The sequence below is a fragment of the Thermobia domestica genome, chromosome 8 (genome assembly GCF_964235325.1).
Source record: "Thermobia domestica chromosome 8, izTheDome1.hap1.1, whole genome shotgun sequence".
In the NCBI taxonomy this organism is placed as follows: Eukaryota; Metazoa; Arthropoda; class Insecta; order Zygentoma; family Lepismatidae; genus Thermobia; species Thermobia domestica.
The window spans coordinates 83,152,586-83,296,764 of record NC_137461.1 but is presented as its reverse complement, the minus strand read 5'-3'; the positions used below and the strand labels follow the sequence as shown (position 1 = coordinate 83,296,764).

At 36.2% G+C, this 144,179-nt stretch overlaps 4 protein-coding genes across 5 annotated transcripts in view; all 4 read left to right on the top strand.

The window, feature by feature from the left end:
* Window positions 1–16,671, top strand: part of Vps29 (vacuolar protein sorting 29) — a 25,630-nt gene extending 8,959 nt beyond the window's left edge. Inside the window, exons 2-4 of the mRNA XM_081768651.1 lie at window positions 4,186–4,377; window positions 8,313–8,548; window positions 15,161–16,671. Of these exons, the coding sequence (XP_081624777.1) occupies window positions 4,186–4,377; window positions 8,313–8,548; window positions 15,161–15,278 (546 nt within the window). The 3' untranslated portion in view covers window positions 15,279–16,671. The remainder of the gene's footprint in view (window positions 1–4,185; window positions 4,378–8,312; window positions 8,549–15,160) is intronic.
* A 17,779-nt stretch (window positions 16,672–34,450) lies between these two features.
* LOC145692196 (uncharacterized) lies at window positions 34,451–35,818 on the top strand. Its single transcript, XM_081767495.1, has one exon. It carries the CDS (start codon window positions 34,451–34,453, stop codon window positions 35,816–35,818), a length of 1,368 nt encoding a protein of 455 aa, XP_081623621.1.
* Window positions 35,819–38,401: 2,583 nt separating this feature from the next.
* Window positions 38,402–45,305, top strand: LOC145692195 (uncharacterized). The gene is made up of 2 exons (XM_081767494.1): window positions 38,402–39,271; window positions 45,198–45,305. The coding sequence occupies exons 1-2, from the start codon at window positions 38,402–38,404 to the stop codon at window positions 45,303–45,305; spliced, it is 978 nt and encodes a 325-aa protein (XP_081623620.1).
* Window positions 45,306–47,781: 2,476 nt separating this feature from the next.
* CBP (sarcoplasmic calcium-binding protein) lies at window positions 47,782–141,093 on the top strand. 2 transcript variants are annotated; one of them, XM_081768649.1, is made up of 7 exons: window positions 47,784–47,980; window positions 93,316–93,387; window positions 99,517–99,627; window positions 130,963–131,130; window positions 131,733–131,873; window positions 136,301–136,381; window positions 139,491–141,093. In XM_081768649.1, the coding sequence occupies exons 1-7, from the start codon at window positions 47,882–47,884 to the stop codon at window positions 139,635–139,637; spliced, it is 819 nt and encodes a 272-aa protein (XP_081624775.1). In that variant the 5' UTR covers window positions 47,784–47,881; the 3' UTR covers window positions 139,638–141,093. The 2 variants fall into 2 exon arrangements, with proteins under 2 accessions (XP_081624776.1, XP_081624775.1); XM_081768650.1 differs by lacking the exon at window positions 93,316–93,387 and having other exon boundaries at window positions 47,782–47,980.
* The last annotated feature ends 3,086 nt before the right edge of the window (window positions 141,094–144,179 follow it).

Sequence of the window (144,179 nt, the reverse complement as noted above, 5' to 3'; positions counted from 1 at the left end):
CTAGGACCTGCAAATCGGTCATAGAAGTTTGGAATCTACTATTCACAGATGAAATACTGGAAGAAGTGGTTGTGCATACGAATGAAGAAATCGCTAACAGAAATAATATAAAGAAGGAACTGAATATATATTGGGCCGACAAATAAACTGGAATTGAGAGCCTATTTCAGAGTTCTTTATCTGGCGGGAATTTTGAAAAACAATCACCTGTGGTCAGAAACTATTGGCTCTCCCTTCTTCCGTACAACCATGTCGCTGGTGCGATTCAATTTCTAACAATATGCTTATGATTTGACGACAAAGCAACGCGCGCAGCTCGCAAGGAAGAAGATAAACTTGTTTCAATCAGAACAATTTGGGACATTTTTGTACGAAACTGGACAAGCTACTATTTCCCCTCGCCTTATTGCATAGTAGACGAGCAACTCTTGGGATTCCGGGGTCGCTATCCCTTCGGAGTTTACATTAGTAGTAAACCAGATAAATACGGAATCAAAGTCATAATGCTCTGCGACGCAGAAAACTTTTACATGATAAATGCGATTCCTTACATTGGCGAAGTGAACAAACCCGCTTCGGAATCTGTTCCATCCTCCTGAGTAAGGACCCTTACGGAACCAATCCATGGCGCGTACAGAAACATTACTATGGACAGTTGGTTCACGTCAGTTCCACTTGCCGAAACCATATTGATCTACTACAAACTAACAATCGTCGGAACACTTAGGAAAAACAAGAGAGAAATTCCACCATCGTTTGTTGACACAAAAGAACGGAAAAGTGGTTCCTCCTTGCATGCATTTGACAAGGAAAAAAACTCTAGTCTCTTAGGTACCCAAGCCAAAAAAAAATTGTTCTATTATCTACAATGCATGGGAACGAAGCCATACAACACGAACAGCGGAAAGCCATACAACAGAACGAAAGGCGGCGGCGATACCTTCGATCAGTTGTGCTACACGTACACAATTGCAAGGAAATCAAGAAGATGGCCGCTTAGACTTTTTTTGGCATGTTGGGTCAAGCGGGAATCAGTGCAGTGATACTGTTCCGAAATGCGAATCCCGACTGGAAGCATTATCCTAACACCTGCAACAGAAGAAGTTTTCTAAAAGAGCTGAGTTTATCTTTGGTGAAACCGCACATTTTGGAGAGAATGCAGAATAAACGTCTTCCAAGAGAACTGAAAACCATCATGGCAGCTACAGTTGGCGAAGACGTTCCCGAACAAGCAAGACCTGCTAACCTCGCTTGAGAGGAGCCTTCCAGAACCCAGAAAAGACGCTCGCTGTGGCCAAGGAAAAAGAACAAGAAACCCGCCCTAATGCTCCAAGTGTTTGAAACCGATGTGTCCTGATCACCGAATAATGGTTTGTGTTGACTGTTTCGATGAGTAGTGAAATTTCTTGATCAAAAACTCTTGATTAAATGATTGAGAACTCTAAACCCATCTTGCCTTCTTCGGAAAATATAATTTGCTTAAAAAGTGAGAAAATTGCCTGTTTTCTTATTGGGATTCTGTACACCCCACCTGTACGGTAGTGTTGTAAATTCCAACCTGTATGTTCTAGGGTTAAATTTGTACAAATTATGGACAGTGGTGATGATGATGTCACTGAATCTGAAACATGTTTGTATGCTACAATGTATTGAAAATTTGTAAGGGCCAAGACTCAAAGTGACGGAAAGAACCACTAAAACTGCTTTCTTGTAGTAAGTTTCAATTATATTGAACTTCATATATTTCCTTCGTTATTTTTTTTTTTTTTTTAAATATCTCTCTACATATATATATAATGCAATAGGATTAGTGTACATAAACTTAATTATACGAGTCCATTTTAGAAATGTGACAATCGTAGTTGTAAACGAAAGCAATCTTCCGGGTCGCGGTGATTCAATGGTAGAGCGCTCACCTCTGGCGCGTAGCTACCCTGGTTCAATCTCAGCTCCTGTAAGGTGGGCTTTGTGGTGAGTAAACACCATGTGCGTGAGTTTCCTCGGGGTTCTGTTTCCCCCAACTTTCGTCATTCCATCGTTATCATCCATCTCATTATCTTCGTCACCCGTTGCCTCGGTGTATAGTCGTTGGACGTTAAACAAAGAATGAAAGCAAGTAAAAGAAAAACTTTTTCAAAAATTGAGAAATTGCGTTGCAAAATCAAACTCATCTCGTTGGATATACAATTTCTTAGATTTCTGGGAGAGCATAAGTTATGGACACTGGGATAAAAAATCAGAGGGATAATATAGTTCGTCAAGGAATAGTAGTTTTCTGAAAGGACTTATGCTGAGGATGGTGACAGCCATTGTCGAAACGTACACGGTTAAATAAATATAATGGTTTTGGCGTAAATACAGTATTAATAACTTGATTTTATTACTTAAGGTAGTTTAATTATTTGGGGACTTCTGTAACGAGAGATCTAGTTTAGAGTTTGCACTGGTGCAGTAGTTCCTATACAATTACATTGTTGCATTTTACCTTCAGATACTTAAAATATGACTTCAAAAGTATAAAAGTAAGATTGTACGAGGTAAGATGGACAAGTTTGTAATCTAAGCAAGAAGAAAAAGTCATGGAGATGTGAATCCTCTTTTACTTTCTCAATATAATTCCTCCTAAGTCCAAGGCAACTTATATCCAAAAGTTTTTGTAGACCTGTTAAAAAGATAGTGCCGAGGAAATCACTAATAGCCGTCGTAACTTCTTAATTACTGCTAAAACGTCGTATTTTATTTATTTTTTAAAGAGGGAACAAAAAGAAAATGAGGAGATGGAAGTGAGGCAAATTTTCGTAGTCACATTCTCTCGCAATTCGCTATAATACTAATGACTTCGAGCTGATGTTTTATCGTGGTGCATTAGGACAGTTTTCGGCAGCTTTCTGTGGTGATCATACTTTTTTTTTTTTTTTTTTTTTTTTTTCACGCAAACGCCTTAATTCATCATAATATTCTCTGATAATTCGTAGCACCCTTTAGAGAGAGTCTATCAGAAGAATGTTCTCAAATCTCCAGAACTCACTGGCCATCGTCATATCCGCAGACAGTTCCACATGAATCATTTTGGAAGTAGAGGTAGAGGTGTTTGCGCTGCTTTGAAGCCTTTTTTGTCTCGAGGTCGAAGTGGTGAACGTCAAAGTCTTGTCCTGGATAATAACGTATCTTGATCAAAATCTGCTTGGGTCCTATTCATAAAGATGAGTGATCTGTTCAGAAGTGCGCACTCACTTCTGGCGATGTTCAGAATTTGGAAACCCATCTTGTTTTCATGCCTATTACTTCTGTCACAGTGTTTTGTAGCATCATATATGAAATCTCAGTAACCTCTACAGCAGGCTGAAATGTTACTCTTCGATCCTACAATACCATGCCATGAATTGCATCAGTATTTTCTTGAGTCAGCTCTGTTGTGAGATACATCTTCAATGGGCAATTGAAATCTGAATCCCAGTTTTTCAGAGAGGCATATGAGGATGCAGAGCTTCGTAACATTTGTTGCATATCAAGATGGTGGATCAGCTTTTCTTCCTGAGCGACAGACTACCACCATTCAGGACCTATAAAGCAAAACTTATATATCTACAGTGTTAGATTCCTTCAGCAAAGTATCAAATGACTGCAGAAATTCGAAGAATAAGACGCCAAAACAGAAAAAAATTGGTAGGTCAGTTAGTGAGATCAATCTCACTGTTAGCGGGAGATTGGAGTTCGACTCCCCCACCAGTTCAGCGCCCATATATTATTTTATAGTTTAGAGTTACAAGTCCGGTATGGTTTTGATAATTAAAAAAAAAAAAAATCAAATTACGGAATGCATCTGACTTCGTGTACTAAATACTTTCGCCCAATCCTTCTGCTCGTCTGCAAGTTGCTTGCACGTTTGCGACGTAGCTTGGCGTCTTATAGGAGGCAACGCAGCTTGCGACAACTATTAACCTGACTATAAACTATTGGCCATTAGCCTGACTGACTGAGAGGCACTTGAGTTAATAATAAGGATTTAAAATATCAAAATATTTTCGCCTAGATGTTTATACAACCCGTACCTCTTAAATGTTTTAAAGTGTGCATATTAGCGTTACTCACAGATTCATATATGATTTTTTTTTTCATTATAAATAGAATTAGTAAATTTCAGATTAATATCTTTAATGTTTTTCTTTCTTCCTTCCTTTGCAGTTGGTATTAGTACTTGGTGATCTTCATGTTCCTCACAGGTGTAGCAGCCTTCCACCAAAGTTTAAGAAATTGCTTGTTCCTGGTCGAATTCAGCATATTTTATGCACGGGAAATTTATGTACAAAGGAATCTTATGATTACTTAAAGACACTTGCAAGTGATGTTCACGTAGTGAGAGGAGATTTTGATGAGGTAAGGAAAAATATTGTTAATGCTGACTTCAGTAGGTATATCTTTTCAGGCTTTTTATTTCTTTTTATATTAAATGTAAAAGCTATTGTTTAACACTGTATGGGACTTCTGTATGTGTGTGTGTGTCTGATCGGATGACCTTTCCTTAACTCTCTCTCTCCATCTATCTCTCACTTAATAATACAGGATAATAATCTATACCCTGATTTTTTTGTCTAATTAAATATGATTTCAGATGGGTACGTGTATATTGACATTGTGTACATGTAATTGCATATTATACACCAGACCCGTAGGCAGCTCGGCTTCCAAGAGGACGACAACAAAGGCGTCGAAAAACATCACAAAACAGTAATATAGCTTCTTTTAAATGTAACTATACTGACAAATATTATGGTACATATCAAAGACTTAAGAAGGTTCATCATTTATATACAATATATATGTATAATATACAAACGATGGTACATTCTTCAATTTCATATTTTTATGTGTTAGGCAGTACAAAGCAATACAAGGAACTTAATGTGAAGAAAACTTCGTAACACTATTAATTATTGGGAATTACATTTCGCTTATGTTTGTATCTGTGAAAATGGAAAGTAATCGTGACGAAACAAAAGACACAAATTTTTTTAAACATTACTTGCATAACATACTTACTGGTACATTGAAAGGAATTTACGTGAAAACTTCGCGAAGTCATTGATAGGCCGGTCTACATCTAGTGCACAGAGTGTCCTGATTGTGAGCCAAAAGTACGAGGTTGGATTTTCATTTGTGTCTCATGGAGAGTCGGCGGCAAAGAAGCGCCATCAGATACGTAAAGAAGTTTTCGACCATGGCCGTGGAAGACAGGACATGTAATTAAAGCAGTCTCTGTAAGCACCTTTAGCCCAGAAAACCCTCGTCCAGTTTGTTTTGAGAGTTACTCCAACGATGTTTCATTTATTAGTTGATTTAGCAGGTCTATTTTCTGTCTCAAAGTTGAAGCTGGTGATCTTTGTATTTGACAACATCGCTCAGAGGTTTCAAATTCTTTTTAATTTCTCTTCCTCTTAGTAAGTGTTGAATGGCTCCAATCATAGCCTTCCCTGTCTTATTGAATCTGCTGTGATTTTCTTCGGTGGGTATATTCAGAACTTCGTAGAACAATCTTGCTTCTTTCCTTTTTCCAGATTTATGTCTTCCAAATTAACCATCGAATCAGCGATTCTACTGAAGAATGTGTATTTGTTTCAGTGGTAGCAGAATCGATGTATTTAATTCATACACTTTCATTGCATCGTGGAGATATCCAAATATTTCTCTGTCTTGTCGGCAAGACATGAGATGTTCCGTTTCAGAGTCTATTAACTTTACAGTAGCATTAATATTCAAATCTCTTTTTTTGCAAAAATTCGCTTGCCAATTTCAGATATCTAGGCGCCCTGAACGTGAATTCCGCAAGCAGTAATCTCGATAGCTTCAACTTTCAATGAGGTATATTCTTGAAATGAAATAAACAACAATATGAAATATGTTATATTGAAAAAAGATATTCAGTTATCATTTCCTTGAGGAGTTTATACAGGATTTAAGATGTCATAAAAAGTGGGAGTTCATCAAACAAATTTAATCCATAAATAATAATGAGTATTTTATACCGTCTCTTCCTCCCCTTCTCACTATTTCTTATATTCCTAGAGGTAGTCGTGCGGCTTTCCCCACCCGGAGTCATATCTCTGTGGACAGAAAGTCCTCCGTGACGAAATCTTCTAAAATGACCACTGCGCTAAGCTGTTGGAGTTCGGGGTTTGCAGCACCTTTATCTACCTCAAATATATAGAATAAAAACTCAAGATGAAATCTCCCTACTTTGGGACTTAACGTCGTTTTGTAAAATATTATGGGGTAGGATACGTCCTCACACCACCATTTATGGATTAAAGTGTCTAAACTCACAAACGATTTTGCTCTTATGCAACTTGACAGTGCACTCATATTGCGTTGTTGTCTGTAAGAAAGTACGGCAATGTTTAATATCAAGGTTAAACAAATGAAAACTTGAGACTGTTCTCCAAGGACTCTAGTAATCAGAGATGTCTTTTTTCATAAATGGTGAGTTATAAGTAGCGAATGAAATGCATAGCGAAACCATCACTTTTCTTAGCCTGATAAATAACACCGTACTTGATTCAGATTGTTCTGATTTTTCAGAATTTTTTATTAGTAGTAGCAGTAGTGTTAGAAAAACGAATTCTAAAAAAATTACGAAATCCGAGTATTAAGAAAATGAACTTGCCACATTAAGTCATTTAAACCAGGAGCTTTGGATCTTTATTTGAGTTGAACATTCTATGATTATGCTTCAAGGCTAAGGGAAATGGTGATGACAAGAGACGTTCATAATGAACGTCCCTTTTAAACGAAATGGTGGAGTGAAGAAAGTAGAAAGGAAAGGGAAATCCACACACGGTGTATATCAGAAAATCCACTTGGTGCCAGCTGGAATCGAATCATGCGCCAAAGGCAAGTGATTTTCCACCGTAGCCCAGTTTTGGACCAAGTATAGAATATATTACAGAGGATTACAGTAGAACTACAATAATTAAAAAAAAAAAAAAAAGAAAGAAAAAAAGAAAGAAACGGATGTGAGTATTAACTACTTGACACCTATAGATTTGGCAACTCACGCTGTCCGCTTCCAACCTCGGATGCAAACAATCACAATTACTGACAAGGATGAGAATAAAACCTCTTAGTTTTCAAATAATAAGTAATTTACTTGTTGAGGTGTTGCATTAATTATAATCCACTACAGTACAGGGTGTCCGGCACAGAAACTATCAATAAACTATTATAATTCAGCAAGTAATAAGTGTATTAGTTTTTTTTAAGACAAAACAACTCAACCAGTTTTTTTGTTGCCAACACTGTAACTCTTATGCATTATGCAACTTACGTGAGAGATCGTTTAAATTAGGTTTTTAATTATCATTGGATAGGATAATTATTATAATTCAGCAAGTAATAAGTGTATTAGTTTTTTTTAAGACAAAACAACTCAACCAGTTTTTTTGTTGCCAACACTGTAACTCTTATGCATTATGCAACTTACGTGAGAGATCGTTTAAATTAGGTTTTTAATTATCATTGGATAGGGCATAGTGGACCCATACCATTACCTCCAAGATCCCTTGATCTGTTCCCATTGGGTTTGGGGGGGGGGGGGGGGGTGAGGATCCATACAGGACAATTTTTATATACCTCCAGTACCGGGACTGCATTGAAATACACTTATTACTTGCTGAGTTATAAAAGTTTTTTATTGATAGTGTTGATGCCGGACATTCTGTATTTCGTTCCTTTTTTCACCTTGCTGCAAGCATCGTTAAGCAGGATATTCAAAATAACATCTTGACAGCTTTTGTTGTTTTACATCCAGTGGGTTACTTCTAGATTTGCAGGAAAACAAAAGCTAACACTTTTGACCTTGAACTACACTTGAGGGGGAAGGGGGTGTAAGATATTGGAGTACTTAAGAGAAGGTGAAAAGTTGAAGTTTTTGTTTTTGTGCAAAGCTGAAAGGATCTACAGGATGTAAGACAACTGAAACAGACAAGATGTTATTCTTGATATATCTGTCCAACAATGTTTACAGCAAGTTAAAAAGAAAGAAAGGAAAGAAAAAAAAGAACGAAATATTGCAGTAGATAATTATTGCATTATTTTAATCGAAGGCGTTATAGTACATTCTTTAACTGTTAAATTTCAGTTTGTATCATTACTCTCGTTTGTTTTACTTGAGTTCATTGAATCGTAATACCACAAACTGTAGTTAAAATATAAGGGTATTGCAAGTATCATAGAGGGTTAATAAGGTAACAGGAGGCATTTTAAGTACTCTCAGCGGTAGATAGAAGTAAGTTTTGATATTTAAACTTCTTTTCCAGAATCTCAATTACCCAGAACAAAAAGTAGTAACAGTTGGTCAGTTCCGCATTGGCCTAACACACGGACACCAAGTAGTTCCATGGGGAGACCCTGAGTCACTGGCGTTGATCCAAAGACAGCTAGATGTGGATATTCTTATTTCAGGGCACACGCATAAATTCGAAGCGTACGAGCATGAAAACAAGTTTTACATAAATCCTGGTTCAGCAACAGGGGCTTATAATCCTCTGGATACGTAAGTATTGATTGTAGATACTACTGTTTCGATACGTACTCATAAATCCATTGTTTCTTCAATATGGAAATATTTTGGTGTCAGTCCTGGTTTTATTTTTCTATCAAAAAATTAAGAGTAGGAACTTTTTTCTTATGAAGTTGCGACGATAGAGAGGGGATAAATGGTTCTAGAAAAAAAAAAAAAAAACGAAGAAATATGTTGTAGTATTCACGAAATTGTATGCTGCTGGTAATAACAAATGAAGACTACTCTAGGCAGAAAAAAAGTTCCAAGAATTGAAAGGGATTTACTGTTCATATTGAAAATTTCAGTGATGTCGTCTCATTATTTATTTTATTCTGTATGACAGAAATTAGAGGAAATAACAGTTGTTGTAATACTTGAACATGGATAAAGTCTGGCACATTTTTCTTCAGATTAACAAATACTGTTTTTATATATATATATATATATATATATATATATATATGATCTGGAATTCCTGTGATAATGATTATTTGTTTGGTATTATTTCAGTAATCAAGCATGTTGTCACCATTTACAAGACATTAAGTAGAGGGGAAACTATGGCTCAGTGGTTTCACCATAGAAAAATTGCTTTAACTTAAAGTTTCTGAATATATATATATAAAAGACTCACGTGTCCTAAGATTTACCCAAAATAACCCAAAGAATCTAGTATTTTCACCTAATTCACATGTAATCTCTAATTTATTTTTTTTATATCTGGTTTAACATTTTAATTGGCAAGCATTGAGAAATTTCAGTAAAAATGTTTTGCTTTGTATTATGGTTGAAACATATCTTCCTGGCAATGATTTCGTAATTTTTAAAGTACTTTTGTATTTTGGATCAATATATAGGATGTTTATTTCCAACTATCATTGCCTTAAAATAGCTAATCATGTGTTGCAAGTAAGCAAGTAATATGGTCACTTGCTCGTAATATGGTCAATTATAAATAAGACTATTAGGAAAATAAATATTTTCCTAAAGACCAAGAAACCACAAATAAAACTAACTTTCACAGGATTCGGGAAATAAAGCTTGTGCAGTACTGATTTTCACTGTCTCTTTTTGTCGAAGATTACAACTCTCAAAAGAAATGACTCGCAAAATTACGTATATGAATATTGTATGAAAGCAATAATGCCAATTAAACGATCACTGAAGTTTCATTCGTGCGTACATCGCAAACTATATTGCTTGTAAGCAACAGGGCCAAATAAAAGGTTAATTGAAGATTATTGTGTATATAAAATCCACGGCAATTTCCTTTCTATAGTAATAAATTTATTTTTGAGTCTGCTGAACGCCATTTTAGAAAGTCCAAGCTATTGTCACTTTCGTACACAGCTGTAGATTCGACTTTTGGCTGTGTTTGATAAAGTTCCTGAAAAAGTTGTAATTGTTTATCTGCCTTGTAAATTATGAAAATGTCATCAATGTGTATATAGTATTTTATATGTATTTTTTTAAATTTTACTTCCAAAAATGGTTTATGTTAGCTAAAAACGGAGAAAGTGAGCTATCCATTACTAGACCATCTACCTTCTTTACTCCTGTCTTCAAATATAAAACCATTAGTCTGCAAATATGTCTCCAAAATCTTGATAATTTCATAAATGCACAAATCTTTAAATTCATTAGCTTTTACATACATTCCAAAGCTAAATTATCTTTGGCGTGGGAAACCCAAGTTCGATTCCCGTTGGGAGCTCATGTAGTTCGGATCCTTATTTAAGCTGTAGATCCACGTCTGATGTAGCCTCACTGCTGAAAGAGACAGTAAACTCAGTAGCAAAGATCGAAACTAAATTATTAAAATTAGTTAAACGTACCTACTTAATCGAAAGAAGCTAATTTTAGTATGTTAGTATTAACTAAGAATTACAAACAGGGTTTTAGATTTAGGCTGTTACCAGTGGTATACTTAGAACTTCCCAGTGCTATTTACCATATATTTGTTTAACCATTACGGTACTAGATAAGGCGAGTAACAGGACTTAATTCGCTTTATATGGAGTTCTCAAGGGAAAAAAGTGTTGGTAGATATTTAATTATTTCATAAATACTTCAGAGGTTTGGAAATAAAACACACAGTATTGACGATATATTAATGTCCTTTTATATGGAAGTACCAATCAGAATTACTAATCAGTTTCCAAAATGTTCATCTTGAGCTTGGATGCAGGCCTGGAGTCTGACGGGCCAGTCATCAATGAAATTATGAAAACTGTCGGTGGGGAAATCGATCAACTGTCGACCAAATATTTACCATTCGCCAAATACTCGAAAAGAAGTGGGTAAACATAGGCCCGGCACATCAACTACTGTATTTATTGATTTTAGAAAGGCTTACGACTCGGCAGGAGAGAAATATTGTACAACATCCTTACAGAATTCGAAATACCGATAAAGCTAATTAGATTAATTAAGGTATGTTTAAATGAATCCCAAAGGAAAGTCCGAGTAGGAAAACTTTAGTCCACGAGCTTTTACGTCGAGAATGGCCAGAAACAAGGAGATGCGTTGTCGCCATTATTATTCAACTTTGTCCTGGAATACACTATAAGGAATATCAAAGATAGCAACCAGGGCCTAAAGTTGAACGGTGCTTACCAGGTTTTGACGTATGCTGATGATGTAAATTAAATTTAATAGGGGATGACAACATAACAATAGACAGAAATGCAGAGGTCTTGTTAAACGCTTGCAGTGACTTGGGTTTAGAAGTAAATGCAGAGAAAACTAAATACATGAAAGTTCGTTGGGACCGTAATATGACAAATTATGAATGCGTTAAAATATTAAATAATACTTGTGATAAAGTGGATACTTTCAAATATCTAGGATCCCTATTAACAAACGAAAATCATATTGACGAAGAAATTAAATGTCGACTAAAAGCAGGGAATTCGTGTTATTATTCAGTTCAAAATCTCTTGTTGTCGCGAATTCTGTCGAGGAATTTGAAGCTTAAAATATATAAAATGATAATCATGTCTGTTGTTCTGTATGGTTGCGAAACATGGTCGCGTACTCTGAGGGAAGAACATAGACTGAAAGTATTTTTGAGAACAAGATCCTGAGGCGAATATTCAGACTCAAGAGGAGCAGGAATGGGGAATGGTGAAAACTTCATAACGAGGAACTACATAATTTATACGGTTTACCAAACACTATTAGGGTTATCAAGTCTAGGAGGCTTAGGTGGGCAGGTCATGTAGCTAGGATGGAAGAAAGTAGAAACGCTGGATGACCATTAGGAGGACCTAGGCGCAGATGGAAGGACAGTATTAAGAAGAATTTCGCAGAAATAGGAATACAAAGTAAAAACTGGATCCAGTTAGCTAAGGATAGAAGTTAGTGGAGAGCTTTTGTGAACGCGTCATTCCATAGGCCATAGAGTTAGTTAGTCAATGGGGAAGTGGCGGGCTGCCTTGAGCAGTGCATACTTCAGAGAGTTCACAGTGGGGTGTCTCGTCTTGCAGGCCATTGATGGAAGCACTCACCACAGTTTGTAGTCGAGCGGGTTCATATTCAGGCTGCTAGAGGGTCAGTGTAATGTAGAGATTAAATTTGGGGCGTTTGCCCGTAGCCACTCCTGGGTTAACCGTGCCTTATGCGTGGGAGCAGAATTTTGTAGGAAGGCCTACTCAGTAGTTTGTGGTACTCACTATCAGTGCTTTCATAATGGATTTTAGTTCTGTGGTTTGGAACACAGTAGCCGATGTCTTCATTTCTTGTTCACAAAAATGGAGCCGTATTGTGCCGTTGAAGCTCACACTCTACTACACTATGCATGACTGATACTGGGTGATGGAACTTTTGCCCTCTGGAAACACGTTCAGCAGCTTGTGCTGATGCGTACACACGGTCATTTTGAGCATTAAAGGACTGCTAAACTGTGAATAGCTTCTCGTGGGAAAAGAGAATCGTCCTGCGTGCGTAACGCATCAGTCAGGAAGTGACCTGTACATTGTTTCTAGGTTCTTGAGTAGCTTGTCCTGGTTGAGCACTTGTTGCGTAGCTGGTCTCGAAATGGATTTCTCGGGTGAATCCTCACGGAATTTCGCCAAATCATTGAAGCTACTGCTCTAACCACCTATATTGTCCTCACTGTCAATGTACGCAATCAGCCACTACGCTGCCTGTCATTGACTCTTTCCCTTTCATTGTAACGCTGGATGGTGTGGTAGACAAGTCGTTCACTCATTTGCAAGGGTTTCAGGGCTGCGAAGATCCGTGGTAGTGGCATACTCACATTGTGTAGTGGGGGCCGCGATGGCTCAGTGGTAGAGCGTTCACCTCTTGTGCTTAGGGTCCCGGGTTCAAACCCGGCTTCCGCCAAGTGAACTTTGTGGTGGACAAACACCGTGTGCGAGGGTTTTCTCGGGGTTCTCCCGTTTCCTCCCACTTTCTTCATTCCACCATTTCATTCATCTCTCATCATCACCGTCTCCTTTAGCCTAACCGGCATAACCGTGGGACGTAAAACTCAAAAAATTCATTTCATTTTACATTGTGTAGCACTATGACACTGCAACACGATTCTTATAGTCGCTCCACTCCATTGTTACATGTGTAGCACTCATTCGTACCCAGCATGGTCAATCAGCGGTCAAAATCTTTGACAATATTTATGAAATAACTAAGTATTTAACACCCCTCTCTCTAGTTGTGAAATAAAGTTTTAAATGTTGTCTAAGTGAAGATTAAAATTTAGTGTAAATTGGTTTCTATGCTTTGGTATTATCACGTTAAATGTTTACATTCTAACTTGCTATTTTGGCATAATGCCGGAATGTATTACCAAAAATAAATAAATTAATTAACTGATCGCGTTACCGTTAGGGAGTAAAGTCAAATCTCATTCTCCTATACATATATATAATATGAAACAGCTACGTCAGTCTTTTTTTTTTTTTTTTTTTTTTCATTATTTATCTCTCGTGTCTCCCAACCAAACTCCATTTCAATTTAGAAAGTAACAAAATGGAAGTTAATGTTGTGCAGAACGACGTTGCCACTAACAAACGAACCAAACTAATTGATTCAATATAATAATAATAATAATAATGTAAATGCAGTTGATCCATTTTCAGGATTGAGTTATGTTATTTTAAAGATATTCTTTCTTTCTTTCTTGTCAACAAAACTACACGACAAAAATCACTGAATTTTTCACACAGGTCAGAGGTTAAAAAGTAGGTACTGTAATCCCTCCGAACGAAAGTAGCTTCAAATTAAAGTTACTTAACTTACTATATCGCAGAAAAGAAAGAAAGAAAAAAAAGCCATTTTCTGATTGCTATTCCTAATAGTAATTCCTACTTTCATTGTATACCTACTGCAAAAATAATTACATTATTTCAGTTGTTTCCGATACAGTTTTACTTGAACTCGGGTAAACCTGATAATCTTACGCACCATGCTTTTCCTCTTGTTGTCAGGTGCAGCCACGGTTGCAGGTACTTACATATTGGACTACACAAAGTGACCTGTACCATTCGTCTACCACTTGTTCTGCGAGTAGAGACAACAGTCACATTTTAAAGAAATGCTTTTATATATGCACGTGCGTGGCGTGGTAAATAACTCTTCATCTTTTCTGACAGAAAAGCGCAAGGTTTCCTGCTGGCTATGCAGCTATGAAGTGTTTTACGGACTACCGTTTTAATATCTTCTAAAGCTGAGACTGAGCTTAGAACATCCGACTGACAAGTGGTAGATCCGTTTTATCCTGCTACTAGTTTTTTTTCCTTTCTGACATTGTTTTATGAATCTACATATTGTGTAAAAATTATTACAATTTTGTTAATTTACCTTGGCTATTCCTGCCAGTGCAGTAGGTTGTCTGTTATATAGTTTCTACTGAAATACACATAAATGTGGTAATCAATAGAATGCTGTTAGTTATTGTTAACAGTCGCCTAATGAAATTAGGCTACTATCAATATAATTTGTTAATATTCTGTTTCTTTCGTACCATAGCATATTATGTTACTATCATTTGGTAGGATGTGAATAAGTGATACAGTGCTGTTGTTAGTCAGAATTGTAACTGTTTGCATCTTCCAGCAAAACATGTGCAACTTATGTTGCAGCAGTTATCTTTTGCGCGGAAAATGAGTCCGAATTCCAAAATGTATGCATGCAGTTTCTTTAAATGCATAAAAAAATCTTTCCAAAATGAGGGCCGCGGTGGCTCAGTAGTAGAGTGTTCACCTCTGGTGCATGGGTTTCCTCGAGGTTCTCCCGTTTCCTCCCGTTTTATTTATTTTATATTCATTTCACCATTGCATTCATTTCTCATCACCATCTCCTTTAGCATATATTTCATATCGTTTCTATTTCCAAAATATCAGCAAAGCAGTAAATTATATTTATTTATTTAAATCCAAAATGTCTGACTGTTCAATTTGAATAAACTCTTAAAAATAGTAAGACTAAATTTGCTTCATTTGTAGTGATCGATTTTTTTTAACTTCGTCGTGATAATTAGAATATATGATGAAAAGATCTGATAAACAGTTTAATTTCTAGAAAATTCTTCGACAAACATGATGTGTATCTGTAATTTTGTATTATGTTTTGTTGTTTTAGGTCTATTATACCGTCGTTTGTGCTGATGGACATTCAGAGTTCAACCGTAGTGACGTATGTGTATCAGCTGGTTGGAGATGAAGTGAAAGTAGAAAGAATAGAATATAAAAAGAATTGAGAATAATAAACGAGTGTGAGCGTTTAAATCTTGCTTTAAGACTTTTACCAAATCATGTACCATATGTGTAAATAATGAATATTTTGTAAAAGACTCGAGAGAAGTGGCATGCGTTGGTTATCCTACGGCAAATAAATTAGCTTACGTCTAGAAGCTCCACTTTCAATAGAACTAACAGCGAAAAGTATTTTTAAAAAAATCACAATTAAGGAAACATTAAGATGAAAATTCTGTATCTTATTACTAATTTCATACTCAGCAGTTGTAATAAGAGAGAAACCAGTGGTTTGATTGTATGTATATTGCTAATACTTGGATGTTTTGTCGAACTTCATAGGTTATAATTTTTCAGAGAAGGAAGTATCAAATATATACATATATTTTTTACGACAATGTAATCTTGCTCTGTTAGAATTAATTCGATTATTAATGTCGTATATTTATTTTCTGACTCAGTGGAATGTGTTCCCAATAGGATTATATATATATATATATAATTTCTCTGAGGAGATTTTCTATGTTATATTGAAACTGGAAATAATATTAGGGAGTGTATATGTATATATACGTTTACGAATTTTGTTATCGTCAGAATATTATAGTTAACAATGATGTCAAAAATCTATTTTGTATATTTTCTTGGAAGAGGTATACTTACTTTCGTGTATGATGCATGAAAATTATGTTATACAGTTTCTTCAGACCTCTTTTCTTTTGTTATTGCATTTATTTCAAGTCCTCAAATGACAAGCTTGATTTTTTTTTCTTTCTTTCATACAGTGCAGGTACCACTTATTGGTCCATGTTTAATCATATATCCTGCAAATTAGTTTGCATGATTCTGTAATTGTTCAACAAATAATTCTGCTTTTTATTGTCTAGATATACCATTCAGTGCAAGTAAGAATCAAATTACAGAGCCCATACACATTATAGTCAGTTCCGTGACCGAAGCACAAATGGCATTGTTTGTGTTATTAGGTTAATACATAGTTTTGTGAGTATCATGTTTGGTTCTATCCATTATGAGCTGTTTTCATGTATATATAAGAATCAAATTTAATTTTCTATTACTTGAGAAAAACATTTGTATATGCAGATCACAAAATTACAATCCAGTCGAGATTCTTGGTATCTGGAAATTACACTTACCACTTAATAGATTGCGTTTTTACATTATCCTGTTGTAATTGTAAAATAAATATAACATTCCGAAAATAAAACCAATAACCAATACATATGTGAAAATAAAATCATGTGTGAAAGGCGTTTCAGTTTAGGGTCCAGTGTGTTGTGCGTTTTGCAGTTTTACTTGGTAAAATGTTCGTTGGAATAAGAAAAATATTCCAGTAAATGTTATGTATCTATCATTAAAATAAATGCAACTTAAGTATATTGAATATGATTGGTAACCTAGAAATCGCAAGTTCCTTTCCTTTCCAAAGATAGTTCACATAATAAACATTTTACTAAGAAATTTTTCTGCACTTGATTACGACTCCACTGTTAACAACTTATTGATGAGTCTTATGATTTCCACTGTCCTTGAGAAGTCCTATAAAATTCCTGGAATATTGTCTGTACATTTTTTACATTACTGAGTACCTAAATTACGCCAGTCTTTATCATTTGTTTGAAATCGAATGTTAAACGTTCAATGTTATAACATACAGTAGTATATGATTATTGTACTAAAAAGAAAGTGCTACATCAGTGGCGGCGTAAGGCAAACTGGGGCCCGGGGCCAGTCAAGTAGGTTGGGGCCCCTTTTCAAACAATCGTGATTTATAAACTTCTATTTTTGACAATCATTTACATAATCATTCTTTCTGTTTGCTCCTCCCCCTTTCCCGTTGGTGTGTGTGTGTTTAGATCATTATAATTTGGGATATATTAAACAAATAGGGCTGATATTCAGCATCCATGTCTATTTTATAAATGCTTAGAACCTCCTTCAGGCTGGTATCTACAAATAAAACTGGACCACGATTATCATTGCATATTTTTTTCTTTTTTATTAGTTTTTAAACAAAGGACACGATAGAAGAACGATTAGGGATACAAGTGTAACGGAAACTACAACCCACAACAGAAATAACAATCTTAAGAATAAACAAAACGTAACAATCAAGTATCCAGAATTTATCCTACACCCAGTGGCGTATTTAGGGGGGTGGCTTCCGGGCTTAAGCCCCCCCCCCCCGAAATCTTACTTACTATAGTAAAGTATATGAAATATCTTGCAGAATTTTCACATTTTCAGGCAAAGCCCCCCCCCCCCGAAAGTTAGCAAAGCCCCTCCCGAAACAAAATCGTAAATACGCCACTGCCTACACCTATACTACCGTAGTATCAACGCGTACTGTAATTAGATGGAATAGTGGAAGTAATGCTCCTAAAAATACAACTAGAGACAAATTTACGTACAAAACGTAACAATGATCTGATATTGCAAAAATTGCAAATAATATATAACCGATGCGATTTTTAAATGTAAGCTTTATGTTTCTAGAATATTTTTGTTCGGTTCTCGCCTTTGGTGTTTCTCCTGCGCAATTTCTCATATGGTTAAGTTTATTCATAGTTTCTCCCTACAATTAGCCCCATTCACTTTAACATTCGGCGTCTCTTCAGTGATAATGTACGATCTATTTAGTCCCCCTGCTTTTGCCGAAATATCAATGAATAGTTCAGCACTAGAATATTTCTCTCCTGCTTGTCTTTTTTACTATTGTTTCCAGATTTCGCACTTGTTATATGATTATATTATTTTGTATTTAATAATTCAGTCATGTTTATATTCTGTCACTTATGACTATTTCCATTACCTTTTACTTAGTATTAGAATATATTATAACAAAAAATCAGGAATATATTGAATAATTGGGGATATTATGGATTAAATATGTGAGCACAGAATTCTACTACGGGTTATACCATTCTACTTTTCATTGCCACCTATCACCAGTCAATTGACAAATCTTGACAGTTTTTGGCTCAGTAGTAGAGCGTTCACCTCCTATGCTTGGGGTCCCTGGTTCGATCCCAACTCGTGCCGTGTGGACTTTGTGGTGGACAAACACCGTGCTCGTGGGTTTTCTCGGGGTTCTCACTTTCTTCATTTTATCTTCTCATTCATTTCTCATCATCACCGTCCCCTTTAGCCTAACCGGCATAACCGTGGGACGTAAAACAAAGATTTCATTTCCTTTTGGTACTTTTGTATTTTTATTGTCTATAGTTGAAACACGAAACTACTTCGACAGTAGTTCCACTACCATATTAGTCTATGTTCCACCAACATTCAGAATGATACCTTCCTTGCTTTGGTAGCAGCGAAAGTCTCAACTATATTATCAGAATCCAGTGGATTCTATTTCATTTTCGATAGAAAGAATGGCCAGATTCGTGAATCTTTCCTGACTCATTGTGGAACGCAAGTAGGATTTTATCAATTTCATTTTGGTGAAAAACCTTTCACATGATGCGACAGATACGGGCAGTTATCAAAATCTGAAAAGCGGTTGTCAAACTTTAATAAATTTCAAGCCCCAATAAAGATACATATTTCAGTATGCATCGTGGAGAAAAGTCAAGTTGTTCTTTACCTTTGTGAGCACACCTTAGTGAACGAATTAAATCCTTACAATCTTGAAATAATAATAAGCCATCCAGGTCATTCGGGTAGAACAAAGCAAATCAGAGCAACTTTAGCCTTTCCTCGCTCTCATCATCTAGCTACTGCACAACGTTGACCATAGAACACAGGAATCCAAATCTGTCGTTCAGATCATGCATCTGAGTAAAATGATCATACCTTTTTTTTTGTCTCATATCTAGAATTTCATTGATAGAGCGCTTCACTTCGGCCTGTACAGTCAGGTTTCATTCTTTGCTCCTCCAGACATGCATCTCCTTCTACTATGTGTACCCACAGTTATGTTCCATGCCCTGCAACTTCTTTCAGCTGTGGATATGATTTCCTTGCCCAGCTGAAATCTCCAGATATTAATGGTGTTAACCAGGCTCTGTAACTGAATGAGAGTTTGATTGAAACTCATATCCTGAGATGGAAGGCATTTTTGGACCCGATCAATATATGAGAGATTTGCAGACCAGAAATATAGTAAAGCGATGAAGTTAAATGACTGGATGCTTGCAAGAAGACCAGCATCTCTTCTAGTATCAAACGTTTCAATCGAAGTGTCACGTAGATCTTCCAACAAATCAATTACTTCATCCAATTGACTAGAAAGTGCCTTTAAAGCTTCTGCTTTTGAACTCCATCTAGTGTCATTTTCACGTTTCAGACCAATCTTTACGTGATTTTGCAGCACATTCCATCGGTGAGCAGATCTAGAGAAGAATACCAACAAACGTACCGTTGCTCCCAACAAAGTCACGGCCAGAATGTTAACGTGTGCAGCATGTAAGCCACAAGGTTCAATGAATTATTGTTACAAGGAACGAAAATGGCCAAAGGACTTATATTTAGTATCAAAGTTTGAACTCCAGAATATTGCCCGGCCATTGTAGCCTGATTATCACAAGACTGGGCTCTGGAATCTTCATACCAAGCATATCACATTGAAGATTCTTCAGTATTTAAGCAGAAATACTCTCAATAGTCTTTCATTCGACAGAGATGAAATCAATAAATGCTTCCCGAACTTGAACAGAATCACGTTGTATGTCAACAAATCGAATGATTTGTGACAAGTGGTCCATATGAGAATAATCAGGAGTTGAATTAAATATAATGCTGAAGTATTTTGATTATTTGAACACTTGTATTCTTATTGAACATTTTCTTCACTATAAATTTGTGGGTTGAAATGAAAATTCATACGCCAAAAAATAAGAGCAGAAATGTGTAAACCAGGTAAGCAAAAGGATTTCGCTCGCTGAAAATTCGACTTGTAAAGGACAAAAGAATAAAGACAGAAGGAAAACAAGTGAATCAGCGACTATAGCGTCTGCACCAAAGAGCTTTTAATTAGGAACAGAATGCTAGTACCCTAGTAAAGCATTATATACGTTGATCCCTTCTTTCTACCCTTCTCTTGAATTGATATATAAATAATTAAATAAATAGTGATAGTTTAGGAAGCAGGCTAGCAGACGGGGCTCCATTACTTGCATCATAAGACTTTAGAATGTAAATAATACAATATACTTTAACTTTCATTATATTTTAATCTACACTCAGCTTTTCCTTTAAATTTCTCGGAGGTTATTGAACACAGTGAAACTTATTTTATTCATATTTTAATCCACATACATTGTTTTCCTTTAAATTTCTTTGGGGTCCCGAGAGAATAAAACTTTTATTTTATTTATTTTTCACCTACTTTCAACTTTAAAAAAAAAAAATCTTGGGGGCCCAAAGAAAGTGAAACGTCTGTTTTAATTTTTCGCCTGCATTTAGCCTTTTTCCTTTAAAATTCTTTGGGGGCCCCCAAGAGTATGAAACATTTACTTTATTTTTCACCTATATTCAGAGCTTTTTCCTTTTAATTTCTTTGGGAGCCTTCAAGATAATGAAACTTTTATTTTATTTATTTTTAATCTTCATTCAGTTTTTTCTTTAAATTTCTTTCGGGTCCCCAAGGGAGTGAGGCCCGAAGCTTATAGTTTGTTTAGCTTATACGGAAATCCAGCACTGATTAGCTTTACTAGACAGATATTTCTGTTGTTTCATCCGTTATTTGGTGTAATATTGATTGACAATTAATTGCGTTTACATTTAGGGAAGGTGTGGATTATAAACCTTTACCGCCCTTGTACGGCTCATGCTAACAAGGTTCCTTAGTAATTATTTTTTTACCTACCGTCGGGGGCCCCCTACAAAGTGGGGCCCGGGGCGGGGGCACCGCTCGCCCCGCCCTTACGCCGTCACTGTGCTACATCCTTGATTCTTTCCAATGCAAGAGGACATCTGTGTATGCACTGATCAATCTACACCTCATAATTCAGTACTTAACCAAAACGTAATTAGAAACCTCACTATAGAGGAATGGACTCATTTCAGTGAAACACGCGATTTCTGCTTTGCAATAACCGGTTCATCAGAGAGAGGGACATGTGAAAATACGGTGTGCAATTCATATCCCTGTACTCCGATCGATATTGTGTTACTTGGAATTGTCCGTGAAGGAGATAGCTTCAAAACCCAACCCAAAGTGTGAGATTGAAGTGGAGGGGAATTATGGGAATGCTGCACGTGCCCAAGACGGATACAACGTAAGAAAGAAATAATAAGACACAGACAATGGCTGCTTATCGGTCAGGAGTTTCAGGCAATATTAAGGTTGTGTCACTTTCAATCGGAACATTGCATACTGAAGCTCACTATCTTGGTTATTTCAGCATATCCAGTGCTCATATTGCCAAGTCCAAATAAGGGCAGCAGCGTTTCTGTTGGTTTTCACAGCATCAAACTTAGAATGGGTAGTGTAAATCAGTTTATAGAAAGAAAGAGTGAAAATTCGTTTTTATACTCTGGTACCACAGTATATTGTATCGACAATGGACGACGGCGCTGGTGGAATTATGGTGTGGGGTTGCCTTTGTTGGTATGTCATTCTGTTAGTTGTTTATGGCACAATGACGGTAGAGGTCTACTATAACATTCTGAACAATAAAATGCTCCCAGCAACTGAGGTTCTATAGTGTGGACCCGTGTTACTTCCTAGGCGATAGATAGTGACTGATGTAATGGTGCAACGATTTTTAGTCATTGCCGTGTGGCTAGCAAAGACGACTGCACTGGCATACTCAGAGCTGTAGTCTGACTGTTATCGAATATTTGGAAAATGAATTGGAATATCAGATAAGGACCATACTATAACAGTATGGATTGGCTTGGATTTTTAAACCAACCCTCGTATTATTCCCACATCAATTCTTGGAAATGAACTGCGACTAATCAACAGTTGGAGGAGAACAATGCTTAAGAATTTCTCACCCAAAAGGTACCTCACTTTTCCAAACAGTCTTACTTCCTCCCGTCAGTCCATATTAAGAAGAAAAATTTTGCTACCCTCGAAAGAAACGCCCACGTACAAGTCCTCATGACGATGACAGATTTTTACGTGACAATATAAAATCTATCAATAATCGTCGATTGTACAACTTATTCGAACAATCAGTGTTTTCAATGTGATTTCTATTAATCTATGGACCATTCACTATATATTATTAGCAATAGAATAAAGTCAAAACTTAATGTTTTCTACGAACTATATTTTAGTTTAGTCAGTGTATTCTTGCGCTGTGAACTGGCAACTATGTGAGGCGTGAGGAGAAGCGTGTGTGTTTTTCTAGCCACCATGTGAAGTTCAAGGTACCAAGTTTCTGTCTTCACTTAAAGTATAGACATACGTAAAGTTTCAGTGTTTAACTTCCAAATTAATGTAAAATAATTTGTGGAACACAACGTTCGAATTTAAACAAACAAATTAGTGTCTTTTCACATACTAGTGAATAATGAACCACATTAAAATCAACGAAGAAACTTCTCTTTGATTCATCGTGCATTGCAGAAATGAAACCATCGAGCTGTTATCTTCAAGTAGCAATGCAAACGAAATCTTCCTTATGAACGTGTGTGGATGTTCGTTGTTACGTCCGTCAATATCGTCGTGCGCGTTTATAGATCGTCGCGAAATCGCGCATTAGGGCCAATTTATTGTTGAACAAAATATTATTTACAATTTGCAAATGTTATTATTTTTGAATCATATGTAATCCGTACAGTGAAAGTGAATGACAATATAGTGTTCATTTAAAATTCTTGTTATTATTTTGAAGTGAAAAGTGCTAACCAGATGTGTTTAATAAGTTGTTTTCTTTTAGCGGTTAAAATGTGTATAAGTTAAAGTGTATGCGACATAAAGTATCTGTCAAAAGGTAAGGTATTCATTAACTGGGAAGTTCAAACATTACTTTCGTCTCTCACTATCCATCTGGCGTAAATCATGCATTGCTGTCCCACTTTGTATTCTCTTACAGGCAGCGAGCAGCATATTTTGGAGCTGACGCAACAGCGATGGTGGGTAAACGGCTTATGCCTCTAATGGTTAACGCCCAAATCCCAGGACCGTAGGAGTGAGAATATTTGTTTACTTACCAGTTCTTTATTGGATCTGTTAATCTTTTACAAATAAATTATGTTAAAGGAAGACTCCAAAAGAGATCCAAGGTTCAAATCCCAATAGTATTATATCTGGCTTTCGTTACGTAAACAAACTCCTTTCATAAATGGCGTCCGAACAGGGACAGATGTTTTAGTGGGAAGAAAGCAAATTTTTAAACTTCACTGTTGTATTCAATGCCACCACTAATTTGCATGTTGTGTTTTGTAGTATAATATTTTACAATGTCAACGCTTAGTGAAACGGAAACACTGCTTGAAGCGGTGAAACAATTGTCTGCAGATTTGGCTGCAACTAACCAAATGTTAAAATCAAATTATAATGAGTTGACCAAACAATTTAATAACCTAAAAATACAACTGGCTGAATTACGTGAAAAGTATGAAACGCACAAAAAGGTTGAAAGTAATTATCGAGAGCTGTTGAATCAGCCAAACACTGCTGAAAAAAAGCAGGTAGGTCCTAGTGTATGCATACAAGAATGCGAAACAATCACTGAAATTTAAAATGTAAATCTTGCTATTCATATTGTGCGAAAGAAATATATCTTTGCATTCTTTCACAGATAGTGTTACCTACATTTTTATATTGTTGTGTTCATTTTAGAATATATAATTTATAAATCCACGTACAAAATGTTAGCGCTGAATTTAATGAATGTAAGAGCACAGATAGAGTTACAGGACGCTAACGTAATAAATGAATATAAGTATAGTACTGTTCCATTTTGCTTAGAAGAGTTTCAAAATGTTTTAGGCCTCAATGTAGAAACTCACAGTTTCAGTAGAGCAGCGAAAATCGCAATTTGTGAACATGTGTTTAATTTTAATTGTGAATATAGGAAAAACGTAGAAAAGGAGGTTAATCTCCGTGTACGTGGTGTACGTAGAAGTAAGCAATACGAGAAATTGAAAGAGAAATGTGCTCGCGGCAAAAATGTATATTTTCAGTATGTAGCAAAAAAGTTAAAACTTCAATGTGATGACGTTAATGTCAAGAATAAAGTTATTGAAATAATAGTTCAACGGCTACAGAAAAAGTACTCTGATGTCACCTCTCTTAGTGATTATGATAGTACGTTCAATGAAAAGGAGAAAGAATTTTTTTCAAGCAATGTTGAAAATTCCCCTGAAAGTGTGGTTAGTAGTATTAAATCTATCCTCAAAAAGCGTAGCAAGGATGTCAATTTACATACTATGTCATGTAATGTGGGTCAAACCGATAAGGAAAACAGAATTCCGAAAAAAGTTAAATTTGCAGATGAATTTAACGTGTACCCGTTAGCACATGTTCGTCATAGTTGTCCTTCTGAGGTTAGAACTAAAAGTTGTAAGAGGAAATTGGAAAATGTTGCCGATGATATTGATTCATATCCAAACCCTGTCAAAAAAGGTAGGTTATCTAAAGTCCAAGAGTCACATTTTGTTCAAATTGATGAAAGTGAAAATAGGTGAAATGAATTGTTTCAGTTGTTGGATAATAATACTGTACAATTACAAAGCATTACAACCCAGCTGGAAAATGTATCTGTTCTACAGAGTAATAATGTCTTCGTTCAGGGAAATGAAATAAGTAATGAAAATGTCAGTGTAAATGTTGACACCGTGCAGGTTGACTTCATGGAGGCTACCTCCAATAGTAGTACGAGCGTGGTTAACGTAACCACCACTAGGGAAATAAAAGGTGATACTGTTGTAGTATTTTCAGACGAAATTAATGTCTGCACTTGTCCCTTATGTGATAGGAAGTGGGTGGATCAGCTGTTTCCCCCCTCCAGCTCAATGCTACTTGTTCGTAAGAAATGTTTGTCTACAAGTCCTGTATTTTTTGTGGTGTATACACGGCATGTTACGAATTACCCTAAAGTAAGCTGTATTAGGCAACCAATTCAGATTGGTGAGTTGCATCATTTTTCCAGTGGTAATATATGTTTAGTGTTGCTGAAAGGTATAGTATGTATATTTGTAATTGTATGTTTTAACAGAAATAAAACCATTCCATGTTCGCTTGGCATACATCGTGCAACTAGTAAATCTATGAAATTTAGATTCAGAAAAGGTAAGGAAAAGTGTATTAAACTAAGTCAAAACGTTCAGATTGATTATCCACCAACCAATATTCTGTACTCAACTCGAAATGTTACTAAAAAATTTAGAAACAGAAATTTTTGCTTGGAAAGTAAACAAGGTAAGCAACGGTTTTTCCACCGTGCGAAAATGAAAAATAACTTGAAGATTCGCAAAAAGGTGCGTAAAGTAAGTAAGGTATTACGCATACGTAGAAAGTGTAAATTCTTTGCTACCAACATTTGTAATGACACTCAAATAATAAATGTCCCGAGTGTACAAACAATTCGTAAGGTAACTGCTAGTTCTCATGTTAAGGTAGTACATAAATCTACTGCTTACAGAATGTTGCGTTTTCATATTAACAAAAATAAGTGGATGCCTAGTATGGAAGTTAAACGTAAAATCTTTGATTGCATGAGAATTTTGCTCTACGATGTTGTACTAAATCCAATACGAAAAGGAATTGAGTAAACGACATTAACACATAGCCGGATTGCCCATTTTCCATATTTTGACCTTGCAATGAAAAATACATTTTGGTCATATCCATTGCAAAAGTTCTTTTGTACAAAATTTCTTTTGTTGTTAGTAAATATTTTTCATACCGTAAATATTTTTCAACACTGTTAATGTTTTACAAAATTTTGAATGTTTAAATAAAAGTAATAATATTTTATTGTGTGTATCATGTGAATGGCTATAGCCAATAGATTCAGGAAAATTTTCAATATTAATTTTTTCACTTCATACATTGTTGCACCTTATAATATATTGAAAAGGTTGGATAAAAAAAATTTGATATTTCATACATACGTAATATGAAATTACTTGTAATGGCATATTTTTTCGTTAATACATTCATAATGAAATTTCATTTTTCGAATGATAAAAATATAGTGTTTCTTTTCGAAGTGCAAGAGTGAATTTGCGCAGTGAAAATTTTCAAATATAGTGAAAAGAAATAAATTTGCGTAGTGAAGATGTGGAAAATCTCTAGTGAGTATTCCATCACAGTGTTGCAATTTTCAAAATTAAAATGTTTTGAATCACAAATTTAAATATTTTGGTGAGAAACCATTCGGTAATAAATCTGAATGATCATATTTGAAACTAATTAGTGAAATTTCTCAATTTCTAAATAACAACTATGCGTCAATTAATAGTAATGTATATTTACGATGTGTTACGTCAATTTATTTGTTTTAACCAATCAGTATGCCTCTGGGATTACAAATCAGCTGAGGATACTTGAATTTTGGTGTGGTAAGTTATTGTAGTAGTATTTTACACTTGTACCCACCTTCATGACGCGTCGTTCAGATTAAACGAATATATAATGAGACATCTTATTATGAATGAATAACAAGTAAGTTGTGTACGTAATAATTGTTAGCAACTATTGTTGCATTCACTTTGTACTAATCTTTTCGTTGAATACGAAAATATTTCAAGCAGTACTTGAAAACATTAAAGCAAAGGTCCCTCCACTATTATGGGTTATTCATATTATGTAATGCCCGGAGTAGGCAATTTTCTTATTAGTCCCCTCTATATTATTTTTGAATTTTAACTAAATGTTCTATCTTTTCACTTTGCTTCGGGGATGGAAACATTAATTAATAATTGGGGTAGGGTCTTGCATACTTTATGCAGGCAGTATATTTTTATATACTTTGAGCATGACGAGCTCACATGTGCCCAGTCTTTCATTTCATAGTAAATGAAATATTTTTAGTGTTTTATTTACTTATGTGCTTTTACCATGTAATTTTAATAAAATATGAATTTGTTTGCACTATATCATATGTTTTAGTTGTGTTGAATTATTTTGAATATTCTTAGTGAATAGTTTGTGTTGATATGGCAAAGAACATATACTTTTGAATTTTACGAATAATATTGGTGTTTCAAATATAATAAATTTTTATGCATTTAGGCGTAAGGAATATTTTATCTTTATGAAAAGTAAAATCATAATAAATTGAATTACTTAGTGATATATGCTATTTTCGAGTGATATTATGTGTTTATCTGAAAATTAAGAAGTACTATTGCAGTAAATTTACCATTTCAAATTTATTGGTATACATTTAGTTTGTATTGTGTATTTTTAAATATGGCATTGAATACAATACCTTACCAAATGTAATGTTTTATTAAATATATTGTTGCATTGAATGTATTAATATGTTTGTGTAATTTGATTTGAATTTTGAAAGACATTATGAAGTATAATGTTGAATAGTATTTTGAATTACAAATAACTATTGATTTATATTCAAATATTGAAATTATCTTTGTGTTTACATTTCAAAAAAAAAGATATAAACTAATAACGAAAATAAAAAGAACTCAAAAGACATTTACTAAATGGCCCTCGCGTTATATCGTAAATGGCCCTCGCGTTCGTAATTCTTCGAATTTCGCGATCATGTGCGTTTGAGTGAAGCTACAAACTGCTATTCTTCAATGTAAACGAACTTAAAATGACATTAACCCTCTATGGACTAATGGAGTGCTGTGATTGCTGTTGTGTTGCAATGTGGTTAGGAAAATTTGGACTCCAGGGTTCTTGCCCACTTCCGTAATACCTTCAGTGGACAGTCCGTCGGCCACCATTTATAACAGTATGGATTGGCTTGGATTTTTAAACCAACCCTCGTATTATTCCCACATCAATTCTTGGAAATGAACTGCGACTAATCAACAGTTGGAGGAGAACAATGCTTAAGAATTTCTCACCCAAAAGGTACCTCACTTTTCCAAACAGTCTTACTTCCTCCCGTCAGTCCATATTAAGAAGAAAAATTTTGCTACCCTCGAAAGAAACGCCCACGTACAAGTCCTCATGACGATGACAGATTTTTACGTGACAATATAAAATCTATCAATAATCGTCGATTGTACAACTTATTCGAACAATCAGTGTTTTCAATGTGATTTCTATTAACCTATGGACCATTCACTATATATTATTAGCAATAGAATAAAGTCAAAACTTAATGTTTTCTACGAACTATATTTTAGTTTAGTCAGTGTATTCTTGCGCTGTGAACTGGCAACTATGTGAGGCGTGAGGAGAAGCGTGTGTGTTTTTCTAGCCGCCATGTGAAGTTCAAGGTACCAAGTTTCTGTCTTCACTTAAAGTATAGACATACGTAAAGTTTCAGTGTTTAACTTCCAAATTAATGTAAAATAATTTGTGGAACACAACGTTCGAATTTAAACAAACAAATTAGTGTCTTTTCACATACTAGTGAATAATGAAAACCACATTAAAATCAACGAAGAAACTTCTCTTTGATTCATCGTGCATTGCAGAAATGAAACCATCGAGCTGTTATCTTCAAGTAGCAATGCAAACGAAATCTTCCTTATGAACGTGTGTGGATGATCGTTGTTACGTCCGTCAATATCGTCGTGCGCGTTTATAGATCGTCGCGAAATCGCGCATTAGGGCCAATTTATTGTTGAACAAAATATTATTTACAATTTGCAAATGTTATTATTTTTGAATCATATGTAATCCGTACAGTGAAAGTGAATGACAATATAGTGTTCATTTAAAATTCTTGTTATTATTTTGAAGTGAAAAGTGCTAACCAGATGTGTTTAATAAGTTGTTTTCTTTTAGCGGTTAAAATGTGTATAAGTTAAAGTGTATGCGACATAAAGTATCTGTCAAAAGGTAAGGTATTCATTAACTGGGAAGTTCAAACATTACTTTCGTCTCTCACTATCCATCTGGCGTAAATCATGCATTGCTGTCCCACTTTGTATTCTCTTACAGGCAGCGAGCAGCATATTTTGGAACTGACGCAACAGCGATGGTGGGTAAACGGCTTATGCCTCTAATGGTTAACGCCCAAATCCCAGGACCGTAGGAGTGAGAATATTTGTTTACTTACCAGTTCTTTATTGGATCTGTTAATCTTTTACAAATAAATGATGTTAAAGGAAGACTCCAAAAGAGATCCAAGGTTCAAATCCCAATAGTATTATATCTGGCTTTCGTTACGTAAACAAACTCCTTTCATAATACTGACGCCCCTGTAACATGTAAAACATAGAATTTGCAAATATTCGCCAACTTTCTGATAGCTTGTCACTAAGTATTTATCATGATAGAGAAAGTATAACGCCACAGTTCGATTTTGTCAAAAAGTTGTAGTAAACTACATATATAATTAGCTGTTGCTAACTGTTAAACTTATTAAATGATCACACACCAGTTAAATTAAGTAGAACACATTATATTTGACTATAATAATCAATTCACAGCAATGAATCATACGTTCGTATTACACGACATCTAGGGTTGTTATATATTGATAATCGTTCATAAACATTCGCATAGAAACTAGAACTGTTTCCTTGGTAACAAAATCAACATTAGAACATTTTCATGACAACCAATAAACAAACATTTTTTCACGGCAACCGAAAAATAAACATTTGTTATGACATTAGATATTACATCTTTTTTCTTCTAATAAGTAGCTAGTGCATGTTAGACTAGCACTTTTGCCCTGAATAAATAATTAATAACAAAGAAAACACACATTATCGTTGTAAAAGGACGTGCTTGATCACAGGGTTTTCGAGTGTGTCAGGATACGTGTTTAATTACTTTTGGTAAGTAGTTTAGTTGATTGCTTACCTAATGGCACTGTAAATCTGAAAGGAAAATTTTGAGCGCATATTAAATTTGTTTTTCGTCAGCTTAGCATCAGTAATAACCATTCATTTATATTACAGGGTACGTGAAGAGAAGCAGTGGTAGGTTCTCAATTAGCAAAAGAAATTAAAAGATTCATTATGATTGTTACAATATATGTATAATATGACAATCTTGAGGTGGTTTTCAAAATTCGCCAGGTCATTTGTCCACAAAGGTGGAGTTGGAAGAGTTCGAAGTTTCTGATGGGATGTGTCGCCTGTACCCTAACAAACATATACGAGGGATCTTGGGAAAGTCATGTCTATGGCGGGCTAAGAAGAAAGCCAATGAACTGAAAATAAAACCGTTATTATTTTTAAATGTAATCACCTTCCAGTTCTACACATCGTCTCCATTTTCTTCCAAATCACTGATTGTCTTCAACATTAAAATTTCTCCTTGTAGTCAAAGAACTGAATCACAGCATCCATTACCTGTTTGTCGCTTGGAAATCGCTGGCTCCTGAGGTGTTTTTTCAAATGACGAAGCAGATAATAATCACTTGCGACTAGGTCAGGGCTGTAAGGTGGGTGGAAAAGTTGAGTTATTCCTTGGTCTGTGATTGCAGCCTGCGCAAGATGGGATGTGTGTGTAGACGCATTGTCATGAAGAATCAAAATTCGACGATTTGCATCTCCGCGTCGTTTGTTTTGAATTGCTCGGCGTAAATCTTCAAGGTTTTTATGTAAGTAGTCCCTGTGATGGTATGTCGCTTTGGTATAGCTTCAAGCAAAAGAATTCCTTCCCTGTCCCAGAAAACAGTTACCATAACCTTGCCAGCCGATTTCTTTGCCCGAGTTTTTTGAGTTGGTGACCCCTGATGCTTTCACTGCATGGACTCTTGTTTAGATTCTGGGTCATACCATGTTCCATCCCCTGTCAATACATGCCGATAGAAGTAGTTATCTCCTTTCATAAAATCCAAATTTTCCTGACACATTTGCACCCGAGTTTGCTTCTGAAAAACGTTCAAATTGTGAGGAACCCATCTGGAACAGACTTTTGTGAGCCGAATGTGTTGGTGTAGAATATCCCAAACACTATGAATATCAATCCTTACCTCCTCCGTATTTCTCTAATCTTTTTTCGTCGATCGGACATTACCAATTTTTGTACAATTTTCACAACTTCAGGTGAAGTTGCTGTTTTTGGTCGACTACTCCTAGGCTCATCTTCGACGTTTGTTATACCACAGTTAAATGAGCTTATTCATCGTATTACCTGGTTATGCGATAGTTCATCATCACCATACACTTCCACGAAGTTTTGATGAATTTCATTAACACTGACGCCCTTCCGAAAGAAAAAATAAAAACATGTCTCTATTCTAAATTAGTGTTTTCTGGATTTTCCTCAGCTTGTGCACTTGTGGAGGCTCTGGTGACCCGGTCACTTGACATTTTCCCTTGAAATCTTATCCAGCTTCTTAAATATGCTTGTCCTTTATGGCCAGGTTGCTTTCATTCACCTAAAAAGAAAATAGAGGTAATTAGACATGACTTTCCCAACACCCTATACCGTTTTGGTGTTCCTGATCATAGTGGATCGGCTTTGCCGTGTCGCGACAAAACGCTGTAACTTGAGTTACATTGTTTTGTCGCTATAAGCATTTTTGAATTTCCCCCACCGATACTTATGTTCACCAGGCCCAGCATTGAGCTGAGTCAAATACTTTTGAAAATATACCAAAGAGAATTTCGATGTAAGTAGGAAATTAGCCGGTCTGTAGCGATTTTACGGCTCTTTTTCTCAAAACTGCTCCGCCAAAGTTACAGCGTTTTGTCGCGACAAGGCAGGGCTGTTCTCGGAAAACAACAACGAAATGAGCCGAGGAAGCATGCTTCTTTCAGATAGTGTATCCAAATACTCTTATATGTACGGAAATGGTTGTGTAGTCGAATTGCTGAGGGAGTTCCACACTTTCATCTTTGCTTTTTCATCGGTCACCATGAATCTTCGAATTTTGTCAATAAAACATTTGTCGATGTAGGCAACGGCTGACAAGCTATTACGCGTCGATTCGCTGTCTGTGAAATTTAATTATTATGTATTGACAATGCCCACAAGTACCGAATTGAAGGGCAGTATATTTTTTAAAATGTAATCTTGCAATAAGGAAGTGCAATTGTACAAATATCTATAAAATGTTGTTCTAATCGAAATGCACTTATCAACATATCCGCGTTATAGGATTGATTTATTTGGAAATAACACTTATACATTCACTTGATTGCCCTGACATAATAATAATACATCGGTGGTTCAGCAGACTTTAGGGGCATTTGCCTACCATTGAACTGAGATATCACGTGGTGACCTACGGTGTCACGACTCCCTTCACTTTCTTGTAGCCCTTATTCGACACATTAATTGCTTCCCTGTAGCCTCATCGCTAGAGCGCTCGCCTTGGGCGCGCGTGGTCGCGGATTCGTTTCCCGCTGTCAGCTCAATAGTTGGGATTCAAAAACCGAAGTGGTTCGGATCCCAATTTAAACTATGGGTCCCGTGTCTGCATAGCTCCTAGCCCCTGAAAATGAAACTAAAAGATGAAGATTGACAATCGGTCACTCTACCGATTGAGCTACATGGCAACCCATTATTATTATTATTATTATTATTATTATTATTATTATTATTATTATTATTATTATTATTATTATTATTATTATTATTATTATGTGACTTGAGAGCTTCTGGTTTTTAGGTAGTTTCTGATGGTCTCACAATTAACTCCCTTCACTCTCTAAATCTGGTTTATGTGGTGTGCGAACTAAGGGACATTGTACTGGGGGAGATACACTGTACTTCAAAGAAGATAACATGGGGACATCCAAAACTTATCATCCAGCACAACAAGGGGAGAAATCCTCCTGACCCACCCCGTTAAATCGCACACTGGGTTTATGTGAGCGAACTTCGCTACTATTTCCTTCACGTAGGCTTCGTATCTTTGACGGAAAAGGTACCAAAACACTTCGCTTTGGTGCAAAAAATTAAATTGGTGTGGGTGTAACGTACCTTTTTAGCAGCTCAGGCCATATCAGAGACAGGAGCACAGTGTTGTCCACCACAAACTCACATGGCGAGGCCGGGAAGTGAACCTGGGACCTCTTGAACCAGAGGTGAGTACCACTGAGCTACCGTGCCCCCTCGCTTTGATGCAAAAATCGGGCCTACTTAAAATATCAAGTTCGGATAAATAAAGAGTACGTTTGTTATTAAGCACAAGCTCAGTAATTAACTTTCTATTAAACCTATACAACTGTAATCTTTCATCAGTTCTGAAATTTTTTCTTAACTTCCCCTATGATATTTTCTCAACACATCCATTATACCATAAGGCCATGATACCTTCTTCAATGATCAAGCTACCTTCATGTCTGACACTTATTTCACAATGTTCTCTTAGATCTTGTCCAAAAAATGACATTTTTGCGTATTTCTTGTGGAATGCGATTTGGCTTTCCTTTTTGGGTAGCCACCTCACCCCCACACACACTTATTAACAAACAGAAGGAGGTTATTCACCTGACAGTAAACTGTTTTGCTTTCAGGAGGTAGCAACACTTGCAGTGAAACTCTTGAGGGGTGTTGTGTTGCCAATTTTATACAAACAAACCCTTGGCTTTCTATTTTTCTTTTCGTTGTTATTTTGAAGTGTGGTGACATTTTGTTTGAGGTGCTACTCTCGTCTTAGCCATATTCCTCCTTTTTTCTCTCTCTCTTGAGTTTTGTAGTGTTTATATCTTCGTGTTCTTTAAAAGATAATTCGTATGTAATTGACGTTATATACCTACGTAGATGAAAATCTGTGCGTTATGTATTTTTTTAGTGATGCGTGTGCGTGTGAGTGTTGTGTAAATAGGTAAATAGAATTTTAGTTATAGAATTTACAGTACTATTTTCTAAGTGGTATATTTACAAGGTTATTACCACATTTATATTTAAACGCTGCTTTTAGTTCTGGGCTAACTTTATATAATATCAAAATGGAAAATCACAACAGACAGAAACAGTCTAAACATATTTTGACAAGTGGCGAAAGACAACTTGTTCTTAACGTATATTCGTATTTTCGGGATGGACCCAACAACCGCATTTCAGTTTCCGAGGCAGTAAGACGTACACACGATGCGACTGGTATTGCAATGTCGACTATTTATAACATAAGACAGGAATTTATTAAAGGGGGTGGTAAACTACAAACGCCGAGGAAAAAGCGTCCAAATGACACGAAGAACCCGGCTACAAATTTATGACGACTTTACCAGAAGAGCTATCAGAAGACACGTTCACAGTTTTTTCAGAGAAAACGAACTACCCACTATTGTAAAAATTTGTGAACGATTAAATCAAGTTGATGGACTTCCCAAAATCGAACCATGGACTTTGCGCAAGCTTCTGAAGGAGATGGGGTTTAAATTCATGAGACAAAAGAAGAACTCCTTGTTAATTGATAACAGAGACGATATTGGATCTTGGAGACACCGATATTTGAGGGCAATCAAGAAAGCCAGAGAAGACGGAAGGCCCATAATTTATACTGACGAAACATGGGCGAATTTGGGTCACACAAAATCCAAAAGATGGGTTGACACGACAATCAAATCAGCCTCTCAAGCGCAGCGCGAAGGACTTACTACAGGTCTAAAAGAACCACGGGGGAAGGGCGAAAGAATTATTCTGGTCCATGCAGGATCCGAAGATGGATTTGTGCCTGGAGCGCAGCTGTTGTTTCGGGGGAAGAAAAAGAGTGGGGATTACCATGGGGAAATGAACGCTGAAGTTTATGAAAAATATTTTAGAGAGCAGCTTTTACCAAACGTGCCCCCAAATTCAGTTTTGGTATTTGATAATGCAAGTTATCATTCACGCAAAGCTGAAAAAGTTCCTAGTAAAAGAAGCACCAAAAAGGAAATCCAGATTCGGTTAACAAACAAATCCATCTCTTGGGACCCTTCAATGACCAAAGTAGAGCTTCAACAAATTTTAGAAAAACACAAAGCAAAATATTGTGAAAAATTTGTATTAGATGAGATGGCTAAAGCTGCTGGACATGAAGTTGTACGTTTACCACCTTTTCACTGTGAGCTGAATCCCATAGAAATGGTTTGGGGTGCAGTGAAAGAACACATTGGCAGTGGAAACAAGAATTTTGGAGCAAATGAGGTGCTGCGTCTCATGGAAGAAGGTATTAATAAAATAGGGAGGGAGCAATGGAAAAACTATGTTGAACACGTGAAAAGGTTAGAAAATTGCATGTGGGAGATTGAAGGATTAATTGATCATGATCATGATCCCGTTATCATCAACTTGGAAAGCGATAGTGACACCGATGAAAGTGGCGATTTAGGTGTGGGTGTGTTGGAAGATTCTCACAGTGACAGTGACACCGAAATGGTAGATGGAAATGACGATGTAGTATATTATTCTGCTAATTCGAAAAGTAATAGTGAAACGGACACTGCAAATGAAACTGGTGAATTAGAAATAGGTACTTTGCGAAATCCCAGGGCCAATCAGGAAAGTAACAGCGACACGGACACTGCAGATGAAACGATTGAATTTGAAATGGGTGTTTTGCGAGATGCCTGAACTGGTGAGTACACTAATTTTACTTGCTTGCGTTATACTTAATTTTGAAGTTAGGTCTACTAAATTGCTCTCTGTCACCAATAACACCAATATTAAAAATAAAAGTAGACTGAAATCGGACCCTGTGGAATCCTGAGAGCATTATTATTATTATTATTATTATTATTATTATTATTATTATTATTATTATTATTATTATTTCATCAGTTGCTAGTTGTGGTTACGCTACGAGAAAAAAATAGAAAGGGAGACTGCAATGAATGACCATGTGGCAACGTTGCACTGTATCGCTGGATGAGCGGGAAACACGATTCAGAAGGGTCGTACAGTGCAGCCGGGTATAGTATACATTGCATTTGAACAGTATGAAAACAGCACAAATCATACAGTAGGGTGCAGAGCATTATTGATACAAGCCTCGGAAAATTTATCATGGCCATTCCTGGAGATCTGAAGTCTTCCGAGAGCACAATCCGCACTGTAGTGTATGAGGTCATTCGCTACAAGTCGTATGCAGATATACAAGGGCATTTTCATCGCGCGTTCAAGAACAACGCTTCTTCGAGCAAAGCAATTACCAAACAAGATCCAGCATTTGGAAGAACCTCGCATGAACTGGATTTCTTCCGATGAAATAAATAAATAAAAGGTGGAGGAGGAGGTAAATGAGATAAATGACACGTGGGGAAAATTCTCTTGATATCCCCCGTTTTATACACACCACATTCGTACAACTATGATGCTCTTAGCAGTGGTCATGGGCGAAGAACATGTCATGCCGTCAGTTCTCTCCACAGGACCTTCGGGTGTTTGCTGTTAGCTACATTAAAGTTCTAGAAACAGTTGTGAAATTCTGCATAGACAGCGTCGTACGTGTTTCAGCAGGACTCTGCTCGTGCGTATAAAAGGGGACAACCTATGATTAAATAGCAGCCAATTTGCACTATCACATCACACCAAACTTGTGGCAACCTAACTTCTCTAGACTATTACGTGTTTTGCGTTGTTAAACGAGACTCTTAATAAACACTCCTGCAATAAAAATGATTCTCTCAAAGCTGAGCTAACCCAAGCAATGTCCGGCATCAACAACAACCGTCTGATTTGTTCATATAACCGCTTCCGATCTCGCATTGAAGCCATTATTGAGGCTAATGGTGATAATCTTGAATAAGCCTCTACTTCAACTATTACTGCATCAATGTATTAAATTTTGCGTTGATACATTCCTTTGTTCATTAGATATCTCACACTGTTATCAATATGTTCTCAAATACCTTACGCACCCTATATACTCTGTACGAGATAATTAACCCTCGTAGATACTTAACAGTTTTTTCAAGTAACCATTCTTAACATTGTACGAATCATTACATCAAACGAGTGACCTCAATATAATCCGCGATAATAGCTAGCGAAACTCAATTCTCTGAACGAGATGTTAAATGAAGGTCTGTTATTTTCTTAAAAGTTCAAGAATACTTCACATTTGGTCAGAAATATATATATATATATATATATATATATATATATATATATATATATATATATATATATATATATATATATATATATATATATATATATATATATATATATATATATATATTGGGTGTTCTTTCCCCTATTTTTCGTACGAACATGGGCAGAAGCTTAATTTTTTTCCGTCTATACCTAAGAAACCTAAACAGAATCCATTTAGAGTATAAATGGACAGGAATTTTTCTACATCTCCAACACTCCCCGAAACTTCGATGGACCCCCTTCAAGAAATTTGTTTCACATATCCCTAACATCCCCTAATTTGAAGTTCCAATCATTATCATACTCAGAAGAATTTTAGTAAACCCTCAGTCAGTCAGTATTAAAGCCTCAGAACTTTTAAGAAAATAACCAGACCTTCATTTAACATTATCATACTCAGAAGAGTTTTATTAAAGCCTCCTTGCTTCTTCGAAAGACTACAGACTCGTAGCAACTATAGGTTTCAGATAGGACCTGTTTTGTTCATTACAACTTTCATTTTATTGAAGATTTGACATCTGCCATGTCCATCATCTGGATGCAACGCTATCCATCACGACTATGGAACTCACTAAAGAAATAAAAAACACTTCTGACCAGAGTATATACACTTGTTTATTAAAAACTAAATTCCAGTGTAACAGTTTCGACAACGTAACGTTGTCTTCATCAGACACTAACTGAAAAAGATATCTTAGAGCGTAGATATTTATACTAAAAGTGAAAGTCCTTGTGTGCATGGGAAGCCACCTGGGTCGTACTTCCCCGGGCGTCATCTTTGGGCCACCTGCCCTGACTTAATTACCCCCCCCCCACCTGTGTTTATCTTTTCCAGACACACCTGTTGTTTATACTTGACAAATTGCCTTAAAACTTTCTCTTAATGTACTTCTGATGCCTATTAGAAATAAATAACAGACTATACTACATACAACTGATTATAAATACAGCAATACAAATATATATATATATATATATATATATATATATATATATATATATATATATATATATATATATATATATATATATATATACAAAAGAGGTGCAGTGGTAGTGATGCAGAAAGAATGGTATGAAAGAAAATTGGATGAACTTTGTGATGAAACGTATGAAGTCATAGGAGAGAAGAAGATTAAGGATGAGGTACTCAAGGAAGTGGTTGAGAACGGAAGAAGAAAAGGGTTTAAAAAGTGGGTGAAAGAAGAAGGAAGGATCCCAAAGATGAAAGGATTCCCGAAGATTCACAAGGAAGAGATTAAGCTTAGGCCAGTGTTGGACTGTAGAGGAAACTGTCTAGAACCATTAGAAGAAGAGTTAAGAAAAATAGCAGAAGAGATACGGATAGGTCAAGAGAGTCATCGAGTAAAGAATACGGAGGAAGTGAAGAAAATGTTAGAATGTATAGGAAACAAGAAGGAGAAAACAATTATGTTTAGTATTGACATTAAAGCAATGTTTCCGAGTATAAAGAGGGATTACATAGTGAAAGTCATAGAAGAAGAAATGAAAGGGAAAGAAATAAGAGACTGGAAGAAAGAGAAGATAGTGAAAGCCTTGAGAGTAATATGGGACAATAGTTTTTGTACGATAGGGAACAAACTAGTCAAGATCAAGGAAGGACTGAGTATAGGTTCAAGATTAAGTCCAGTGTTGTCAAAACTGGCGATGAACAGATGGGAGCAGAAAGTGATAGAAGAAGGTGGAAACAACCTAATATTGTTTTGCAGATACGTGGATGACTGTTTGGGTGTATGGAGAGGAACAAAGAGACAACTGGAAAAATTCGTAAAGAAGGTTGAAGATGAAGAAAAAGGGATAAGACTGGAAATGGAAGTGGAGAAGAACAACATTATAAACTTCCTGGACATGACTATAGAGAGAAAAGATGGACGATTTACAACAAGATGGTATAGGAAAGAATGTGCGGCAGGAGTTTACTGTCACGAAAGAAGTGATGTGGATTACAGCAGCAAAAGAAACTTCATAAGGAATATGGAGAGAAGAATAGAAGAAATAGATACTGAAGAGGAGAAAAAGAAGGAGGACATAGAGAAGTTCCACAGTTTACTAGAGCAGAACGGGTACAACAGACAGAAGTTAAGCAAGAACAGAATTGAAGAGGAAAGAAGGAAAGGAAGGCGAAAGGAGAGAAAGGAAGAGGAGGAGAACAAATGGCACGGGATAGAGAGCATCGGGGAGAAGACAGAAGTGCTAAAGAACTTACTTGGAAGAGGTGGTGTGAAGACGTACAGAAAAGGAGGAAGAAGAATTTTGGAAGTGATTAAGAAAGCGAAAACTAGAACGAAGGAAATATGTGAGAAAGATGAAGGTGTAGTGTATAAAGTGACGTGTAAGGATTGTGATATGATATACATAGGGGAAACATGGAAAAAACTTAGGGAGAGAATTAACCAACATAGAGATGATGTGAGACTTAAGAGAGAAAATGATGCCATATATAAACATGTTAAAGAAACGGGGCATGATATAGATTAGGAAGGTGTAAAGGGGTTAGAAAGGGAGAATAGACCAATGATAAGGAAATGGAAGGAAGCACGAAGGATAAAGAAAGAGAAAAGTGACAAATTAATGAACTGGACAATGGACTGTTAATACATGATCTATGGGATAAATTATTGGAACAAATTGAAGTGAAAAAACAAGATTGAACATATTTATATGTAATTTATATTCATATATTTAATAATATATATAGTTTAATATTTTTATAGTTTAATATTGTATATAGTTATATAGAGTTTTATATATTGTTATATTTTATAGTTTATTTTTATGTATATATATATATATATATATATATATATATATATATATATATATATATATATATATATATATATATATATATATGTGTGTGTGTGTGTGTATATATATATATATATATATATATATATATATATATATATATATATATTTGTATTGCTGTATTTATAATCAGTTGTATGTAGTATAGTCTGTTATTTATTTCTAATAGGCATCAGAGGTACATTAAGAGAAAGTTTTAAGGCAATTTGTCAAGTATAAACAACAGGTGTGTCTGGAAAAGATAAACACAGGTGGGAGGGTAATTAAGTCAGGGCAGGTGGCCCAAAGATGACGCCCGGGGAAGTACGACCCAGGTGGCTTCCCATGCACACAAGGACTTTCACTTTTAGTATAAATATCTACGCTCTAAGATATCTCTTTCAGTTAGTGTCTGATGAAGACAACGTTACGTTGTCGAAACTGTTACATTGGAATTTAGTTTTTAATAAACAAGTGTATATACTCTGGTCAGAAGTGTTTATTATCATCTGGATTTTTCTTGGTTCAGTTTATTCCCGAAGGGTCAGCTAAAGATAGAAAAAAAAAATTGCGTCTTCCTAATACCTGGAAATAAACAGAAGGTAATCACTGAAATGTTGAAGAAGGCAACCTGTAACCCCCACCCGCGGCTGTTTCTCCCCTATTCAACGAGAGCGAAAATAGAAACTATTCGGGTGTAACACATTTTAACTGGTTATCAGTGAGTAAATATACTTCCGAGTGCGACTTTTTACTAGTGTTTGCTGTAGATTTCGGAATTATGAAGAGGGTAGGAAATACACCGGAAAACTGTTTTTCAAGAAGAAAGAAAAAGTATGTTTATATGTATCTAACACACATTTAATGTATTATGTAAAAATTATATGCATTTGAAAAAGAGAGGATTTAGTGCCCCATTATATTTCTAACAGCCAATTCAAGCATATTATTTCGATTTTATCAAGTGGGAAATAGGAAAGATAGACAAACATTGGAGAGCTTTTATTAAAAAAATAATTTTTAGGGCCTCTAGGCATCTATTGCTCAAGGCAGAATGGATGTAGGAGCAGTCGACCAGGGCCTTTGCTATGGTATTAAATACCATCCAGCATTCGCCTGGTGAAACTGAGAAACCTTACAAAATTTTAGTTAGAGTGGTCATCGTTGAGTTCAAACTCACGTTGCTCCGTGTTGATGTCAAAGACAAAATCAAACTTGGTCATATCGAAGTAATCGAACTATAGTTAATCAATCATTAGCTTGATATTCGGGAGGTCTGCTGTTTATATCTTGGACACGGAGCTGGCCTCTTTATTCAGGTTTTCCTTGGTTTACGAAGCAAATGCTGAGATTATGTCTAAAATGAAACACAAAGTTACACATATTCCCCTGTTGCAGTGGTGTAGCCAGACCAACAAATAGGGGACTTATAGAAATATAAATGTCTGACCCTCAGAGAACTCTTTCCCTCCCCTAGTGCTTATTAGAGAAAGAAAAAACAATGTCTGATTTCCAACTAACCTGCTACCTTTCCTTCGTACAGTAGCAGCTTAGTGAAATCTACTTTCCTTTCCGAATACAAACCAGTGATGTGCGTATACGCGTAAAATCGATAGCCTACGTTTGCATATACACAATAGGTAGACTATTTTCGACGTAGACGTGTAGACAACAACATAAACTATAATGACTGTTTAAACTGTGACTTTTGAAGCTTAAAAATTGAAATTCAAAATTAAACGTGTCACAAAAAGTAATCGAAAATATTTGGAGATCCTAATTTTAAGCTAATAAAATAACTAGAAAAATGTGCATTTTGAAACTACTACAAAAAGAGAGTAAGCAATACAGCCGCTTCTAGACTTAAGGCGCATGGGTAAGAACCGTTGTTATTTTTATTAAACTTGTTAAAATTTTGTTTTATTTTGTGACTAGTGAAAAGTGACACCTGAAGAGGGCAAGAATGTAATGTAGATAACTGGTCTACCATACGTGTAACATTACGAATCCTAGTATGGTGTTTCAAAGACTATAGTAAAGAAAACTAGCAACATAATTTGAACATAAACACATTACTCTCATCCCTTTCCTTACAAGAATTTTAGTCTGTTCTCCATGATATCCACCAATACACCATCCAAATCGGTACATGCCTGGAGACGAAAAAGCAACGTTGTCACAAGCAGTTTGACAGACCCATACTTGTATCTTGTGGAACTCGTCTGTGTTAGCTTTCCGTAGTTCGGCCAAATTGCATATGTGATGTTGATACACTTTGTTCTTTAAAACACTTCACAAGAAAAACTCAGGTAATGACAAATCGAGAGGTCGAGCTGGCCACTCCACAGACCCTTGTCGACCGAGCCAGCGGTTCGGGAACGTTTCGTTCATCCTGTCTGGCATGGGCGGCGATTAGGGGGGGCAAGAGGGGGCAGTTGCCCCCTCACTTTTTTGAAGTGACCCTTAAAGTATGTAGTTTCATTTGGAAATGTAAAGTTTGTGTATATTACTGCTTCATACAAAAAAATAGCGCCATATAATATTTGCTGTTGCGTGAGTACGTATGGGTTATTTGTCTTCCCGTGGAATTAAGAAAGCTACAAGAATTGCGTTTCAATTGCCACGGGCTCAAAAACAGCGCCGTAACTTAGTTTTTTTTTCTGGGGAATCAAACATTAATACGCGTATTTGGGCCCCCTAGAAAAAGTTGTTTTTCTAATTCTTGGGCCCCCTCTTTCCATCTTTCTCTTACTCTTTATGGAACTCCGGAGCCTGTGGGCTTTCCTGCACGGCATGGCCTGCGGGGCTGTTAGTTACTCCCGTGAGCCCGTTCCATACATGACAAAATTATTAATGGGACAATATTGGCAAACCTCAAAGACATATGAATAAATATTATTTCTAGGGACCCTAATAGTAGACATTTTTTTTTACTGAAATGTCACTTATTTTTGTTTTATTTACCTTTTGTGCGCTGTTTAGATTATGTAAAGTAGTGAATCTATTTGATGCTTCATTTATATTTTTCATGTTCGTACCGTATATGGAGTAAGAAAATTTTGTCTTAAAATAGGCTTCTCTCGAACGGCGGAGAGCTTCTATGGGTGACAGTTGCCTCGCCCCACACAAGTTACGGCCCTGTCTAAAATTTAACCTGTTGGAGCGTAACAATTCTAGCATAGCAACAATTCCTTCTTACAAGGACTCGATATGTTAGGCCGCTTTGAAACTAATTGACAGAACATTTAGCAAAATAATAATAATAAAAAAAAGTCTTTCACAAGTTATTCTTAAATTGCACATGATTAATATTATCCTTTCTATTTATTTGTTTTGCAAATTTGTTATTAAATAATCTGATCACACTTTTCCAGACAGAATTTTAAGATGTCCATGAGCAAAGAATCAAATCTCTTCTTACACCTTCATTGTTAAGACTACAAAGGGCTAGTACCTATTTGGGTTGACCTTGCCAATGTACTTAATAAAATATAAATACAATATACTGTATTTTAATTGCATAAATATAGTATCCTATTAGTTATACAACCTTTCGGCAAACAAAGTATTAGAAACAACCTGGAAAACTAACGTTGATATACAAATATTCAGATCAGATCTTGCCCCCCCCCCACTTTTAACGTCCAATCGCCGCCACTGCTGTCTGGCATATACTAACGGTTCCAAGTCTAGCGACCGTTATCTCCACTCAGGTTACACAGTGTTGCCATATCGAAACTTTTGTCCAGAATTACAAATACTACAGTCAGTTAAACATCATATACAAAAGTATGATCCACCTTGTATTAGGACCGAAATGCCATTACTCATATATTTAATTTACCGTTTCTAAAGCAAATTAACTTTATCTCACCTGAATATAATATGACATAAGCTGCCTCGTTGCCCTTGTCAAAGCCCAAATACAGTAAGTACAAGTGGATATATTACGAGAGAATGATCTAGAACAAGGGGGTACTAAACGAGCATGGCAAGGGGGATAGATGGGTAGCCCACCTCATCAATAGCATTGAAAAATTACTATTAGGCCCACTAATGAACAAGAAGTGGGTCCTCCCTACATCATCATTTATGTAACAGATACTGGTAGATATGGTGCTATACGTGATGCTTGCATGCAACATAATCTTCACTTTTCACATCACTGCTACCGTATCACAGACCACACATATAGAATTAAGATAATTGCCCTGTAAACCAGGCCTCTGCGAGATGCAAGTGAAAACTTCTACCTTTACCTCTCTTTCCTGTCATTACATCCTCTAATATGTCCCTTATGATACAGTTCCTTCTCAGTCAACGTACCAACCAGTTTCTCTTCCCCTTTTCAATTACATCTAAAATTGTACTTTTTCCTTCCACTATTTCTTACACCTCATTTATTTTACGTTCGACCCAGCTAATTCTCTCCATTCTCCACACCCACATTTCGAAGGCTTCTACCTTTTTTATCATAACTTTTGTGTAATGTCCATTCTTCTTCTTCTTCTTATTATTATTATTATTATTATTATTATTATTATTATTATTATTATTATTATTATTATTATTATTATTATTATCAGGGCCAAGATGCGAATATCGTATGGTTTCCCAATATCGGATACCGAGAAATATTCCGTGTAAGGTGCTGCAGCCTAACGGTCGTTATCGTAACTGCACACCAATCGGGGGGGGGGGGGCATTAGACACCTGAGTTACGATATCTCTCGCAACATGTTTATTTGTGGGGTGAAGTGTTTTGTGATTTTGACCTTATGAAATATTTCCAATACTGCAGTTGATTGCGTTATATCGTTTATAAAGGTAACCTAATCATATTCATACTATGATTATAATATAGGCTAAGAAGAGTAGTTTTAAACTACATGATGTTTTGGTAGTTCGTTTCTGTTTACACGATGTATATAGTTGAAAGTTGCTATAAGATCTAAGTTGCCAAATATCGGATAGTACAGAGGTTGCAAATATCGTATATCAGATATTAGGGAACGATATTGCTGATGTTACTCTTTGATTATTACAGATGATAGAAATCGCTCGAAGTAAGAAGTGGGATCCTGAGGCTATGCTCCAGGCTATTGCTACCTTCAAGGGAAAAAATGTGGTTCCTCACTGCATCCAAAATCTTTAATGTTTTGTTCACAGACGTATAAACTTGACAAAGGTGGTGAATGATGGATACGATGTATCCAATGTCTTAAATGGGCATACGAGCTATGTACAGGCACTGATCCAAAAACGTTGAAATCATTTGTTTCTGATTTTTGCCGGTAATTTAACTTGTTGGTAGATCCTACTACAGATGAGCAGAACAACGTTTAGTTACAAATAAATCTACATTATTAGAAAGTATCCTCTTTTGTTGAACAATGTTTAAGAACAAGGAAATCTGCATATTTAGAAAGTTGTCTGTTTGATAGAACAATGTTTAGTTAAAAGTAAATCTACATGTTGAAAACGTCTACGATTTTGTAGAACAATGTTAGTTAGGATAAATTTACATATGCACATATTTAGAAAGTAGTTTATTTTGTAGAACAACGTTTAGTTAAATCTACATGTTTTGCAACTTTAGGTGTAATATAATTAAAATAATGCACAATCTTCTCCACCGATATTGGGCAACCTTTTTCCGAATTGAGAAAAATGCCACTTTATACTAAAGAGTATGAATCTGTCCCTTAATATTTTCTTACTGCTTTGAAACTTTCAAATTCCGGACCTTAAAGGCAGAGGGGAGTAAGTCATTTTTTTTCTGAAAATGAGTTATTGCCAGATTTGAAATGCGTGTTCTGATATCTTTTATTCTTAGAAAGCTTGTAGTTGTATTATGAATACTTTATCAAATAGCAACAATAAAAAATTGGATGTAAGTCCGAAGGCATTTAGAGGCAAAAAGAAGTAAGTCACTGTTTTCTGTCTCTCCTAAAAGTTTAATAAAAATGACTTACTCCCCTCTGCCTTTAAGGTCCGGAATTATAATCTACAAAGATAACAGAACAATTATAAGAGGCTATATCAATGAAATATCTGTTGGTGAAGTTCTTATTCCTTTTTTTGAAACAGTATCCGATATTCGGCACCTTTCCTATATTATTATTAATAATTGTATGAGTATTGAACAAGATTTTTAATGCTTTCTGATGTAAGAAATCCTTTAATAAAATAACGTGAACCACTGGTTACCTGGTTGTTATTTAACATTACTTGAATTCCTGAAATGAAATCATACTGTCTTCGAACACATTTAATGCAATATCACGTATCAAATTGAACATATATATATATATATTTTTACAGAGTTATTATTGCTTTACATTCATATTTAATGTATTGTTTATTTTATTGCTTGATATACAATTTTGTTGTAAAAATAAGTAGAATAGTGTAAACAGTAATTTTCTTCGACAGCTTTTCACTAATCCGGCGAGTTCTATGATCTATCATTCACTATCCTGGTTTAATATATGACGGATTAGTGAGAGTGTACTGTACAATTAAAAGGCAACAAAGATTTGTGTAATATACTTATTTGGTTGGTTGGATTTGCGTTTAGAATCCCTTGTAACACAGACTGTATGAGACGAGGTCCTAGAGCTTAACGTGGAACCTCGAACCACGTGCTCCCACCAAGCATTGTACTATATTTTTCTGCGTTTTATGTGTTGCAATTATTTTTAATGAAACCGGCCCAATCTGCAATTAAAATTATTCTATGTTACTATGTGAAAGCATATTATGTATTTGTTACGGTATATGTAAACTGCGACACACCATCATAGTCAACGTCTTGCGAATAAAATCAGAAAAATAAACACACTGCTGAACAAGACTGCACTTATTTAATATAAAAACACATTTACACGTGACGTTTCGATCTTCTAGCCATCGAAACGTCGGTCTTCGGTGTTTTCTGATGAGGATCTTGGCTAGAAGATCGAAACGTCACGTGTAAATGTGTTTTCTTCTCCTTAAAAAAAATCATGAAATCTTCCTTTTTTCTCCCCAAAATCGTGAAATCCTCCTTTTTCTCTTAAAGTCGTGAAATATTCGTTTTTGATCTTAAAATTCGTGAAATCTTCATGTTTCCTTCTAAAAATGGTGAAATCTTCCTTTTTTCTCCTAAAAATTGTGAAATATTCCTTTTTCCTTCTGAAATTCGTGAAATCCAGCAACCCTACTATCGGGTTCCCTGCATATGAGTTATTGAAAAAAAAATGGAAATGCAAACCGCAGATTTTTTGTATATATTTCCTTTTTCTTTTGTATTTCTTGTTTAATTTCCTAGTTGTTATTATTATTATTATTATTATTATTATTATTATTATTATTATTATTATTATTATTATTATTATTATTATTATTATTATTATTATTATTATTATTATTATTGGTCAACGAGTAGGAGACTTGAAAATCCCAACGTACACCGTGTTCTATAACTCTTGCTTTTGTTTTCGTGACTTATCATACGTGATGTACAGACAGGAGATATACTGGCTTATCTTTCCGACTCCTGGTCAACTTTGAATAAGGTCATTTTCCCGACCTCTTGATTTTTTGTTCCTCGCTTCGCGCATGCGTAAATGTTCTCCCTCTGAATGAAGGGAAAGAAGCGATGATCGTCTACGCACGTACGAATGTATTTGACTGGAAGTCCTAAGTTACGCGTGTGCGTGTTAGCAGGTGATATCTTCTGCTGGAGAGATGGCAGCTGCAATTAGAAGGAGCACCTTCTTGATTTCGTCTATCGAGAGAAAAGTATTCACAGCAAGCGTTACATGTATTCACACTCATACTAATAAGGTAAAGCAAATATTAAATTATTGTTTTCCTCGTTCTGTCAGTGCCCGCTGTGTTATATCGCTCTTATTAAATAGATTATAATATTTAATTCTCCAGATGGAATTAACATTATTAAATATCTTATTGCCTTATATCAATGATTTATTGTTAATGATAAAATTAGATATATACCGTACCTTTATCTTTTTAAAATTCTTAGTGCAATTTGAAGTCTACTTGAACTTTCCTTGAGAACTGATGTCCGTAGCTCACTTGTTTTGGAGAGGGTTGGCGGAGAAATGCAATTAGTTAATGTCATCATACAAGGAGCTATCAATGTATTCGTCTAGTGCAGCAACTGTGGTCCGCGGACCACAAGTAGTCCTTCAGGTATGCCTTTATGGTCCTATTAAATTGAACATTAGTCCTAAAGAGACAGAAAAATAAAATTAAAGAATTGAGAATCACACACTACAGTTGAGAATCTCAAACAGGTAAAGATTACTTAAGTGAATAAGGTAAAGATTTGGTTTGATTTAGTTTAACGTCCCATGGTTATACCTGTTAGACTAAAGGAGACGTGGACCTACCTACTGATTATAGTGGAATCTGAACCACCTTGGTCGTTCAACTGTACCCCCACCGGGAATCGAACCCGAGACCACGCGAACCGAAGTCAAGCGTGCTAGCCACTAGACCAAGGTTCTGAATAAAGTAAAGAATATGCCCATTTTAATAGCGTAAATAACAGTATTCTAATAAAATGTTATTCATAGTCTTCAATTACTTTTTTTTTTTAAAAAAAGATATGTACTTTCCTCTGTTAATACTAATATACAGTGGGGGCACTGTGGGTCAGTGGCACTGCACTTACCGATGATGTCTGGGGTCCCTTGTTCGATCCCCAACCAAGTAATTTTGTGGTGGACAAAATCATGTCCGTGGGTACTTCTGTTTCCTCCCACTTTCTCATTCCACAAATTCTTCCATAATCATTCATTTGCCTTAATCATAGTCTCCCTTAGCCTAAAGGGCGTAATCATGGGACGTTAAACTGGAAGATTTAATTTCATTTCACTAATATAAAATAAATGGGGTTTTCATTATAAGTATACTGGTATATGCTCAAAACATAGAATTAAAAAATGATAAATTTGCTTTCGAAGTGAACAAGAGAGGTTGGTTGATAGAACATTCTGACTGATGAAAGTCGTCCCCGCGTTAAAGACAGTCAATTTTAAAAAGCTGGTTTAGTGGGCAAAGAACGAAATAACACGTGTGGGTCGCGTGGTTATTCCACGACTTTATTTTACACACACACACACACACACACACACACACACACACACACACACACACACACACACACACACACACACACACACACACACACACACACACACACACACGTAGATTTTACACATATTATCCTTTGAGCGTAAAGTTGAATTTGATTTTAGGTGTAAAATTATTCATCAAAAAGTTAGAATATTTTTTATTTCTATTTACTCTTTCGCTTAACTCTTTTAAAAAATATCAGAGCTCACTCATGGCGATAAGGTTAGCATACACGCCTTCGGTGCGGGAGAAGAGCGTTTGATTCCCCGTGAGAGCTCGTGTAATTCGGAGATCACTTTAAGCTGTAATCCACGTCTCATATAATGTTCTCAGTACTGAAAAGGAACTCTAAACTCCAAACCAAGCAAACTTTTTACCTAATTAATTATTTCACAAATTTATAATTTGTATCTAATCAGAAGACTTTAATTACTTCCCAACACCCACAAGAATTCTTCTCATCCCTCTTCCTTTATTATTATTATTATTATTATTATTATTATTATTATTATTATTATTATTATTATTATTATTATTATTATTATTATTATTATTATTATTAAATCCTAATTTGCCTTTGTGCATTAAATGAAAAGTCATTAGCACAAAAGAGGACATGGTGGCTCAGTGGTAGAGCTCTTACGTCTGGTGCGTGGGGTCCATGGTTCGATCCCCAGCCATGTAAGTTTGTGGTGGACAACACCGTGTCCGTGAGTTTTATCGGATACTCTCGTTTTCTTCTACATTCTCATTCCACCAATTCTTCCATCATGATTCAATTGCCTTAATAATCGTCCGTTAAACTGAAATATTTCATTTTTTATTTTTCATTAGCATAAAAGTTGACTATAAATAGAATCTGAACGTAAAAGTAATTTCATGTCGCTAGAATACTTATACTACAAGTTGTAACATGTAAACACGTAAACCATGACAACATTTAAAAAATACCTTATCTTTTTAATTTCTTTTTGTTTCGAAGTTGTTAACCTCGTTCTAAAAGTATTATCTCAGAGGTAAGAAGACTTCCAAGTTGTTTTTTTTTTTTTTTTTTTTTTTGGGATAATCAGTGTCTTGGTCCTGGCATAATTGCAAAGAAACATCAAAATTTAGGCAAGTATCAGGAATCGATTACGTTTTGAAAGCGATAGCAGTGTCTGTTCTATTTCCGAATATTCTTTAATCAACCTTTCCTACCGTATACTGTACCTGCCACATCGCACTTTCTCTCTATCCGCTATATTTTTCTAATTCAGTTTAAAAATTTGGTCACTCATAGGTTGTCACTCTTTAATAAAATGTCGTTACTAAATTAGAATATGTCTTAATTTGCTTGAAATCAGTGATTTCTAATTTTGTTTACCTGGTGTTCCCTTTGTAAACTCTGCATATTTCATGCCTCTCTCCTCTTTGCCACTCGTTGATCATACGTGTCTTCTGTCTGATGTGTTTTTGGCATGCTACATTTCAATATTGCACTAATTATTGCATTTAGAAAGTTCGTAGTTGATGTGGTTTAGAATTTTTTCTTTGATATTTAAAAAGAAAAAGTGACACTCATCATCATCATGGGCATACTACTATAGTTATAAAGAAAATTTGGACAGAAAACTTCTTTCGGCATAAAAGTAAGGATAAGAAAGGATATTTTGAAGGACGTATTTTAAGCGAGATTAAAGTGTGTTAGTATATATATTCAATAAAGCATCTCACGTTAAGAATATGAAACTCGGCATAAAAGTTTCGCATCAAAAATAACAGAGTAGCTCCGCATAGCATTCTCGCTAATACGTCTCGTCTTTGGTTCGAGCAGTTCCGGGTTCGATTCCCGGTGGTGACACTCGGTCGAAAAGGTGTAACAGCTTTTACAGGCCAGCTATCCTGAGTGAAGTGTTTTCTGTGATTCCTTCATTCATTCCAATCAAATACCAAATGGTCCGTAACACACAGGCCTCAAATCACTTCCTTCCTTCTCCGTTCCTTTTTCCTTCTCCAAATAGTGTGTGCTCGCCGATACTATAATATGTTTACTGTACTTAATAGAGTTATGGAACGTGTGTGAGTAATTTTTGTTTTCATGAAGCATTACCTGACGTGTGCTATTATGTGACGTGTGCCTCAAGGTACTGCGCTTGTGTATCAGTCTTCCCTCCATTGAAAAATCATGTGGGCGTACGTTCCCAGGTGCACGATTTTGCTTGCTAGACCCTGATAGTCCCTCCATGACATTATATGTTCTTCACAAATAAGCTATATTGTGTGCTCCCGTGTAGTTGAGTATTTCGCATATGGCACCTGATTCGATTTCCAATGGAGAGGCGCAGAATGTCTGATAGTCTAAAAAGTATTCAGCGGTTTGTTCACGAGATGACATGTGTTCCAAATATAAAGGTATATGAGTCACAGAGAGTCAGGCTTAACATTATTTGAAAGCTGACAGATTGCAAAAAGTGTTGGAATATTTCTAGTGAGACGTAAGGTATTGGTCCTTGAAGATGAACTTTCAAAATAAACTTCACTACATTTTACAATTTCATTTAGATAAAGGCACAAATGCTGTACAGGCTCGAGAAAAAAAGATGTGCTGTTTATGGAAAAGATCGTTGTCAAAAGAAACAGCCAAAAAAATGACCCAGTCGCATTTGTTCTGGAAATTTCACTGTTCAAGATGCTTCTCGTAGGGACGACCAATCACAGAAAAATGGATTATATTCTGGCAAAGGTCAAGCAATATCAGGGTGTAAGCAGTCATGGCATTGCCAATGAACTAAACACCAATCACCAAAGAGTATTAAACCATTTAGAGAAATCTGACTACAAAAGAAATTCGATTTTTGAGTACCACATGCACATGATCTGACGAGAAAAAAATACCCGATCGGAATTCTATCTGTGAATCTTCAATGAAACTTAAGGAACTCGAGCCATTTGTGAATCAGCTGATCACGAATGATGAAAAGTCGATAACCTACGGTAACAATGTGCGAGAAAAATCATGGTCAAAATCAGGATAAGCTCCACGGTCTGTGAAAGATTATCCTATGCGTTTGGTGGGATTGGAAGCGCATCGCGCATCACGAACGCTGCCGGTGGGCAGTAAGATGGGCTCGGACTGTAGCCTATTGTCAACAATTAACACGAATGCACCTAGCAGCTCGAAAGAAGGCCGACACTGGTGAACAGAAAGGGAGTCGTATACCACGCTGATAACGCCATAAGGAATTCAGAGAACTTAGCTGGGAGGTTTTGAGCATGCACCATATTGGCCGCACCTGGCACCGTCAAGCTATCATTTGTTTCGGTCTCTGTAGAACTTCCTGAATAGTGCTAAGTTTGTTTCAAAAGAGGTCCTTGGAAACCATGTGTCACATTTGTTGGCCATAAATCACAGAAGTTCTATAGCGACTGAGTTGCCGAAAACATGACAGAAGGTCATTGAACAATATAGTTCATATCTGGTTTTATAATGTTATTTTCAAATCACAATAAATATACTGTCAATTTTGACCTCCAAAGGCTCAATATTTTTTAGACAACCTTGTATTTAGTGTTGGCAATTGGGGAGCCTTGTATTAAGGCTCCGATGAAATGTTCAGATAAAAGACTGAGTACTAGTTGAGATTGAACTTTAAGTAGGTATTATGTCGCTCTTATATAGCCCCAGTCTTAGAAAGAAATGTAGACGTCAATTAACCAATCAATTAAATTAAGAAGTATCGAAATTTGGTCTAGAAAGCGAGGAATAACGACGGGTGATTATGGGTTGTAAAGTAATAGAACCATAGTACTTTTTTTTTTTTTTTGTCTTTCTCAACGAAGTACAATGACCCCCATAAATTATCCATTTCCTTCAATTTTACAGCCTATCAGGAATAATCGATATGAAAGGTTTATAGATAAAGAGAGATCTATGTTTATTAGATCTAGTAAATAATTTTGACCGGCTAAACTAGGAATTGCTGACGGGAGTTCTAAGGAAGGCGAGATTGAACTTGAAGGATCGAAGAAATTTCGCGAACAAGTATTAAGAAAGAATAGAATGAAATCTAAGTTTTGCGTCCCACAGTTATACCCTTTTAGGCAAAAGAAGACGGATAATTAAATGAAAGTGAATGATAGTGGAATGAGAATGTGAGAGGAAAGGGAAGAACCCCGAAAAAACTCTCGGACATGATCTTGTCCATCAGAAACTCACTTGGCTTCTACTACCTGAGATGAGTGCTCCCAAAAGTAAATGTTAAAATAGGGAAGGAATGGTAGGAGGACATTATACAATATCGGAAGGAGAGTTCGATAAGGACTTTGCCTCTCACCAACTCATTTAAAATATATATATAGAAGAGAGAGTGAAGAGAGAGTTAGTGGTGTGCACAAAAATTTCTTTTTTTAAAATAAACCAAACCAGCTTCCTGAACATTAATAAAAAGAAACGATTTTCCAAAACCGGTTCAGTTTTTTTTATCAAACCGATTTCCGTGAAAAACATTCGGGTTTGTAGAAAACCGAAATGTCGGGTTTTCTAGAAACCGGTTTCCGTTCTTTACAACAAAAAACGATTTTTTCCATCCCTATTTTTTATATAGAATAGAAAGATTAGATGTATATGATTAGCTGATGATACGGTTCTTGTTGCAGAATCTGAATAGGAATTCGTAATATGTTGGAAAACTAAAAAAAAAAAAAAAAAAAAAAAGCCGAGAAGAATACGGGGTTCGAAATAAACGCTAGAAAGACAAAATAAATGATAATTACAACTAAATTGTTGTCAAATATAGAAGTGGGAATGGAAAAAGTAGAAGAAATGATTATGTTTTTGGTACCTAGGTAGTTATTAGTGAGGACATGAAGTGTGAACGTGAAATAGAAGTAGGCGAAAAAAGAATTTTGGAAGAAGAAAAGTATATTTTGTGAACCCTTCTTCACCAAAGAGTTAAGAAAAAAGATATAAAACGATTCGTGTGTGTGCAGTATTGTGATCTTTGGGGCAGATACATGGACGTTATACAAAGCAAGGACAAAAAGACTGGAAACTTTCGAAATGTGGGTATAGATAAGAATAGAGAAAATGAGTTGAGTCGAACGAGAAGCGAAACTTTGGTCACGTTGAGAAACTGTTGGAAATAGTGGGGAAGAAAAGAACGATTTTAAACGTAATTAAAAAGAGGAAGAGGACCTGTTGGAACATTGGCTGAGATCTTGAAGGACGTGATAGAAGACATGGTGCAGGGAAAAAGACAGGGCTAAAAGAGGCTGGAAGTTGCTGTGTAAAGACGAGGAGATTAGCTGACAGTGAGGACTGTGATGCATGGAAGTTTCTCATTCTCAGTTTGCGGTAATATCAAAATGCCTATAATGGTTATGGTGATGATGATGATGATACACAGTGATGATTTCAGAAGGTGGTCCGGGATATGACATTTCACCTGGGATGTATCTCTGATGATGTTCAATGTGCGTTACCAGAATTTTTTAAATACTTTCTCCTCTGATGCATTGAAAATCTACCCGTGGTAAAACCTGAAATCACTACTGATGATTTACTGTATGTTACGAGAGTTTGAGGGAGGTGGTATATAAAAACTTAGAATTCTTAATTATAAGGCATACTGTAAATCAATTTATGACAATAATTATACACCAAATTCCAAGACTTTCAACTTCGAAACAAAAGACAAAATTAATTTATATTAGAAGTAATATTTATCAACGATAAAATATATTCTAAATAGATATTTATCAGCGACAAAATACAGTACCATAGTTGGCAACACAAGACGCTTGCATTTTGCTAGATCGGAGGTCTAAATAAACTTTTTAACTCTGTTTGAAGCTACGTAATTTAATATATTTTCCTTAATGCACATACACACACACACACACACGGTATTTTTTTAAGCAATATAACCCCTTCTTCTTTTTTGTTTGTCTTTTTCTTTCTCTCTTTTCTTTTCATTTTCCTTTCCTTTTCTTTCTTTTACTGCTCGCAACTGAGAAAAGCAGTGACATAACTGAGGGGGAAACAGGGCTTGTGCCCAGGACGCCCGATTGGAGAGCTCAAAAACTGAACAAATATTTATTTTCACTATAAGGCAAGGAAAGGAGTTTTAGCAAACTAAAATCATAAAAAAAAAGTACCTCAATGACTCACCAACCATAGGATCATATCCGTAGAGCATAAGTTAGCTTCAAAGCTATCTTTTGAGGACATTGTAAAAATCTTTGCATCCAAAAGAGCCCGCAAGTTTAAATTTTAGTTTCAGCTTTTTGTGTTTACATTTTACTTACATCAACTTAAGAGATTTGCAAAATGACCGAGTATAATACTCAAGACAACTTGACTGTTTCTCATAATTAAATATTCTAGTCTAAAGCAACAGACTGTTGAGTTATTCTACACATATGCATATACCGAAATAATCCTCAAAACATTGTGATTTGCAGTTATTATGATAGGACTATAAGAATACGAAGGTCACTTCGAAAGTTTTGAGATGTGAAATAACTTACATGCTTAAAATCAATTTAACACTTACATTTTGTCAAAGTATTCGCCATTACACTGTACACACTTTTGCATCCTCGAAAACCACTTTTGGAAGCAGTGTTGCCAGTCTTTTTCTTCAAGTGTTGAAAGTTCATTCTCGTAAGCCACTACAGCTTCTTCAGGGCTGCAAAATCTCTTCCCACGCATGCGATCTTTGATCCTGGGGAACAGAAAAAAATCACGGGTCCAGGTCAGGGCTATACGGCGGATGAGTCATAAGTTTGACCTCCGTAGATTCTAAAAAACTGAATTGTGATGTTGGCCGTGTGTGCGGACGCGTTGTCATGATGAAGCAGGATCCCACGCAATCCAGTTCTTGGACGCCGTTCCCGAAGCTTCTGGAACACTTTTCTTAGGCAACCAGTGGTGTACCACTGAGCAGTAACAGTCCTTTGTTCTTCAAGTGGGACAGTTGCAACATGGCCAGATTTGGAGAAGAAAGTTGCGACCATCTTCTTCCCCACACTTCGCGGTCGCTTCACTTTCGTGGGTGGATTTTCGTTTGGAAAGATCCAAACTGTAGACTGGCGTTTATTTTCAGAGTCAAATTGATAGATCCAATTCTCATCACCAGTAACAATGTCAGAGACGCGTCGAGAATTGCCTCCATCGGATCTTGCAAGCATTTCTTCACACCATTCCACACGCATGCGCTTCTGCTGTTCAGTCCAAGTGTGAGGCACCCAACGAGATGAAACCTTCCTGGGCCGAAGATGATCATGAAGAATTTTTGTTACTGCTGGCGATCCAATGTTCACTGTAGATTCAACGTCCGTGAAAGTTGTTCGAGGATTTTCTCGAATCATTTGTTCCACATCGGCAATGTTTTCATTTGAGACAGCTATTGCCGGACGTCCAGCTCTCTATTCATCTTTAAGCGATGTCCGGCCTCTTCTGAATTCACCAAACCACCGAAAAATTGTAGCACAGGAAGGAGCAAGGTCCCCAAATGCCCCCTGCAAACGGTCAAGGCTTTGTGTCTTGCTCAAACCACTTTTGAAATCGTAAAGGATCATTACCCGAAAATGTTCCCTTTCGAGCTCCATTCTAGACAGCCGAATACTGCTCACATCAACAAACAAGTGAAGGCGATACGGAAACGTTTTGGTTTGGTTGGTTAGGGGGGTTATTGCCCCGGGTGACAATTAGCCTAGTTGCGTCGCTGGAGAAAAATAAACATTTACAAAAATATGGGGATATAGTTATAAACTGATAATTTGATGATATAGGAATTACATCGTTAATACAACTTTTAATCCATGTAGCAGGTCCGCAACCAGCCACAGAAGTTTGGGGGGCCATCAATATGTTAGGGGGGACCAAATAATTAAACATTCTCTTATCAATAGTTAAATTGTGTTTTTTGTATTAATAATAGCATTTTGTGTTAAGGTCTGGAAGGGTCACGAAAAGTTTGGGGGCCAGGTCCCCCTAGCCCCCCTCTGGTTACGAGCCAGCTATGCAGTATATATATATTTTTAATATTCGACATTGTACTTTATAGCTAAGCTAAGGGAGTGACTGTCAAAAGTAAGCACTTTATTTTCATTTTGGAGGATGGAGGTACAGAAATGACAAAACACTTAAGAAGTTGTCTTCAAGGGCACATTATAAAGGGATGACAGTTATAAAGTAAATTCGTACCTGAAATAGTGCATAGAAGCAAGTGATTTATCATTGAGATTCATATTATTATTAGAATGCGGGACTATAAACTTTCTCCAACATTTTCTCATATGGAAGCTTACGGTGGTTCTGATACCAATTATGGTCTCCATCCGTCAGGGCGGCCGAACAATATTTATGTCCAGACGCTGTGCGATGAGTCGCGAAGGCACGTTTATTGTGCGAACGCTCTGTTTAGTGCTTACAAGCAACGTACAGAACAAGGCAGGATCAGATCCGACTCAAACTTCGCCCAGAGGACACATAATAGAAAAGAAGAAATAATGCCAAACTGGAGCTGTCCGGAGATATGGTCCGCACCGGAAACACCGGAAATATGGTCCGCAACATAACACATCACGCGACAATATGATATAAGGTAAATGTCACAAGATACCCATTTATGTCTAAAACGGAAAGGATGCGCAGCACCAGGATGATATCAAGACATTTGATATGCTATAACACTGACTTGGCGGCCATCTTGAAAACCGCAATCTTGGATATAGCGTAAGGTATTGAAATGAGAAGCGGGGTGTGTGATATATCAATGTAAGGTAAAATGCAAAAGGAAAACCAATGATGTAAACGCGAAAAACATATGTGTAATGGTGTGGACGGGACGAAGTGTGGAAGACTCGGGCAAAACAAACGTGTATTCGAAGGGCAGAATAATAGGACAAGACTCCACGACAATGATACGCAACAAGTAACTGTAACAATGTCTGTGCATGGAAGTGCATCCGCCTTAACAGATAATACCTTTCGAGGATATTGGGATTCCGTTTGGGACAGTGAAAACCACGGTTGCAACCCGCGATACGAGCGCTCGTTTGGAGACTACATAAACTACAAAGGACTATCTCTTATGGAACACCAATGCGGCAGCTAGGAGATATCATCTTGTATTGGTGATGAACGACCTACCTGGGATTGAAGCTCACTCCTGGACAGTGCCGTGCCGTTGAAAATCACCGCGCGCGGGGCGAGAGTATACGACGGCGCCCCCATTCCAAGTAATTTTTCCATCTTTTTCCTTTTTCTCCCGATTTTTTCGGCCCCCTTACTTCGGCGCCCAGGACCTTCGCCCCGCTTGCCTCCCCCACAGCACGGCCCTGCTCCTGGACAACGTTTCTTATACAATTTTCTTGTTGTTTCGTGTAAACAAAGGACATTTCGTCCCACGTTTCTTTAAACAACACTATCTGAAACAAAGTATGTACGGATGAGAAAGCCCAGCCATGTTTGAGCTTACATTACTTTATGAATGTTTCTTTTCCTTCGCGCGGTTTGCTACACTGTTTCGTGACGGTCCCAAACAGTCACAATATCAGGGAAGGGCAGCGTTCTGCATTGACTCGATGAGTTCCATGAGTTGTTATTAGTCTCCCTCTAGAAGGCTAGTTTACCACACAATGAGACGACTCGAAATGTGTCTACTGGTTTCACTGGCACATATGGAATAAAGTGAACGTGACAGCAAGGGCCGACCACTGAGAAGTGATAGTGTGTTTGTGGCATACGCAAGTCAAAACACGCAATATTCTGTGTAGTGAATGTGTCCGCAGTATCGTTCATCTACAAACTCCAATGTTGAGCTGCAATTGCGAACTCTCTCAATGTGGTGTTACCATCGGCGCAAATCTGTCTTCAACATTGGGGGGACGGCTAAGACGTTCCCATATATATATATATAAGCGATATTCAAAATATTTATGAAGTTGAAAAACAATGCTGTGAAGGATCAGGGGAGCAGAATTGTCTTCAGTGGCGTATTTGGCGCACGGAGAAAAAATGCATAATCCAGTCGCCATGTAAATGCTGTTTTTACCAGGTTACGCGCATCAGCACATTAAGTAATGTTGTTTCATCAGTAGTACGATCTACACCACCGTCCAGCGAAAATGTTGTCAAATCTAGAATTAACGCCATACCCATTCCGACGGTGGTAACTTAGGTATATAATGTTGTTACTACCTACCTACGAGTGTCCCCTCTAGGTTCTTTCTAAATCTGTGACTCCCTACCTTACGAGAGTAACAGTTTTTAACACGAAATTAATCATGTTAATAAAATTATCCAATCACAGCGAGTCTAGTTCGACGCCGAACTCCAGACTTGGCATGGTGTTCCCACCTGTTGTACTTTTATACATGAAATTACATTACTTAAGGAGCGCACCCGCGTAAATACGATGTATCCACACGGAAATCCTGGTCCCTTTTTTCTCAGTGCGGTCTATCGAGATGGGCTCAAGCTCCCCCCGAAATAAATTTGTTAGTTTTTCGCATTCCACGAACAACAATAATTCTTCTTTCCATTTCTAAGAATGTCATTGACTTTCTATTTTCTTATGCTCTTTGTCCAGAAATTTCATTCCATGTAAGAACTGCGTCCTTTTGTTCTTTCTTTTGTCCTTTCTACTTTTCTTTTTCTTTTTCTTTTTCTTGATGTTACTTTCTTTCATCTCGCTTATCATACTTTAGAAGAAGGAAATGTTTGAATTAAAGAAAATCAAAACGGGGGAATAATTAGTCCGGGAAATTAGGAAGGCCAAGAGGATGCTTCCTTTTTCTTGTATGAATAGAATAAAGGGTTAGATTCACTAATACATTTTTGTATCATATCATATAGGATTTATCGGTCTGGAATTCTTCCCAATATATTTAATTCTCGAACTCAGGTGGGCAATTGCCTACTTTTTTCCTTGTGTTGGACATAGTCCCTCGAAAGAAAATCCTAAATAAGCCATTGGTTGTCTTCAACATTTGGTGGTGGGCAGATTTGAGGCTTATTCTAGAGAAGGGAGATGACACTTATATTACGGTAGATGAATCTGATTTCTGAGGTGAAGCTGTTGTAGAGTATATTATACACCGTATATTAGGCGATGTAGATGAAGTAGTAGTACATATCAGTATTACAAATCACTGCCGTGAACACATTCTGAAATCTGAATACATGCATATTTATAATTGGTATGTTTCTAATTAGGCATCCACAAAGATCAACGTTAAAATTGTTTTATAATAATATAAATGACTTCCTCAAAACTATGAAGAAAGAATATCAATTATGTATGACGCAACAATACTCGTATTTGAGCAAAATGATGATAATCTCAATAACATTACAGGCATCGTTACAGAAAACTGATGCATGTCATATACTCTTTAGTTAACAGATGTAACCTTAAGATTATAAAGAAAAATATTCGAGCAATTGAATTCTTTTCTTTGCTTACGAAGCATCCCCTCTCAAAAGAAAATTTGGGACACGCGGAAATACATAGGAACAAACTATGGTTCGAACCAGGGATGAATTCAGGGGGTAGCCCGGGGGGGAATCTCCCCCCCGAAGAAAATTCATTCCCCCCCCCGGAGAAACTTTTAAAATTTCAGTTACAAAATGTAGAAATTACTTCACCCAATTATTTGCTTTTCTTTCCGTGCACGTGCAGACGAAATCCGATCTCTCAATATACATATAAATGACGCAGACCCATTCTATATAAATATTAAACAATTAACATCTAAGATAGAATACTAAATTAGTCAATAAAACCGTATTTCTTAACGCTATGACCGAGTTTGGCAGAACATGAAATTGTCAACTGTTGAAGAAAGATTTGTATTTTAGTAGGTACTATACTCTCGCCCTATATTATGTATTAGTACTGTAGATAGCACTAGCACATATTGAGATAGGAAAGGGAAGATAGGGCTTTGATCATTCAATATGATCTTTGATATCAGCAGACTTCATTCAGTTCTTGAAAATGTACAGTTCTTGCATTATTTGAAATAGAGCGCCTAAATTCCATTTCTCGCATCGGAAGTAACAGACGTAAATGTGTTTTACGATTGTTAAAGTAAACACACCTTTCTTTAACTAAAAATAAGTGAGTTAAAGGGTGAGATTCAGAGGGATCAGGGAGGAACAGTTATCCCTTCTGGGTTAGAGATTTATATAGAATTTATCAATATAACAGTAGTATATAAGTGAAAGATTGCTATTGAAGGTGACGAAGATCCTGCTCAGTGCCTTGCAATGGGGGAGAGGCAACGGCCCCGAGCGCTGAAGTAAGGAGCGCAAAATTCGGGAGGGAAAAAGAAAAGAAAAGAAGGAAAGGAAAAAGAGAGGAATGAAACACATATGCACATGTGGGCATGTGCACATATATAAAATGAAGGGGAAAAAAGTAATAAAAAGTGCTCAAAATGAAGGAAAAGCAGGGTTTATTTTTTAAAATTTTCTCACCTTTCGCGGCTGGTCTGTCGACCTCACTCACACATACGGGGCTACCGTCGTATACTCTCGTCCCAAGCGCTGATTTTCCACGACACGGCACAAAGTCGTGGAAAATCCTACTGAAGACAGTCCTACTGAAGATTTCGTAAACTAAACTATTGATGTGTATGCAATGAAGAAACCAAGGCTAATATGCTTGATTTAGAATCAGAAGTGTGAGAAAGAATGATAACTTTTTGTTAAGATATTCCTATGTATGTTTGTTTTAGGACAAAAAAAAAAAATTGCGTTAATTTAAATCTTTTTGAAAATTTCTACATTAGTAACAAACAGTAACTACTGAACATAGGAAATAATAACAAAAATAGCTACTGTAAATAGCAGTTAAAGTTTAGTCTAAAATATTTTTGCCAGTCTTTATTTAATGTTTTAGATAAAATTAAACGATTGTTTTTTTTTTTTTTTTAATTATAATCTCACATTGAATATTTATCAGCAATTAGTCTCAATATTAGGTAAGATGTGCATGTGAATGGAATTGTTAAATATGCTGCTTTCTTGCAAAAAATACAGAAAAACAACCCTTCCCCCTTGAGGAGTTCACATTCCCCCCCGGGTGAAAATGTCTGAATTCAACACTGGTTCGAACTAGCAGATAAAAGAAAACAGGCAAAATTACCTTTGCTACAAAATCCGAATGAAATAACTGCACAAAATTTCATAGACATCAGGCGGGAAACTTCCAAAACTTTTAGAACAAAGAAACGCGATTTTTTGAAACCTAAAATTAAGGAACTTGAAGATAATAGTAGTAGTAAAAAAAAAAAAAAAAATCGGGGCATGTATAAAGGGATCGACGAATTTAAGAAAGGCTATCAACCTCGTGCTTATATTAAAGAAAGCTGATGGAACAGTTCTCACTGATACATCAGATAGTATTTTAAATAGATGGAAAGATTTCTTTGACGATTTGCTTAACACGCAGCCAAAAACTAATGTGCGTGGAGAAAGGGAGATACACACTAGAGCCGTATATTCCAGAACCCAACCGAATAGAAGTAGAAATCGCTATAAAGAAATTAAAGAAACACAAATCTCCGGGTATAAACGAAATTCCGGCTGAGTTAATTTTACCTGGAGGCGAAAAATTGTAGAACAAGATACATAAACTCATCCTCCTTATCTACAACAAGGAAGAATTGCCACAAGAGTGGAAAGAATCAATCATTATTCCAATCCACAAGAAAGGCGACGAAACTGACTGTAATAATTATCGAGGCGTCTCTCTTTTGTCAACATCCTATAAAATTCTTTCAAATATTCTATTAGCAAGATTGGCCCCATACGCAGATGAAATTATTGGAGATTATCAGTGCGGATTTAGACGAAATCGATCAACTATCGACCAAATATTTACCATTCTCCAAATACTCGAAAAGAAATGGGAATACAGTAGTCCGGTACATCAACTATTTATTGATTTTAGAAAGGCATACGACTCGGTTAGGAGAGAAATCTTGTACAACGTTCTTACAGAATTTGGAATACCGAAAGAGCTAATTAGATTAATTAAAGCATGTTTAAATAAATCCCAAAGTAAAGTCCGGGAAGGAAAATTTTTGTCCCCGAACTTCAACGTCAAGGATGGCCTGAAACAAGGAGATACGTTGTCGTCATTATTATTACTCTTTGCCCTGGAATACGCTATAAGGAAAATCAAAGATAGCAACCAGGGCCTAGAGTTGAACGGAGTTCACCAGGTTATGCGTACGCTGATGATGTAAATTTAGTAGGGGATGATAAGAGAACAATAGAAACAAATGCAGAGGAAACTAAATACATGGAAGTGCGTCGGGACCGTAACACGGTAAAATAAGAATGCGTTAAAATATTAAATAATACTTTTGATAAAATGGATACTTTCAAAAATCTAGGATCAATATTAACAGACGAAAATCATATTCACGAAGAAATTAAATATCGACTAAAAACAGGGAATCCGTGTTATTATTCAGTTCAAAATCTCTTGTCGTCGCGAATTCTGTCGAGGAATTTGAAGCTTAAAAAATATATAAAACGATAATCATGCCTGTTGTTCTGTATGGCTGCGAAACATGGTCACTTACTCTGAGGGAAGAACATAGACTGAAAGTATTTGAGAACAAGATCCTGAGACGAATATTCGGACCCAAGAGGAACGGGAATGGGGAATGGCGAAAACTTCATAAACGAGAAACTACATAAATTATGCGGCTTACCAAACATTGTTACGGTCATCAAGTCTAGGAGGCTTAGGTGGGCAGGACATATAGTCAGGATGGAAGAAAGTATGAACGCTTTCAAAGTGATAGCGGTAAGACCAATATGAAAACGACAATTAGGAAGACGTAGGCGCAGATGAGAAGACAATATTAAGATGGATCTCGCAAAAATAGGAATGCAAAGCAGAGATGGAGTGGGTCAGTGGGTCAAGTGGGTCAAGTTTTCTGAGTGGGTCAGTGGGTCGTGGGTCAACAGCATGTGACCCACTGTGACCCACCACCCACCGTGACCCACTGCGACCCACCACCCACTATGACCCACTGCGACCCACCGACTCAATATGACCTATCGACCCTCTCTGCTCACTGCATTGTAGAGAGTATCTTCTGAAGACTGGTAAATTTGTCACCGTTTTACTTTCAAGACCTTCATTTCGCTTTCTTTTCCACTTGTTTCTGTCTACTTACCTGAGGTGAGTATATCTAACCAAGTGAAAAAAGAATTTCAGGCACTTTTGGATATTGATGTTTTTAATAGTAATAATAGCAATAGGACTTACATTACAACTTGGCTTTCGAGACCTGTGGGTTTTTAGAGCTAACTACTGGAAAAAATACATTATTGAATCACTGTAATATATAAATTATTTATAAAAAATTGAATGTAACTATGTGTGCCTGATCATCACGGTCAAATTGCAAAGTCAAATGAAATTACTTTTGAAATATAGTTAGGCCTTAATCCAAATTGGGATGTTATATTGCTTTTATTATAATGCATAATATCCTAAGAAGGTAGTGAGGTTCCGAATTTCTGAAAAAAAAAAAAAAAATGAGTATCTCGCAAGCCGTTAAACTTACGGAGCTGAAATTCAATGTATTAACTCTTTATTGAAAATAAACAGAATGTGTGTTTTTAAAATTCTCCTTTGTGGGGGGTACACTTTCTATATATGGAAAATTGGTAGTGAGTTGGTTTGTAAAAATGATCGAAAACGATCGATGTTATTTAAGAAAAAAAAAAATCAGAAACAAAAAATACAGTGCTTAGCTCCATATATCCATTGCTTTCTGCTATAATAATTGCTGAAGCTTATGTTTATTATATGGAGCGCTCACAGCACAGAGCAATCAACTCAATAAAGTTGTGAGAAAAATAGGCATAAAATTTGTACTGTAAGCTTAATTACACGGAAATTTGAAGTTTGGATTGCACGCATAATTCTATGGAAAATTTTACACTTTTTTCCCTTTACGTTGGTCTACTTACTTTGATTTGGAACTTTGAAATTTCATCCTTTTTTCCACTGAAAAGTATTGATAATTCAACACGGAAATAATTATACTATGATAATTTAGTTGAAATTCATCGTAATTTGGCACATGGCAAACAGCAGTGTGGTAATTGAAGTTGAAAAACGAGGGAAATTCCCATTCACCTCTGAATACTTTCCAGAAACCTCGTTCCCTTTCGCTTTCTAGACGGGGGAGGGAACTTGGTAATGGTATCAAACCTTCATGTGTAATTACAAAAATTAAATTTATAAACAAATAAGAAATCATCAGTTTATCAGGCTTTAATTGATAATTTATTCACAAGATTCCCTATCAAAGGCGTGGTAGATGAAGTTTCTGTTCTACATGGGTCGACATTGCCAACTGACATGATCGATATGGAAAAGATGTTGTATGGTGATAGAGAGATGATACTTCTTGCTGAGTATTTCAAAACTGACCAAGAAAAATCGTTTTCAGACTTAAGTCTAACAAGTAGATTGTCGATGAGAAGTTGCAGAAATCGGGTAGAAGTATTATCAATTTCCACGACAGAATACGAACGGGGATTTCCCCTTATGAATTTACAGATGACTGATATTAGAAATAGATTAAGTGCTCAAACATTGTCTAACTTGTTGTTCATCAATGTTAATGGCCCACTGCTAGACAAGCTCAAAGTAGACGAACTAGTTATTTCTTGGCTGAAGGATGGACATCATTCCACTGCGGATGATTTACCGCCAAAAAGTTGCCAACAGGGAATACATCCGATTTCAGATTTGTTTTAAGGTGGAAAATTACGAGTTACGGTAAATGTATACTTGTATTACTAATGGCTTATTTGTGTTATTCAACTTTTTACCTAATTTTTAGTAAGTCTCTTCTTTGCTTTAGGTAAACTACTTTGGAATAAATATTCATATTAATTGCAATTATGCATATTTGTAACTTAAATTTAACGTGGTGTTTTAGTGATTACACAAATTACAATTATGAGCATACTTTATGGAGATGCTCTCACATAGGGTACCCGAGCACCTTTATACCCTATGAACAACTGATTTTTCAAGTTTTTTTGTGAGAAAAATACTGTGAACTGAGAAACCATACCCTTTTCCATATTGTACAGGGGTATTTTCCTGCGAATAGAAGTTTCTTCTGGAATGCGTTCAGAAATTAACACTGGCAAGAATACTCTCTTAGTACAAGTATATTTTAGGCACACACTAATTTCTCCCCACCTCGTACTGTTTCAATTTCCTCACTGATAAACCCTTTACCATTTTATATCGTAAAGGTCAGATCCACCGTTATTGTAACAGAGTGGTGCTTGAGCGATTGACTAGAAATTCAAACTCCGATTAGTGACAATTTCACAGTCTTGTTTTATTACAAGTGTAAACTCTTTAGTCAGTTCAGAAGAGGCCGTGGATCGTGTTCAGAGTTGATGACGATGGATTTTGGTGAGTCAGAGTAGGTCAAAGTGGATGAGAGTGGTTCATGGTAGGTGGTGGGTCAGGGTGGGTGGTGGGTCAGAGTGGGTCACCGTGGGTGGTGGGTCAGAGTGGGTCACCGTGGGTGGTGGGTCAGAGTGGGTTGCCGTGGGTCGTGGGTCACGGTGGGTCGTGGGTCACGGTGGGTGGTGGGTGGTGGGTCAGTGGGTCGTGGGTCACGGTGGGTGGTGGGTCAGTGGGTCGTGGGTCAAGTTTTCATTGACCCACGCCAACTCTGATGCAAAGTAGAAATTGGATCCAGTTGGTTAAGGATAGAAGTCAATGGAGAGCTTTTGTGAACGCGGCATTGAGCCTCTGGGTTCCATAGGCCATGGAGTTGGCTTGCAAAGCATGAGTAGATGCCTAGGTTGATACTACTAATAGATGGAATGCGCATTTACTGAAAAGATGGGTTCTACTGACACTGGGTAGTCTATATACTCTTCGTGTTCTAGGGCCTAGGGGAGAGGAGGAGATAAGGTTTCACATCAGGTTACGTCACACACAGTCGCACACCTTCATTTTCATTAAAAATGGAAAAACCAAGAGAAACCAATTTTATCTCACTTTCCTTTGTAGCAGTCGGGCACAAATCATCACACTTATCTGCAAAAAGCACTTTTCAAATAGGATTATTGGGAGAGCCTCCAGTTCCAATGTTGGGGGGTGGACATGTCTCCCCATTTCCTCGGAATTTGTGCCCGTACCTACAGCTGAGACAACTTTCCAGCATGAGGAGAAGGGCATATCCTTCTGTGGCATTTATTGCAATTTGTGCGCAAGTAGCGGAAGTGGAATTAATACTATTGATGAGACTACTAAACGCAGTACAGCACGAAGTTCAGTTTGAAATACTACAGAATACGATTCTTTTTGAAAGAAATGGAAAAGCCAAGAGAAATCAATTCCATCTCACATTCCTTTGTGGCAGTCGGATACAAATCATCACACTTATCCCAAAAAGCACTTTTTAAGTCAGATTATTGGGGGGGACAGTCCTCCCCAGGTCCAAGATTGAGGGGGACATGTCCCCCTCGTCCCCCCGAGATTTTCGCCAGTGGATGTTACTGATCCAAAGTGTACTTCCAAAACAAGTGTACGTCCAATCGACAGAACCGAGAGTGAACGAAAGACAAGCAATTGAACACATGCTGGAGATTTTGAACAACCACCGTGTAACAAAAATGAATGTGGATGAGACTCTCGAAACAATTTGAGTCGTTTCATTGTGTGGTAAACTAGCCTTCTCGTGGGAGACTGCAACAACTTATGGAACTAATCGAGTTAATGCAGAACGCTACATTTCCCTGATATTGTTACTGTTTCGGGCCGTCGCGAAACAGTGTAGCAACCCGCGCAAAGGAAAAGAAACATTCGTAAAGTAATGTAAGCTCGAACATGGCTGGGCTTTCTCATCCGTACATACTTTGTTTCAGATAGTGTTGTTTAAACAAACGTGGGTCGAAATGTCTTTAGTTACACGAAACAGCAAGAAAATTGAACAAGAAACGTATGCAACAATGACCAGGAGTGAGCATTAATCCCAGGTAGGTCGTGCTTTTGATCACCAATTCAAGATGATATCTCCTACACTCCTGAGCGAGCTGCCGAATTGCTGTTCCATAAAAGATAGTCATTTGTAGTTTATGTAGTTTCCAAACGAGCGCTCGTATCGCGGGTTGCAACTGTGGTTTTCACTGTCCCAAACGGAATCCCAATATCTTCGAAAGGTATTATCTGTTAAGGCGGATGCACTTCCATGCACAGACACTGTTACAGTTACTTGTCGCGTATCATTGTCGTGGAGTCTTGCCCTATTACTCTGTCCTTCGAATACACGTTTGTTTTGCCCGAGTCTTCCACACTTCGTCCCGTCCACACCATTACACATATGTTTTTCGCGTTTACATCATTGTAATTTTCCTTTTGCATTTTACCTTACATTGATATATCACACACCCCGCTTCTCATTTCAATACCTTACGCTATATCCAAGATTGCGGATTTCAAGATGGCCGCCAAGTCAGTGTTATAGCATATCAAATATCTTGATATCATCCTGGTACTGCCCATCCTTTCCGTTTTAAACATGAATGGGTATCTTGTGACGTGGTGCGTTATGTTGCGGAGCATATCTCCGGTGTTTCTGGATGGGGGCAGCTCCAATTTGGCGTTTTTTCTTCTTTTCTATTATGCGTCCTCTGCGCGAAGTTTGAGTCGGATCTGATCCTACCTTGTTCTGTACGTTGCTTGTTAGCATCGTATGTACCACCAATGAACCATCAATATGTCACGACCTCCCGGTGTCTACTTGAAATTTCTGGCGTCATCCTAACATTAAAGACGTAGACTGCGATACACTTACAACAGACTCCCACACACAACTATACTTTAGTTGTCCGACGACTTTCAACTACTGTCAGCATGCCCTCTATAGACACGCAGCGCTCACGCCTTTGGTGCATGTGGTCCTGTGCAGTATTTCTTCTAGGCATAATCTGTCCCGAGGTAAGAAAATTAAAATAATTGCTTTTGCCAATATGTCAAAATGGTGTCCAGTGCAGCCTCCTTCCATTTTGATTTTGCCCTCCCCCCTTTCAGACAAAACTGCCTGGATAAAAGCCTAGTCCCGGGTTCGATTTCCGATGGGAGACTATTGAACGTATTCCGGTGGTTCGGATCCCACCTTTAACTATAGATCCTCGTCTGAAAAAGGAGTCTAAACTTGCAACAAACATCAAAATTGAAATTTGACAGGGATAAAAGCAAACGTTGGAATCTACGAGACGTCCCTGTTTTATGAGACTGAGCTCTCAACGAGATATGACCCCAAACTAATTACTAGAATTTATCCAATTGTATGGAAGAACAATTCAGGTCTACAATTAATGAAATTTAACTTGTAAATTTTCTGGCCAAAGTATTTGATTGATTTGTTCTGTAGGTTATTTTAGAAGTGGTGTATGTCATACACCACTTCTAAAATAAACTACAGAACAAATCAATCAAATACTTAGGCCAGAAAATATACTTGTTATACACACCCAAAAAATGAAAATGCCATAGAAACCAGTTTATTTTGACCCATCATTCCGGACAAAACAAACGCATAACGAATATCGTTGTTGTTTGTGATGGAACTCGTGTATATCAGAACTTCGGCAAATATTTTCTTTTCTGTTCTTTCTTTCGCGGAATTTTAAATTTAGTTTCTGTCTATAGAAACAACCGGATAAACACATCCAAACAATGGATATTTTAGGCTTATCACTGGAAGAAATACAGATCATGTCATCATAACCGTAGTTGAGATTGATAAGCAATTTCTTTATTGTTCGCGACGTGACTTCGGTCTGGTCAGTTTTACGTCAATATGAAGATAATTTTTAGTGTGGTCTGTGTCATAGAAGTCAGAGGAGACAAATGTGGAACAAATTGCTTCAGTGGGCACTAATTTGAAAATGATGGTGCAATAAACAGACTAACTCTTCAGAACTTTGAGTACAGGAATACACTGCACATAATCACATGCAGCAATGGAATGGGTCATGGGTCATAGGTGGTCTGGGTCTCGATTTTCAGACGCAGTCCGACCCGCTGATCCAGAGACAGCCGAAATACCGTTGGAGAATTTTATAGTTGATCAATGATGTTCACTGCTTGAGCTCGAACAATTATTTGTTTGATTCTCGGTGAGCCATTTCTTAGTCAAGATCAGGGATGAATTCAGGGGGTAGCCTGGGGAGGAATCTTCCCCCGAAGAAAATTCATCCCCCCCCCCCCCCGGAGAAACTAAAAAAATTTCAGTCACAAAATGTAGAAATTGCTTCACTCAATTATTTGCTTTTCTTTCCGTGCACGTGCAGACGAAATCCGATCTCTTAATATACATATAAATGACGCAGACCCATTCTATATAAATATTAAACATGTAACATCTAAGATAGAATACCAAATAGTCAATAAAACTTGTATTTCTTAACGCTATGACCGATTTTTGGCAGAACATGAAATTGTTAACTGTTGAAGAAAGGTTTGTATTTTAGTAGGTACTATACTCTCGCCCTATATTATATATTAGTAGGTAGCACTAGCACAGATTGAGATAGGAAAGATAGGGAAGATCTTTCGATCATTCCATATGATCTCTGATGTCAGCAGACTTCAGTTCTTGAAAATGTAGTTCTTGCATTATTTGAAATAGAGCGCCTAAATCCCATTTCTCGCATCGGAAGTAACAGATGTAAATGTGTTTTACGGTTGTTAAAGTAAACACACCTTTTTTAAATTAAAAATAAGTCAGTTAAAGGGTGAGATTCAGAGGGCGTCATTTAGAAGGATCAGGGAGGAACAATTATCCCTCCTGATTTATATATTAGATTTATATAGAATTTATCAATATAATAGTAGTATATAAGTGAAAGATTGCTATTGAAGGTGATGAAGATCCTACTCAGTGCCGTGCCATGGGGGAGGGGCAAGCAGGGCGACGGCCCCGGGCGCCGAAGCAAGGGGCGCAAAATTCGGGAGGGAAAAAGAAAAGAAGGAAAGAATAAAAAGAGGAATGAAACACATGTGCACATGTGGGCATGTGCACATATATAAAATGAAAGGAAAAAATTAATAAAAAGTGCTCAAAATCAAGGAAAAGCAGGGTTTACTTTTTAAAATTTTCTCACCTTTCGCGACTGGTCTGTCGACCTCACTCATATATACGGGGGTGCCGTCGTATACTCTCGCGCCAAGCACTGATTTTCCACGACAGGGCACTAATCCTACTGAAGATTTCGTAAACTAAACTATTGCAGTGCAGAAACCAAGGCTAATATGCTTGATTTAGAATCAGAAGTGTTAGAAAGAATGATAACTTTTTGTTAAGATATTCCTATGTATGTTTGTTTTAGGTCAAAAAATATTTGAGTTAATTTAAATTTTTTTAAAAACTTCTACATTAGTAACAAACAGTAACTACTGAATATAGGAAATAATAACAAAAATAGCTACTGTAAATAGCAGTTAAAGTTTAGTCTAAAATATTTTTGCCAGTCTTTATTTAATGTTTTAGATAAAAATAAACGATTTGTTTAAAATTATAATCTCACATTGAATATTTATCAGCAATTACTCGCTTTTTCACGTACCTTTGCACCCTTCAAAAACAAACCGCGTAACTCAATTTGTATCACTCCGCGCACGAGTATTCAGTGATTGGTGCAGGGGAAAATGCGGGTTACATGCACAGGACCGACACGGCGTAGGATCGACACGGCATAGGATCGACACGGCGTAGGATCGACACGGCATAGGATCGACACGGCGTAGGATCGACACGGCATAGGATCGACACGGCACAGAACCGAAACGGCACAGGATCGACACGGCATAGGATCGACAGCAGAACTTTCATACGATCGAAATAATAAAAAATACATTATTTTATAATTACGCAATATTAAGTAACAATTATTTTCTCAAGGATATATAGGAGAGAACCGTCATACGATCGAAACGGCATAGGAACGAAACGGCATAGGATCGACACGGCATAGGACCGAAACGGCACAGGGCCGACACGGCATAGGATCGACACGGCACAGGATCGACACGGCATAGGATCGACACGGCACAGGATCGACACGGCACAGGATCGACATTCTGTAGGGTGGTCAACACTTTCTGAAAATATCAATATCGCATATCCCTCACCTTGAATTTGTGGATATAAAAAATTGTAAGGATAAATAATTCTAAATGGTATATTTTTAAAATATTATATATATATATATATATATATATATATATATATATATATATATATATATATATATATATATATATATATATATATATACAAATTGTATAAAAATATTGTGCGTAATATATCCATGCCGTAATAAATACACCTTTAATTTTGTGATATTAAAAAAAATACGCTAAATAACTCCAATAGTTGATTCGAGGTTTTCAATACCGAATAAATAATATTATTTGTCTGATATTTTTATAATGCTGTAATTTTTTATGTATACTAAGTTGAAGTATGTACATGTAACTGCAATTTTAAAACTGTAGGCTTAGAATTTGCGTTTGGATTTTTTTTTTTAAGCGAAGCAATGCACCTATGTTAAGTTGCCTCCTTTCAAATTTCGAATTGAAATCGGAAGCCAATCGTTTGTTTTTCGTTTGTTATTGACTTTTTTGAAGAAAAATAGTAAAAATCGTATCTTTCTTAAAACATAAAGAGATGTTTACAAAATAAAGTTGGTATATGGCCAAATTTACCCTTGTTCCTCCACTTAAAATTTTGATTGAAAATCAAAATCAATTGTTTGATATGCGTATGCTACTAATTATTTTGAAAAAGAATAGTCTGTTTCGAAAAACATAAAGAGTCTTTTCAAGAGAAATGGGTGATGGAATTTCATATTGGCTCCACTTTAAAGTCTCGAATCAAAACCGAAGCCAAGCGTTTCTTATTGGTTGTTTTTAAGAGCAAATCGCTTGTTTCGAAAAAATAGAGAAAGAGATTTACAAAATAAATTTAGAATGTGATCAAATTCAATCTGATTCCTTTACTTACAAATTTCGATTCAAGACCAAAATCAATCGTTTGATATGGATTTGTTGTTGCTTGTTTGGAAGAAAAGTAATTTGATTCGAAAAACATAAGAATATAATTAAGAAATAATGTTGATGAAGGTGATTTGTTTCGGGGCAGTTTGCTTATTTTGAAGAAAAAATCACTTGTTTCAAAACAACCAGTAAAATATATCTATTTCCAGGATACATTTGGTGGTCAACTTCATACTGTTTTTTCTGCTTTTACATATCGATTCAATACTCAAGCTAATAACATGTTTTCCTTTCTTATTGATTGGTTTGAAGAGGAAATAGTTTGTTTTGAAAATTATTAAGAGTCATTTACAAAATAAGGTTGGGTGGGCCAACTTTTTGGTGGTATTTCAAATTTCGATTTAAAATCAAACTCAATCATTTATTTTTCGTTCGTTATTGATTGTTTTGAAGAAAAACTAAGAACCATTAAAGAAATTTTTATAGTAAAGGTGGTCACCTTCACAGGGTTCCTGCACTTCAAATTTCGTTCAAAGCATAAAACGGTTAAAATAATAAGAGAAACACAATCAGTACTCTACGCAAATGTTTAGGGGGTTCAGGGGCTTTAGGAACACAAGTTTATATAATATCAAGTGTTTATATATATAAACGTGCTAATATGATAAACGTGCTTAATTTTGCATAATACCTTGCTCAAGGGGGTTTTCAAAGTCCTTAATCCCTTTACTTCAGTACGCCACTAAACATCAATTATAAGTCATTCGTTATCCAAATTTTACTTCTTGTACTGATTCAATCCTTAATTTTAAAGTTCAAAATTATATGAGCACTTATTATGCTATTGGAAAAGAGCACATATTTTATGACAGTGCAAGGTAGTTTCTTGTTTTAACAATTGAAAGAAAGGAAAACACCAATAAAAGTAATAATAATACCTGACACGAATTCCGATAGTAAATCATATTTTATTATCTTATTTGAAACTTTGAGAAAATTGAAGCTCTACACCGAATACAAATTGGATAATAAGCAATGCTTTATAATTGCTTGATAAATTTCAAATTGAGAACAAAGAGAGTGATATTGTTTAAAAGAAAGATTGGATAAAAACAAGAATTTTAGGAATGATCTAAAAAATGGATCAAAGTATTATGATCTTGGCTAATATTAATTTTTGTATCAGTTACCATAAAATATTCGAACGGTCTCTAAATCGAGTTTTCTCCAGATATATAGTTCTCCAGGTATAAGGAGTACAAGAAAAATTTCGATTAATTAAATATTTTGGATTTTTTTTTATAACGGGCCACAAAATTTTTGGACGGTCCCTAAATCGACTTTTCATATTTTTTACGCAATAAGCATATCACACTGAGTTAAGTGATATCTTGGGTTGGGTTACACTATATGTAGTTCTCCATATATAAGACATACAATAAAATTATTGATTGAATGAAATATATTGGACTTTTTGGATCAGGGGCTACAAACGTTTGGACGGTCCCTAAATCAAGGTTTCGTATTACTTTCGGAATAAGCACATCATGCTGAGTTAAGTGATAGTTTTGGTTTGGCTGCACTATATGTAGTTCTTCAGATATAAGACGTACAAGATTTTTTTTTTTATTATTGAATGAAATATATTAGATTTTTTGGATCAAGGGCAACAGAATTTTTGAATGGCCCCTAAATCGAGCTTTCGTTTTATTCAGGCACTAAGCACATCATACTGAGTTCAGTCATAGTTTAGGTTTGGGTACACTATATGTTGTTCTCCAGATATAAAGCCTACAAGAAATTTATTGTCTGAAGTATATTGGATCTTTTGATCCAATAATAGTCCTTCATCCTCCATTTATACATTAAGCAAGTAACAGTATAACGTGTGCATTACGTGATACACTTTGTATTTTATGGTGTGATGTTTAATAATAAATTATTAACAGAATACCCGTTCTTCGCACGGGGAGAATAGTTTCATTTTGAGCATAAAGGGCAATGGAATCTGAGTATGGATTTAAACTGCATCGGGAGTGTTACTGTTCGTCTGAGTGACTCCAAATACTATTTCATCGACACTAATATCGGTATTATTTTTTATCATTATATATATAGTGTGTAACTTCATTAATGTAATGAACGTCTGGAGGTGATTCCTGGACTCGGAAGAAGAATTTAAATGAAACGAAATCTTTAGCTTATCATAATTATAACTTCTATGCCAATGGTAACGGATGATCAATCAACGGCTTCCTGTTCAACTTAAGAGTGTGTAAAAATGAGAAAAAAATAACTTTGATCCAGAGTAGGTTTATAACGACTGTGCATAAGACAGTCAGGGGCAAAAGATCATGTACGATGAACTAGAGTATAAGGGATTCTTCACATAACAACAGTGATTCCCACAAATTATGTGAATATAATTTGAGCCAAAGTAAGCTAGATTAAAAGATTTCCTCCCCGTAATGCGTAAATCCGTGGAAGATAATAACTACGAGTACAGAAGGAATGAAATTCGACGATACTCAAGGTGTTGCGCGTGTTGCACAAGGAAAGAAAGAAATACAATTTCAAATTATCGATTTATTCTGTTTCGTACAAGGTAGGATAACTGTGAAATACTCAGAGGTACCTTGTACAGTATTTGCGCAATGCAGTATGTGTACACGAGACAGCTATGAAGAATAACAGTTCACAGTCTGATATTGTCGACCGTTGACCGTTGCAAAGATGACATCGGCGAAGCAAATTTTTCCGCCTGTGATCAAGCACATCTGAAATTTCGTAGATGATTGCCGCAGCTATATTACATCGAGCTACAAGTTCTTCGACTGTCGTGGCCGGAGTTTCATACGTATCCCCGAAATAAAAAATCAAGCAGCGTGAGGTAGAATGAACGAGGTTGTCATAACACGTTTTTCTCTCCCAATCTGGGAATGTTTCATTTAGGTAAGTCTGCATATTCCTGTCAAAATGTGCAGGTGTACTATCATACTGAAATCACATCTGCTGTCTTATGTTCAAGGGCACATGTTCTATCAATTTTGGGAGACAATTACGTAAAAATAAAAGATACGTACTCCCACACAGGCAGACCGATAATAAATAAGATCCTACCACAAAATTATCCACCACACCACACCAAATTTCTGCTGCTGATCGTTTACTAGAGTTGCATGTGGGTTTTTACGCCATACACATGATAGTTTCAAGACGGTTTTGATCATTCGACGTACGCTGTCTTCAAGTTCAGCTGTCCATATGGGGCTATTTCCTCCGATTTCACGTACGAGAAACCGAAGGGACCCCTCTCTCGAAGTCGAATATGGAGGCGTGGAAAAATACAAGGAAAGTTACTCTCTTTTGAGGGCGACGGTCACGATGTAAACGCCTCACTTCTGGGCTATTGCCCTTTGCTACTCCATAAATGAGTTGCATATCTGCCAGCTCGTGGACAGGGTAATCTTCCATCGCGCAGGCGTGTACAGGTTAACACAATCAATTTTACTTAAACACCAACGTCTACACTTTTACACGACCTTAAATACCTGGACACAACCCTCTACCGTTGAACACAACATTTCCCATCGTGTTATACAGTAATTACACGTGTAACAGTAGAGCATCTGACTATGTATATCACTCACAAGTTGCGTAGATGCTTATTACAACTCAGCCATGCTAACTGAAGCCATTCCACAATAAAACTTCAAGACAGCCTTCTGTAAGCCACTCGCAATTGGCACACAAGGGACGATAGTTCCGTAGGTATTCCTCCGTGTAGGTATTCCATACAGCTCTAAGGTATGTACATTAGAATGTCGAAAAAAGACTATCCTTTTTTTAAAATGTACTTTCAACGAGCTTCCTTTGAGAAAATTTCTCCGGCAATGATAAAATCAAAATGTAAGTGGTCTACACTAGGATAGTATTTTGGTATATTCACAATAGCAATGAAGTTTTTCATAGCTCAGGGAAAAGTTGAGGTTTGCCAACTCGAAGGAAGGGGAAAACGCCATCAAAAGTATTCCTGGGAGAAGATTCATCTAACGGATAAATCAAGTATACTATTCCAGCGCACTTCTTGGTATCGTTATGCAACGTGTACAACATCCCTTGTTTCCCCACTTTTGTTGCTTCTGTGCACAGAAGTACCATATTCCACGGAATTACATATTACGAGGAAGAAACCGTTTAATGCAGCTTACTTTTGCCCCATATCTATTCACACAATATTTTGAATCCCTGGGTCATGTGGAGAATTCCTTGTACACTCGTTCATCACATATGATCTTTGCATTTTTCGATGTTATATTTATTTACATGCCGCCTGACTGTCCTATGCACAGTCGTTTTAAACCTAATCTGGATCAAAGTTATTTTTCCTTTTTCACACACTCTTGGACAGGCAGCCGTTCATTTATCATCCGTTACCATTAGCCTAGAAGATATAAGTGTGATACGTTAAAGACTTCGTTCCATTTAAAATCTTCTTCCGAGACGTCATTATGTACTGAGACAAAATAGATGAATCACACATGTGTATCTCTCTTTCTTTCGAATTCTGAGTGTTCTTCTAACTTGAACGATGCACTATTATTTTTTAATGTTAAATCTTGTACTTGATTGATCATTTCTTCATTCAACGTTTGATAAAATACTCAAAGGAATGCTCCAGTTTCTTTGGAAGTCATCCTTGCATCGTCACTGTACACTAATCGAATCTACGACTAAAAACAATGGACATTCTTTTGCCCGACTTCAATCCGACGTTTTGTTCATGAGTTATGGCGGTTTATACATTTTTCCGACAAATTTTCGGGTGTTACACCCAGGTTGTTGTATAGTTTTTGTTTTATTTCGGTGTCAGGAATCACCTAACGACGTTTGTTATATTAATTAAGTTACACCCTATATATATACGGGCGCCATTTTATGTATTAAAAAAACCAAATTTGTTTAGTAACGTAAATAGCTAAACTATGAAAACGTATTTACTAGAGAAACACTTTTTAGTTCTTGTAATAATTTTCTCTCAAACAAACTGAAGGTAAATATATACCAATAAATCAATACAGCTATATTTTAGAAAATGAAATGAAATCTTTGAGTTTTACGTCCCACGCTTATGCCGGTTAGGCTGAAGGAGACGGTGATTATGAGAAAGGAATGAAATGGTGGAATGAAGAAAGTGGGAGGAAACGGGAGAACCCCGAGAATATCCACGCACACGGCGTTTATCGACCACAAAGTTCACTTGGCGGGAGCAGGGTTTGAACCCGAGACCCCATGCACCAGGGGTGAACGCTCTACCACTGACCCACCGCGGCTCCAGCTATATTTTAGAAATACAATAGGCACTGATTTTTCGAAGACTGCTCTAATACATAGGAACAATCAAATTTGTAAATAGAGAGTTTTCTTTTTAAATAAAACAAACTGAATTGCTTAAACTGCGCTATATCGATTGGTTTCAGCATCTGATTTTTTAAAAATAAATAATTAGCAGCACGAAAAATTCCTATATTATCTTCGAAAATAGACCTACATGTTAATTGCTTTACTGGCTTTATACATTTTTTTTTTTTTTTGAAAAAGTGATTGTAGGGGAAGATGGGGCTAGTTGCAACAATTTTCAGGTCTGTTTTTTTACTCGAAAATTATTATAGATATAAAAACTATATTGAGTGTACTAAAAGGTACATGCCTTAACTACATACCAAAAAAAGAGAAGTGCAAAACATCGAACGGCAGTTTTGATAGCATCCACTTTTTGAACTAAGTCCGACTGTTGACACTTGCCCCACCCATGGGGTAAATTGCAACATCATCTGGGGTAAGTTGCAACAATCGGACTTGATTCAGAAATTTAATGCTATCAAATCTACAGCTTGAACATCGCTTCACTCATTTTCACTGTGGCAGTCAATGTCTATAATCTATACAGATGTAGTACGGATTTCTCTCGGAACACGACCAATGAGACCACTTCTCACAACATAAACACTGTACCCAGTCTTCTTCTGTATCCTGTTCTTCGTACGGTTCTTCAGAAACCAAACAGACGACTTGAAAATAAATTCTTCTCAGCTGATGATTTTACGTTTTCGGTTGCTTTTAGATGCTTCTTTTTCATTTCGAAAGTACTTTTTTCTAGAGTGTCTGTAAGAATAGCACATCTCTTCCTTTTCCGAGCTGTCAGTTTTCTAGTTCCAGATTTTGGAAAGAACCATACATGTTCAGGAGATCATCTGAAGGATTCTACACTATCTTCTTAGATGCATTTGCAGGTGATCCATGAAGCTCACTTTGACCTGCAGTCTGAAGTTCTAACTGAGAAGATGAAAGGAAACAACTACTACTAGGCACTGCAAGCAATAAGCCATCACTGTTGTCCTATAATAATAATAATAATAATAATAATAATAATAATAATAATAATAATAATAATAATAATAATAATAATAATAATAATAATAATGGAATAATAATAATACTCTTAGTTTTATTACCAACAACAATTGTTCATATAACAATGGTTAACCGCAAAAATTTCTATTTCAATGGCACGCGGCATGTTGCAACAGATGTTGCAAGTTACCCCATCGAAATATTTATATATAAAAGCTTTCCTCCCCACTAAATAGCAGGTAACATGGGAACAGAAATATAATGTCATTGTACTTCAACTGTTATACTATTTGGGTACTACATCTTACTTATTGTTATTACATATATGTAAGTAGTAGTTAGTGCTCTCAAATGGGTCAGGTCGGGTCGGGTCAACTCGCGTCGGGTTATCGTGTCGGGTCAGTCGGGTCAGCTCAAGTCGGGTTGTCGTGTCGGGTCAGCTCGGGTAGGGTTGTCGGATCGGGGTCAATCGGGTCAGCTCGGGTCGGTTTGTCGGGTCGGGTCAATCGTGTCAGGTCGGGTCGGGTTGTCGGGTCAGGCCAATCGGGTCGGGTTATCGGGTCTGGTCAATAGGGTCAGCTCGGGTCGGGTCGGGTTAGTCGGGTCGAGTTGTAGAGTCGGGTCAATCGGGTCAGCTCGGGTTGGGTTGTCGGGTCAGGTCAATCGGATCGGATCACTGGTCGGGTCAGTCAATTCTAGTCACGGGTCGGGTCGGGTCGGTCTTGAACCCGACCCGACCCGTTGAGAGCACTAGGTATAGTAAAGAAAGAAATGGTACCAGGTTATGCGTACGCTGATGATGTAAATTTAATAGGGGATGATGGGAGAACAATAGAAAGAAATGCAAAGGTCTTATTAAACGCTTGCAGGACAAGGGTTTAGAAGTAAATGCAGAGAAAACTAAATACATGGAAGTGGGTTGGGAACGTAATACGGCCAATTATGAATGCGTTAAAATATTAAATAATACTTCTGATAAAGTGGATACTTTCAAATATCTAGGATAACGAAAATCATTTTCATGAAGAAATTAAATGTCAACTAAAACAGGGAATTAGTGTTATTATTCAGTTCAAAATCTCTTGTCGTCGCGAATTCAGTCGAGGAGTTTGAGGCTTAAAATATATAAAACAGTAATCATACCTGTTGTTCTGTATGGTTTCGAAACATGGTCGCTTACTCTGAGGGAAGAACATAGACTGAAAGTATTTGAGAACAAGATGCTCAGACGAATATTCGGACCCAAGAGGAATGGCGGAAACTTCATAACGAGGAACTACATAAATTATACGGCTTACCAAACATTGTTAGGATCATTAACTCTAGGAGGCTTAGGTGGGCAGGACATATAGCCAGGCAGGGGTGAATTCAGGGGGTGGCCCGGGGGAATCTCCCCCCGAAAAAAATTCATCCCCCCCGGAGAAATTAAAAAAAAATTCAGTCACAAAATGTAGAAATTTGCTTTTCTTTTCGTGCACGTGCAGACAAAATCCGATCTCTCAATATACATATAAATGACGCAGACCCATTCTATATAAGTATTAAGCATATAACATGTAAGATAGAATACCAAATAGCAGCGGCGGCTGGTACTAATGTTGCATGGTTGTGCAACCTGACATTTTTTTAATACTTAAAATATTTTTAAGTATTAAAGTAGTGTATCAGTGAAAAATAAACCTTTGATCTTGAGCGCAAAACAGTATTGATGCATTTCTGAAAAAAGTCAATTAAAAAACGGAAAGAAAGAGATGATTTACATTTCCAGTGGCAGCCAACGTTGTCACTGGAAGCAGTAACATTGAGCATATGGCAGCGAGCTCCTATTTCTTAACCTGGAGAAGTGGATTTATTCTTGCATCGCTCCTATCTTCCCGTATTGCTCTCTTGCGATTGCATTTTCTCCCGCAACTGGTCAGCTTCTGTAATAGTTACGAATTCCTCCGCTTAGCAGCGCTTGACTCAATTGATAGGGTGAGAGAGATACAGAGAATCTTTATTAAGCCTATTACTAATATTACATATTAATATTAGCAATAATAATAATGATAACTAAATTCATGGCGCAACAGCCTTTAGAAGGCATGGACTTATGGCACTCATTTCTGTGGGGTAATGTGTTTATAGGTCTGCACGGGCTCGGGCTACTATGATAACCGTAATGGGGCTAGCCATACTGAGAGCTTTATACAGTTCTACCTGAGTTAGAGCGGCAACGCCGGAATCTGGTTACAATGAAGGATTTATGGTAGGGACAAGTAAACCCTTAGATCTTTACTTACTATATATATATATATATATATATATATATATATATATATATATATATATATATATATATATATAGATATATAGATATAGATATAGATAGATAGATAGATAGATAGATAGATAGATAGATAGATAGATATCGAGTGTTGCAAAATAAGTGTTACAACTCTTGAGAGGTGACTCCTGCCACTGAGACAAGAAAAAAAGTTCTCTTGAACTTTCGGCTATCGGACATAGTTTCGGATCTACAAAGCGTGGAAAAATGAGTTTCGGACGCCAATAGTTCGGAAACTAACCAACATAAAGAGGGCGGGTAAAAAATTCACTGAAGAAGTCATACCTGCTCCATTGAATTTTGCATGTTTCACAATCCTACCATGCACGCGCAAGGGTTCCCCAAAGGAACGTAGGGAGTCCCGGATAATCTTCCAAGTGAAACTTGGTCTAAATGGATATGAATTGATAAGCTTGTACCAGGTAACAATAATTCGTTTGTATTAAGTCGATATCTGGAACAAATATAAAATGGCGGACACCATGCCCGTTGTGTGTGGTTGCATAATCGCCAGGTATGGATGCCGGACAACAGTGATGTTCTGAGTATTAAGTATAGCGAATTTGTACTCAAATGCTCTAGAAAGACATCTGCAATGTCGGTAGAGCATAACAGTGAAGCAGGGTGATTCAAATGTGTGGAAACACTTTACGAAAAATCCCCAGAATGCACTCATACTCAGTAAACGTGAGTTCAAATCGTCGGAAATGTAAGGATTAGCGTCAAGAACATGAAAGCCATTGCCAATTCATCAATAATATTCCCTCAAACTGATGCCATGTGAGTGCACGGTTGCATACCAATAAGGATGCGATAACTGAAGCCAAGTTACTTTACATATATATGATTGTTATTAGTAAGAAGATAAATAAGAAAATAATCAGGCAGTATATTATAAGGAAAGAACATTAATGATCATAACGAAGGATTAGGTATAGAATGCACGATACGTATGATATAGTAATGGGCGTGAATGATGTGGCGAGATGCATACACAGGACAACACGTGGGTGATATTAGTTAGACAAATGAGCTTATCTTTAGCCTAGAGGCTGCTCTATTCAATGATGAAAATGAATGAGTCCCATCTTAGTAAATAATGGTAATCACTGTGCTGGAAATGATGGGTGAATGAGAGGAAGATGTTCATGAATGACGTAATCGGCGATGATAAGTAAAGAGGGATCTAACGGTGGTAGATTATAGGAGCGAAAGTGGAGAATGATAGTAACGGTGAGGTGTTGGGTGAAATGCTAAATAACGCATTGTATCCTGAAGTAAAGGATGTCGGTTTTCCAAACGTCTGGTGATATATGTTAGCCGAAGTTTTCCAAGAAAGTATTGTAAGGTCAGAAAGGTAATTTGGCGGAGTGTGCAATTAAAACAGTTATCGTGGAATATGAAAAGAACACGAGAAGCTGACTTCCAATGCGAGGCCGAAACGTGTAAGTAGCCAGTAATGAAATTTAATGCATAAATGATATATTTACTCTTAAAACAATTCTAAGCGATATAGCCCAAGGCTTATCCTATGTCTGGCGTGTTATTTCAAATCATTTTGCTAATATGATAATCTTTGTAAGTCAAACAAAATATCTATTATTATTTTAAACTCTGTTAAACTAACCTTTGTGACACACAGAGTTTGACCCTGGTTTAGCAGATACACAGTAGTGACCAACAGATTCCCTTTTGTTGTATGTATACCTTATGTAAATAAACTATCATCATCATTATATATTTTCTCTCTTATTCCATTTTGCAATTGTTAAATAAGATTAACAAAAGGTTGTAAGAACTAATAGCGTTATATTAACAAAGGTTCACCAAGTAGTTTATAAAATAATATCGTCCTTATTTGTAATGGAATTGCAGGGGCTTATCGCCCAGCCTTGTTAGGAAGAAGAAGCATATACAGTTTATTGCATTGCAGATAGCATACCCTACAGGGAAATAAAATCATAGGTCACACTCTATCACTGTACTACCAAACCAAACTAGTAATATTCCAAGACAAGAACCATTGTCTTGTTCTAAAAATAACACTAGACTAGTAAGTGATAACACAATACGTGTACAGAAACCAATACATAGTCATTCAGGGTATAGCCAGCAAGTTTTTCTAGAGGGCCTTCATTTTTACAAACTAAAAACAAATCAAAAGTTTCTTTCAAGATTATGAAAGAATTAATAACACATAGATACATATGTATTTCAGAAGTACATATTATTATTATTATTATTATTATTATTATTATTATTATTATTATTATTATTATTATTATTATATTATTATTATTATTGTTATTAATATTTAGTAGTAGTAGTAGTAGTAGTAGTAGTAGTAGTATAGTAGTAGTAGTAGAAGTAGTATATTTCATATATGCTACATTTCTGAGACTTGAGTCTTGATAGTACGTGAAGTTTAAATCAAAGGTTATGTTATGGACGGCAAATGATGGCTTAACACCAAAAACATATTCTGGCCGGGACCGGAGGTTAGTCTGTTTTATGTTTATTAAACGTGTTTAATAATTACAGCAAATAAAATATGTTTATAATAGAATGTGAAAGAATACAGTTTTAAAAGAATTAAACTACGTCAACATGTTAAAATAATTAAAAGAACCTAATTAATCAGCCACTTTGTACTCTCGTTTGCTTAACTGGATGAACCGAGGCCTAAAGGAAAAAGAGTTTTCTGCCCAAATCTCATAAGCAGTGGGATATTTTAATATTATAGAAACTGACCCTCCTTTCGCTTAGAAGTGTAATTTTCAAGACGCTGAAACATATAGTATTTTATTACTTTTAGTTAAAAGTTCAAATGCCGAGTTTCACGCATCTAGCTTAAACAAATCCTTCCTTAATTTATTTACATATTTTCTGAGTAAGTAATGGGGAAATCGAACATAAAAAAATGTGCTCCCTTTGCTCTTTCCCTTTTATGTGTTCAATTTTCAATTTTCAATTTTCAGTTGTTTTTTTTTTAATAGGAAAGCTTATATGCCAAGTTTTATTTTACTAGCTTTAGAAACTTGCGAGATACACTACCCTTTAAAAAAATCTTACCCCACCCTTTTTACGATACTTATTTCCAAAAATTCTTTCTTATGTACTGCTTTCATAAGAAAATTATATCTTATAACTAAAATTTATCGACTCTACTTGTAGTAGTATGCCCAAAAATCACACATCTTTACTCTTTTATATAAGAGTACAGAAGATAAATACAGTCAAACAAATGGACTTCCATGAACAGTTTCCGATTTCTTATAACTAACTTATTCGTACATTTCCCACAAGCTGTGGTTTTAAATTTACGCTCTGTCAAGGTCCAGGTTTCAAAAAGGAAGTAACTGGAAATACAATAATATTATGTATTTATGTACATGTGTAATATGTATAAATTTATTGTCTTATTGAAGCTTTTGTAATCTGAAAATAAACTTTTGATTTGCTTTTAATATATAAAAATCAAGCTCCCCTAGAAAAAATTGCAGGCTACACCCCTAAATGACTATGTAGCAATTTCTGCGAAAATGGCACAGGACCTAAAATTTAGGTCTAGTGCCTATATTTTTAGGACTTGTGCCGTTTAGAACTTATGAATGTCACCCAATGTATTGCATAGTAAATGTTCTTTGTTCAAATTTAAATCTACTGCGTTCTTTATGTATACCGTTGGTATTTAATGTTCACTCGTGAAATGTCTAGTGAGCTTTTGTCTTAATTAAGTAAACTTTGGTGGATTTTTGTCTTACTCTTAATAAAATTCGCTCCACACAGTATATATTGAAATTCTGAATGTTTTCTTGCTTTCAGAAGTCTGGTAAAATATGCTTTTTAAACATTTTTTCAATTTTTTATTTATTTATTTTTGTTTTAGGAATTTGTCTTGGGATTCTCGTATCTCCATTCGAAAGAAACGAATTTCTTAACTAATTATGTAATTAATTCTTAGAATGAAATAAGTTGTATTATGTAATTCACGTATAAGTGCAGAACAGATAGTGATAATAATAATCTTAGTAGTACAAATATAGTTGTTATTGTTGGAATTAGCTACGTTCGTGACATTATTGCCAACTAGTTGCTGCATCGTCGCAATTTCGTGGGGTGGTGGCGAATTTCAGAACTAAAGCAAGTGAATGAAAAAGGCACAAGACCTAAACGGCACAAGTCCTAAAAGGCAGAAGTCCTAAAAATCATATCGCGGCACAAGTCCTAAACGGCAGAAATCCTAAAAATCATACCGTGCCACAAGTCCTCAACTGCAGAAGTACTAAAATTCAGGTCTAGTGCCTATATTTTTAGGAGTTCTGCCGTTTAGGACTTCTGGATGACACCCAACACATCATGCTGCCTCAGTGGTGGTTTGGTGGGGAGTGAGCTACTCAAGCACAACCCAGCTGTATTTTTGCGAACAAGGTGTTAAAACATCTGCCAAGGTATACCAGAACACAGTGCTAACACCTATAGTGTAACCACTATCTGCTACCAGGTGAACCTTCCAACAGGATTCCGCTCCAGGCCACACAGCGAAACCAACTTAGGACTGGCTGGCGCGGAACGTCCCTCACTTCATTTCTACCATTGATTGGCCTTCTAGCAGCCCGGATCTTAACCCGTTGGACTACAAACTTTGGGCAGTACTTCAGACAAAGGTCTGCCATAAACGGCATCCATCTGTCGACAGTCAGAAACAATCTTGGCCCGAGCAGTGAACAATTTTCCCATGGACAGTTTTGGGTAAGTTACATGTAAAAATGTAACGCGTTACAAGTTACTTTACTTTTTCCTAAAATGTAACGCGTTACTTGCCCCCAAAAACTAACTGTTACTTTACTTCGAAAGTAACGCGTTACTTTTAGGTCTGAAACTTAGAATATGTGAACAAATGTTATCACTTCAATTTTCCGTACTACTATTACTATCGCTTTTATTATTATTATTATTATTATTATTATTATTATTATTATTATTATTATTATTATTGTTATTGCCCTTTCTGAATTGCTTTATGTAAATGCAAGGACACATTTTTACTTGACAGCTATAAGTTATGAATATTTTCATATAAGGTAACATTGGCTAAAATGCCATACTGCGTTACTCGTACGGATGGGCTAGGGTAACCAGACGTACTGATTTTCGCAGTACAGTACTGTTTTTCAAAGAGCTATCCTGCGTGTTGCGAAGATGTCTAGGAAATCGAGAAATATCCTTCTTCTTTAAAATGTCCTGCGAAATGTCCAGAGTTAATTTGTTTGCAATATCTTAATGTTTCATTCTTTATTCACAATATTTTGAATCAAACACACTCTTTTCCTGAATGATGAACCACTGTGTTTTTTAACACTCCTCAGAAGACTAGGGATGGAGAACAATCAACAAACCATTTTTTACAATACATCGCTTTTACTGAGAAGGCCTTGTTGAGATATCGGTCAAGTAGGAAAGGTTTCTTATTGAACTTATGACAGTGATGCTAACCAAGTTAAATAGAAGTTCCTTTGTGCCGGTCTAAATTTTCTTTCATTTCTTAAAATAATACCACGCTTCGAAATTTATTATTATTATTATTATTATTATTATTATTTAGCCCAACACGAACTTTGACTGTACGTTCATAAAATAAACCAATTTGTTATTCATCAAAGCATTTGGAGTTGTGTTTAATTCCTTTAATAATTTTGTTCAGTGCTTCTTCTTAACAAAAATGTTCATTAACTTAAGGTTAACATTAATTGAAATAATGATATGCGTATTGCCGACGCAGTAAGATATCATATACAGTACTATTATACTTGTGTCCTACTTTTCGATTGTTAGAATGTGGTCATCCTACGATGGGCACGAGTGAGTACGAGCGAGTATTCTTTGAAACTCGATTCGACTAAAAACAGACATCTTTGAACGCAATTCGAAAAATTTCCTCCAACTCGACTCGAATTCGGGTCGAGTCGAACCAAATCTGGTTTGTAGTTTCGAGTATTCTCTTCAAGTATCTTGCATAGACAATATAGGTTATCAATGATACTAGTACTACTACTAGTACAACTTTTATTATTATTATTAATAATAATAAATAATAATTATAATTATAATTATAACAACACTGTGTTTAAACATGAAAGAAACGCGGTCTGTATTTGAATACTAAAAAACTAGTTGATTGCTAACCTCGGTAGTCGTGAATTCTAGGAGTCAAGGATATTGTTCACGAGCTTGTGAATTTGGGTTGAGGGTTTAGGTTGAGTATTCGGGCTCGAGCCAAACATTGTTAAAAGTTATAGGGCACTGGCCAAATATCTTCAAAACTGTTCGGCCCGGGTTTACAATTGTAAACAACTTGAGCAGCTGGGCTCACAGCTCACTCACTATGGACCCGAACCGAGAAGTGAGCCGAGCCAACAGCTCACCGAACCGTGTCAGCAAGAGCCTTCGGCCCAGATGAGCCGAACCGAGCAGATGGTTCATCCAACCAAGCCAGCTCGAGCCGATGGTTCACCCCAAGCGAGCCGGCTCGAGCCATCGGCTCAGTTATTACTTCCCAACTGAGCTTCTTATTAAAAAAGTCTCTTGTGGTCTCGATATCGAGACGAGAAGACATGCGAGCATGTTTCCTCTAGTGAGCAACATTAAAAGTATTCCATATTACTACTTAGCTTACATTTCTCATGGCTTTCGCTTTCTAGTGGAATCAGGCCATGATTTCAAAACGAGTTAAAACGTAATAATAATAATAATAATAATAATAATAATAATAATAATAATAAATATAAGTATTCCATACATATAGAAATGCTTTTGACCAAGCACACAAGAAATTATATTTTGTCCATTTAGCACTATCATTCTTTTGTCACTCACAATTATTAATATTCATATAGTAAATATCTTATAATTCTTATATTTTAAAATCAATTGACAGGTCTCTGATTGCTTTTATGAGAAATAAATATTTGGTTTTATAGATACTACGCAGTGGGGATGATCGTGCGTCGTTTCGGTCCTATGCCGTTTCGGTCCTGCGCCGTGTCGATCCTGTGCCGTGTCGATCCTGTGCCGTTTCGTTCCTATGCCGTGTCGATCCTGTGCCGTGTCGATCCTGTGCCGTGTCGGCTCTATGCCGTTTCGATCGTACGTATTCTATGCATATAACTTGCACAGGCATAGAATCGACAGGAGTTTATAATTTGTAAGAGCAAAGATTAAACAGATAATAAAAATATTATTTTTTAGGCACATGATTAAAAGTTAAATTATTTCAGAGCAGCGGCGTGAGAGCAAAACGGCACAGGATCGACACGGCATAGGATCGACACGGCATAGGACCGAAACGGCACAGGATCGACACGGCACAGGATCGACACGGCACAGGACCGAAACAGGTTTCTGAGCTGAATTGTCGGTCGTATGCCGTGTCGATCCTGTGCCGCATCCCCGAAAATGCTTCGTCTGTTTCCCGCAATATTTCTGCTTCTGCACGTGCATGTAATCCTTCACTGGTAACCTTCCTGCCTGCATGACCATCATCAACTATAGCGCGCGCTCTGCGTATTTGTCAGTGGTTGTGGCTGTTTTCTTGTTAAATTTAATATTTTTGTGTAAGATATCAATCCACATTTAGAGATGTGCTTTTAATTGAAACTAAAATGTTCTTAGTGTGATTTAAAAATACAATAATTGCTACCTAGGTTGAACAAGTGGAATTTCTTGGGGACTATTTTCTTATGGAAGAATAATGGTCATTTGGCTCATTGTCAGTGTTGCTCACTTCTGATTATATTTCGTTTTTTTTTTTTTTTTTTTTAAATCGTAGTCAGACTGTTTAGTCAGTTTCAGAGAACTGGGCTGCGAATGTCCATTATGTTATCCAAAAGAAAAACTGAGCCCTTCTACTAAATTTCTATTTAATATATTAAATACATTATACTTCGGATAATTGGATATAAAAAGTTGTAGGCCTATTATTTTAAAGATAAGTAAGAAAGAAAGATAAAAGGTATTTCACCGATTCGAAGTAACGTAACGTCTGATGTTAATTCTGTATGTTATAATCAGGGGTAAAAGTGGATCTGAAAAGGTAGGGGGACGGTAGCAAGCGGTATGACGTCACACCGTCCCCCCGCCTATCCTTGCCCATTTTAATTTTTTAGGAACTGGGGGACGCCGTACATATTTTTCCGAGTTCGGGGATGGCGTTCTCCCGCGTTCCCCCACACTTTTACCCCTGGTTATAATGCGCATATCGATTAACGATCGGGTTTAACCCTTAACATACCTTCTAGGAACCCCAGAGAGTGATATTTGGTGATACTGCTGCAACTATAAGAATCAATTGATTCTCGATTTTTATGTGTGTCCTGCATCCGTTTGGAATATACTATCTACTACATAATTAGATCAACGATGCGTTCGTTAAAAAAATACAAAAAACAAAAACATACTTGAAAATGTAAAAGCTCCATTGTTAAACTTGTATTTCAGATTTACGAACACAAAAGTATGAAATTGTACGAAAAACTGAATATTGTTAAAGTAAACATATTTGATGTCAACAATGCTCATTTAACTTACGTAAGCTCTTAGACATCAATAATAATAATAATTTTCGTTGCAATACTATGTTGAGAAATTAAAACAATACTTGGTGTCGCCAGAAGACCCCAGCTTGGTAAACAACGTTGACGATTTAGGCTTGGTACGTTAAGGGTTAAATGAACATTTAAGAGTCGCAAAAATGATTGTCCGTTCTCAGGAGTAACAAAATATCAGAAAAAATCTTCAAGGGATACTAAAATTGTAATATATTCAATAAATAAACTCTTTCGTTTTTTTTTTTTTTAATGAACAATTATTTGATCCACATGTTCTCTTGCCTCTACTTGAGAGTTACGTAGTGATCCGAAACAGTCTTGAAATAGACAGGAGTAAAGAGCATATGTTTTAGTAGATCTGCTAGTTAAGCTAATAAACATAGTAAGACAACAGAGACTACAGAACATAGTAAGATCCAATAGCTCTGATTCTAATTTTCCATGTTATCCCTTGACGCTATGGGCAGGCTAAATAAAATTTAGTAGTGATAGATTGAATATTTTGAACCATTAATGCGAACTCCCTGGTATCAAAGGACGATGATTTATGGTCAACCACGATTAGCCATGATTTGCAGTTACAGGGAAAATTTAAGAGATTGTTCAGCCCGGCTTCCTGGCATGGACATCCGCAGGACTTTTTCAAGAGGATAAAATACCGATTCCAGGGGAGGACAAAAGACCGACACACAAACTCAGTCGCGAATACACAATATTTTGATACACGAGGGCACATAATACATCAAGTAAAACAACAGTTGTTTACGCGCGTATGCTTATTAACTACAGCAAATAATCTATAATACCAGATACTATAGTATTTAATATGAATATATTGTTACAACATTTAAGTAAGCAAATTAGTATGTCTTGACATGCACTTCCAAAAACCTTTTAAAACAAAGGGAGGCAACATCCCCTTTCCCCCTTCCCCATTGCGGGTAGCCATGCTTCCTAGTGTTCTGTCTATATTTATATGCTACTTCAAATATTCAGGAGAAAGAAAATGTATCTCGGTAATATATCAGAAGTCCATGCCATTTCATTTTCAATCTCCCGCTCTTCGGTTTGTTTCTTAACTTGTTAGCTTGAGGTTTTCTATAAACTTTTTAGTCTGTTAGTTGGCAACATTTACACACTGTCGTCTGCATTGTTTACAAGGGCTGCAAAGCTTCGTGAAAAAGCGATTAGTCTCAATATTAGGTAAGATGTGCATGTGAATGGAATTGTTAAGTATGCTGCTTTCTTGCAAAAATACAGAAAAACAACCCTCCCCCCGAGGAGTTGACATTACCCCCGGGTGAAAATGTCTGAATTCAACACTGGTCAAGATACCATATTTTGAATATTTCAATTTTTCACAAATGCAATTTTATATTTATTCGCTTTCCCGTACGTGGTTTTTGAACATAGCGCATACAATAATAATAATAATAATAATAATAATAATAATAATAATAATAATAATAATAATAATAATAATAATAATAATAATAATAATAATAATAATAATAATGTTTGGGCTTAGTTGTATATTTTATATCCTCACTGAGAAGTTCTACTAGATCGATTAAACTTTGACGATTCCTCATAAGAGAAACACGTGATTCTGACACGTTTGTACTCTGATAAACCTTGTAGTTACCTTTCAGTGCAATGATTTACGCACACAGACGTAAACAACAAGCAAGAAAGAAAATCATATCTAGGGAAAAGGTAATGAGAAAGGAGAGAATTGTTGCGCATGACGACGTTTCGTCTCCGAATTGTACCGAGTCAGTCCGGGCCATGGGGCTATCCGGGTCACTGTGGGTCACCAAGTAATGTCTCTTACTCCCTATGGGTCTTCTGCTACATGGATCACGAAATTCAAGACCTAATACATGATTGGTCACGGAGCATAAGTGGTTTTTGCAAATAGTAATATTATAATTCATAATTGCTCTGAAAAATATCAAATTATTTTTCAACTGCTTCTGATAAACTATCTTTTTGAAAATTTTCAACTGTTTCTGATAAACTATCTTTTTGAAAAGTCAGAGTATAAACGACTAGCAGATCTAGGCTTATCGTTTGGTATTTTGACTTTAGAAGTCTATTTCTCAAAACTACTGGTCTTGTAATACTAGAATAAAACTTACCAAAAACCAAATATTTTAATTTGAATATGCTATAAAACCATGATAAATTAGAGGCATCAGTATTAGTATTTAGAAATTACTTCTAGTATTCTAGTATTTTACGATTTTTATGACTTGTAAAAAAAATAATTATAAGGCTACTGCTTTTGAGAAATAAGGTCCCAGAACGTGGTTTGACACAGTAATTCGAAAGTTAAATAGCGCCTTTCCAAAGAAGTTTCCCAGTCGTAATATTTTAAAAAGAGAACATTTCCAAATTTGGATTTAAATTCGCACTCTTGCAAAAATTTCTACTAATAAGGACACTAAGCTGTTCTGTTATGTTATGTTGCGTTGAACAGATGTTATGAGGGAACAAGAATACAAATCTTATAACCTTATAAATCATTTATTTGCTATTTTTCATTTGTTTCATTTACACTTACATGCCTATTGTTTTTAATATTATTATTATTATTATTTACAGAACTGGAAGTTAAGGGAAAGATATCAGCTACAAACAATATTGTGGCCAAGAATTACCTCATGGACACAACAGGTAAATTTAACATTGAATGTTGTTCAGAAACATTACTTTGACAAGAGAATTTAATTAATATTTTCTTCATGATGTAACTTACTAGGGTTGTGTCTTACTGCCTAGTGAAATAATAATAATAATAATAATAATAATAATAATAATAATAATAATAATAATAATAATAATAATAATAATAATAATAATAATAATAATAATAATAAATAAGAAGTAGATTAGACTACTTTAATGCTTTGATTCAATCACTGGAATATAAGGATGGTTACAGGCTTTTTAACGCTTAGGTTCAAACACGAAACAGAAAAGAAAAAATGATAAAATGTTAAAGAAAACATATAGATTGCTGCAGTGAAAATAACTAGAAAAACGAGAATTTTAGGAATGATAAAAAGACATGTATCAAAAGATTGCAATCTTGGTCAAGAATTTTAGGAATGATCCCAAAAATGCATTAAAAGATTGCAATCTTGGCCACAAAATTTTTGAACGCCCCTACATTTTTTTTTTTTTTTTAACGAAATAAGCGCATCATACTGAGTTAAGTGATAGTTTGGGATTGGCTACACTATATGTAGTTCTCCAGATATAAGGCGAACAAGAAAATTTATGATTGAAATATATTGGATCTTTTGATCCAATAATTTGAAATAACATATCGTCACCTGATATCAAATATGTGGTCCTTTCACTTACACAGAGGTGACTGATCTTCCTCGTATCTATACGTAAAGAATACGCGTGTTCGGCGCGGGAGAGTCTTTTCGCTTCCGATGGGAGCTCTTGCGTTTCGTCTCATCTTAAGCTGTATGTCCATACATTGGCTTAACTTTTTTTTTTGTTTTTTTTTTTTTTTTTTTTTTTTGGTAAACCGCCCCGCAAAACAGATACTTGGTATACTTCAATAGCCGCCGATTGTTAATCATCTTCCCACAACATGGAGTCTGCGGGGGTATAAGTTACACCACTGTAGTATGTAAAATTTGAAAAATGAAAAGAGAAAGATCCCGGTGGTGATCGCTTGTAGCGCCAGGTTTTGTAATAAAAAAAAAAAATTGAGATGGCGGGTTTTGGGTTCATATTCCGTCTGTCACTATTTATTCCCTGTGCACCACCGTTAAAGTCTCCGTTCCTCGAACTAAAATGGTTTGTGACTCGATAAGGATTGATCTCACGGTTAGGAAATCCTATCTCCCCGCGGTGTCCCAGGGCTTTAGGGAAATAAGATCCCTCTAAAACCGTGTAAGCAAATGAAACTTGATATTACTCGCATACGTATCCTGAATTCACATGCTGCAACGCTGAAAGAGAATTTTGCTCTAATGTTTGGTTTGTGTGAACGAACTAGACTGACTCTCACTTTCCAAGTGGACTGAACAATAATAGTAGTAATAAGAATAAAACCAGAAAATAAACGAATATCTAGAATTTAGAATTTAGTTGAAAATTCTGAAAATCAGTCTAATCCCCACTATAGTCGAGAAATGCTAATATTGCCTAATTTGCCTAACAGATCCTTTGGAAACCAATGATATGCTTAAGGTTAGGGATACAACTTGTTTATGAAAGAAAAAGCTTACGAATTTGATTAACAATGTAATAAAAGTTTTAATGAGCAAATAAAAACAATAACAAAAAAATGTTTTCTAAAAAAAATTAAGCAAGCTGAAGGTTAATATTGAATTTTGGGTTTTCTGACAACAAATGTTCAGAATAAGGCATAAGGCCTTAACACAAAAAAAAATCAATTTAAGTAAATTACATTGAACTATGTAGTGAATGAATTGTTATAATTAACCTGATAATAATAAACAATCTGTGGAATTGATGTTTATAACCAGTGCTAGATGCAATCTTACATTGTTTACATTTTATATATATAGCTTTCCTGATTTACATAGATATCATACCAAACTGGTTAAATTACAATTTTGCATTTGAAAAATACCTAATTATTTGACATCATATGCTAAGTATCTAGTTTACGTTGATCAGCTGATATGTTTTGACTATAACCTTTTTAATACTTACGAGATTAAGATATTACATAGCTGGACGGAATTTTGAATATAATAACCTATATTTTATTCGGGTGAAAACTAAGTATTGAAATGATTTAAAATGAGTTAAACTAGTTGAAGTAAGTGGAAATGAGTTGAAGTAACTTGAACTAAAATAAAATAAATTGAGAAACAAGTCATGACTTTGATTTGAGATTTGTGGGAAGTATGAAAGAAACATAGAATGATCCAAAGGAGTTAAATAAACCTACTGCCTGACTGCTAACCCTTTCTAATTATTTAAATTAATAACTGAGAATGAGAATAAGTGCACTAAATATGCACTTTGACATTTACCTAACAAGCATACACTATCAAATACATAAAATCAATGAGCGTAGCATTACCATTTCGTTATGCATAAAGACTACATATATATATACTCATATTAACACAAGTAGAAAATTAATAGACACAAACATATATATATATATATATATATATATATATATATATATATATATATATATATATATATAAATCATAAGTAAATACATGCATACATACATAAAAATCAAATAACATATGAATATTAATAATAAATGTCAAGACGTCTCTCGAGATTTTTTAATCTGAATATATATTGAGTTTTTCGTGATTTTTCTCTTTATCATTAATAGGATTGGTATACGGCCGAACATTTTCATGTATTCGTCTAGTTTGTTCGTCTAGTTTATGCGCATAAACGTCTGATCGCTCGATTGTTAGAGGATCAGACTGACGTAATAATTGCGGCTTTACTTAGCCTACTTCGTATTTTTCATCTATATTCTACCTGACTGTACTAATGTCGGTTCCGCTTTATTTATGGATTACGTATCTCCAACCAAGAAAATGATTAATTGCGAGACTAGTCGCATATACATCATAGTTACTAATTAATCCTTTAGCTCTCTTACGTAACATATATTTGATGACTCATTACAATATTATTTATTAGAGTTTTACTAGTATATAGATCGAAATAGACTCATTTAGTACGTTCACTTCTATGCAAAATTACTTTACAAACACTATAATCTCTGGACAATTAAAGCAATGTCTTGAATATATTTTCTAGGAATATCTATTATGTCTTGTTCAAAATTTATGTTAAAGTTCTCATATTACATGTACATAGCGCAGATGATGCATTTTTACTTCATACAAATTTCCATATGTTAAAGTAAATACTTCTTTCATCGTTAAAGGTCTACAACCCGTCATTCGATCTACTTTTAAATTAACTTTCTTTATATGTTATCAAAAAAATCTAAGCCACAAATAGAGAAATGACCTAAACTACTATCTCCTTAATAAAAACAACAACATATTCACTAAAGTCACAGAATATATATATATAGAAGTATCATTTTAAAAAGTATCTCTATTTTTAATAAGCCTTGCTCAAAAAGAAAGAAAAAAAAAGAGTTCTAATTGTTTAGCAATTACAGTTCGAGTTGGAAAATCTTTTCTCCACGCGGTGTAAATACATTAACAGTTTTCAAATAGTTCCGACTTTATATCGCGAACGTCTTGCATTTTATTCAATGACGAAAATTTCCCTTTTGGAATCAACAAAAAATAATTTGGATGGGTCCTACCTTTCGCCGTACACACTGCTCTCACCACCAAGCTCACAACACACATACAGATGTCCCTGCGTTTACTGGCTTCCTTCTTTCGTGAGAAGTGTCCTGGATTCGGAGTTCCTCTCTTCGATTCCCGCTGCGTCCTCCTCTCAAACTGGAAGGGGCGTCGCTCTTGGGCGTCTCCTGATCCATCAAGGTGGGGCTTCTGTTGGTCCATTTCTGATAGGATGCACTCTCACTAAAAGCACTTTCAGACGTCACACTGCACCAACATCACTCTCGGTGTTAAAAGTGTAGTGTTACACGGATAAACAGTGTTTATTGTTTTTAAGCATTGTGTATAATACTTCAAAAACTGATTATGTAGGATTAAAACTAGTTCAAGTGCTTTCGGTGCGTATGTAGGTTATTCTAATTGTCTGTAATAGCTCGTGATTACGTTTATAAGTACGAAACTCTGTCACTCAAAAACAATGTTTGTAGGCGTTTCGCGATCTATATATATATATATATTAGCAGCGTTACAAAGTTTATATATATATGTTTATATATATACATATATTTTGAAGAAGATCAATGTGTAGGTTACTATGCTAAGGAAAGATTGTAATTTCGTACACTCGGCTTCGGTGAGTTTAGCCGCACATTGTTATTGTGAACTTAACTTTTGATTATGAATGTAGTGTGTGTGTAAGTTCCGGGTATGTTTTTGTGTTGCGGTGGTACGCTGTTTCCCGGTGAAGAATTATTTTACGACTGACTTGGAGTTTTTAATTTTTAACCTGCCGAACTTTTTGGATACGCCTCTAACGGTGTCTTCGATTTCGTCTCTGCTCTCTTATTCGTTAAGTTATTTTGGTGTCCTAAATTTTGATTCTCTTGGTCTCCGCCTATTTACGGTTTTCGGGCGTCGTTTCTCTAACGTACGTGCTTCCTTCAAATTTCACATGTTATATCGAAAATTTTTATGAGAGTTGATTTGGCTCCTAGTCGTCTCGTGCATGGTTTTGGACCATTTCACAGTTCTATAATATGTTAAAATTTTATCTTGGTTCTGAGTGGCGACATATGGTCTATGCTGTGATTTTGACAAATTCGCAGAGATTATATTTCTACTTGGATTCTATTCAACGTGTTAGGACTTTATTATTTTTCTCAATTTCACAAAAAGATGCTAAAAGCTGTTTTGTTCTTCTTTCTTGCGTTCACGCCGGGCAATCTGCTGTGTGTGGTCTACGTATGTGGCTTAGGCAGTGGTATTAAGAGACAATGGAAGGGTCTTTCAACTGTCCTCGCCGCACGGACAGGTATACAGAAAAAAAAATAAAACATCTTACTTCTCGGATAGTACGGGAAAATAAAGAGAATGTTCTTTGGCTCTTTAAACAAACAAAAATGAAAATGAAAATTATATGCACTAATGTTCATAATTATACGCAAAATTGGGTTTAAAAGATTTATTTAAAAATTAAATAAAAATGGTAATGATGCAACTGTCACAAGTACACATCTCATTTAGTCTCGGTGGTGACAAGGATATTAAAATCCAAACCAATCCAAAATTACTTCCTATTTATCTGTTAAGCTCCAACTCGTAATTGGTTACTTATGGTAATAATTGCTCATGAAATAAATTAGTTATTCGTTTCATAACAACTGAAGAGAGTCTAAAACGGATAAACCGTCAACGTGTCTTAAAATGTTATTGATAGTCTGTTCATATTTTAAAATTGATGCACTTCAAATAAGCCAGGCGTTACAATAAAATTTTTAATTTTGAGCAATCGTTTATACTCTTTATTCAGTACCAGCTCGCGCCAGGTGGGGCTTGTGGTGAACAAACACCGTGTTCGGGGTTCCTCCCGTTTCCTCCCACTTTGTTTCATTCCACCATTTCATTCATTTGTCATCATCACCATCTCCTTTAGTCCAGTCGGTATAATCGTGGGACGTAACACAGAAAGATTTCATTTTTATTCATTGAGTACCAAGAATTTGTGACAATATGAAACTTAAGATACCCAATAACCAAACTGTTACACAAGCACAATTAAAAGTTTAATGTCAGCATTGGGCCTAAAAGGTAAGCTTAGTCTAAGTTACTACTAGTTGCCAGTGATGTACACCAGGAGTGGATCCAAGACGGACTTCTGGGGGGGCGGTGGGTTGTAATACTACTGCTTAGAGCTACTTCTAAGAGGTCCAAACTCTGTTTTATTTATATATAAAATAAGAAAGTTTCCTCTTCTGGGAGGGCGATTGCCCCGTTCGCCGCCCCCCCCCCCCTGGATCCGCCACTGATGTCCACAAGGTGGGTTTCGGAGTTTTCATTTCCCCTTGAGTAAGATATTATAGGAAAACAGGGTCTAAATGTTTACTATATTAAAATATAGATACAAAAATCGCACGTGTCTTACAAGACTATGAAATTGAGTATTTGAATACTTCCTGATGAAATTCTGTGTACGTTACTGTTAGTTGTTATTTTAATTTTATTGCAGATGATGTTTGCAAAAGAAGCCAGACCACGGCCCGACGAAGGCCGCGCTTACGATTCTGCAAGTGATTCAGACTCTGATTCCGACGACGAACGAAGTTCCAGAAAAGAACACGTAAGTAGCGGTTACTTTCTTCATATTCTTGGTTCTACATTTTCGATAAATTCAAATATACGCAAAAGGTTAGGTACCCATTTTGCTCAAAATTCGCATCATTCCACGACCATGCACGCAATGAAACTAGCTTAATTCAATGCATTTTATTATTATTCATTGTCTAATTCGACGACTGCAATGGTAACACCGTGGATTGGTAGTGATCTTTATCCCAAGAGATTTTGACTTTATGTAATAGGGAATTTGTATGTTGGTCGCTGGAAATGGTTTCCAGTCTTTCTTCTTTTAACTAAGATACCAATTTGCATTGTCTAAACTATTCTTGTCTCTAGGGATGCCATCCCACGTTATTAACTATTAAGTAGTCAATTAAATATTTAAATTTTATTTGCGAAAAGTATGAGACATTACGAAGGAGAGGCAAGAAAAAAAAAGTGCAATCGTCTGAAATATCGACATATATGAAGAAAAAATGGAGAAATGTGGCTAACGGAAATATTATCCCTAGTAGCAGAGACAATTTGCAAACCGCTTGTTGTAAGCTTGAATTGAAAGTCGGCCAAGCTTGCATCCAGTTTGATTGGAAAATGTGCAAGCATGCCGCAAGCTGGATTCCAATAACGAAGTTAAATGGGGCAACCTTGCATCCAGTGTTCCATTCAAACCTGACGCAAGCGTTTTACAAGTCTAGTCAAGTCAATATCCAATGAGCGGCCAGTGATGCTATGACGCTCTGCGAAGGTCTAAAGCATCGCTTGCAAGTACAACAAAAGTCAGGTTGCAAGAAAGCATGCGTTTCAAGTGCAAGCGTAAAAGCCAAAAGCCAAGCACGTGCCAACTGGCCAGAAACTTTCTTGCTACTAGAGATTTAATGTAATGATTGAAGAAGTCATAAACCTCGTAACTCGGAACCCACAAATGTATGATCCGGAGAGGTCGAAACATTGTTATTACGGAGAGTGTGTATGAAGACGCCAATGCAATTTTGATAAACACGATTCTTTCTTCTCTTTCCTCATTAAATTTATAACTTCCATTCTCTCTTGTTGTGTGTGTCTTTTGAATCAAATCAATACTCAAAAAGATAACTGCAAGAGCTAAAAATCTACAAAAGTTAAATCTAAAAAAAAAAAGTGAGGTTAAAATCTCATGTACTTGGAAAAATCTTTCGGTTTAACGTCCCACGATTATGCCCGTTAGGCTAAAGGAGACGGATGATTAAGGTAAGTGAATGATGATGAAATTGTTGGTGGAATGAGAACGTAGGAGGAAACGGAATTACCCCAATAAAACACACGGACATGATGTTGTCCACCACAAGCTTACTTGGCCGGGGATTGAACCTGGGGCCACACGCACTAGCACTCCTCCTTTATCATGTACTTGGGGCATGAGAAGTTATATAATAATCGCCACTTCAACTACCAGTATAGACTAATTCATAAAGGTGAGTTTCGTGTCATCTTCTGGACTGTCTTTATTAGAGTTTATTATTATATGTTTCCCTTTAGTGTGTCAGTGAACAGATAACTAGATCACCAGCGATTTCTGAAATGAAAGGTATTCTTCAAACGTAAAAAGATTGACCATCCCCGGAATAATGCTTGCATTTTAGTTCTGTGAGGAGGGCAGTGCTGATTTCCCCGTTACTTGATTTCATAGTATATAATCTCGGTACTATTTTAATAGAAAGAACGTTGAACTCTAATAGGTAAATAAATCAATATCACAAAATAAAGACCTAAGTTACCTCCCTTATGTTTTGTTTATTATCGAATCGAAATAAGACTTAAGTTATTTCTCCAATGTTAATAACCTTCAGGCGATAGGAAATCATAGCTTAATGTAAAAGACCAATTATGAAACTTCCATCTACATTTGTAACATTTTAGTATGTTATGTATGCTATTATGTCTGTGGGCTACTTTGAGCCGATCAAATAAAATGAAGCGCTCCGTAAGGAATGAAATGTGTGTTCCTTGGCTGCACATGTTTTATTGCGTATGTATTGTGCAGAGCAGGAATATGTGAGGGGAAGCAAAAGGAACATATGCATGCGCAGGGGAAGTAAATAAACGAAGCAATTGCTGGACTATGCGTGCGTGCGTAAACTCACGGATGTTGTAAGTAAGATCAGGGAATGATCATGGCATATTTGGACAACTTAGGAAATACATGCATCACACTTCGGAACATATTGTTGCTATGTTTCACTGTAATAACTTTACGATATAAAATCCAAGCATAAAGCGATTGTTAGTTAAGGATGGGCACCGACCTTTTCTGTTAAGTGGTTCAAGGTCAGTCACGCCTGAATGCTGGCACGTGGAAGAGGTATCCCACGTGTTCCTGCTTTCCCTTTCCTTTTTTTCATACCTACGAAAGTTATGTAATTCCTGATATTGAGTAGATATCAGCAGGTTTGCTATTCTAGAAATAATCGATTAATTGACTTTAAAAATATGTTATACATAGCGACATTGCTATCTCTTCAACAGCCGCAATGTGGCTGAGGCTTGGTCGACTTGCCGTCCCGTCTCGACCCAACAATATGTAATATGCAGCAGAAACTTCTTGACAATATACAGGTAGCTAATACTTGCGCGGTGCCATGTAGGGGCAAGAGGAGCATTTCCCATAACAACTGGAACCATACTTCGTTTAAGTGTCGTAGTCAAAAACATATTAAGGGAGCAAATAATTGCCATGTCTAAGAATAATACACACACACACACACACACACACACACACACACACACACACACACACACACACACACACACACACACACACACACACACACACACACACACATACATACATACATACATACACACAGACACACATACATTGTGTGGCATTATACAGGGTCGCCCATTTTAATCTTTCTACGGAAATATCTGGAAAACGAACTCAAATAGCAAATGCCGTGGGGCAAATCGAATGGTGATGTTGCGGTGCCTTCCAGGACCGCTCTTCAAGGGGACCCGGGACCCAGCTTTAAAATTTTAAATGGAAACATGGGGCGAGTGACACCTCCTTCGATAGATTTTTAAAAACTAAAAAGCGATGTGGCAAAAGATTTTTCATATTGGTCGCCGTATTTAAAATGGCCGCCAAGATATGTTACCTGTATCAGATAAACGCCCAGTAGCACTAATATGAAAACGGTTGATCATAAATAAAGCAAAAAAAAAAAAAAAAAACTCAAATAAGAAAACCATCGGACAAATCGAATTATGTTGTCGCGGTGCCCTCTCCCCTAGGACCGCCTTTCTTTGGGGCCCAGGCCCAACTTACGAGGCATCACTTGACCCATATTTTCGTTTAAAATTTCTAAGTTGGGCCTGGGTCCCCATGAAAGGCGGCCCTGGGGTGCATCGCGACAACATAATTCGATTTGTCCCATGGCTTTCCTATTTGAGTTTTTGTTTACTTCCTTTATGATCAACCGTTTTTATATTAGTACTACTGGACATTTATCTCATACAGGTAACATATTGGCGGCCATTTTGAATAGGTGACCGATATTAAAAATCTTTTACAACATCGCTTTTTAGTTTTTAAAAATCTATTGAAGGATGTGTCACTCGCCCCATGTTTTCAATTAAAATTTTAAAGCTTGGCCCCGGGCCCCCTTAAAGAGCGACCCTGGAGGGCACAGCAACATCACCATTTGATTTTTCCATGGTATTTCCTATTTGAGTTTTTGTTCAGTTCATTTATGTTCAACCGCTTTCGAGATATTTTCGTGGAAAGATTAAAATGAACCACCCTGTATAGCATTACATATGCTGATCTGGAAATGTGCGTCATATGGGATGGCTAGCCAGAGTCACATCCTTTTCATTTTTCTTTAATTAAACGGTATTGATATACTGATGAAATTAGCTAATACAGTACATGGAAGGAAGTACTAAACTCACCCCTTTCGCTAGTACAGCCCAGCCACATGGAGCTTGTTCAACTGACAAGGAGAAGGCACACTTTGGTAACTGAACTTCGGGGCCATTTTTTGCGAGGTGGTAGTGCACATTTAAAGAGTTAATATTACAAACTGGGAGAGCGCAATGGGCAAAATGACGGAAGAAAACCGTCTTAAAGATTTTCTACTCGACGCATATATCGTACGACATGAAAACTTATCAAGTGACGGCGTGACAGAGTGAGAAGAATCAGCGACTGAAGTGCAAAGGGTCCCGGATTCGATTCTCGTTCCAGTCGAACTTTTTCGTGTTTTTTTTCAACCAATAAATGAAAACTGAAATGAAATCTTTGAGTTTTACGTCCCATGGTCAAACAATAAAGTAGCCATTTGTAACTATAAGTAAAATATTAATTCACCATATGTATATAATGAATAAAACAATAAAAATTTTCAATCACTTGTAAATTCTTTTGATGTTCCATGTTAACTAGGAACAAAATTTAATCTCTTCCGTAAATATTATTGTTACTGCAGTCGTTGTGTAAAAATGTTCTTGAAGCTTCGTGTCTGCACTGTTGACAGTGTGAGAATTACAAGGGGAATGAGGGGGAAAATCTGCTTTGGTTATAGCAACATCCAGTGTTAGCAAAGGGGATTTTTCCCCTCAACTCCTTTGTAAATCGCACAGTCAACAGATATAGACACGAAGCATCAAGAACATTTATTACACAACGACTGTCGTCAAGGGCGCCGACCATGGGGGGCCCGTCCCCCCAAACTAATGTGGGCCACATGTATTTTTTTTATGAATATGTATTTTCATATGTACTTTTTATTGTTACATGTATTGTTGTATGTATTTTTTATGAATGGGCCCCCCAAATTTTCAGAGAAATCGGCGCCGTTGACTGTCGTAACCATAATACAACTCGTGATATCAGTGTATTTACGGAATAGATTAAATTTTGTTGCTAGTTAACATGGAACATTGAAAGATCTTACAAGTGATTCTAAAATTTCTATTGTTTTATTCATTATAAACATATGCTGAATTAATATTTTATTTATATTTACAAATGGTTACTTTTTAGTTGAAGCAAAAAAATAAATAAATAAATAAAACAAAGAGTGACTCGAATGGGTATCGAACGCGGGACCCTTTGCATATGAGTTGTACACTTTACTCACTCTGCCATGCCATCACTTGATAAATTTGCGCGTCGAACAGTATATGTGGCGAGTAGAAAGCCTTTGAAGACTGTTTTTCTCCCTTATTTTTGCCCATTGCGCTCTCCCTGTTTGTAATATTAACTCTTTAAATGTGCACTACCTCCTCGCAAAATATGGCCCCGAAGTTCACTTACCAAAGTCTGCCTTCTCCTTGTGAGTGATGCATGGACAACGCAGACTCTCAAGCGCAATTGTTTCTGGCTTTTTGGATTGGAGTTCAATCCATCTTAATTCAAATAGTTCCGCAGATGCCACATGATGCTGGGTCAAGACTGGAAAATTTAAATTCTCCCACCGAAGAAGAACTAGAAACTACACCAAAGTCGCGTGCGTTAACAGCTCGGTTAAGCAGAACCTTAATAGGCCTAGTTCTTTCGAAAGATTTAAAGATCTATTTTTTTTTTTTTTTTAAGTTTTCTATTCGCATCTGCACAAATTTCGATGCATATACTAGCGAGAATAGCCTCAAAAAGATGAAGAATACCAGTGGCGGCGGTTGGACGTTAAAAGTGAGGGGGCAAGACATGATCTGAATATTTGTATATAAATGTTAGTTTTCCTGGTTGTTTCTAACATTTTGTTTGACGAAAGGTTGTATAACTAATAGGATACTATATTTTCAGTTAAAATACCGTATATCGTATATAATAGTTTATTAAGTAAATTGAGAAGAACAACGCAAGTAGATACTAGCCCTTTGTACTCTTAAACAACGAAAGTGTAAGAAGAGATTTGATTCCTTGCTCATGAACATCTTAAAATTTTGTCTGGAAAATTGTGTGATCAGATTATTTAATAAATTTGCAAAACAAATAAATAGAAAGGATAATATTAATCATAGTAATGAATAATGATGCTTGTTTTGCAAAAGTTATATTGAAACTGAGGATTAATGAAAAACTTAATATTTAATTCCACACATGCTATTAAATGTATGTTATTACTCTTAGAAAATGAAAGACAGTAAATACTACAAGCATATGTTACGACATTTAAAGAAATATTTGCTTTTGCAACTTCTTGAAATATGTTCGTTGCCATTAGGTGCAGATTTCACTTTCTTGGAACACATCAAAACACAACAATACTTACAATCCACACTTCAGTTATACAAAATAAACTTAAAACCTAGAATTATGTTCAATTTACTAAATTTTATTGTATATACACTCGTACATCCTTAAACACAACACTTCACTCGTATATTACACTACAAAACAATGGAAAAGGTAGGCTCTTTTTAATCGATATTCCTTACTTTAGAAAGAAGAAAAGACATTTTAGGAACTGTCAATTTTTGTACAATTAAAGAATAACTTGTGAAATAGGCCCTACTTTTTTGCATAATGTTCTTTCGATTAGCTTCAAAGCGGCTCACTAACATATCGAGCCCTTGTAAGAAGAAATGAAAGTATGCTGAAATTGTGCTCCAATAGGTTATTTTTTGGGGTTATTTTCTGTGTCGATTAAAACGCAATTACTGTAGCTTTCTTTACTCCACGGGAAGACAACCAATACGTATTCACGCAACAGCAAATATTATATGGCAGCATTTTTTCCTATTAATCAGTAACACATACAAAATCGTTACATTTCCAAATGAAACTATATACATTAATTGGTTACTTAAAAAAAGTGCGGGGGCAACTGCCCCCCTTTGCCCCCCCTAATCGCCGCCCATGAAGAATACAGTATGTAACTTTTTTTCTGAAATCTTGTGTATGGTTATATTTAAGTATAGAACTTCTGAAAACTTGTTTTGAACATGACTGGCATACTTGTTTATATATATATATATAAATTACCAAAAAGAAAAGAAAAAGAAAAAAGAAAAGAAAAGAAGGAAAGGAAGAAAGAAAGAAAGAAAAGAAAGAAATGTAATATTGGGGATCGCAAACGGAACATACTGAATGTAAGCAGAATCAATTTTTGTTATAACTGTACTACTGGATGGGAGTCTTGAGTTGGTCAGTTCCCTTCGTTGTAGTGTTGTAAATAAAAAAAAAACCGTTCGTATTTTTTCAGAAATGTTCGTTTTTTTAGAAAAAAAAACATTGCCTCTCGTTTTTTTTCTAAATTTCGTTTTTTTTCAAATAGTCATTTCTAATACATCTTACGTCTGTTTAAGTAATAAATATTTTTATGTAGGTATAATCACCGTAAAATGCAACATAAATTAAACGCTAGATACTAATACGCTACAAATATTTTACAATTTACATGAATGCCATAGCTATTAACAATTCGGGTTTCAGCAGTTTTCATCAATATCAACTAAGAAATAAATGTAGAAATGAAATTTTGTTTTTTCGTGAAAGCAGGAATTTAATAAGTACGAAAATAATGTCACGAACAGTATAAAATTCAAATAACTTGTCTAAAGGTAAAAACTAATACTAATTTGCCTAATAGTATTTTTCTAAATGTCATATATAAATAATTTGTCGACTAGATATATATGATATGCCGGCTCTACCATATATGCAACACGTGCATTTGCGTGGAGCGGCAAGTTTGGATGGTCCGGTAAAATCTGTCATAAGTATATTATTTAAATCAAATATTTCTTGTTGGAAACAGACTTCATGATGATGGTAGTTACATTTACTAAGCTGACCTTCTATTTGAATACTACATTCATAAATTATGTTTAGTTTGGATTTGTCAAGGCCACATGGACAATGCTAAAGCAAATGGTTAAAAAAATCCCAGCACAAATTGCTTGATTGTTGCCAAATGCAAGAATTCAGTTCTCGAATAGTAGTGAATATCTGTTCCAGTTAGTAAGTTATCACAGTTTTGATATGACAACTAGTCTTGTTTTTGTCAGAAATAAGTTCCTTTTCATTGAAGATAGAAACAAGTTTTTTAAAAAATGTTAACAGATATTGAAGGGAAATTAAGAAATAAAGATAAAGAGCTAGTTGCACTGGAATTGCAAACTGATACATTGAGATTAAAGCTCGATAGTGAATTCTATAAAAAGGATTACCATTTTTCCTCTGCAGGTGTGTTTGCTTTATCTTTCACTAACGTAATAGATTAATATTAAAAAAAAAAAAAAAAAAAAAAAGACACAACGGGATTGCATTTTTAGTAAGTATTTAAGCCTTTCTGAGTGCAACTGCACTTACCCTCACCTTTGTTGTTCATGCTGGAGTAGCATACTTAAAATCATGACTTTTAAGATTTGTTCTTTCTGGAGAAAGAGGGAGGCGGCAAATTATGCCATTACATGGGGCGACAAATTGACTAGGACCGGCCCTGATGACATGTATATAAATGACATGAATATAGGATGACACAATTTGAAGTAATGCAGGGTGTTTCAAAATTAATATTTGGGTTTTGAAACTTTGCAGTATCTATTACAATTAACTTACAATTATAAATATTATATCAAATGAAAGAGCAACTCAAACAGTTTTGTACGCACGCATGTACATGCATTGTTTCTTCTGTCTGCCGTTAGAAAGAGCAAGCAGAAAAGATGTAGACTAGAGAGCAGAAAGTTTTTTTGTGTTTTAATAAAGACTGAATCTGTACAGTGCAACGGTCTGTGTGAAGAATATTAAGGAGACGCTTGCAACTACGTCCTTATCGTTTGCAGTTGCTACAGGTCTAAAGCCTACAGACTACGGTTTACGTGCCAATTTCGCAAGTGAAATATTGCTGCATAATAATGAAGATTTTCTGGATCGTGTAGTCCTCAGTGATAAATAGACATTTCACCTAAGATCTAATGTGAACACTCATAATGTTTGTATCTGGCCGTCATCAAATTCTCAGGAGATGGTACACTTGAAATGAGACCCCTAAATTGAATGTGCTTTGTGCCATATGGCGGAAAGTTTATGGGCCTTTCTCGCCTATCGACTAGATGTGTGCCGTGTGACAAATGAATCTCACATTGAACACTTGTAGCAAAGATTGTTTGAGGTGCTCTTTTACTTGATGCATTGCTTATAATTGTACGTAAAATGTAATAAGTACTACGAAGACTTAAAACCCCAAAATTCATTTTGAAACACCCTGCATTTCTCACGAACAGTGTTGGAACTAAGATGTAAAACGGAGAGAAAATTTTCCTTATAAAATTATTGTTTACAGCAACTATATTATTGTTTACAACAACTATACAGGGTGTCCGAGAAGTCCTTCCCTGATTACAGAAATTGATAACTCAGGCTAGAAATAAGATAGAAATATGAAACTGGTGTTGCATTGTTTACAAACTATAAAAGTTTTGGTCACATCAGTACACTTCCACATGAGCACCCTTGGTAGCACGTAGCACATCTAGGCGATATTCAATTTCCATCCACACATTAGCCAACATCACTGGAGGGATCGATGCAACGACTGCGGTTATTCGCTGACCTCTCTGGTGGGTTCTGAACCCCAAATGCGTACATTATGGCGATTCACTACTCCACTGACAAAGAATGTCGCTTCGTCGGAAAAGGCAATTCGTCTGAGATAACCATTATCGTCCGCAATACGTGATAGCATTTCGACCGCAAAGCCATATCGACGTGTACCGTCGTCGGGCAACAAGGCCTGAACGAGTTGCACTTTGTAAGCAGTAAACAATAAACGTTTGTGTAAAATGTCATGGATGGAGCTTTTTGGCATCTGTAATTCACGTGAGGCCCTGCGCACCGATTTCTTAGGACTTCTCAGAAAAGACTGCCGCACAGCCTCCACCGTGTCTGCTGAGGTTCTTGGTCGACCAGACCTCGGAAAGTCAGCAACCGACCCTGTGTTCTTGAACTTCTCATACCAGGCTTTAATGCTCTTGACATCAGGTGGAGTCCTCCCAAATGTTGTCTGGAACTGTCTCTGCACCGTGGTTGGTGATCGTGTCTCATGGTACCACAGGACACACTGTGCCTTCTCCTGGTTGGTTGGCATGGCTTCTTGGGCTTCTTACTTACGTACTACAAACCTAAAACAAACAAAATTGAGACTTGGTAAAACAGAACAAACCTAACACAGACAAAAACTTTTATAGTTTGTAAACAGTTCAACACCAGTTTCATATTTCTATCTTATTTCTAGCCTGAGTTATCAATTTCTGTAATCAGGGAAGGACTTCTCGGACACCCTGTATTATTATTAGTCGAGACTATAATTACAACAAGAACACGAGTTAGTAGTCAAAAAAATGTAATCAAATGTATACTCGGTGGCCCAGGTAGCCAAAGTGGCATACACGGGTGTGTCGTTTGTTTAATCCGCTCCTGTGTGGACACTAATTAAGATATCGGGATATTATTCCTGCAAAATATGGTTGGACTATAGTTTATCATATTATTTTTTTTCTTCTGGTGTCGAATTTCCTTCTCAAATTTCGCCCCAGCAAAAAAATTCGAGAATTTTCTAATTTCGTATTTCCTTTACTTCTTTTTTCCCTGTAGCTTCCTTCGTTGTAGAAAGACCTCCTTATACTTGCCAGGTAGATACTTCGGATGGATACCTAACTGCTGACATCAATTAGACCTGCCTGCGCGTAGTGTTGCCAATTAGGGAAATTAAAATTTTCCTAAATTTGGGGAAAAAATTAGAAATTTTTGTTTATAAATCCGTACCTATACGTCTGAGTGCAAGTCAACTTACGCCAATCGAACATTTGTCCTTACTTAACAAACGCAAGTACAGATCGTTACAATGGGGTAATTAGGGAACGCATGAAAAATTCGTATTTAGGTTCTAACCCTTGATTTTTCTAGTTTTTCCCTACTTTTCTGTTTACAGTAATATATTTTTGGTAATTAGAAGTTTTGTTCCTTAAATATCGTCGTATATCAATATTTAATTTAAGATAGTTTGCGTCTATCTGGTAGCAGTGTTACCAGCTACAGAATATTTTAATTCCAGATTTTAGGGGGAAATTTTGAAAAAAAATATTTGTTTTGTCTCTATTATTTCCCTCTTGTTGGCTATATCGGACCAAATGTACCAGTATCTGGAAGTCTCGTCTTTGCTCTACACAACGCATTATAGAAAGTTTCAATAGGATAATTAGGGGAAGTACAGTAGACCTTGTTCCTAATTGGGAAGATTACTGTGATTTTTTTAAAGGTAGAATGAGATATTTTTTATTGACATGCTTACTTTATTAGATATCGTCACAATACTTGTAAGATATATTAGAGGGATACCAAAGCTTATTTTAAGGTAGTTTGTGTGTGTGTTTGATAGTAGTGTTGCCAGCTACAGAAAATTTTAATTCCAGATTTTAGGGCAAATTTTGGAAAAAAAATCTCTTTTTTATTTCTATTATTTCCTTCTTGTTGGCTACATTCGAACAAACGTACCAGTGTCTAACAGCCTCATCCTTAGCCTACACAGCGCACCATAAAAAGTTTCACTAGAATAATTAGGGAAAGTACAGTTGAGGTTTATAATAAACCATGTTCTGTAAGTGGTAAGAAAATGGTGAATTTCTGAGGTAGAATGAGATTTTTTTAAAAAAAATCATGCTTACTTTGTTATATATCGCCATGATAATTGTAGGATATATTCTTGGAGTACTAAGGGCTATTTTCAGATAGTTTTCGTCTGTCTGATGGCAGTGCTTCCAGCCAAAACAATTAATTCCCGCTTTTAGGTGAAAAATTCGGAAAATTTCCCTTTTCCCCTCTATTATTACCCTCTTGCTGACTACATTGAAACAAACGTACCACTACCTGAAAGCTTCCTTTTTTCCCCTACAGAATGCACCATAAAAAGTTTCAATAGGATAATTAAAGAAGCTGTAGCCCCGGCATATTTGATTTTTGCTTGTGTATGGCGTAAAAAGTGTCAAAATTTCTTGTATGACAGAATTTTTTCTTTCCCTCTTTGGATGGAAGCAAGCGATTTCAGGATTTCACTGTACCTTGTCAACACACCAAAGATTTTTTTAAACGACTTAAACCCATATAGCAGCAGTGGTATTAGATACAAAAAAATTTTGAAATTCGGTTAGTGAATTTTTTGTAAATTTTCACCCCTACATTTCCCTCAATAATTTCCCACCCATTCCCAACACTGCAATGCAACTTACACCAAAAAAAAAGCCACATCCATTTTCTAAAAAGCAAGGCCTTAACCATATCAATCGAATGAATGGTTTTTGAGCAATAAGTCACTAACTGGAAATGTAGGAAAACGCCAAAAATGACCTGGGGCCGAAAGGAATAATCACACAATTTTGCTAGTATATAGGTGCAAATAAACAAAAGATTTGTAAGTTACCAGGGCTTCTACTCAAGTTCTGTTGATTATTTCAATAATCTGCGACGTAAATCAATAAATAATAATTGCCAGAAAAAAAAAACAGAGATTTGAAAAAAAACATGAAAAAGAACGATGTTTTTTATTGAAAAAAAACTTCACAGAAAAAAAAACCGTTTTTTTACAACACTACTTCGTTGGCTACGACACTGCTTCAGTCTCTATCTTTGAAAATTTTGTTTAAAATATTTCCACATCAACTATAACTACAAGTATTAACATGACTATTACGTGCGGTGGCTCAGTAGTAGAGTTCATCTCTGGTGCATGGGATTCCTACTTCAATCCTAGCTTGTTTTTAACGGACTTTGTGATAGAAAACGCCAGGTGTATGTGTTTTCTCGAGGTTCTGCCATTTCCTCCCATTTTCGTCATTCCATCATATTATCCATCTCATCTAAACAATAAATAAATAAATAATAAAATAAAAAAAATAAGCTATAAGATAGTTCGGTTTATGAAAGAGAATTGACTTTCTTCTAAGACTATCCGGCGTTTGCTGAAAATTCTGTTGACAAAATTAATGTTCTGATAAACCTTGCAGAAAATGATTTCTTTTTTAACCTTCCTTTTACCAACTTAAATATATCACGTTATTTACCGAGTGAAGTGCAAATGCACCCCACATATAAATCACTGTTTTTAATAAATATTCAATTATTATAATACATAAATGTTCAAATGGGACTTTATTGCATAGTATATGTTTCGACATACAAAATAATGTAATATATTCATACATTTTCTCACAAATACAGTATAGTTTGAATTTTGTGTAAAATACAGCACGTTGTCTGCAAACAAACAAGATTCCAATATTGTTACAAAATTACTTGCCTATTGTATATTCAAATACAAAAATATGTAAGAATATTCCTATCATTGCAAATACTAACAGTCTTCGCATACAATCTCCTTGCTACGGATGATTCCATACCGGGACCAAGTACCTGGGGAATACCTATATATGGTCTGGAAGCTCTTGTCATGAGAAGTATGAAACCGTTTTCAAATAACGGACAAACCCGCAATTTGACCCTATACGGGGCCGCTTTGTTGGTGTTTCTGACCCTATGTATGGCATATGACAGAATAAAAATAACGCTTAAGCGCCTGAGCCCATCATGTTCTTTTTCGGTTCATTGCTAGAACGTGACTTGAGCAAGGGTTTGATAATATCACTTTGCACCCTGACGTACCTATTTGATCAGTGTTGCCAACGAACTGTAAATATAATGTGGAAGATGGTTTCTGTACCACTGGATGTATATCAATGAAACGTGGCATAAACATCGTTCGTCATTGTAGAAAATATACTGTGGACGTATTCCTCTCCCAAGTACCCCAGTTTGTCAGTGTTGCCAACCAATTTTTGTAAAAATGAGAAATTGTAAAACAAGTTCCGTACGATGAGACATTTATACACCAAGCTTGGCAGAAACATCACATGACACTATAGCAAAAAGACGTTGAGTATTACCGTCTACCAACCATCCTACGTTAACAGTGTTTTCAACCATTCTGAAGTACGTTTTCTCGAAAGGTTGCCTCTCCATGTCATAATGACCATATGTATGCATAACTCATCCAACCCTTTCTTTCTATACGAGGTCCTAACCAGTGCCGTTCGTTGCAGCGTGTTCAACAGTCATGTCCCATGATATATGTTCAGCCACATGTTCATATTATTAGACGATATAAAATACCGCCAAGCTAGTATACTGCTATTTGAAAAACTTTCATTTTGAAAACCTTAGCAATACTGACAGAAAGAGGCTTAGGGAATGGTACCAACCAAAATATGTTTGCTGTTGTGTCGAATGATGTTTATTTCAAGTTTTGTCTCTATGCATGCAATGGTCAGGCAACCTTTCGAGAAAATGTATTTTAGAATAGTTGGAAACACTGACAATATGAATGCTTGTGGATTTACACTAACATACTACAAACTAGTATGGGTCGCAGTCCAATTATTTCCGTCAATGCTGTCGATTTCATGTGAAAATCTTGAATGTTCGCATTGGTTGAACTGGGGTTTGGGGAGACGGAGACATTCACACTATGTTTTCCATTGTCCAATACTGCTTCTGTCACATTAGTTCTATATTCGTTCAATGGCACGCACACCATTTGCAACAGTATGATGTTTACACTTGGTTGGCAACACTGACAACCTAGGATGGGTGAGAGACGGTAATACTCAACGTCCTTTTGCTATAGTGTCGTGTGATGTTTCTGCCAAGCTTGGCTTATAAACGTTTCATTGTACGGAACGTGTTTTACAAGTTCTCATTTTTACAAAAATTGGTTGGCAACACTGACAAACTGGGGTACTTGGGAGAGGAATACGTCCACAGTATATTTTCTACAATGACAAATGATGTTTATGCCACGTTTCATAGATATACATCCAGTGGTACAGAAACCACCTTGCATATTGTATTTACAGATCATTGGCAACACTGACCAAATGGGTACGTCAGGGTGCAAAGTGATATTGTCAAACTCTTTCCGAAGTCATGTTCTAGCTATGAGCCGAAAAGGAACATGATGGGCTCAGGCGCTTTCACGTGATACATCTAAACATTCATTTTTATTCTGTCGAATATGCCATACATAGGGTCACAAACACCAACAAAGCGGCCCCATATAGGGTCAAGTTGCGGGTTTGCCAGTGATTTAAAAACGGTTTCGTACTCCTCATGACAAGAGCTTCCAGACGATATATAGGTTTTCCCCAGGTACTTGGTCCCGGTATGGAATCATCCCTAGTTAGTTGAGTTATATTTGTAAACAAAACTGCCACAAACGTCACATTTTGTTCGACCTTCCTGTCTCTGGAGCGAGGACCTTTACACTTCGTCCTTTGTTCAATCCAACAGGAATACTTGTTTCGCTTTACGTATCTTCAGACTAATACGAATCTTTGATATGCATCCGAAAATACTAAAAAGTCATTATCACTAACATTCGAGAGAAGTAACGTTCGTATAATACCCAAAACTCATTTACCTTTTTAAGTAGAGCAGAAGACAGAGAAGAGAGATACAAGCGTTATACCATCACTTATCACCACACTTCCATATTTGTGCATGGTAATTGTCTATTAGGAAGAATTAACTATGAAAAACAAGCTAAAATGAGCTACCACCAAGTAGACGTTGAGGAGAACAATGCATATTTAGAAAGTAACATGATTGACCAAGTGTGGTGTCAATCATTTCACCCCACTCTGATAGTTTGTAAATATTTAGAAGACAGTTCATTTAGTACATTGCCTTCTCCTTAAAAATATTTCATACAAGTAAATACGAGTAATTAAAGTCGTAGAGTCTCATCCTTATAGAAATACTTTTACAACAGTAATAACAAAATAATTAGTACTGGAGTATGTTTGCAGCCCAATTGGTAAAAAGAAGGTTAAAGAAAGAAAGAAAGAAAGAGAAAATGCTTAACTCTACAGGGTGGCCCGGAAGTGGGCGTATCCTCCTTTAGTTTCAACAGTATATGTTAGTTACGGTAGAATGTCTGTACACAGTTACCTTGAAGTCTTAAGAGTCATAAATATCGGTATGATCACCATCCATGTCGTAACACAGCTGAATTCTGCGTCAAGTTCTTGCAGATGTTTTGCGGAGATACTCCGGAGTCACGAGAGCAAAGGCGTGTTCCACAGCTGCTCGTAATTCCTGCGTTGTGTGATATCGAGTGCTTCTCATTTGTTGCTTTATAAAACCCCAGAGAGCATTGTCTGGTGTTGTCAGTAGGGGTGTTCGATAAGGCTGAGGACCTATCGAACTTCGGGACTGAAAATTTATCGAGTTGTCATCGGTTACTCGAAACCTTTCGAGTATTTGAAATTATCGAAGTTTCGGGTATTATCGAAATTTCGAGTATTATCGAAGTTTCGGGTATTATCGAAATTTCGAGTATTATCGAAGTTTCGGGTATTATCGGAATTTCGAGTATTATCGAAGTTTCGGGTATTATCGGAATTTCGAGTATTATCGAAGTTTCGGGTATTATCGGAATTTCGAGTATTATCGAAGTTTCGGGTATTATCAAAAGTAGTGATGGACAGTTCGGTTCCTTCACCTCTCCAATGATTCCTTCTTGCAGCCAAACTAGTCAAACAACTTTTTTCATCTGGTAAGTTATTGCAAAGTTGTATTTGTCAGGAGAAAGGAAAGCGTGCAGAAAGAGATTGCTTTTTCGTCCCCTCCCCCCCCCCCACACACAAAGCGTTCATTTTTTCCTGAATTTTATCTCTTGTTTGTTATTTGCTAACAGCTAGTGTATTAGTGTTGGCAGAGATACGGTCTTAAACGTACAAATAGGGTAATTTGCTCTTCATACGATATAGTATACGCCCAACACCTCAACCATATTAATCACGTACGGTGTTGCTAAAATGTTATAGCAAAATTTTATTTTTAAGCCAAATGTGTTATCTTCTGTCGTGTTTGCTTTCTCTTAATGGCCACTAGTTCACACATTGCCGCAATCAGATATAATGATGCTTTGGGCGCAAACCCCCCTTTAGCCTTTCAGTAAAATAAATGTTAGTAAAATCAGTGGTGATTTCAGGGGGTTGTTCAGGAGGAATATTTCCCCACAAACATATCTCTGATCATGTTCACCGTGGTTTACCAGTATTTTTGTTACTTTCACCCTCCATGTATTCAAAATCTCCCGGGGTAGGATTACCATAATTTCTGAATATTTTAAAGAATGGTGTGTGTGTTTATTGAGAAGTTAAGAAAAGTCTAAACTTAACTTCCTAAAATGCTTATCCTCATTTTCTATACTTAAAATATATTTTTTATATTATTGTCTTAATTATTTTCCTGAGTAAAGTATTCTTGCGAAGAACACCTTATCGTTATTGATTTTTTCATAAATATCAGCACAAGACAGAATTGCAAGCCAAGCACTTGACCAAACACAGCGAAATTTCCCAGTCTTCCATTTTCCCTAAAATTTCGGGCATTAATTAATCCCAGACAATTTTCCGGATCGGGCTTGAATCTAGGACGTATGATAAGACTACGCGGGGGAAACCTTGAAATCATCACTAAGTTTAATGAAGGTGAAAAACGGAATAAATCTATTTCCTCGACAGTGAATATACAGTGTAGCATATGTTCTATACAGTTGGTTTGTATATACATTATGATGAATCCACACACTAGCGGATCCAGAAGCGCCGTTTGGTGAAGACAGATTGCTTCCTGGACAAATAATGTAGGTTTTAAAAACGTAAGAGTTTGGCATCAATTTAGAATAACGTGGTGCATTATTTTATATAGAGTGTTTCAGAACAACACCGCCAACGTTTGGGTTGCCACATTACCTAATTTTAGCGGATACCATCAGATTTTCAGGTCTTATATTCGTCCCCCGCTTAATCATCTCTTAATCACGAAAAACCACCCGCTTTTTTGGATTGGAGAAAAATCTAAGACGACTTTGTTGATAAAGTGTTGTTATATTCAACGTAAACCGCTACATTTCTGTGTCAATCTCAATCGCGAATGGACAGATGACAGAAACAAGATGAACGCAAAAACTGTCAAATTATTACTACTGGTTTTGTACAATATGAAAGACGTATCATGTGTAGAATCAGGGGCGGATCCAGGGGGCGATCGGGGCGATTGCCCCCTTCCCCAGAAGAGGAAACTTTGTTATTTTATACATGTAAATAAAACCCATCAAAAAGTTTGGAGTCCTTAAGGTGGATCACCACCCGGAAGTCAGTATAAGCATTAGGTTATTGCCTTAACCAACGCGTAAAGAAATGATACATATTATAAGTATTACACTATAAAATAGAGTTATGCGTCAGCTACAACATGAGATACTATTTTCTGTGCTTATGTATTCTGTTAGCTAAAAAAGTAAAATAAAAGAGGAAAACTTGATCAGTTTTAAGATGAGTACGCAAGATGGCGCTTGTTGTTAGATTTTTCTACTCCTGTGCTCAGTTTTACGAAATTTTTACTTATAAGCATAAATTATTTTACAAGTAGTTGCCTCATTACGGAACATGAATATTATATTACCGTTTTTCGTGTTATGTTTTACAATTTATCCAAATATTATTTTGTGTTTACGGAAATAGTTTTAGCGGCTGAATCTCATGCTTACGCAGGACGCCATAATGCTTCGTTGCCAAACTTACATGTGTACTGTTGCAGTCACAGTAGTAGAGCAATTCTTTGTTAGCGTTTGAAGTCCAGAGGCGGAACCTGTGAACTGTGACAAAACTATTACAAATAATAAAAGTGGAAAATGGGGAAACGGAAGAAATCATACATAAAAAAGAAGAATCCAACTCAAAGTAAAAGATCGAAGAGCCAAGGGAAGCGAAGAGAAAGGGAGAATAATTCGAAGAAACAGCTAAGCGCTTTTCAATTTTTAACTGTTTGTTTCCATGTAAATATTATACACACGTGTAATACGAAGATAGTTTATTTTGACGATCATTTTGAACGTTAAATATGTAATATGTGTTCTTTCTTTTTCTTCTTTTCTTTCTTTCTTTCTTTATTTTTTCTGAAACTCATTTTGCTTAGGTAAAATATTATATCTTCTTGAAAATAATTTAAATGTGTTTTTGAGCTTTCATACATACCCGTTAATGTCTGAAACCGTTAGTGGAAAATAGTAATTAATTCCACTTACTAGGGAAGTCGTTGGGTGTTACTCTGACTTCATTTTGATACTATGCTCAATTGACTCCTTTTTACATATGAAATAATTAGGCAACCGGAGAAATCCTCGATCGCAAGCTTGTTCGAATTATGGACGTTAAAATTTCAAAATTGAACAGATTTTGAAAAAAAGTTTGAAGAAACCATTTTTTAAGATACACGCTTCACTTTTGGTACTGGGGTGTTTTCTTGGGTACTCGACGGAATGGTGAGGTCAAAACGTACGCATTTTGCAAGATAAGGGAACTTATCGGGGAAGGGATGAAGGATAATGGCGTCTTACAACTTGCAAATTGCATCCTTTTTGGCCCACCGGATAAATAGGCTAATAAAATTTATTTGAAACCAACTGTATTGTCATTCAAATGTCACTTTCTGTGTGGCCATCTAAACATTAAACAATGACATGTGTCTCCGAAACGCTTTGCCGCGAGATTAACTTCAACGCTACACTCAACCCAGCCGGCCTCTGTGCATTGTGGAAAAAATGAAATATTTCAGTTTAACATCCGATGATTATACCCTTTAGGCTAAGGAAGACGATGATTAAGGCAAGTGAATGATGATGGAAGAATTGATGGAATGAGAAGAAGGGAGGAAACAGGAGTACCCCGAGAAAACCCATGGACATGATGGTATCCATTGTGGAAGACGGTGTTTCAATATCCCTTTGGGGATCCCATGGTACAATTTGTACCATACGGGGTGTTTCATGGTACATTATAACTCTCCTATTTGAGCTTTTTCGTCCGGTTTTTTTTTTTTTTTTTTTGTTTGTTTTCAAGTCCAGAGGCATTGTAGAAGACATTACGTATGGTTTCACACCTTCCTGCGTCGAGACTTACGAGGTGATAACGTCATAAGTCTAAAATTTATATTTTCGTGTAATACCTTTAGGGGGGTTTATGTAATGTATTTTTGGCGGGCTTATTTTTGCACGTAGAAGATTGAAATTTTGCACAAACATGCAGTCCACCGAGCAGTATTTACCAGATTTTTTTCGGATTTCTGCGTTAAACCAGGGGGGAACAAGAGGGGCTAAAAGTTGAAAAAAGGGATATTTTTACCAAAAATCCCGTTTTTCCTCATTTTCCCGCCTTAGATACATGATCGAGACAAGTGAATGGTACCGCCTGAAAGGCAGTTCTATTCTGAAGAGAATGATGTGCAACACATGGCCCTAGGGTAATTAGGGAAGTGTCAGGGAATTTTTTATCAAGATATACTTCTGTATAGGGGAATGTTGGACATTTCCGGTATTATTTTTTGCGGGCTTATTTTTGCACCTGGAAGATTGAAATTGTGCACAAACATTCAGTCCACCGAGTAGTATTTACCAGATTTTTTTCATATTTCTGCGTTAAAACAGGGGGGTACAGAGGGGCTAAACGTTGAAAAAGGAAAATTTTTACCAAAAAATCCCTTTCACTTGATTTTCCCGTCTTAGATACATGATGGGGGCAAGTGAATGGTACCGCCTGAAAGGCAGTTCTATTCTGACGAGAATGTTGGGCGAAACATGACCCTAGGGTAATTAGGGATGTCTCAGGGAATGTTTAAAAATTTTTAACAACCGGTTCCAAAAACCTGATAAATTTTAATAACCGGTTCGGGTGAACTAGGTGAATGACACCATTGAATAAAACAATAGACCCGTATGCTGTGTCAACGATCAGACTATGAGCGTACGCAGTGGAGGCAAGGGGACAATCGCTCTACCCTGCATTTTCAAAAGGTGTTTGGTTGTTTCAAAACGCTTTTACCCAGAAACACACATGAAGGAACATTATATTTGGTTACACCTACTAGAATATTTAATATAGACCTATTTAATGTAGTCCACAAAGATATGCAATATGCCTGAATAATAACTGTTTTGCATTATGCGTTATGCACATCAATGTATGTCGGGCTTTTGCCCCTTCCCTGGCATTGGGAAAATCCTGCGGGTGTTTCTGGATAAAAGTGTTCTTATTCGGAACTGTTATTATCTTCAGGTGTGCATAGTATCAAGTATGAACCAGTACTAAAAGATAGCGTGAAATTGTTTTGAATATATGCCACTATAAACAAAAATAACAGAATTCATACTTGAGCTTATTATTGTTGAAGATCGTGTGATATATGAAGTACAGCAGTCAAGGTTCAAAAGCAAATACTTGCAAAACACATGGAGAAATGAAGTAGGTTAAATTAGTAGATTTTAATAAAATTAGCTGTAAATAGCTTGGTAGGTAGATCACCTCTGGCGCACGAGATCGCTGGTTCGATCCCACTTTTCGCCAGGAAGACTTTCTGTAGGGCCCATAGTGTGCGTGGATTTTCTCGGGTTTTTCCCACTTCCTTCAGTCCACCATTTCGATAATCATCATCACTGCTTCTTTTAGATTCAGACTATAATCGTGGAATATTAAACTAGAAAATTTCAAATAGCGCCTTCGGCACCCTAACACCCGTGCTAATCGCGTAGTTTTACTCGCTGCGAGAACTTATGCAGAGTCATTCTGACGTGTGATTACTAAAGAATTCGACTAACATGTTTCCTGGAGTAGTCAGGCCTTTAGTATGACGCTAATCATACGTCAAAACGACTCTGCAGAAAGCTCTATCTCAGTTTCCTCATTCCACCTGGATTGTGGAACAAATCTGTATGTAAGTAAGCAACCTAGTAAAAGTTGGTGATAGTTTTCATTTAACATAGCCATGTTTGGTTCAGAAAACGCTGGAATTTTAGCCATAATAATTATCATCCCGGTAGCCACTCCAAAATTGTAGAGAGGCTCGGCTGAAGTTAGAGGGGGCTCGATCTAACAATATTATAGTTCATTTGCAAGCTTACGGTGAAAATTTTAGGGGGGGCCGGCCCGCCTAGACCCCCTGGATACGGGCCTGATGATTATGCCATTTAAAGTAAAGTTACAGTAAGACATTCAACTTACAAAATATATGCACTGGGGAGCACAACTTACAAAATACCTGCACGGGAATACAACTGACAAAATACCACGCTTGAAGGAACTAAGTCTGTCTTGTTGAAAAGATCGGATTTGTTTAATGGTTTTGTATTTGTATACTTATTCTTAATTTGCACCTTTGAGATATCTAGTTATAGATAAACGTATATCTTTGTAATTTGCAAAGAAAATTTTACCACGCAAGTAGTTTTCGTTACCCCTAAATGCAGTTTGAGTCGAATTTTGCCCCAAAAACGCTGGAAAGTTAGCCATGATATTTAAGCCCCTAAAGTAAAGCTGTTCCAAGGATTGCAACTTCGCCTATAAAATAACATTTTTGACCCCACTAAGAATATGTTTTGTCCTATCTACCTAGGTAATGATTTTATATTTCTACAAGTATCCTTAATCTGCACCGTAGAGGCATCTAATTATAAATAAATGTATAACGTTTAACTGTCGTTTTCTAAGAAACTATTACCATAGAAACGATATGATTTCCCCCTAAATGCAAATTGAGTTGCTCTTTGACCAAAAAACAAGGGGATTTTAGCCATGATATATTAAATCTCTAAAGTAGAGATAAGTTTTACACCAAGGATTACAACTAGGCTTATAAAACACCATTTTTGAGCGTACTAAGAGTCTGTTTTGTCCAAAAGATGAAATTTATGTAATGATTTTGTATTAGTATAGGCATTCTTAATCTGCACCGTAAAGACATCTAGTTTGAGAGATACACATAACGTTTCATAAGTTAAAAATCACTTTTGATCAAAGAATATAATTAATTCATATTTTAAAGCAGGCAGTATTGGGTAAAATGGAAATAAAAGCTCTCATTTTTCTTTGTTGTAAATCATGTATAAAATGCGGCCGTGTCTAAACACTTTTCTATCCGTAACTCATGTGGCAACATCGCATGTATCGCAATGAGCTCTGCCATCTAGTGAGAAAGTTTTACCCTAAAGGTGACTAGCGATCCAGCTTAAAAGTAGCAGTATGACGACCCACCGCCCCCCCTTAGAACTCGGTCCTGGATCCGCCCCTGCGTAGAATTTTATGATAATATTTTATGCCATCGAGATTTCTTAAAGGAAGTTAAAGGGCATGAAAAATGTAAAAAAAAAAATTGGCATAATCATACACATTTTGGTTCAACCTATGAATACTAATGTATGATCTCATGGGTGTGTATTTCTTTGATAACATTCTGTCCAGTTCAACTGAACACGTCTATGTTGTTACGTAATCTATATGTTCAAATAGTCTTTATATACTCAGAAATGATTGCAAATTGAACCTACGGATCCTTAGCATATTGTTTAGATTAGATTCATTATTAGTATCTTTTTCTTTTAAAATGTTTATACTGTATTTCATATATTGTGAAACTGTGGTATTTTCGTATGTTAGTATGATTTCAAGTAGGAATCTTTGAAAATGATGAGAAATTTTATGAGATGGACCAAGACTCCTAAATATGTTTTAGCTTTCTTACGATAAAAGTTTAGAAATTATTTTGTATTCCTTAGAGAGAAAAACGTATGAACAGCATCTGCCATATATCGCTTGTTTTTTTTTTTAAAACTTGTCTTACAGATATTCTTATTAGAGATATTTTACTGTAATACTTATAGGCCTATAATACTTACTTTACAATTCGAGACTCACATTTGTTGAACTTAATCTATATATATAAAAGAGAACGTACAAATCCTTTGTCCGCTCATCACGCTAATACGGCTGAACCAATTTCTTTTATTTTTGGGGGGTTATTAGGATTTGGACCCTAGATGGTTTTTATCATATCACTTTAATTTTCAATTACCAGTGTCTTGAGATAATTGACCATTCAGGTGTCCATTACGTACAAATCCTTTGTTAGTTCATCATAGGTATAAAAATAAACGTATTTATATGCAACCCGCATGACCGTGTCACTCGGCGGGTTAACATAAAGGACAGGCGTTATAATGGTTTTTATCATATCACTTGAAAGCGAAAAAGTAAAAATTATCTAAGTAACAAAGTTTATTGCGTTCCGGGGTGACCGCAGCGAAGCGGGGTGATGCGTTCCGGGGTGACCGCAGCGAAGCGGGGTGAACGCTGCTAGTAAAACATTAAAGGCAAAAACTAAATTTTCTTTACTTTAGTTTTGTTAGAAAAGTACATTGGAAGTGTCACTTAACAAAGAAATCGCTAAAAAAAAAAATAGAAGGATCGTCAGTATTTGTAATACACAAGTTCACATCAGTACTTACGGTTTAGAATCCCCCGCTTTTCTAATTTCAAAATATGGCAACTTTATCCTGAGACCAAGATAAAACAAAAAGTATAGACCAACCTGGGTGCACAAATGCTTCCTTTTGGAGTTATAGGATGCCGAAAACATGAATAAATGAACTTTATAGGTCCATAGCTCCAATACTATATGATCTACCATAGTCCGGTCAAGATTTCATCTAGGAACTAGTATGTGCCCTATCCAAATATCCAAGTTTCAGAATGATCCAAATATCCCACATGATCTTTTCGCTGACATTTTCACTACAGTAACTTAAACACACTTTCCAGCACCGTTTCAGCTTGAATTAGCAGTATAACCTTGTTTCCCATAGAAAAATCTGATTACAACCGAAGTGCAATGTAATCGCAATCGATTTCAAAGACATTGGCTTCTTGTTTCGGAAAAGAAAGAAACAGTGAAAAGTAGTCTATTGTATGCAGGACACGACAGGAGAGATAGGGTCTAATATTTCTTTCAACAACTGCAAAGCAAGTAACTGCACGACCATCTTTCTTGGAAAGTCTGTTTGCAACAATATACGAAGCAGCTGAGAGAACTCTTGAGGAAATAATGTCTTCTATTTTTCCTTAAGAAGTGATCGGAAGTTATTTTAATTTCATGTGGAAATTGAATCAGAGCCATTGAAATGTAAGTCAGAGGATGTGTGTTTCTCTCCCCTTTCCCCTTCATCCCTTTTGTCCCTCCTTGGTTCGATCCCCGACCAAGTAAGTTTGTGGTGGACAACATCGTGTCCGTGGGTTTTCTCGGCGTACTCCCGTTTCCTTCCACATTCCCATTCCACCAATTATTCCATCATCATTCACTTGCCTTAATCATACTTCTTCCTTAGCCTAACAGACATAATAGTAGGTCATTAAACTGGAAGATTTCACTTCATTTCATTTTCCTTTAGTCTTCGTTCTGTCATATGTAAAGTTCTCCCTTGTGCATAGCACCATGCCATAAGGGCATGTAGGGAGTGTGCCCTCAGTCGTAGATGAATGTGGTGTTGTCGGCACCACGCTTCGGCCGCATCCCCCTCCCAGGTAAGCATTGAATCTGACAAGTAAACCTTACGTTTGGGTGAATCGAGTTGCTGACTGAGACACATATGAGAAAGTAGTACTAATTGTGGTCAGTATTTCAGTGAAGTTATAGGTGCGAAGCTACAGGGGTTTACGAGATACAGTTACCAGAACATCACATGGAAGTACAGAATAGTCTTCATACAGTTGGAGGTAAAAGCTCTGTAAGACCTCTTGTAACGACAAAAGGTGAATAAAAAATATATGGGTACATATTAGGACTAGGGGAAAGTCATATAGTAAGGGTATACCTGACGGCGGCCATCTTGAAATCCGTCATTTTGAATTAAGGTTAAGTTTTTAAAATAGGAATAGGGTCATGTGATACATGGTTTAAGGCGCAAATTTAATCAGAAGAACAATGGTGACGTTAATTTTGATTTACACGCAATTGGTAAAAAGTTACAGGGAAATTAAATATTGTTGCAGCATATGTATTAGTCATTTACCCCACCTTGTAAATTTTGTGTTAAGGATAATAATTAATTAAAAAGCACGTGGATAAATATTAGGTCTATGGTAAGAGTTGCCTTGATGGCGGCCATCTTCAAATCCGCCATTTTGAATCAGACAAAAATTTTAAACAAAACGCATAACATTGACACCTTATTAATAGCAAATATTACCCTAAATTCAACGGTATAACAATTTTTGCTTTATCCCTTACCTTACTATATGACTTCCCCCTAGTCCTAATATGTACCCATATATTTTTTATTCACCTTTTGTCGTTACAAGAGTTCTTACAGAGCTCTTACCTCCAACTGTATGAAGACTATTCTGAACTTCCATGTGATGTTCTGGTAGCTGTATCTCCTAAACCCCTGGAGCTTCGCACCTATAACTTCACTGAAATACTGACCACAATTAGTACTACTTTCTCATATGTGTCTCAGTCAGCAACTCGATTCACCCAAACGTAAGGTTTACTTGTGAGATTGGTAATGCCCAGAGCCGCACGGCATCTTATGCACAAAATCAAATATCGTAAAGTGACCAAGAGCAACAGATACCTGACATATGCATTTAGACCAATCCTCTTTAAAATCGGACAATTCATTCGAAAGTTATCGTAGCTTTCACACGCCTAAGCTCAAAGTAGGAACAAATACTTGAATTCGGGAAAAATCCCCTTGTGGTATGGCAACCAAAACAATAGGTGTCTGGTGAAAGCAAACGAGAGCATTTTAAAATGAGTTCCATCAAAATCGGACAATCCGTTCGAAAGTTATCGTCGGATGCCACATGCAAACAGACAGACAGGACGGCCTGTAATAGGGAGTTTTGCACCCAAAATTCTCAAGGTTTGTTTCACGACAATCTCAAATACTCGTAGGCATTCGAGCGCCGGAGAGTAAATTTTCGAAACGAAAGTTTGGTAAGTCTTCAGCCTTATCGAATTTCCTTACCTCTACCTATATCAGTAGCTATCTCTATACAGAATTGTAAATTAAACCCTCGAAATCATATTAAAATTATTTTTCTGCTTGCCCCGTTATTGGCGCAATCGGCAAAGTGACTATTAGTAGACTAATGGTGTCTTGGATTCCAATTCCATTCAGGTGATGCATGTTTTCTCTTCCTCTTTCTCTCTTCTGACAGACTGCTTAAACCTTGTACAGATCTGTGGGGAAAAAACTTTTCCTTCACTTCATTGCTAAGGAGAGAAGTTTTAAAATAAACACTCTGCATATATGTAATACATATTATATACAACTATGATAACCTCGAATTCATTGTTTCTTCCGAACACTCCGATAATCCCGAACTTTTCAAACTATTCAAGCGACTCGACAAATGCAATCATATTGATATATTTCTGTATTTGCTGCTTTCAAACAATTCGAGACTCTCGAAGAGTTCGAGTGTCTCGAAGTTGTCTAATGTTTCTTACATTTCGAGTGCCTCGAACACTTCGAAAGTCTCGAACATTTTGGGAGTCCCGAACATTTCAGGAGTCTCGATCATTTCGGGAGTCCCGAACATTTCGAGAGTCTCGAACATTTCGAGAGTCTCGAACATTTCGATAGTCTCCATCATTTCGAGAGTTTCGAACATTTCGGGAGTCTCGATCATTTCGAGAGTCTCGAACATTTCGGGAGTCTCGAAAGTTCGATAATTCGATAAAATTAAAATTCTTTATCGATGAAACGGTTTTGAAATCTTATCGAATTGTTATCGATTACTCGATTATCGGAACAGCCCTAGTTGTCAGATCGGGACTTCGTGGAGGCCAGGCAAAGGGAGCTGGTGAAAATACACAACCTCTTCCAATCCAGCGGACAGGCAACGTTTGATTCAGGTAATTGCGCACGTGAATCGCGAAGTGCGCTGGTGCTCCATCCTGCTGTATCACAACAGTGTCTTTGATACCATTTTCTTCCAATTGAGGCACCAACCACTCATTAAGCATCTCCAGGTAAGGATGTCCATTATCATTGTCTTCGAAGAAATAAGTCCAAAAAATGTGTGTTGCACTCATTCCAGCCCACACCATCACGTGTGGTGGGTTTCTTTCCATCTCTTTGTAAAAATGGGGATTTTCCTTACGCCACATTACAACGTTCCGAGAATGCATATTCCGGTAGATAGCACACTCGTCTGTAAAGAAGACTGCACCATGGGATCGTTTGGAAGGGAACGCCTTAAGAAGAGTTCTGCATGCCTCTTTCCGCGCATCCATGTCGGTGTCACTCAGTTCATTCACATGCGTTGGACGGTAAACCTTCAATTTTAGATCTTCTTTCATGTGCCTCCTCATTATGGTCCGAGGAATACCAAGCTCCGAAGACTTTTTATGTGTTGATTTTGAAGGCAACTGCTTCCACTGATGCTTCCACTTCACGGTACGTTTCCCTCCTTCTTATCGGTCGACCGCCTCAGGGAAGATCTTTCACATTTCCCGTAGCAAATGCACGTTTTCCCACCCCAACATTGTTGCTTTTCTTGGTGGATTAATACCAAAGCGGTCTGTAAATTTCGCTTTAACACTTTCCATGGTGTCACCTGTGTAACGCCTTTCGTGAATCCAAACCGCAACAACTAATCTTTATTCAATGCTATATGGACTTTGATCATACATTGTTTATTACTCCAACTTCACTGCAAATAACTGTTACCAAGCAGAAAACAGCAGAAAACAAATCAACATGGATAGCAATGTTGCCACACAATGCCAAGCAATGATACCAAACAAATGTGGGTAAAACCTAAAACCGTCAGAAAACACAAATTATTGATACGCCCACTTCCGGACCACGCTGTACCTACCATTGTTTTGGTTCATTGATAATATAATGGGTTTATAAACAAATCCGGCAAATATGTTGTATCGCTGTAGCATTTTGTTTTGAACGACACAGACAATGCCAATTAAAAATTAACTATACACATATTGAACAAATTTGTAACTGCGACTTCGCTGCACTTTACGGCAACAGTATCAAAATTGAAAAGATCAGGTTGTCTAAAAAGTATTCAGCCTTTCGAGGTGGAAATTGAAAATACATATAAGAATTGTTGGGCTATTTGAAAATGCATTATGAAATCACATATGCATCACTTTGTTCAATGACCGTCTACCATTTCTCCGGCAACACCATAATACCGTCCATGTGCGGGCTATACAGTAGATGCATTATAACTTCCCAGCCAAGTTCTCCTAATTTCTGACGAGACGTTAAAGATGTGTGCTGTGCAGCGATGCCAGCGTGGTATACGACACCCTTTCTGTTGACTAGTTTCGGACATTTCTTTTGACTGACTAGGTGACACGCGTTAAGTGTAGACCGTACAGGTTCGAGTCTATTGTGATGAACGGCGGCAGAATTTAATGATGCACGATGTTCTTCCAATCCCATTAAAGAAATGACTCAAGTTCGTTATATTTCAATAGAGATTCGCAAATAGAAATTCGTTCAAACAGATCATGTGGCACTCAAAAACGTCAAGCTTCTTTTTCCATCCGGAGTTCTCCAAATTATTAACACTGTTTCATGATGGATGTTTAGATAATTGGCTATGTCACGACTGCTTATATGACGGCCTTGCTCTACTTTTTCCAGAACATCATCCACTTTTGCTGTGATTGGTTGCCCACTGCGAGAAACATCTTTTTCGGAAGCGACAGCGAAATTTCCTGAACAAATGCGACTGAATCATTTTTAGGCTGTTGTGTTTAATAAGGTATTTTGTCCATGAACAGCACAAATTTCTTCATGGGCCTGCGCAGCAATTGCAGCATCTTCATCCAAATAAAATTGTAAAATATAGCGAAGTTTTTTTGTGGAAAGTACTCTAATCTCCACGGCACAATACCTTACGTCTGATTTCAAGAATTCCAACACTCTTTGTACATCTACTAGCTTCAACTGTCAAATGACGTTAGACCTTACCCTCTGCTACTGTTATACTCTGAGATTTGGGACACTAGTGCCATCTCATGCGGAAAAGGCTCAATACTTTATTTGACTTGCTGATATTTATGGAATATTTCAATCCCTTTATTGGTGGATTAGACCTAAGATTCAAACCTGAAGACCAACATTGTCATAAAATTGTCCCTTTTCATCCCTAGATATCTCAAATTATTGTGATTCCAACCGCTGCTCTAAACAACCACACCTATTTTCAGCTGGATTTAAATCTGGGGGCTTTGCAGGCCAGAGACATGACAGGATGCCTGAATGTTTTCCAAACATGTATTAGCCTAACGTCTTGAACCACATATGGACATGGTAGTTGTCATTTTGAAAAGTGGGAGTGTCGCTGAGTGACTGTTGGAGAAAAGTCATAAGGATGTTGGAGAAATAGCAATAAGTAGTTAAAAAGAATGTCCAAATAAACATGCTGGTTCATGTGCACATTTGCATGTGTGAGTCATGAACAAAAAACACTACTAAACAATTACTTACAGAACTTCCTCCAGCTTGAAAAGCCAAATTTCAAGAGGATATATTTCGAATTCGAGAAATTGTGGAGTGGTGGTCCTTATCAGCGTAAAGGAAGTCACGCATACACAATCCAAAAGTTCATATTCCATTAATGTTCAATGGTATGCAGTATATTCCCTGCAGGGTGAATTTCCCAGACATGCCATCAACCGAATTTTGAGACATGCTCTGTCTTTATGATTGGTCCAAACTAGACAAACGATAAGCCTTGATAGCAATGAACGCGCCAATGAATCCTTTGGCGCGATGTCGGAAGTGTTAAGAATCGTCAACAATTTGGTCCCTCGTACTCGGGAGAAAGCATGCTGCGTTGTTTTCCTTTGACGCTTATAAGAGAAGAAAACGTGAAATATACCGTGACGAAATACGTCACATACACGTTATTCCGAACACAAAGAAACATGGAGCTGCCGGTTCCTAACACTTCCGACTTCCCCCGAAGCACTGGGTGTCGATTGTTGTCAAGGCTTACCTCCTACTTTGGACCCTCCTTGAAATAAGGTATATCTGAAAACTCTATTGAGAGCATATTTAAGAATTATACCCTGTACAGAATCCGCGGCATACCCATTGAACATAGATGTAATATGCATTTTTGGATTCCATTGAAAATTGTTGTAATATGCATTTTTGGATTGTGTATGCGTGACTTCCTTTACGCTGATAAGGACCATCATCCACAGTTTCTGGAATTCGAATAAGGGCTTTTTCGCGATTTTCGAGAGCCCTAGCTCTGAAACTATGTACTTTTCGCAATAGGTCCATATGAACTTTTTCTATTATTTTGACGTGAGGAATCACCTCTTACAGTTTGTCATTATAGTTCATTAACACCCTGTATATATATATATATATATATATATATATATATAATTATTTCTTCTGTGGAATTTTAGGGAAATAGTGCATTTTGGAGACAGAAAATGCGAACTCTGCATGCGCTTCTGGATGTCAACAAAGATGGAGTAGTTTCCTGGGATGATTTCAAGTTAATGGCTGAGCGTTTTGTTGAGTTGGGTCACTTGTCGACGCAGCAACAGCAAGAATTTTTATCAATACTGAAGGTAAGGAACAGGTGAAAAACAAGTTATATTTTTTTGCGGTGGAGAAAGTAAAAAAAAAAAATTAAAAATTAAAAAAATCAGATCTGAATTCTTTGCAAATGATTAATTGCATATTTAATGACAGATTTTTTTTCAATAATCACGTTGAAAATTTTAACTGATTTTTATCTTTTAAGATAAGATAAAATAGCAGAAATGAATTAGGTTGAATATATCAAACTTTTCAGGAAAGATTCATAAGATAAAATAGCAGAAATTAATTAGGTTGAATATATCAAACTTTTCAGGAAAGATTCATATTTCCATTACCTTATACCAGTCCTCTATATGAGAAGACTTCTAGTCCTATGTATATATTGAAGGAATGTATTTTATAAATTAAAATATGGAGTCATTCTGATACGAATTTTACACGGATATCCAAAACAGAAACAAATAATTTATAACATTATTGTTATATTAATAAACATTGATTTTCATGATTTCAGAATGTTTCTCTGTTTCCTTAAATTTCCAGGAAATTGACATTTTCTTAATATAACTCTAACATACACTATTCTAATATGAAATATCACTTATTACTTACTTATTCCTGATTTCAGTGTATTTGGGAAGAACAATGGGGAAGTGTGCATCCATATAATTTAGTGACTACAGAACAATATCTGGCAAATATGATGCACGTGCTCAACGACAAATCTCTAAGGAAGAAGGTGCATTTAGCTTTACCATATTTCTTCAAGGTAGGATTTTTAATTATTATGTACTATTAGATGCTTTCACACAGATTTTATATAATTGATTAAAAGAAGTCAAGAAAATTGCAGATAGTCCTGGAATACACTCATGAACAATTGAATTAGAGAAATCTGGTTAGTAGCGTGTAACCGCCCATTTTACTTTGATGACGCTGGTAATGCGGAGTGGCATGGATTAAACAAGACACAGGGAGCGTGGGAAACCATGATTACTGCACAGCCTACGATAATCCACGGAGATTGGTCGGAGAAGAGACCAGACAGGCACACACATGCCTCTCGATAGTACCCTAGGTATAATCAATGGGATTGGGATCAGGGTTCAGGCATACATTTTTACATTTGTGGATGTTCATCGAACCAGTCAGCCACAATTCGGGAGCGATGGGCTGGAGAATTGCCTTGCTGTAGATACGGATCCCCTGCAGAGTGCTTGAGATGAACAAGGGGAATTAATTAAATTTTCCAGCAGGTTTCTGTAGCGTTCGCTAGTGAGAGATGTCAGATGTACTAGCGATCCTATTTCATTCCACGTGAACAGTCTCCGTAGAATCGGTCTGAACTATAAACAGCTGGCAAGAGGGGTCCATTGCATTATGTGGTTGACGACACACTCGTACCGCCTATTGACGAGTAGTTACCAATTAGTACCTCGAGGCGTCTATTCAGGTAGCCTTTTTCCATGCTTGGAGCATCCAACTGTGTTCTTTGTACATGTCAATCGTTCTGCCTTGTGACGGGTGTTGAAAGAGGTACCCTTGTGGGACGCTTGCTTCTGTATCGCATGCTTCTGGATGGTATAGCTGTTCATACGTTGTTGTTTTCCAGCATTGAATTGACAAGTGATCTGCTGCACTGTGGCTTGTCTATCAGCTCTTACCACTTGAGCTAGCTGACGGCAACCCCTGTCATCAACGCGTCGTACACCACGACAGTTGACCCTGCCGGCGATGGTTATGCCCAAACCCATGTACTTACGGTACAGTCTTGGGTACAGGGTTCGATGGCCCTTAGAAAGCCCAGTATATAGGGATAGAATAGCTCATGCGTCTAATCGCGATCAAGTGCACTGAAGTCTCGTTTCCAACACATCCTCTAGTCACTATTACTCAAACAGCCCGTATGAAGTATGACGTTCTCGATGTTACATGCCACCCTCTTCTATTTCATTGCCGGGCCGAGCGCAAAATCATTTTCCCAGAACGGCAGCTATCTCAAATTCAATTGCTCATGCATTTAAATCATGCTGATCAACTCTACATTTCAATACTATTTTTGTTATGGTAATATTTATCCTACTAAGGATTTATATAAAAGATGCTATTGGCGAACGTAAGGCAAAATAAATATTTAACACATTACGTGCAAAGAAGGGGGCACGCTGACTTGGTAATAGAGCGCTAATCTCTGGTCTGAGAAAATCCCTGGTTCGATTCTAGTCCATATAATATTTGGTGGACAATATCATGTCCACAGGTTTTCACGGATTTTCGAAAACTAAGGCCACGCCCATCTTCATGTGCATTGGAATCCTTTCAGCTATAAAATCGGAAAACTCCTGGCATTTTTATTTCTCGAATTCAATTATTATCAAAGCAGACACATTCCTCAAAATCCGACCAAAGATGATTCTAGGACTAGCGATGCTGTACATGTTGAAACGATCTTCCCTCTCACTAATTTAAGCTCTATGGAAAGTAAAAGATTGTAAATCCTTGAAGAAAATGTAAGAAATATTTAACAAAAATCGAACAGTTGTACTTATCATGGAAGACACGTTCGTATTTCTTTAAGTCTTTTTAAGGGGATAGGTACTGCATCCCACATGACGGACCTAAATTCACTGATCATTTTTGATTGATTTTCATCCCAAGACAGAATTACCGAATATATATATATATATATATATATATATAACCCGATTGTATAACTTACTCACAACTGCAAACAATTGTCAATGGAAAGTTGCAGAAACACAAATCTCATTAGCCATAATTATAATTTCATTATGTTAGTCACCTATGCATATCACTTATTGTAAGATTTTAGGACAAATCTCAAATCTTTAATTACAGATTAAATGTTCAATTTGATTGTGTATATCAGTTATAATGTTTCTTAATTGATCGTATAAAAACATCTGATTATAATTTTGTATGATTTATTTAGTAATTTTACAATTTAATCAAAATAAACTGTGACGGGCCGGATTATTGATGGTGAGCATTAGTTTGTGCCTCTTGTTTTAGCTGATAATGAACATCTATATTAAGAAGTTGTTTTATAGTAAGGAATCTCGCCATTTGGAAAAGTTAACAAATTATCTTAACACCGATCAATATCGCTCCTATGTCAATTGACTAATTTCCTGGTTAGTGCTGAATTTGAGGCACTTTCTGTCCATATTCTAGCTAGGGTCTATTCCTTACACTTACGAGAATCATGTACAATACAGTAGTTTGTGCCCATATTTAAAGCATATTATCGTGAATTCAACAAAGATTAATATTATAAAAAGTAAATCTAATTTTATATTTGTGATTAAACTACTGATGCTGCAGTGTTGAAACGAACGATGCTCCCTCTCATTAATTTCAACCCCAACTTATAGGAGTAAGTCTTTAAGCTCGGACGGACGGACACACACACACACAATGTTCTATAAAATCTGGGTGTTTTTAATAAATATTTAGGAAAATATATATACAATTGGGGTAAACGTACTCCATTATTATTGGCTCATTTTGAGTGCAAGCAGTTGACCGATTGAAAATTCTCAGAAAAAAAAAAAATACTAGACCATAAACGGAATTGAATTTTTGTGAAAGTTATTATAGAATTTTTATTTACATCTTCGGGGATGAGGGGGAGGGGATAAATGAGACTGTCTTAACTACAAGAATTGGATTTCGTGAAAACCTGAAGAAAACACTTACATCATATTATCTTAAAATCGTATAATACTTATCAAAGTTATCAATGAATATGTTTTAAGCTTGAGATAGAGTGAATCTCGTTCTCGATTGATTTTAAATCCAAGGAGTGGGAATGAATGCTTGTGAAGCCTCAAATAGTATATGTCATCATGAAAATCTAACATGTTTATGAAAGATATCTTGGATCATATTTTTTTTAATTGGAGAAGAGGAGTAATCCATACCATGTTAAAGAGCTAACTTCAGCGCTTGTTCTTGACCAATTTTAAATCAAAGCATTGATTATTACGAAAAACAATTAAAATATTCATATTATAAAACTCATTCGGTTTTGACGCAGTACCGGTAAGTTATAGTGTAAATCTTAACAAAGAAGAAGAAGAAGAGAAAGGAGTAATACCATTACTTTATTCTTTACTGATTTCAGATCCATGGAAAGTAAATGATTGGGAAACCTTAAAGAAAATGAACGACATGTAACATCTAACAATTGTAACGGAAATTACCATGGAACATATGTTTTTAATTGGGGAGGGGAGAAGATGAGGGAGAGGAAATCCATCCCACATGTGGAGGCTAAATTCATCGGTCATTCTTGACTGGTTTTAATACCAAGAACTGCTAATTACGGGAAAGAATCAAAGGAAATGTGTAATATATTGTATCAAACCCCGAATGCATTTTAGAACATTTATTATGTAACTCAGAAAGAAGTTGGTAGAGGGAGAGGGAGCTAGAAGAGTAAATTCATTACTTTATGTTTTACTGATATTAACTATCTGTAGAAGTGTTGATTGGGGAAGTCTCAAACAAAATGTATGACATATTACGCCAAATCGAACCTTTTTTTTAAATATATATATATAAGAAACATGGAATGTTTTTATAATTGAAGGAAGAGGGGGTAAATTCACCGTTTCATCTTTGGCACCCCAAGCTGTGGGAATATTCCCAATGCCATTAAGAAAATATACACTAAGTTTTGTTATAATCGAATAATTTTACGTGATTTATATTGGAAAATTTTCTTGCATGTATATGTTTGCACTTGCAGTATCGGGTGGATTTTACCCCTTTGCCTTTATACTTGACGGATTGCAACTTCAAACGATAAGGTTATTTCTATCATGTTGAAGTAAGAAAAGAAACATATGAAGTTAAAATCGGGTAAGTTTTACGAGAGTTATCGTTGAACAGACGGACAAAGACAGAAATGCCAATCGACTCGAATGATAGAAGCTTCACTACCACTCGCTTCAATTAAGGTTACCACTGTTTATATACACTTGTATTCCATAAAGATTAACACATCAAAAGTAAATGTAATTTTATATATGTTATTAAATTAAGATTACTCCTGTATCTTCAATTCTAATAGTCTTAATTTTAAATATAAAGTGAGTTATAGGAGTCATTTTGATACTAAACTTCAAAATAAAAGCAAACAACAACTATTTTTATTCATTTATTTTCTAGGCGGTAGACAAAGACAAGAGCGGAGAAATATCTGTGGAAGAATTTAAGCTGTTCTTCAAATGTTTGGGACTAAGTGAAGAGGTATGTTCCTAAATTTACAACTGATTTTCCAGTTATTTTATTTTTAATAATTGATTTAGTGCTGGCGAATTACAGTATTAAAATACTGGATTTATATTTAATGTCTGTGGCTTTAGTGAGATATGCTTGAGTGTTAGTGCTTCTCCTTTGCCAACACTTAATCAGCATTTTCGAACTACGTACTTCGAACTCGATATATCAAAAAGTATCAAGATTTATATTCCTTAGATTGTCAACAGACGTGAGTATATAAATGTGAACATTGTGGTTAGGAAAAGGGACTGTCGGTACGTAGTGTCGTCATGTAAATATAATACCGGGAGTTGCACAACATGAATGTTTGTAATTATATGCTCCTTCACATTTGCGATTTAACAGTGAATTTCAAACTTAAGGCGGTTGATACCTCTTTCCTCAGCCTACTCTGAGTCGAGTTTTCCCCTGCCTAATAACACTGGAACTTTATTTGACTGCTTCTCATTTTGTAATAAACCAATCGTTACAAAAATTTGCATGGAGTCAGGTCGATAATAAAGGATTGGATCCAAGGATTTATAATTTTACTACAAGCCTTTAATTAAGTAGTCCAATTTCCATTCTCTCTCTCTCTTTCTTTCTTTCTTTCTTTTTTCAACTAAAGATTTGCAGCACCACGGTCTGTGTTTTTCTCTCTTTTAGCAGTGCACAAGAAATCTGGATAAGCCATTTAAAACAGGTTTATATGTCCTGTCCATACATATCACAGCTGTGGAATGCACATTTCTACTCTACTCGCCTTATTCAAGAAAGAAATTTATAACACTGGAAAGTAGGAATTTGTATGTTGCTGTTTTTGCTGAAACCTCACTGTTTCAGTGCCCTCCTCACTCACTGCCACTTTAGCAATTTTGTGCTTGCTTTCAAAACTAGAATGGGTCTCTTGCATCTCAACTATTTTAAGGTCTTATACTTGATGATTGGTTATACTATTATAAATTATGTTTTGTAGTTATTAAAATTCTGAGTGGCTTGATGATTAGCATATGCACCAGACCAATTTCCTGTATGAACTAATAATAATAAGGTTTAGACACTTGTAACTTAGGATAAATATGTTGTCATCACATCGGTTCCCCTTCGCCGAAGAGGCGGAACCTACTAAATCGATTGCAAAAAACACTTTTCGATATTTCTTACTGTTTTTGCTCTGACACATGTCAACAGACAGACAGACGGACAAAGCTTTTCTATAAGACTTCTGACACTTATGCATAGCGTAGGTTGAAAGTCTAATAAATAAAGACGTGTTAAAATGAAAATGGACTTTAAAAAAAAATGCTTATTCGTTTGATGGTCACGTAACTCCTTTAATGGACAGGTTAAGCATGACGTATTTCCGTTCATTTGTTTCCGCTATGTTTCAAAGTAATGAGCTACATATGGAAATTGCAATGGTTATGTTTTGCATTAACTTAAACAAAAATTGCGGTTTTTCTCTTCCATGATAATATTTATAAGTTTCTGAAAGAGGAAACTTTGAAGAACAAATAGATCAAAGATACGTAAGGGAGGGAAACATATTACCTGAAAATAAAGTGAAAAATACGACGGACTATGCTTTCTTTACCTAACAGACGTATTGTTTGGAACCGAAAATGAGAGTTTTAAATCCTTGCACTTAGCTGGAGGCGAAATTGACGAAATTCATTGAAGATTTATTCTAGATTCAAGATATACATATTCAAGATGTCGGCCATAATGTCTACGGACGTCAGAATGTAGGGATTCCAATCTAGTGTAAATTAGTATATGTTTCATTTCTATTTCATGAAATATTTTTGAAACAAAAAGGAGTACTGTGAGTTTGCCTCACTTTTAATTCTAGTTATACATTAATGCATCATAGGCACGTAGCCAAGGGGGCGGGGGGTCCGGACCCTCTCTTCGAGACCAGAAATAAAAAAAAAAATATTAAGGAAGGATGACACAAAATGAAATGAAAAAAAGAAGGGTCAGCGTTAAAAATAAAAAGCTACAGGAAGTTTTTGGTTACTCTTTCTTATGAGGAGATTTGTATTACTTGCAATACATGGTGGCCAGGTGAGCGGGATATCCTGGAAAAGTCAGGGAATTTGAAATTTCTAGAAAAGTTACGGAATTCTCAGAATTTCTGCTACTAGTGAGGGAGATTTCAAGCTTCCGAAAGCATAGTGCTTTTGTATAATAGCGTGGACATTTTTTATCATATTTTTCGTCATCGCATCCTTGCAGTATCAAACATGTTATTTCAAAAATAATTTCTGCTGCTCCTTTAACCTGTCATTTAGTTGACAGAAGTTGACAGAAAAATAAAAACAAAAATTTATGTGGAAAGAAGGTTCTGTTAACATTTTTGATTCAACAGAGAAAGGGACGCAGATATTGTAAAACATTTTACAAGATATTATTGAGTATGTACTTTTCATAATAGTGAATATGTACTTTTTATAATAGTTGAGGTCATAATGAAAGGAAAATTGTTATATTTGAATGAACACAGGAAGGAATTAAATATTGTAAAATCTTTTTCAATACTTTTTTTATTATTATTATTTTACGCGAGATTTCTTCATAGTTTGTTATTAAGATACTTACCAACATATCCTCATTTTATTGTCCTAACAAACCAATATATGTTGATAGTAAAGTAGTTTAGGTTGATCGAGCTCCTGGGCCTTCAGAATTTCATGTCACGCCCCCCCCCCCCCGAAATCCTGGCTAAACGAACTAATATATGTTCCAGTAAAATAGTTTAGAATGATCGAGCCGCTGGTGTGATGACAACAATATTTCATGTCACGGACCCCTTCCTTCATGAAATCCTGCTACGTGCCTGTACATCATATACATACCGATCCATAAAACATTGGAGTATCAACTCCCACGGAGTTAAACAAGGTGTATCGGACTTAGACTGTAGTTGAAAGAACAAAAATTCGTATTATAGTTGTGAGAGGAGGAGTAAATCGAAAACAGGAACAGTACAATGTTAGTGTGAATATTAAATTAAGGGTAAGAGTGGCTATATTTCTCAGAATGCTTGAGGCATATTTTTGCAACTCTCGTTTATATTCTGACATTTTCTTTGCAGGCAGCTATTCAGTCTTTCAACTCCATCGATACGAACAAAGATGGATGCCTCAGTTTGAAGGAATTTGTACATCATGGCCGAGAATTCTTCTTGTCAGAGGATGAGGGAAAACCAAGTAAACACTTCTGGGGTCCGTTGGTTAAATAATTCTTCCTTTCAAAATCCAACGGACTGAACATAGCATCATTTGCATTTTCTGCAGTTGTAAGTCCACTTACATTGCTGAAGTGGAAATGCAGAAACAGCGCACTTGGTTTATTATTATTATTTGCAACTATATAGAACAAACAATAAAAAAGTATTGGATGTAATTATCAAATTTTTGGAGCACGGCCCAACGAGCAATTTATTTTATTATTACAATTTAAATGTATTGGTTTGTTATGTATGAAAAGAAAAGAAATACTACAGCTTACAGATGAAATCAATATCGCATTGGCACTGCCACACTATTCATACTAGAATCGTACTAAAATTCATCGTCTGCTTTTCAAGGTATTCATTGCAGTTGATATATTAATATTATGTGAACTAAAATAATAAAGTAATTGAAATATTTCATTCATTAAGCAAAGTATCAAATTCAGTTCTATTTTATCTACCAAATAATTTTTTCACCTGTTTTGACATAATTTGAATTAGCATTAACAATTTCAAAAAAAAAAAAGTTTTAATTATAGTTATTACGGAAAATAATTACAAAGTCGTGTCTATGATAAAACCGCAACATTATGTTATCATTTTCCACGAAATGATAACTAAAACAACCTCATTGATTTCTTTAAATTGATAAAGTTGTTGATGCTGATGCAAATATTGCTGAAAATGCACAGAAAAACTAATTGATAAACTGAATAACACTTTATTTTAAATACCATTTAAAAACGAAAGATTATCGTTACTTTATATTATTTTACTTTGGGTATAAGTTGATAAATGAGTATGAACACCTTGGAAACTGAACACAATAAGATTCTAATAAGAATAGTGAATTTCAGTTATTTACGGTATATTGACACAACACGACACTAACTTCAATTGAGCTGCCCAATTTCAAATAGTATCTCGTCTATTTTAAAAAAAAAGAACTTTAGGAAAATCAAGTTTTTTCTCTTTTACTATCTTAATTTCTACCCTAAAAATAAACAACTTAAGGTTTTTTTTTTTTAATGTAAAATAAATACCTGATCATGTTAAATGGGATAAATTATCTGAAAATAGATATTAACAAATCACTAACAACGAAAAGAAATCCAAACAAAGTGGAAATGTGATGCTTTGGAATTGTGCGACTCAACTGAAGCATTACTAACCATTTCATTTTCATAGTAATGTACTACAGTAACGACTGAAAACGAAAATTAAACATATGGGAAACCAAGTACGTACAGTGCAATACAGGGGAAAGTAATATTGTACAGATTTTCGTTTAGAAGATAGAAGTCCCTTGATAAAATACATGTCGGATTCCCACAAAAATAAATTGATCAACGATCTGAAGAAGCTCTACACCACATGTGAATATGTTTTAAGTAATAAATTCAGAGATTCTTGACTGTTCATTAATTTTATGCAGTTTCTTTATACTATTATATTTATCTCTTATTGTGGTTAGTCAGCCATTTCTTTTAGTGAAAAATAAATGTAAGTTAAAATATTGACTATAAAACGGGTATCAGAAAATAAAATTTACTTGAGTAAAACGGGTAGAAATGCTGAGGGTGATAAATATCATAAAATTTAAAATTTTAAAGTATACTGTGTCACTGACTTCAGAATGCAGGGACTTATTTTCTTGGAAAGTATTGAATATACATTCTAATTAACGTAAGCTAGAACAATTTTAGCTCAATCAGAGGTACCAGTAGAAGAAATTGTACCGAAAGATTATCTACTGGTTTTCATGATACTGTAAATATGTTATTTTCAATAATTTTGATAGTTTGTGTTTTATATTTTCCTTTTATACGATTTATCTAATAAGATTTGTACAAACATGACTATGTATTTTTAAAGGTGGCATGATTTTATATATATTTTTGAAATTTATATAAAACAATTAAGAAAAATATAATAAGTATATCATTACCTAATTACCGAATACATACACCGTTCTATACAATAATTTATAATTTTGGTGTCTATCTTAATTATCATGAACATACGGGAATAGTGCACCTTGTGAATTTACTAGACAACATTATTCACATTTAAACTAAGTTTGTCTACATATCATTATTATATGATAAATATAAGAATTACAAGAAATCACTAGACGGAGGTACATTTTAATTTACCTTATTGTTTTCATAGATCAAGAATTGTGATTTCAGGCATGGAAGATAAAATGGAATTTCGTACACAGTATCTAAGTTGGTCTTACTCTTACAAACATACCAGAAACTTCTATGAAAAATTAAAATCGAAGGCCTAATATAAAAAAGGATAACGCAAAAAATTTTAAACTTCTAATTTTTATCAGACTAAGGAAGAGGTAATGTCAGCGCCATAGTAATGAGAAACTTCAACAGCGTAGCACAAGAAGCAGCTGCGAATAAAGTAGCGGGGCCATTTGGACTAAGTAGAAGAAACGCACGAGGCCAAAATGGTTATCGACTTCTGTAGGGAACATGATATGGTGTGATTAAGAAAAGAAAAACCAAGCTGTACACATGGAAAAGTCCAGGAGACGAGAAAAGCTATCAAATCGATTACGTTCTTGTCAAGCAACGTTTCAGAAATAGTGTACGAGACATGAAAACACTACTGGGAGCAGACATTGATTCGAATCACAACCTCTTAGTGGTGGAAGTGCAAATCTAGTTAAAATTAATCAAGTAAAATGGGAGGAGAAATCGAACATAGAACTTACAGCGACTAAGAAGTATGGACAGTGATGTGAAAGAAGAGATTGAGGATAAGACCTTTGCAGTGAGCGATATGGTAGACAATGTAGAAAATAGTTGGGCAAAAGTTAAACAGATTCTACGTGGCACACTCCACAATAACAATGGGAGCATAGAAAGAGCACCGAGAAAATCATGGACAACTGAAGTTATGCTTAAGAAGATGGAGGAACGCAGAAGGGCGAAAAATGCGGACATCAATGAATACAGAATGCTGAATAATGAATTAAGAAGAGAGACGGACAAAGCCAAAGAAAAGTACATGGAACAGATATGTGAAGAAATGATGGAACTTCAGTGGCGCGGCAAATATGATCTGATGTATCAGAAAGCACAAGAATTAAGAAGAAAAGCTAGCAAAAGTATACGCACGTTCGGAATCGAAGATCAACAAGGTCACGTAGTCGCTGATCATCAAAGAACCCTTAGAATTTGAGAGAAATACATAAAAGATCAGTACAATCAGAAAAATTGCCCCACAGATATTGGGATTGAAGCGGGAGAAAAGATGGATGGTGAAGAAAAAGGAGCCAGTATATTGAAAAGTGAAGTAGTACAAGGCATCAAGACATGAAACTGAGAAAGGTCACTGGAGATGATGACATACCAACAGATTTGCTCAAGGAATTAAGAGACAATGCAATGAAAGTATGACTTCACTTATTAACAAGATCTACCTGAATGGTGAATGACCAAAAGCTTTTCTTGATGTTACAATGACTCCATTACCAGAAAAGCAAAGAAGTGCAGAACCATTAGCCTTATTTCCCACACTGGAAAGATTATTACGCGCATACTGAACAGGTCGCTGAAAAGTAAGATAGAAGAGATGTTGGAGGAAGATCAATTTGGATTCTAGAGGTGCTATTGGGCTGATGAGAATTATATCACAACGAGTTTTTGACATAAAGGAAGAGTTGTGTTGTGCTTCATCGACTGACAAAAAGCTTTCGACCGGGTGAACAGGACCAAAACTTCTGAGAATAGTTAAATAAATCGGGGTCAACTGGAGAGACCGTCGACTCATTGTAACCTGTACATAGAACAACAAATGAAGTTGCGCTTGAATGAAGGAGAAACTAATAGTGTGGAGATTGGAAGCGAGTCAGACAAGGATGTAATATGTTCTATGTTGTCTCTATTATTCAACATTTACAGTGAATGTTTAATGAAGGAAGCATTAATTGGAATTGGAGTTTCAAGTTGGGGGTCGGATTATTAACAAGATCAGGTATGCAGATGATACGGTTATTATAGCTAGAACCAAAGGACTACAGGAGATGTTTGAAAAATTAGTTGACACTGGAAAACTAAATGAAATGAAAATTAACATAAAAAAATCGAAAGTAATGTGAATATCCCGTGGAAACGCGCCCTTACAGGTCAGGATAGAACAAAGAGAACTTAAAGAGATTGATAATTTCAAGTATCTGGGAAGTATTTTGACGAAAGACGCTTACTGAACCAAAGAGATCAGGTCAAGAGTTGCCATAGCCAAAGAAGCATTCAACAAGAAAAGATCGCTCTTAACTAGCAGGTTTAATATTGAACTAAGGAAGAAGTTGGTCAAGTGCTATATATAGAGTATTGGATTATACGATTCAGAGACTTGGACATTACGAAAGTTAGAGAAGAAATATTTAGAGAATTTTAAAATGTGATGTTGGAGGAAAATGGCGAGGATAAAATGGACAAAGAGAGCAACAAACGAAGATGTTTTAAAACGGATAGAAGAGAAGAGAATGCTTTTAGCCAGTATTCTTCGTAGGAAGACCAATTGGTT

Bases quoted from the DNA above. Each gene is read 5' to 3' on its own strand.
- LOC145692196 (XM_081767495.1), top strand. From the start codon at position 34,451: ATGACACGAAGAACCCGGCTACAAATTTATGACGACTTTACCAGAAGA.
- LOC145692195 (XM_081767494.1), top strand. From the start codon at position 38,402: ATGCAGAAAGAATGGTATGAAAGAAAATTGGATGAACTTTGTGATGAA. The intron at 39,272-45,197 runs GCAGGAGTTTAC...TGATTATTACAG, and splicing joins GGTATAGGAAAGAATGTGCG to ATGATAGAAATCGCTCGAAG.
- CBP (XM_081768649.1), top strand. From the start codon at position 47,882: ATGGCAGCTGCAATTAGAAGGAGCACCTTCTTGATTTCGTCTATCGAG. The intron at 93,388-99,516 runs GTAAATTTAACA...ATTTTATTGCAG, and splicing joins TTACCTCATGGACACAACAG to ATGATGTTTGCAAAAGAAGC. The intron at 136,382-139,490 runs GTATGTTCCTAA...TTTTCTTTGCAG, and splicing joins GTTTGGGACTAAGTGAAGAG to GCAGCTATTCAGTCTTTCAA.